This window comes from Pristiophorus japonicus, chromosome 12 (assembly GCF_044704955.1).
Source record: "Pristiophorus japonicus isolate sPriJap1 chromosome 12, sPriJap1.hap1, whole genome shotgun sequence".
In the NCBI taxonomy this organism is placed as follows: Eukaryota; Metazoa; Chordata; class Chondrichthyes; family Pristiophoridae; genus Pristiophorus; species Pristiophorus japonicus.
In genome coordinates, this window is record NC_091988.1 from 78,975,636 (window position 1) to 79,119,814 (window position 144,179).

Below are 144,179 nucleotides of genomic sequence, written 5' to 3' on the forward strand. Positions count from 1 at the left end.
GGAGGCTGATGGTAGTGGGGCTGCGCAATGAGGCAACATCCTCAAGGCTTTGTCATGTGAAAATTCTGATGAATGATCAGGAAGGTGTATAATTGGAGTCTGGATGATGGAAGTTCCACTGTAGTAGTATCAATTAAAATAGAGGAAGACATGAACAGTTGAGAGAGTGGAGTTGGAGGCTAGAGGTGAAAGACATTCAAATATCAAACAACCTTTTTTCCTATTTCCACTCCAGGAGTGTGAGCAGTGCTAAGAGACACAGCTAACAAAAAAAGAGAGCAAATTTAAGTCTTGAACTTTTGGCCTATGGTTCCCAAAGCTCTCCATCTCTGAGGCTTTCCTTAGCTCATACCTGGGTCTGCTGTAGACTAATTGGTATGATTAGTCAACAACTCCATTATCGTTGTCATCATCATCATAGATGGTCCCTCGTATCAAGGATGACTTGCTTCCATGCCAAAAAGGAATGAGTTCACAGGTGTTTCAATGAAGGACCTGATATTCCAGGTCCCGAACTACATCCTGAAGGGTGGAAGATGCCTGTGCGTGGATTTTTTAAACGTGTGGTGGCCATTATACACCAGCCACCACACGGGCTTGACAGAGCTAGGTCTTGGTCCAGTGCAAGGATTAACCAAGAGGACTGGAGATCAGCTCTGCTGCACGGACCTAGGGTGTAGGCTTAGTGTAGGCTGTGTGGGCTGGCCCGTGCTGCCCCTGGGCCCTCGCCTCTTCTGGCCCCAAACTCACACCTCTCCTGGGCCCTGATCGTGTCGCTCCACGATCACTAGGCGCTCCTGCACCCCAACCTCGCCGCTTCTGCTGTACCTGCCCACGCTCCAATCACCAACCTGGACCTTGAAGTTCAATCCAGTCGCCCTCTTCACTGTCGTCGCCCTCCTGCACCAGCTCGCGTTGTACCTTACAGTGGTATGCCGCCATGCTGCTCCAGACCGACGTTCACCTTTTATGGCCCCGACCTGCTGCTGATGGTCGCATTATCGTTGTATCACGCAACTATCAGAATGGTAGAAGGCGAACTAGATCGACTTTGGTCTTTTTTCATCCAGCATTTCCCATGACAGATCTGCTCAGAGTTGTCCAGGGGAAAAGAAGGATTTCACTATAAGAAGAAACTGAGTGACTTGGAGGCAGCTTCAACAATTGAGGAGATGGGGGAGTTCCATTCGAGGCCAGAGGACATGGTGAGGTCAAAGATGTCAATAGATGAAGAATGAAGGGTATCAATGGTAGGAGTGGAAGCTGTTGGCTAGATTTGTGAGAAATATGAAGAAGCTGTGGGCCCAAAAATATGTGGGCGGGTGCAACTTAGCACAAGTGCTGAGATGCACCCCTCCGAGGCCCCCTGGCTTGACCCAGCTTCATGTACCGTGACTCCTGTTTAAAAACGTTTGTGGGTGGAAGGCAGATGAGGATACGATTGGAGTCGGGTATGATTCCTTCCACCTCCTCGAATAGCCTACATGCACCTATTTAAGCTTGCACAGGAAGAATGTCCATGTGGGCATGGTACGGTATAATGGGCAGTACCTGGGGAACTGTACCCCAGCATGAATCAGTGCCTCCAAAAGAGGAGAGAAGGAAAAGGACTTAAAGCTGGATGAATGTAACTCCCAGCAAAAGTGTTGGGTTTTGGAAGATGGTAGACTGATGGAGAGGTAACCACTGTTTTATTTATAAGGGAGCAGCGGCATCTCAGTGGACATTAGACCTGTGAGGAGCCCATTAACAATGACATTTTCACTGTCGCAAGTACATGCTTCAGTTTTTGCACCTTCAGTCCCAAGTACGGGTGGCTTTGAAAGCCCCCTTTTGGACGGTACTTGTTGGGTCTGATGAATACTAGTCTTGTAAAAAGTTCTGCAGAAGTACAGACGTCATGATTTCATTGTTTCCCAGTTAAAACTTGTCAAATTGTTTGGTGACTGTCCTGTTTTAGCAAAATATATGGCAACATTGATTTTATTTTTCCATTGCCACATGCACTGATTGGCTCCGTGACAGCTAGGGAACTGTAACTGTCATCGTTGGGAGGATGACTGTTGCATGTCTGGCATACAGATTAGCATTTTCCCAGCTGATATCCCAATGGTAGCGTGACAGCGTATGTCTGATGTCAAATTACTGTTGAGTGAACATAAACAAGAACGCATTCTTGCAATAGCTACTGTCGCTTCACAAAGAGGTGTTAGATAGCAATCAAGGATTGGAACTCTGGCTGCATTTTTCTCTGTCCCCTTGCATTGTCAAAGGACGCCAGTTGTGGAGCCCAGCTATTCTACCAACTCTGAGCTGCTAACACGGCACACACCAAAATCCAATCTGGAACCTTTATACCCAGCGTAGAAACAGGAATAGGTTATTCAGCCCTTCGATCCATTTGATTAAATCATGGCTGATCTATATCTTAACCATTTGCCCGCCTTGGTTCTATATCCCTTAATACCCTTGCCTAATAAATATCTACCACCGTCTTGAATTTTTTCAATTGATCTAGCCTCAGTATCTTTTTTCGGGGAGCGATTTTCAGATTTCTACTGGAAACTCGGCAGCCTCCTTAAAAGGTTTCAACGACCGACCTGCCCCCTGAGAGCGGATTGGTTGCCCGCCCCTTGTTCCGCCTCCGTTAAAACCAGAAGTGGGCGGGTTTAAGGCAGCTTTGGGATCCTGTTTCAGATTTTCAGGGGGAGAAATCCGGTGGTTTAGTGCCACCATTAGCTCGAGAGAGGTGCGCTAAGGGGCCGCTAAACACCAACCGCCCGATCGCCGCGCTATGACAGCCTGCCGCGAACTTCACTGGTGGTTTAGCAGAGCGCTGTCATTTAGCGCTGTGTGCTCTAGCGCCACCACTTGGTGATGTCAAGAGTGTGCAATGCCCGCTTTGCGACGGTGTTTCCGAAATTGGCTGCCTTCGCCCGCCGTAGCGCAGTGCTACTTCCGACAGGGGGAAGCAGACAGTGCACAGGGGAGCCTGGAGCGATATCCCAGGGAATAGAAACATAGAAACATAGAAAATAGGTGCAGGAGTAGGCCATTCGGCCCTTCTAGCCTGCACCGCCATTCAATGAGTTCATGGCTGAACATGCAACTTCAGTACCCCATTCCTCGCCATACCCCTTGATCCCCCTAGTAGTAACGACTTCATCTAATTCCTTTTGAATATATTTAGTGAATTGGTAGCTGTCAAAAGGTAGCTGTCAAGAGTCAAATCCCTTCCAATTTTTTGCAGGTTTCACATGGTCGACCTCACCTCCTCTTTAGGCGCTAGGATGTCGGTATCCTAGCGTCTCAAGTTGAGAAGTGCTCCTGCGCTACGGTCCTGCGATGGCCCTTATCACCGTAAGGAGAGTGTGCAATGCTTCCCTGAGCCCTCCACTCTACTCTTGGGGCGATACAACTGAATATCCCACTTTGAGGCGGTAGACATCACCCTGCGCTAAAGATAGTGCCCCAGTGGCATCACTGCCTCAAACCGGACAATACTGAATTTCTAGCCCTCAACATTTTAACCTCCCACCCGAAACAAATCCACCCATTTTTGGGGGGTTAAAATTGCCCCCAGTGGGTCCCAGCCCAACCCAACCCAGCACATTAATAAGGATGATTCTCCACCGAAAAGTTACAAACAGGGGCTGTTATAATTTAATTTCTTTTCAGAAATAAAGATTAAAAGGGGACATGAACGAGGTCTTTAAATGTACACAACATCAACAAGTTATTGCAGATGTAAACATTATTTTAATTAAATTGGATGAATGCATTTCAGATTGGGCAACACTAGTGCGGCCCCAGCTGGGGTATTGAGTCCAATTCTGGGCACCACACTTTAGAAAGGACTAACGTATTTACTGAGGCGTACGAAAGCATGGGCCTTTTGTTAAACATCTGTAAGACAAAGGTCCTCCACCAGCTGTCCTCGCCACACACACTCCCCTGCCCACCCCCCCCCCAGTCATCAAGATCCACGGCGCGGCCCTGGACAACGTGCACCATTTCCTGTACCTCGGGAGCCTCTATCAACAAAAGCAGACATTGATGACGAGATTCAACACCCCCTTCAGTGCACCAGCACAGCCTTCGGTTGCCTGAGGAAAAGAGTGTTTGAAGACCAGGCCCTCAAATCCACCATCAAGCTCATGGTCTACAGGGCTGTAGTAATACCCGCCCTCCTGTATAGCTCAGAGACATGGACCATGTACAGTAGACACCTCAAGTCGCTGGAGAAATACCACCGAGAGCTAATTAACAACAGTGCTTGACATTGCTTCCAGAATAAACATATTATTTTCAGGTTGGCAGGCTGTAACTAGTGGGGGGACTGCAAGGATCAGTGCTTGTAGTATATTTGGATGTCCAAAAGGCATTCAATAGGGTGTGACATAAAATGTTGCTACGCAAGGTAAGGGCACATGGAGTTGGGGGGTAATATATTAGCATGGGTAGAGGATTGGTTAACGAACAGAAAACAGAGTAGAAATGTACGTGTCATCTTTGGGATGGCAGGGTGCCAGAAGGATCAGTGCTGGGGCCTCAGCTATTTACATTCTATATTAATGACTTAGATGAAGGGACCAAGTGTAATGTATCCAAGTTTGCTGACGATACAAAACTAAGTGGGAAAGTAAGCTGTGAGGAGGACACAAAGAGACTGCAAAGGGATATAGACAGGTTTAGAGAGTGGGCAATAAGAGGCAGATGGAGTATAATATTGGGAAATGTGAGATCATTTAATTTGGTAGGAAGAATAGAAAAACAGACTATTTTTCTAAATGGTGAGAAACTATTAAATATTGATGTTCAGAGAGAATTAGGTGTCCTCGTACACGAAACAAAGATTTAGCATGCAGATACAGCAAGCAATTAGGAAGGCAAATGACATGTTGGCCTTTATTGCAAAGGGGTTGGAATACAAGAGTAAAGAAGTCTTGTTACAATTGTAGATGGCTTTGGTGAGACCACACCTGAAGTACTGTGCAGTTATGGTCTCCATATCTGAGGAAGGATATACTTGCCTTAGAGGCGGTGCAACAAAGATTCACTAAATTGATTTCTGGGATGAAAGGGTTGTCCCATGAGCAGAGATTGAGTAGATTGGGCCTATACTCTGGAGTTTAAAGGAATGAGAGGTATTCTCATTGAAACATACAGGGGCTGAAATTGCCCCTTCCCACGGATCGGTGTGGACTGGCCGCCATTTGTTATTTTGCCCTCCTTTAGTTTTGGAGCAGTGTAGGGGACCGCTCCACCCATTTTCCCACCATGACCCCTTACCGACCAGCGGTGACCCCATTTCTGAAATTGCCCTATGGGAAATTGCCCCGTGCGGAATTGCTCCCCGGGAGCAGCACCGCCGGTCGGTGCCACTGACAGCTTATTCAGTTGGTACCCTTTTCCTGGTTAGGCGGCGGGGCCACCCTTAAAGGGGAGGTGGCACTGCCGGCGACTCCATTTTATTTTTTATTGTCGGCTGACTGCCGCTGGCCTGGCTGAAACCCTCCCTGGTGGCCCAGTGTTTGCCACTAAAATGGCTGCAAAGTTAGCAGCAACCCTCTCTTTTAACTGAAGGGGAGGGATGTTGTGACGCGCCAGCGCGATGACATCATCAGCTCAGCGCTGATGACTTGGAGCGTCGGCCACTCCGACCTGCCCCCACTTCCACCCCGCTCGTGCCGGGTTCTCCGACCCGACCGCCCTTCCGCCCCTCTCCCCACACCAACACCGCTAACCGGAAACATAAGCTAAAGAGCTGAAAATCACTGGAATGTCCGCCCCACGCATTGGAGCGGACGGGGTTCATAAAAAACGGTAGGTGCTTCACATTTCGGGCAGAGGGCAATTTCAGCCCCATAAGCTTTTGCGAGGGATTGTCAGGGTAAATGCTGAGAGGTTGTTTCGCCTGGCTGCAAAGTCTAGAACTAGGGGGAACAGTCTCAGGATAAGAGGTTGGACATTTAAGACTGAGACGAGGAAGATAGTGAATCATTGGAATTTTCTACTCCTAATGACTGTGGATGCTGAATCGTTGAACGTATTCAAGGCTGAGATAGATAGATTTTTGGTCTCTCGGGGAATCAAGGGATATTGAGTTCAGGAAAGTGGAGTTGAGGTCGAAGATCAGCTATGATGTTATTGAATAGCGAGATTAGGCCTATTCCTGTTTCTATGTTCTTAAAATAGGGGGTCAACAGGTGGTGTGGGAAGGGAGTTCACGATAGAGTCATTAGACATGGACTCTGGATGGAGTGGCCTTGATGGGCTCAATGACCTTTACCAGCTCTGTATTTTCTTACAATCCTTGGTGCATTTACTACTGAGACATTCTGGGAACCTCAGGAAATTTATCAAATTGATGAGAGTGGGAAATTGTAAATTGTATATCATCTATCGGAAGAAATGAGCCATGTCGACTTGTAGAATTCCAACAACAGCAGCAGCAGCAACAACAACATCATAACCACATTGACTGGATTGAATTGTTTTCGAGAACCCAACAACAACAACTTGTATTTATAAAGCACCTTTAATGTAGTGAAACGCCCCAAGGCATTTCACAGGAGTATTATGAGATTAAAACATTTGCCACCGAGCTGCATAAGGAGAAATTAGCGCTGGTGACCAAAAGCTTAGTCAAAGAGGAAGGTTTTAAGGAGCGTCTTAAAGGAGGAAAGAGAGGTAGGGAGGTGGACAGGTTTGGGTGAACGGGACTAGGTGTGAGCTAGGACACGGGCAGCCGAGTTTTGGAGCACCTCTAGTTTACGTAGGGTAGAATTTGGGGATGGGGGGGCAGCCAGCTGTGCATTGGAATAGTCAAGTCTGGAGGTAACAAAGGCATGGATGAATGCTACAGCAGATGAGCTGAGGCAAGGGCGGAGGCTGGCGATGATACGGAAATAGGCAGTTTTAGTTATGCCGCGGATATGTGGTTGGAAGCTCATTTCAGTGTCAAATATGGCACCAAAGTTGCGAACAGTCTGGTTCAGCCTCAGACAGAAGTTGGGGAGAGGGATGGAATCAGTGGCTAGGGAACGGAGTTTGTGGCGGGGATCCAATATTCATTGAAGAAAATTTCTGCTCATCCAGAACTGGATGCCGGACATGCAGTCTGACAATTTAGAGACCGAGGAGAGTTCGAGAGAAGTGGGAGTGAGGTGGAGCTGGGTGTCATCAGCGTACATGTTGAAACTGACAGTGTTTTTGGATGTGATACAAGGGCTGGCCACCTTGAGATAAAGGGCAATTGATCACACCAAATCATTGTTAAAATGAGAATAATTTCCCCTTCCATCCCCCAAATCTTTCTCCACTGCTCCTAAAGGCGTTACTTTTTAAAAATGCATTCATTCCTTCATTCACGGGATGTGGGTGTTGATGGCAGGGTCAGCATTTATTGCCCATCCCGAATTGCCCTTGAGAAGGTGGTGGTGAGCTGCCTTCTTGAACCGCTGCAGTCCGTGTGGTGAAGGTGCTCCCACAGTGCTGTTAGGGAGGGAGTTCCAGGATTTTGACCCAGTGATGATGAAGGAATAGCAATGTTCAAAAAAGGGTCTAAGGATAAACGCAGCAACTACAGGCAAGTCGGTTTAACCTCGGTAGTGGGGAAGCTTTTAGAAACAATAATCAGCGACAAAATTAACAATCCCTTGGACAAGTCCAGATTAATTAAGGAAAGCCAGCACAGATTTGTTAAAGGTAAGTCATGTTTAACTAACTTGATAAGAGTTTTTTGATGAGGTAACAGAGGGTAATGAGGTTGATGTGGTGTACATGGACTTCCAAAAGGCATTTGATAAAGTGGCACATAATGGGCCCAAGTTTCCACAGGATAAAAAACGGGCGCCCCTCCAAGCTGGGCGCCCGTTTTTCACGCCTAAAACGGCGCCAGAAAAAAAATGTGCTATTCTCGAGCGCTTTGCAGCTCCTTGTCTGTTTGGCGCGGCGCCCAGGGGGGCGGAGCCTACACTTGTGCCGATTTTGTAAGTGGGAGGGGGCGGGTACTATTTAAATTAGTTTTATTCCTGCCGGCAACGCTGCGCGTGCGCGTTGGAGCGTTCGCGCATGCTCAGTGTGAAAAAAACATTGGCACTCGGCCATTTTTGTAGTTCTTTGTAGCTGTTTAATTTTTGAACATTTTTTAATAAAAGCACATTGCCATCAGCACATTAGCACTGAGGCTACCCTTCTCACTGTCTCCTTCCCCTCCCCACCCTCCACGGCAACAAACGGCGGTTTCCTTCCCCTCCCTCCCCTCCCTCCCCTCCGCGGCAACAAATGGCTGTCTCCTTCCCCTCCTTCCCCTCCCTCCCCTCCGCGGCAACAAATGGCTGTCTCCTTCCCCTCCCTCCCCTCCACAGCAACAAACAGCGGTTTCCTTCCCCTCCCTCCCCTCCGCGGCGGCAACAAACCGCTGTCTCCTTCCCCTCCCTCCCCTCCGCGGCAACAAACGGCTGTCTCCTTCCCCTCCCTCCCCTCCGCGGCGGCAACAAACCGCAGTCTCCTTCCCCTCCCTCCCCTCCACGGCAACAAACCGCAGTCTCCTTCCCCTCCCTCCCCTCCGCGGCAACAAACCGCTGTCTCCTTCCCCACCCCTGCGGGAACGAACGATGGCTGAAGCACTTTCACACAGGTAGGAAGATGGTTTATTTAATCTTTTCTTTGCTTATAAATGTTTATTCAGGTTGGATTTATTTGTATAATATTTGTAGAAGTATAAATAAGGATTGATTGTAGAATTTAAAGACTTCCCTTCCCCCCCTCTCCCCCCACCTCGTTCTGGATGCCTAATTTGTAACCTGCACCTGATTTTTTTATGTGTAGAACAGGTTTTTTCAGTTCTACAAAAATCTTCACTTGCTCCATTCTACTTTAGTTTGGAGTACGTTTTCACTGTGGAAACTTTGAAATCAGGCGTCAGTGGCCGGACACGCCCCCTTTTGAAGAAAAAATTCTGTTCCAAAGTAGAACTGTTCTACCTGACTAGAACTGCAGAAAAAAAAATGTGGAGAATTGCGATTTCTAAGATAGTCCGTTCTCCACCAGTTGCTCCTAAAAATCAGGCACAAATCATGTGGAAACTTGGGCCCAATATCTTGCCAGCAAAGTTGAAGCACAGTGGCAGCATGGATACGAAATTAGCTAAGTGACAGGAAACAGAGGGGTTGAAATTATCCCATGCCCCGTTTGGGGGCGGTAACCTTCCAGGCCTGGTATTTTTACCACCCAGGCCGTAGTTCCGTCCTCGGCGTGCAATTGGGCTTTGCGTCCCTCATACGAAGTGGAACAATGTGGCTCGCCCAACGGAGCTGGTCGAGTGAGGCCAGTGCTTCGATGCTGGGGATGTTGGCCTGATCGAGCACTGTGTAGCACCGACCACACTCGACCAGCTCCGCTGGGCAGGTCACACTGTTCGCATGCCTGACACATGACTCCCAAAGCAAGCGCTCTACTCATAACTCCTCACAGCAAGCGAGTCCAAGGTGGGCAGAGGAAACATTTCAAGGAAATCCTCAAAGCCTCCTTGATAAAATGCAATATCCCCACCGACACCAGGGAGTCCCTGGCCAAACATCGCTCTAAGTGGAGGAAGAGCATCCGGGAGGGCGCTGAGCACCTCGAGTCCTGTCGCCGAGAGCATGCAGAAATCAAGCGCAGACAGCAGAAGGAGCGTGCAGAAAACCAGTCCCACCCACCCTTTCCTTTGACAACTGTCTGTCCCACCTGTGACAGAGACTGCAATTCCCATATTGAACTGTTCAGTCACCTAAGAACTCACTTTTAGAGTGGAAGCAAGTCTTCCTCGATTCCAAGGGACTGCCTATGATGATGATGATGAAGTGAAGCTCCCAGTGCTGAGTTCAGTGATACAACGCCGGCCCCTCTGCCCCCCCTCCCCCCCCCCGCTGCCCCCTTCAGTTACAGAAGAGGGCCGCTGTGTACGCGGCAGACCCTTTGCTTGTCGCCAGTGGGCCACCAGTACGCACTCGACCCAAAAGGGAGTCATCATCATATCATAGACAGTCCCTCGGGGTCGAGGATGACTTGCTTCCACACGAAAAATGAGCACTCAGGTGACTGATGAACTCATTTTAAATAGTGGAACATGCCTGTGTGTGAATTTTTTTAATGTGGGGTGGCCGTTGCACACCAGCCACCACACATGCTTGACAGAGTAAGGCCTTGGTCCAGTGGCGAGGGAATCCAAGACGACTGGAGACTAGGTTCCGCCACATGTGCCAATACAGACACACAAACTCAAACTTACTCCTACTGTCATCCTTCCTCTTTCCCACAAGACCTCTCTCTACGTGGAATTCATAGTCCGCAATGTGAGCCTCACGATCTCACAGCCTCGCTATTGGCCCATGCTACGCCTTCCCTCAGTCTTGTCCACGTTGCTCCACCTCTGGGCTCCGACTTCACCGCTCCTCTGTGCATTGTCCATCCTCTCCTCTCTGATCTCCGGCCTCGCCCACCCGACCTCCAGATCTCACCGATCCCTCCCTCCGCTCCTCGCCGGTACCTCCCTCCACGCCTCGTCGGTCCCTCCCACCGCTCCTCGTCGGTCCCTCCCTCCCTCCCTCCACTCCTCACCGGTACCTCCCTCCATGCCTCGTCGGTCCCCCCCACCGCTCCTCGTCGGTCCCTCCCTCCCTCCCTCCGCTCCTCACCGGTACCTCCCTCCATGCCTCGTCGGTCCCTCCCACCGCTCCTCGTCGGTCCCTCCCTCCCTCCCTCCGCTCCTCATCAGTCCCTCCCTCTGCTCCTCCATACTCCTTATCACGTGCAACAAGCTCTCGGGCACCCTTGCTATTGCTCCAACCACGTTGGAGTGCAAGGCCATCAGCCTTTGTTCGACTGCCTCCGCTACAAGGTCCTCATCTGAATCTTGTGGAGCAGAACTTGTGTGCGAATTTGCCCTCTGGGGAGCTGGCTCCCGAGCTTCCCTTTCCCCTGCTGCAGCCTGCTAGGCTCTGGTACAGCACCCAGTGCAGACCCCTCTACTAACTTAACCTATAAGGACCGCGTAGTGCCAGTATCTGCCACACTGCCTGATGGCGGCCCGGTCGAGTCGAGGGCCGCCATTGTTGGGCCAACCAAAGAGTCGGCCGACAAAATAAAATGGCAGCCTGGGGCGCACATGGTCCCCCTCGTTTAAGGGACGCCCCGGGTGGATGTCAGCGCCCCGTGAAGCTGGCGCTGACATCAGCCCATGCCAGCTTCGCGGCCCACGGAGCAATTTTCCTCGCGGGCCGCAAAGAGGTTGGTGCACATGGCAATTACGTCATCGCCTGTTGCACACTGGCCTGGGGCGCGGTGCTACCAGCAAATTGTCCCCAAAATCTCACGGCCAATTTTGCCCGAGGCGCGACCGCCACCCGCCCCCTGGGTGAAAAGGCCATTGTGCCATGTTAGCACCTACCGGAAGCATTAACGGGGCACAATAAAGGGTTAATTTAAGCCCCAGAGAGTAGTGCTGAATGGTTATTTTTCAGACTGGAGGAAGGTATACAGTCGTGTTCTCCAGGGGTCAGTACTAGGACTGTTAGGTATGTTGTGATATATTCACAGAACACAGCACACACAGCTCCTAACATGGCAGGCAGCTCTCTCGGAAGTCTCCGGAAATCTGTCTGGTTCTGTTTATTATTTACCCTGCACTTGCAGTACACAATACAGTGTGGAGCTACAAACATTACAAGCTTAGAAACATTACATATGTAATAACCTGATAGACTGAATACTGTAAACTAACACAGATACAAACCTGGCTCTGCTTTATTAGGGCTTAAAGTGATTACATTACATGATGGCTTGCTTTTTATACCTGGGCAGCACACACGTGCGTACAGCCCAATGACCTCCGACAGTGGCGCCCTGGTGGTTAGTAACCCCAAGCATACAAACGTGACAATATCCCCCTTTAAGATATTAATAACAGTCTTTTTATAAATTGAGACGGTCTGGGGCTTTCCATTCCCGAGTTGATCGTCTCAGTTCAACTCCAGCCTTGGGGCGAGCGTTCTGAGTCTGTTATGACTGGGGGCTGGGTAGCTGATCTGATGGGAGTGGCAATGGCCATGTAAGGGATTGAAAGTCCAGATTCATTGATGACAGCGGAGTCCTCTGATGACTGAGGGTAGGTTGATTTGGTCACTGATTGTGTCTTCCTCAGACTGTTCCGGTTCTTCCGTGTGCCGCAGCTTTATCTGATCAACATGTTTCCTGCATATTTACCCATTCTTGAGCTTGACGATAAACACTCTGTTACCCTCCTTGGCCATAACAGTACCGGCGATCCACTTAGGACCTTGACCATAATTTAGTACATTCACAGGATCGTTAACAGAAATGTCGCGTGATACAGCAGCGCGATCATGATACCACTGCTGACTTTGACGTCTGTATTCAACATGATCATTCAAGTCAGGGTGAACAAGAGAGAACCTGGTCTTGAGATCTCTCTTCATCAATAGTTCAGCAGGGGGGACCCCGGTAAGTGTATGGGGTCTTGTCCTGTAACTAAGTAATATGCATGACAAGCGAGTCTGCATTGAACCTTGAGTTACACGTTTCATACTCTACTTGATGGTTTGGACAGCACGCTATGCTTGACCATTAGATGCAGGTTTGAATGGTGCTGACCTCACATGTTTGATGCCATTGAGTTTCATGAACTCTTGAAACTCCAGATTAGTGAAGCAAGGTCCGTTGTCGCTTACAACAATGTCGGGTAGACCATGAGTGGCAAACATGACACGAATGCTCTCAATGGTAGCTGTAGATGTACTGGATGACATGATTATACACTCTATCCACTGGGAATATGCATCCACCACAACTAAAAACATCTTTCCCAGGAAGGGACCTGCAAAGTCGATGTGGATCCTGGACCATGGTTGTGATGGCCAGGACCACAGACTCAGCGACGATTCCGCTGGTGCTTTACTTAGCTGCATGCAAGTGTTGCACTAATGCACACATGATTCCAGATCAGAGTCAATTCCAGGCCACCATACATGAGACCTGGTAATGGCTTTCATCATGACAATACCAGGATGAGTGCTATGTAAATCATGTACAAATTTCTCTCTGCCTTTCTTAGGCATAACAACACGATTACCCCCACAGTATACAATCTAACTGAATGGATGGTTCGTCTTTACGACGGTTGTAAGGTTTGGTCTCATCACACATTTGCTTGGGTATGGCAGACCAATCACCACTAAGGACACAATGTTTCACAACCGATAATATTAGGTCCTGGCTGGTCCAGGTCTTTAATTGTTGAGCCATGACAGGGGTTCCTTCACTTTCAAAAGCATCCATAACTAACAGTAGATCTGCAGGTTGTGGCGTCTCCACCTCCGGTGTGGGCAATGGCAGACGGCTCAGTGCATCAGCACAATTCTCGGTGCCAGGTCTATGGCGAATGACATAATCATAGGCAGATAACGTCAGCTCCCACCTCTGGAGGCGGGACGATGCATTGGTATTTATACCTTTATTTTGCGAAAACAATGAAATGAGTGGCTTGTGATCTGTTTCCAGTTCAAATCAAAGACCGAACAGGTACTGATGCATCTTTTTAACCCCATACACACAGGCTAATGCTTCTTTTTCTATCATGCTGTAGGCTCTTTCCGCCTTTGACAAACTTTTAGAAGCATATGCAACAAGTTGTAGTTTACCCGACTCATTAGCTTGTTGGAGCACGCAATCAATTCCTTATGACAAAACATCACAGTTCAATACTAGACACTTACACAGATCATAATGTACCAGCAGTTTGTTAGAGCAAAGCAGATTAGTAGCTTTCTCAAAAGCTCTATCTTGAGACTCACCCCAAACCCAGTTGTCGCCTTTTCTTAGCAGCATGTGCAGTGGCTCTAATGAAGTGCTCAATCTAGGTAGGAAATTACCGAAGTAGTTGAGTAGACCAAGGAATGAATGCAACTCTGTCACATTCTGAGGCTTGGGTGCATTTTTGATGGCCTTGGCTTTCGAATCCGTCGGCCTGATGCTGTCAGCAGCAATTTTCCTCCCCAGGAATTCGACTTCCGGTGCCGTGAAGACGCACTTCAAACGTTTCAGTCTGAGTCCCTTTGTCCAGACGATGTAGAACCTCTTCCAGATTGTTCAGATGTTCAGCGGAGTCATGACCTGTGACCAGGATGTCATCTTGGAACACGATGGTTCTAGGGACGGACTTCAGTAGACTCTCCATGTTCCTCTGAAATATGGCTGCAATTTTACTTGGTGCCACACTTGATCAAAAGCTGCCTTGGTATCAAGGATAGTTGCATCTGGAATTAAGCTTTCTTATCCATGTTTGGACGAAGGCTGTAATGAGGTCTAGAGCCGAATGGTCCTGGCAGAACCCAAACTGCACATCAGTGAGCTGGTTATTGGTAAGTGCCGCTTGACAGAACTGTCGATAACCCCTTCTATCACTTTGCTGATTTGAGAGTAGGCTGATGGGGTGGTAATTGGCTGGATTGGAATTGTCCTGCTTTTTGTTGTTAGGACATATCTGCAATTTTCTACCTTATTGGGTAGATGCCACTGTTGTAGCTGTACAAGAATAGCTTGGCTAGAGGTATGTGTACTTCTGGCAGGCTCTTCACATTCCTCATTGAACCACAGTTAGTTGTCTGGCTTGATGGTAATAATTGAGTGAGGGATATGCTGGACTATGATGTTAGAGGTTAGATTATGGTGCAATACAACTCTACTGCTGCTGATGGCCCACAGCACCTCATGGATGCCTGGTTTTGAGCTGCTAGATCTGTTCTGATTCTATCCCTTTTAGCACAGTGGTAGTGCCACACAACACATTGGGAGGGTCCTCAGTGTGAAGATGAGACTTTGTCTCTACAGGACTATACGATGGTCACTCCTATCGATAGTGTCATGGGCAGATGCATCTCTGACAGGTAGATTGGTGAGGACAAGGTCAATTAGATTTTTCCCTCGTATTGGTTCTCGCCACCTGCCACAGGCCCAGTTTTGCAGTTATGTCATTGAGGAATTGGCCAGTTCGGTCAGTAGTGATGCTACTAAGCCACTCTTGTCGATTACATTGAAGTCCCCCATCCAGAGTACATTCTGTGGCCTTGCTACTCTCAGTGCTTCTTCCAAGTGGTGTTGAGTGTGGAGGAGTACTGATTCATCAGCTGAGGGAGGGCGGGAGGTGGTAATCAACAGGAGGATTTCTTGCTCATGTTTAACCTGATGCCATGGGGTCCAGAGTCAGTATTGAAGACTCTCAGGGCCACTCCCTCCTGACTGTATACCACTGTGCTACCATCTCGAGTGGGTCTGTCCTGATGGTGGGACAGGACATACCCAGGAATGGTGATCGAGGAGTCTAAGACATTGGCTGATAGATATGATTCTGTAAGTATGTATGTTGCTTGACTAGTCTGTGGGACTATGCTCTTTTTAAAAATTCATTCACTGGATATGGGCATTGCTGGTAAGGCTGTCATTTATTACCCATGCCTAGTTGCCTTCGAGAAGGCGGTGGTGAACCTTCTCGAACCGCTGCAGTTCCTGTGGTGAATGTACTCCCACAAAGCTGTTGGGTTGAGAGCAATGTTCCCTCTAAGCTGAGTGGCCATGCAATAATGGGCAAGGTCCCATGCAGGCCGCTCACCGGCTTTTCCATTGTAAGTGCCAACCAGGCGCAGAAATTTAAAGGGACTACGCAGTAAAAGAAACAGGTGCGCAGAACAAAGCGCAGCTTACAGGGAACATTGATTGGGAGTTCCAGCATTTTGACCCAGTGACTATGAAAGAACAGTGATACATGTCCAAGTCAAGATGGTGTGTGACTTGGAGGGGAACTTCGAGGTGATGGTGTTCCCATGCACCTGATGTCCTTGTCCTTCTAGGTGCTATAGATCACGAGTTTGGGCGTTGCTGCTGAAGAATCTTGTCGAGGTCACTGTATAGTGTGGTCAGGAACGCAAAACTTGGCTGGCTTTCCTTCCCTACCTCCAAAGCACTGCAGGAGGAAAGCTCTACCACTGCCACAGATCAGATCAAAAGTTGTCAAACCTTTTTCCTCTAAACTAATTTCAACCAGTTTATCTACTCCCATTGAGCGATAGACATCCAATCATCGCCTTTTATTGATGGCCATCAAAACAAGCAGTGGTGTATGACAACAATCGCAAGATTTGTCTCATCAAGACAAGAGTGCCATTTACCACTGACAATTTAATGATTTTTTTTTGTAAGTTTGCTACGGTTACTTAAGAGGAAACTGACATGATTGGATTGTCTTTTGCTTTGCCGCCTGCCTTTAGCAGATATTTTGTCAATTTCACAGCTCGTTGAAACTAATTAACAGCACGGTGCGGATGGAAAGAAATGAGTTTTTGTTTTTTTAATTGAAGATCTATCCATTTCTATTGTCAGTGGGTGAAAATAATATTCTAAAGTTGTCTGGGTAAGGAAATGGAAAACAAACGCTCTTTATAAAACAGGGCAGGAGGATACTGTCACAATTCAGGCTTTCTTCCAACACATCATTCATGCACACACCAACAAGGCAGTTTCCGCTGGCAGGCCTGCAGCTTGTTAACCGAAGCTTACAAAGCTCATGTGTGCAGTGAATGGGTTAGCAAGCATCAGAATTAACTAATACCCTTTTTATTGACTTATGCTGAGAGGTTGTTTCCCCTGGCTGCAGAGTTTAGAACTAGGGGGCTTAGTCTCAGGATAAGGAGTTGGCCATTTAAGACTGAGATGAGGAATTTCTTCACTCAGAGAGTTGTGAAACTTTGGAATTCTCCACCCCAAAAGGCTGTGGATGCTGAATCTTTGAGTATACTCAAGGATGAGATCATTAAATTTTTGGACTTTAGGGGATCAAGGGATTATGAAAATCGGGCGGGAAAGTGGAGTTGAGGTCGAAGATCTTCCCATGCTCTTGTTGAATGACAGAGCAACTTTGAGGGGTCGTACGGCCTACTCCTGCTTCTTATTCTTATGATCTTGTCTTATGTTCTTAACATTAAATATTTAGGACGCCCACTCTATACTATTCATTGTTTCAATAAGTATAGAAACGCCATTCTAGCAGACCATAAAGTGCAGACTAAATCTAAAAACAATTACAAGACACATTTATATTGAGGCAAGTTACATCAATGGATAATTTTCAATAATGCAGCTCCTTTCAGAATCATTTTTAAATTCTAAAGTCCTTTTAACTGAATCTCGGATGAATGAAATCTGGGTGTTAGTTCCGTGCTGTTCCACCTCACCAGTGATGTGGAAAAGTGTTTGGAACAAGTGAACTGAAAAATGTAGAGAGCGAGCAGCAAATATATCTCGCTCTCCAGGTAACATATCACTCTATAGATTAAAGGAGATGAAAACACAAATCCCTTCTCAACAGCAGGCGATTAATAATTATTTCTATCACCTGGGTGGAATGGAAGAGGAAAGTAGCACACGATCAAAGCCTATTGGACGTGACACCCTCTTTAATGACTGGCGACCTTTTCCCCTTCTCTCCTAAGGGCAGTGGCCTTTGCTGAGATACAGTTCCACCCACCAGTTGAGCATTCTTCATATTCTTAGACAATGTACATTAGGAACACAGAAACAGGAGTATGCCATCCTCCCCCTCAATCATGTTCTTTCATTCAATTGGATCATGGTTGATCTAGCTGAAGGCACGGCTGCCAATGGTGGAGCGAAGAAAATCAGGGATGGACAAGAGGCCAGAATTGGAGGAGAGCAGAGATCTCAGAGGCGCGTGAGCTGGAGAGGGTTACAGAGATGGGGCCATGGAGGGATTTCAAAACTAGGATGTGAATTTTAAAATCTAGGTATTGCCTGACTGGGATCCAATGTAGGTCAGTGAGCACAGGGATGTACAAAAGGGATTTGGTGCGAGTTAGGTACATGCAGCAGAATTTTGGATGAGCTAAAGTTTAGGGAGAGTGTAAGATGGGAGGCTGGCCAGGGGAGCACAGGAATAGTCAAATCTAGAGGTAGAAAAGTCATGGATGAGGGTTTCAGCAGGAGATGAGCACTATTTAGGAAGCAGGTAATTTTGGTGATGGAGAGTATATGGGGCACCAGGACAGAAGGTTGAGTAAGCACAATCAGGCCCAACTCTTCTAACACCATCCAACAGAGTTCAACCTCATTCCACCATCCCCAACCATGAGTAACATTAACTCTGGGAGGAGGCTAACAAAAGAAGGGAAAAAACTACCAATGTTAAGAAAGGCTCCCCTCCCTCCACCAACCCTCCATTCCCCCCCCGCCCGCCCGCCCCCCTCCCGCGCCCCCCCCCCAACTCAAGGCAATTATGTTAGCCTCAGGAAACCGTGGATATGATGCAGAACTAGCTTAACTAATCCAAACTGATGTATCACTATGTATTTCTCACCATTAGTATTGAAGAACAAGATTTGGGGGCAAAATTGCCTCATTTTATGGCCCCGTTAGCAACTCTGGGGGGGGTGGGCGCAAGACACGTCACGCAGGGGAGGGGGTCGCTACCGTCTTCCGGGAAATTGCTCGTGATTTTGCAGACACATTGCTATGGCATCATCTGTGAGTGATGACCCCTCAATGCCACACGCTGATCCCCTAATGCCCCAACCCTCTGCAGGGGAAATTGCCCCCCTGGCCGCGAGGCTGACACGAGCAAATGTCAACGCCAGCTTTACTCTTGGGGCACTCCTCAAAGGGGAGGGCGCCAGCGTCCCGAGCTGCCATCTTTTTTTGTCGGCCAACTCTTGGGTCGGCTCAACGATGGTGGCCCTAGCGTGGTCCAGGCCGCCATAGTGCAGGCCGGTACTCTGTCTTGGATGCCGGGCTGCAGGTCCAGTCGCATGCTGCCCTGGTAGCCCAGTGGAGGCCATCAGAGGCCTTTAAGAGTGCACAGCGGCCCTCCCCTTTCAGCACAGGGACGGGGCATTGAAGCGGGTTAGCTGCCCATTAGCGCCTCGGTGACCACCCCCAAAGCAAGTGGAGTGTATGAGATTGCGCTCCGTTTCCTTTCCATTCTGTGGCGGGGACGGGACTTCTGTGCCAGGTGCTAAAAGTCCTGTCCTCAGAAGGTTACCGCCCCCAATCGAGGTGCAGGGCAATTTCACACCAGTTTTGAACTAGTTAAAGAGGGATAGTACACCCCTGCTCACACCAGAGTGCATAACTCCATCTACAGGATAATCCCCATTATTCTGATTTGTTCTCAGGATATGTTAAGGTCACATTTATTGCCCTGAGAAGGTAATGATCGGCTGCTGCCTTGAATGTAATCATTGTTTTTTTTTATCAATAGTGGCTTCCTTAACCACTTAGAATTATAGAACATTGCAGCACAGAAACCGATTCTTTGGATCATTAAGTCTGTATTGGTGTTTTTCTCCAATCGTGTCTCTCCCGCTTCCTCACTCCTCATCCCCTTTAAGTATTCTTCCTTTTCAAACAACTATCTAATGTATCTTTGACGTTTTTTGCTGTTGAATATTGGGCATTTGGGTGATATCAAGTGGTAACATTAGACATTCTCCATTCAAGAAAGACTGACTTGCATTTCTATAGCGCCTTTCACAATCTCAGGACGTCCCATAGCACCTCACAACCAATGAAGTACTTTTTTTGAAGTGTAGTCACTGTTGTAATGTAGGAAACACAGTAGCCAATTGTGCACAGCAAGCTCCCACAAACAGCCATGTGATAACGACCAGATTAATCTGTTTTTGTTTTGCTGATTGAGAGATAAATATTGGCCAGGACATCGGGGATAACTACCCTGCTCTTCTTCGAAATAGTGCCATGGGATCTTTTACATCCAGCTGAGAGCATATGGGGCCTCGGTTAAAAGTCTCATCCGAAAGACAGCACTTCGACAGTGCAGCACTCCCTCAGTACTGCAGTAGAGTATCAGACTAGGTTTTTGTGCTCAAGTCTTTGGAGTGAGACTTGAACTGTAAGCGGTTTTTGATACGTCCTTACTACACAGTATAAATGCACACGAGGCCCATGCTTGAGAGAAGGTCAGTCTGTGACCTGTCCTTTATTCCTTAGCACTCAAGTGATGAAGGTGGATGGAGCTTCCCCTTTTATACCTGAAGGTCCAGGTTAGGAGTGTCTCCCACCTAGTGGTCAGTGTTCTCACGGTGTACAACTTAGGTCAGTTTACACATGGGTTACAATGCTGGTTGAATACATGACATCACCTCCCCCCCTAAAGTCTTATTGGGATCACAGGTTGAGTCTCTCTGGTGGTTTATGCTCCCTTGTAGAGCGCCTGAGTTGGGGCTCCGGTTGTTGGGTGCTGGCCTGAGTGTCTGCTGTTTGCAATGCCTCAGGCCTGTCCGGACTGCCCACAGTGACTGGGCTCTCCTCCCTTTGGTTCCGGTGTTCGGTCACCTGTGGTGGAGTGAACTCAATATCGTGTTCTTCCTCTGCTTCTTCTATGGGGTTGCTGAACCTCCTTTTTGTTTGATCCACATGTTTGCGGCAGATTTGTCCATTGGTAAGTTTAACTACCAGAATCCTATTTCCCTCTTTGGCAACCACAGTGCCTGCAAGACATTTGGGCCCTGCAGCGTAGTTGAGGACAAAAACAGGATCATTTACATCAATACATCGCGCCCTCGCATTCCTGTCATGGTAGTGATATTGTGACTGGCGCCTGCTCTCGACAATTTCTTTCATGGTGGGGTGTATAAGGGATAATCGGGTTTTGAGCGTCCTTTTCATTAGTAGCTCTGTGGGTGGAACCCCTGTGAGCGAGTGTGGTCGGGATCTATAGGCCAACAGGAGGCGTGATAAGCGGGTTTGTAGGGAACCCCCTTGGAATCTGAGCATCCCCTGTTTGATTATCTGCACTGCTCGTTCTGCCTGGCCGTTTGAGGCCGGCTTGAACGGTGCCGTTCTAACATGGTTAATTCCATTGCCTGCCATGAAGTCCTGGAATTCAGTGCTTGTGAAGCACGGGCCATTGTCACTGACCAAGATGTCCGGTAGACCGTGGGCGGCGAACATTGCCTGTAGACTTTCTACCGTGGCAGAGGATGTGTTTGAATTTAAAATGTCACACTCGATCCATTTGGAGTAGGCGTCTACTACAACCAAAAACATTTTCCCCATGAAAGGACCTGCGTAGTCTACATGGATGCGTGACCAAGGCTTGGCGGGCCATGGCCAGGGGCTAAGGGGGGCTTCCCTGGGCGCATGGCCCAGCTAGGCACACATGTTGCACCTGCGAACACAAAGTTCCAGATCTGCGTCTATCCCTGGCCAGCAAACGTGTGACTTGGCAATTGCCTTCATTGTGACAATGCCCGGGTGCCCATTGTGGAGTTCTCTCTGCCCATCTGGGGCATGACTACGCGATTTCCCCACAGTAGGCAATCGGCCTGAATCGAGAGTTCATCCTTGCGCCTGTGAAATGGTTTAAATTTCTCAGGGCATGCCCTGTACGTGGCTGCCCAGTCCCCATTCAGGACACATTTCTTGACTAGAGACAATAGCGGGTCTCTATTTGTCCAGACTTTAATCTGACGGGCTGTCACGGGTGAGCCTTTGCTTCCGAAAGCTACAATAGCCATGACCATCTCAGCACCATGCTCGGTTGACCCCTCAGTGGTGGCTAGTGGGAGCCTGCTGAGTGCATCGGCGCAGTTTTCGGTGCCTGGTCTGTGCCGAATTGTGTAGTCATAGGCAGCTAATGTGAGTGCCCACCTCTATATGCGGGCCGATGCGTTTGCATTTATGGACTTGTTGTCCGCCAAAAGGGACGTTAGGGGTTTGTGATCTGTCTCCAACTCAAATTTCCTGCCAAACAGGTACTGGTGCATTTTCTTTACCGCATATACACATGTGAGCGCCTCCTTTTCTACCATCCCGTAGCCCCTTTCTGCCTGGGACAGACGCCTGGAGGCATAAGCTACCGGCTGTAACTGACTCTTGGCATTGACATGCTGCAACACACACCCGACACCATAGGACGACACATCACATGTTAACACAAGTTTCTTACATGGGTCATATAGCGTTAACAGATTGTTGGAACATAACAAATTGCGTGCTCTATTAAAAGCCCTTTCCTGGCTGTACCCCCAGACTCATTCGCGACCTTTGCGTAGGAGCATGAGTAGCGGCTCTAGCAGCGTGCTCAATTTGGGAAGAAAGTTACCAAAATAGTTCAGGAGCCCCAGGAACGAACGCAGCTCCGTTGCGTTACGGGGTCTGGGTGCTCTCTGGATCGCTTCCGTCTTGGATGCAGTAGGGCTGATCCCGTCTGCTGCTACCCTCATCCCCAGGAATTCTACCTCTGGAGCTAGGAAGACGCACTTCGCCTTTTTCAGTCGCAGACCTACCCGGTCCAGTCTGCGTAGCACCTCCTCCAGGTTGTGGAGGTGTTCTTCAGTATTGTAACCCGTAATGAGGATGTCGTCCTGAAAAACCACCGTCCCTGGAATCGACTTGAGGAGGCTTTCCATATTTCGTTAGAAGATCGCGGCGGCCGAGCGAATCCCGAACGGACATCTGTTGTACTCAAACAACCCCTTGTGTGTCGTGATGGTGGTCAGCTTCTTCGACTCACTCGCCAACTCCTGGGTTATGTAAGCTGAGGTCAGGTCCAATTTTGAAAAAGGTTTGCCACCGGATAGCGTCGCAAAGAGGCCCTCCGCTGGTCTTGGAGTGACACCCGATTGATGGTGGCCTTGTAATCGCCACATATCCTGACCGACCCATCCGCCTTGGGCACTGGCACAATCGGGCTCGCCCAGTCACTGAATTCGACTGGCGAGATGATGCCTTCCCTCAACAGGCGGTCCAATTCGCCTTCTATCTTTTCCCGCATCACGTACGGCACCGCTCTGGCATTGTGGTGTACTGGTCTGGCGTCCGGGTTTATGTGAATCACTACCTTGGCCCCCATGAAAGTGCCAATGCCTGGTTGAAATAATGAGTCAAATTTGTCCGGGACCTGTGAGCATGATACTCGCTCCACAGAGGAAATTGCATTGACATCGCCCCATTTCCAGTTCATGACAGCAAGCCAACTCCTCCCCAGTAGTGCGGGACCGTTCCCTGGGACAATCCAGAGTGGCAACCTGTTCTCCGAATCTTTGTGGGTCACGACTACTGTGGCGCTGCCTAGCACCGGAATGCTTTGTGTAAGTCCGTAGTTGTGCGTCAATTGCCGATAATTTTGGCCTCATGGCCTTGGATGCCCACAACTTTTCGAACTGTTTGATACCCATCAGGGACTGGCTGGCCCCCGTGTCTAGCTCCATTGATCCTGGCCATTGAGGAGCACTTTCATCATTATCGATGGCGTCCTGGTGTATGAACTGTATACATGCTCCACATGAACTCGCTGAACTTCAGCTTCCAACGATTTCCCCAGTGTCCATTTCTGCAATTTCTGCAGTTATTTTGCTCATCTCTGCAAACTCCGGCTGAATGTATGCCTCCACGCCTCCAGCATGAGTTGCGGTTTGAAACAAAAGGTCCCTTGCCAGTCGATCATCCCTGACTGCCCCTGTTATTGTCCTTGAGTGCACCATTAACAGGTGTTGATGGCCCCATTACTGGCCGCATTGTCCCTTGCAATGGCGTGAATCGCTGTTCAGCTTGCCATTGTCTCTGTCGAACTCCCCCTCTGGGTTCGACTACATGTTGGGGCATGCCTGACTGCCCTTGTTTGCCTGGAGAACTGTGTGCTGCTTTAACAATGTTGAATCTCTGTCCCAACCATTCCTTAACACAGTACCTCTCGTCTGTTTTGCTAGTGGCCATGCTCGGGTGGTTTAAATCCCAGTTTCTTGTCGCCATTGATACGTCCTTACTACACAGTATAAATGCACACGAGGCCCATGCTTGAGAGAAGGTCAGTCTGTGACCTGTCCTTTATTCCTTAGTACTCAAGTGATGAAGGTGGGTGGAGCTTCCCCTTTTATACCTGAAGGTCCAGGTTAGGAGTGTCTCCTACCTAGTGGTCAGTGTTCTCACGGTGTACAACTTAGGTCAGTTTATACATGGGTTACAATGCTGGTTGAATACATGACAGTTTTGGTCCTAGCCCAATTGCTAGACAGATGTTTCGAATCGCCCCCGCCTTACGAAAATTCAATACCCGGGGATTATTATTCAGAGTGTAAATGAAATAAGTCACGGACAGGAATGCTTCGGTGAAAAATCGGACTTATATTTATTTAGTCTAACATACACTGGCTAAAATATGCACTACTAAATGAAATCACTGTCTCTGTGGAAATCAGATCCAGGTTACAAACAACATGCATACAGTACAAAACTGAGGACTGGCAACATTCCCTTGTTGCTATGGTGGATTCTACCAATAAATTACGCAGTCGCAGCCCCTTCGCCTGGCTAAACCAAACAAAGCTTTCTCCTCAGAATAGCCCCAAAAAGCTTCACTTCTGAGAAAACCCTGAGCCCTTACATCTCACCCAGCTCGCCTGGGATATCTGGTTACCGGCTTGGGACACTTGCGACCATGCTCACCACCACACACAGTCGGTCTCAATCGCTCAGCTCAGCTGTGGGAAGTCACTGCCTGGAGGCCGTACCCTGTAATTCACTCTTGTGCCACTTGAACCTCAGCCTTGGGTTTGAAACAAAAACTGCTGTCGCACACCTGACACCACGTGTCCTGGCTGTACTGGTAGCGGAGCGCACTTGTGGTGACACAGTATGTCCCACTCCCCACGTATGCTACTTGTGGAGGTCCATGATCTGTGCCATCACTTCCATGGTACAATTGATAGGTTCCGCGCCTGCAGAGGCAAACCCACATTCTGATTGAGCAAAAGCATTCAAGTGCTGGAGACACAGTATTATGTGTGCACCCTGGCTCTGGCATCCAGAGAGGTCAGTGCCTGTCATAGCACGCTCCCACTTTATGACATATGGCGGGATCGCTTTAAAACGAGCACGCTCTCCTCCACGAATGACCCCAATATTCTCAACCTTGTATACTGGTGCTGGCCGGGATGACCCGCCTATTACCGGCACCCTCACTACAATTCCCATCACTGTATGGTTGGACCGCCCGCAATCTACAGAGACAGGGTAGGCTTCAGAGGCTAAACGAAGCTGGCACGGGCTCAGCGAATTGCTATACGGGTGCAGCGTGGCGAGATGCTTGTTGCTTAACCATGAAGGGTCGCAACCTTGCCTCGGGTCCTCCAGGTTACTGCGGCCCTCGCCCAGCAACCATGCTCCATACAATACACACACCTCATTGCGTGCAGCCTGCTCCGCGGCGTTCCTGTCCTCCCGTGTCAAATCATTAACAGTTTTAGTGTGCCTCTCCAACTCCGCAATGACCTCCTTTAAATGAACGGTCATTGCCTGGTCTTCATGAAGCTCTGAACCCACCACTGTATTCTCTTCCCCTAGAATCTTACACAGTTGGCTTTTTAACACAGTGATCTGCATCTGGATTTGTACATCATCCATACTGTTAACAATATCCGTTCCTATACATCATTCCTGGTCCCTCTTCTCTGCCTCCCAGACCCCACACTGTTCCCAACATTCAGAGCATAAAGCTGTTCTTTATTTACATTTGCATAGTCCAGTTCATTAAATTCCTGAAACATCACTTTTAACAGAACTTCATAAAGCTTCTCCGACTTCTTCAGGCACCACACAGGCAGATGGACTTCAGTCAGGTTCAGGATCACGGATGCCACGGAGTGGTGCACGTTCTGAAACAAAAATTTGTCAGTAGGGATTAACAACAACCCATTCCCTGGACCCCTGGTGGTGGTGGGACACCTATCTACCGTCATCTGTACCGTCGGTGCTCTGGGTGGGGGCTTCCTGGTGTATGAGATGAGCTCTGTGGCATTGATGGTGTTCGTGGGATTTGGGATCGCACAGGAGTCCACACTCTGATCCCAACCCCGGCGTCCTGCCATCGCCTGCTAAATGCAATCGACACATCCGTTGGGCAGATCTTTTCCGACCCCCACATACACACGCAAATCCCTTCCCACCAGTTATCCCAACACACATTTACTCCTCCCTGAGAACCCGTGTCGTTACTTAGTCTTTCCCATTCAGCTGTCCTGTCCCCTGTGTCCGCGCTCAGTTTCCTGAGCCATCACCACTTTCCCAGTGGAATGTGTCCCCTACAGCTAAGGCACACCCGTTTACCCTCCGCTACCCTAACCCAGGAGGTGGTAACCCCTATTCTCGGGCATGGGATGGACGTTTCACCATAGGTGAACTTGTCATGGCTGGAATACTGAGTGGAATTCGACCCCAGCCATCCCGGCCATCTTCCCTCATGGAGATCGATGCTCGCCCCATCCTTCGAGCCACCTCCGGTGGTCACGGTCGATCTGTCTCCGCCAGTGCAGCCGAAGGCAACCAATTTCTCGGTGTCGCCCCTGCGACTCGTGCTGGCTTCAATCATGACGATCAGGATTACTATGGCTGACTTCATCCTGTTCTTAGGCGTTCCCTGAAAAACACACAGAATGCAACGTTGTCCATGGGGTGATGCCTCACCTTTCCAGACACAGCTACACACGATTACCTTTGGTAACCAGAATATATGTAAATCACCAACTATACAGACAAGCTAAGGCAACAGATAGGAGAGAAAGAAGTTATGTACAGCGGCACCCGTCTCCAGGTGGCCACACTAGGTTTCCTCGACCCTGGGCCACTTACGACTCCAGTTTCCTTCGTTCACAAGTGTGTAAGGAGGCGTCCACGGCGCCTTTGGCCATGGGATCCTAGCACTCCTTCTCACTTCTGCCCCCACAGGCAGAATGGCTAGTCCCTCTGTGGGCTCCTCACAGTCCCAGATTATGGGCTGGAGACCCACACCTGGAGCGCAGCTCACCACTCCCTGCTGTTTCCTCCTCTTATCAGCTCTTTCCCCAGGGTTGAAAAGCTTGCACTGATTGATATGGAACCACTTAGTGCGTGGGGCATTTTGACCGCATATACCATCGGACTTGCCCTATTCATGATACTGTTTGGTCCCATGTATAACGGCTCAAAAGTCCTTACCCTGGCAAAGTTTCTGACCATTACTTGATCTCCGACCTTCCACTCGTGGTGCTTCTGAGGCTCAAGCAATAAACGATTTCTCCGATGTTGCTTCCCCATGTTACTGGTAGCCTGCCAATGGACCTGTTTAAGATGCTCAAATAGATTTTTAACAAACTTTTCCCGGTTCACCTCCCTCAACTGACCTTCCATGTGAACCGGTGCCAGTACATGGCTGGGCATTCTCATGACGAGCTCATGTGGGGAATACCCTGTGCTTTAGATGGGCTGGCTCGGACCACCATCAGAACTAACGGCAAGACCTCCACCCATTTTCTAGGCGAGTCTCCTGTCTCCTTCTGTAATCTTTCCTTGATGGTCCTATTCATCCTGTCCTCAATCCCCGACGACTGCAGGTTGTGGGCGACGTGCCATTTACCCTCTACACCTTGCATCTTCAGAGTCGCCTGCATGACTGCCCCTGTGAAGTGACTCCCCTGATCGGACTCCACATACTGTGGTAGCCCCCACCTAGAGAATACTTCTCTCACTAGAATCTTTGCCATCCCCAAAGCTGTGGCTGTTCGGCATGGGAAGGCTTCTACCCATTTAGAGAACACATGTACCAGGACCAGGCAGTACTTGTAATCCCCCTGCACGGTGGGCAGCGGTCCGATATTATCGACCTATATGGACTGCCATGGTCCCTCCACTCTCCTAGTGTGTCCCATGGATACCTTCCTTTTCTGGTTGTTTGCAGCACACACCAAGCAATCTGCGCAGAAGTCGCTGATGTCCTCCCTCAGTTGCGGCCACCACCCTACCTGTACTACCCTGCTCCTGGACCCTCGTAGGCCAACTGAAGGAATTCTCTCCGGTGCTGCTGTGGAACTACCCACTGTTCCCCTCTGAAAACCATCCTTTCCTTTACTGTACTACCTGCCACTCCGTATAGACCCTCTACCTTATCTCCCTTAGCCAGCGTCTGCAGAACAGTCTTTAGGACGGGATCCTGTGCCTGGATCATCTTTAGGTCTGGGGCCAATGCTACCCCTGCACTCCCTTGTGTCCCACCTCTGTCTCTGGTCGCTGCGACCGGACTTGACCCATATGGATCCCAAAACGTGCCCGTTCGAGCACCTTCTTTGGCCAGTACGTCGGCCTGCTGATTGTCTTCCGCACGGGGTTCTGTCTTAGAATGGGCCTTGACTTTGTGGATATAGAAATCCCCCTGGGTTCCTATCGATGTTATGATCTGTCGCAACAATGGCTTGGTTGCTAGGGGTTTATCATCTGCAGATGTGAACCTGCGACGAGACCAAATGGCTAAATATTCTGTACACGAATTGCAAGTGAACACGCTGTCCGAGCAAATCATGTAGGGTGTAGGGAACTCTTCGGGGTGGGTAACCACATACACCACCATCGATAGTTCAGCGTGCTGGGCGCTCGTGGTGCTCGGGAGTTTAATGGCCTTGGCAATGCCTGCCCTTTGGGTCAAAAATCCCACATCCAATGAGTCGCTCCCCTGCCACCACTGTACTGGACCTGTCTATATAGATCTCACGGCCCATGGGAAGAATTCCAGCCCAAAACCCTATGTCTACATCCCATACTCCTTCAACAGAACATGTGTGAGCCACCCCTGGGTAGATCAAATTTGCAGCAAGCTTGGACTCACAGAGGCCTTTTGTTAGGTATGGAAGAACGCCACAAGATTGAGTACTGTGAGCTAAAACTGATGTGACCTTAGTCTCTTTAATACAACTCCAGAGTGCCGAAGCAGCATGGCAGACAACCTTTTATACTCCCTTGCACGAGGTGTGCAGGTGATCCTTGGGCCTCCAACATTTGCGCCCTCTGATGGCAAGTCTTACACGGTTACAATGTTTACATACATAACATCACTTTCCCCCAAAGACTTTGATACAAATTATTTACAAGTTGAGACAGTCCGGAGCCCTACGCTCCCTGGTTGATCGTCTAAGTTCAAACTCTGGCATGGGTGAGTTGGTCGGACCATTGCTGCACTGCGGCGCGGCTGGTTTGACAGGACTGTTGGGAATGGTGGGTTCATCCTCTTGATTGACAGCGAGGTCGATTGCTAGTTGGGTGTGTGTTGGTGGATCGATGATGGTGATGTCCACTTCAGGTTGATCCTGTTTGTCGGTGAACCGCAGTTTGGTCTGATCCAAATGCTTTCTGCACGTTTGTCCAATCAATAGTTTGACTATAAACACTCGATTCCCCTCCTTGGCCAAGACAGTGCCAGCAACACATTTAGGACCATGACCGTAATTCAGGACAAACACAGGATCGTTAACATCAATGTCACGCGATACAGCCGCGCGATCGTGGTACATGTTTTGCCGGTGACGCCGGGTTTCCACATGATCATTTAGATCCTGGTGGACTAGGGAGAGCCTGGTTTTGAGTGCTCTCTTCATTAACAATTCTACAGGGGGAACCCCAGTAAGCAAGTGGGATTGCGTCCGGTCGCTGAGCAGAACCCGAGATAAGCGGGTCTGCAAGGAGCCTTCCGTCATGCGTTTCAAGCTCTGCTTGATAGTTTGGACTGCCCGTTCCACTTGACCATTGGATGCGGGCTTAAACGGGGCAGACCTGACATGCGGGTCATAAACTCATTGAATTCCGAGCTGGTGAAACACGGTCCAGTGTCACTGACAAGGACGTCGGGCAAGCCATGGGTGGCAAACATAGCCCGGAAGCTTTCAATGGTGGCAGTGGATGTGTTGGATGACATGATTATGCATTCAATCCATTTAGAGTAAGCGTCCACTACTACTAAAAACATCTTTCTGAGAAAGGGGTCAGCAAAATCTATGTGGATCCTGGACCACAGTTTGAAGGGCCATGACCACAGACTCAGTGGAGCCTCCTTTGGTGCATTGCTCAGTTGTGAGCATGTGTTGCACTGGTGTACGCATGACTCTAAGTCCGAGTCAATGCTGGGCCACCAAACATGCGACCTGGCTGTAGCCTTCATTATGACTATGCCTGGGTGGATACCGTGTAAGTCACGTATGAACGTTTCCGTGCCTTTTTTTGGCAAAACTTGGCGATTACGCCATAAGAGACAATCCGACTGGATGAACATTTCAGCTTTGCGTCGGTGAAATGGCTTAATTTCATCTTACATCTCCCCGGAAACGGCCGACTAGTTCTGTAGAGTTGCAAAATTCGTGGGAAACCGCGCCCCCCCCCCCCCAATGTTTGGACTCATTGGAAAGGAAAGTCAATTTGGAACTATCAGCCAGAAAGTTTGGGATCTTAAAATGCATATGGAGTTTTAATTGAATTTTGGATTTTACAAGGCATATTGAATCCGTGTGAAAAGGGCTGAAAACTAAAGGATAACTATCCTCCAAAGAAAGCAGTTTTGGATATTGAAGCTGTCTGGGGTATATATTTGCAGGAAGTGTGTCCACCTCAAGCTCCTGACAGTCCGTGTTGTGGAGTTGGAGCTGAGGGTGGATTCACTCTGGAGCATCCACGATGCTGAGAATGACGTGAGTATCACGTGTAGCGAGTTGGTCGTACCGCAGGGAAAGGGTCCACAGCCAGATAGGGAATGGAAGACCAACAGGAAGAGCAGTGCAAGGAAGGTAGTGCAGGAGTCCCCTGTGGTCATCCCCCTGCAAAACAGATACACTGCTTTGGGTACTGTTGAGGGGGATGACTCATCAGGGGAGGGCAGCAGCAGCCAAGTTCATGGCACCATGGCTGGCTCTGCTGCACAGGAGGGCAGGAAAAAGAGTGGGAGAGCAATAGTGATTGGGGATTCAATGGTGAGGGGAATAGATAGGTGTTTCTGTGGCACAACCGAGACTCCAGGATGGTATGGTGCCTCCCTGGTGCAAGGGTCAAGGATGTCTCGGAGCGGGTGCAGGACATTCTAAAAAGGGAGGGAGAACAGCCAGTTGTCGTGGTGCACATTGGTACCAACGACATAGGTAAAAAAAGGGATGAGGTCCTACGAAACGAATTTAAGGAGCTAGGAGCTAAATTAAAAAGTAGGACCTCAAAAGTAGTAATCTCGGGATTGCTACCAGTGCTACGTGATAGTCAGAGTAGGAATCGCAGGATAGCGCAGATGAATACGTGGCTTGAGCAGTGGTGCAACAGGGAGGGATTCAAATTCCTGGGGCATTGGAACCGGTTCTGGGGGAGGTGGGACCAGTACAAACCAGACGGTCTGCACCTGGGCAGGACCGGAACCAATGTCCTAGGGGGAGTGTTTGCTAGTGCTGTTGGGGAGGATTTAAACTGATATGGCAGGGGGATGGGAACCAATGCAGGGAGACAGAGGGAAACAAAAAGGAGGCAAAAGCAAAAGACAGAAAGGAGATGAGGAAAAGTGGAGGGCAGAGAAACCCAAGGCAAAGAACAAAAAGGGCCACTGTACAGCAAAATTCTAAAAGGACAAAGGGTGTTAAAAGAACAAGCCTGAAGGCTTTGTGTCTTAATGCAAGGAGTATCCACAATAAAGTGGATGAATTAACTGTGCAAATAGATGTTAACAAATATGATGTGATTGGGATTACGGAGATGTGGCTCCAGGATGATCAGGGCTGGGAACTCAACATCCAGGGGTATTCAACATTCAGGAAAGATAGAATAAAAGGAAAAGGAGGTGGGGTAGCATTGCTGGTTAAGGAGCAAATTAAGGCAATAGTTCGGAAGGACATTAGCTTGGATGATGTGGAAGCTATATGGGTAGAGCTGCAGAATACCAAAGGGCAAAAAACATTAGTGGGAGTTGTGTACAGTAGTAGTGATGTTGGGGAGGGCATCAAACATGAAATTAGGGGTGCGTGCAATAAAGGTGCAGCAGTTATAATGGGTGACTTTAATATGCACATCGATTGGGTTAACCAAACTGGAAGCAATACGGTAGAGGAGGATTTCCTGGAGTGCATAAGGGATGGTTTTTTAGACCAATATGTCGAGGAATCAACTAGGGGGGAGGCCATCTTAGACTGGGTGTTGTGTAATGAGAGAGGATTAATTAGCAATCTCGTTGTGCGAGGCCCCTTGGGAAAGAGTGACCATAATATGGTGGAATTCTGCATTAGGATGGAGAATGAAACAGTTAATTCAGAGACCATGGTCCAGAACTTAAAGAAGGGTAACTTTGAAGGTATGAGGCGTGAATTGGCTAGGATAGATTGGCGAATGATACTGAAGGGGTTGACTGTGGATGGGCAATGGCAGACATTTAGAGACCGCATGGATGAACTACAACAATTGTACATTCCTGTCTGTCGTAAAAATAAAAAAGGGAAGGTGGCTCAACCGTGGCTATCAAGGGAAATCAAGGATAGCATTAAAGACAAGGAAATGGCATACAAATTGGCCAGAAATAGCAGCGAACCCGGGGACTGGGAGAAATTTAGAACTCAGCAGAGGAGGACAAAGGGTTTGATTAGGGCAGGGAAAATGGAGTACGAGAAGAAGCTTGCAGGGAACATTAAGACTGATTGCAAAAGTTTCTATAGATATGTAAAGAGAAAAAGGTTAGTAAAGACAAACATAGGTCCCCTGCAGTCAGAATCAGGGGAAGTCATAACGGGAAACAAAGAAATGGCGGACCAATTGAACAAGTACTTTGGTTCGGTATTCACTGAGGAGGACACAAACAACCTTCCGGATATAAAAGGGGTCGGAGGGTCTAGTAAGGAGGAGGAACTGAGGGAAATCCTTATTAGTCGGGAAATTGTGTTGGGAAAATTGATGGGATTGAAGACCGATAAATCCCCAGGGCCTGATGGACTGCATCCCAGAGTACTTAAGGAGGTGGCCTTGGAAATAGTGGATGCATTGACAGTCATTTTCCAACATTCCATAGACTCTGGATCAGTTCCTATGGAGTGGAGGGTAGCCAATGTAACCCCACTTTTTAAAAAAGGAGGGAGAGAGAAAACAGGGAATTACAGACCGGTCAGCCTGACATCGGTAGTGGGTAAAATGATGGAATCAATTATTAAGGATATCATAGCAGTGCATTTGGAAAGAGGTAATATGATATGTCCAAGTCAGCATGGATTTGTGAAAGGGAAATCATGCTTGACAAATCTTCTGGAATTTTTTGAGGATGTTTCCAGTAGAATGGACAAGGGAGAACCAGTTGATGTGGTATATTTGGACTTTCAGAAGGCTTTCGACAAGGTCCCACACAAGAGATTAATGTGCAAAGTTAAAGCACATGGGATTGGGGGTAGTGTACTGACATGGATTGAGAACTGGTTGTCAGACAGGAAGCAAAGAGTAGGAGTAAATGGGGACTTTTCAGAATGGCAGGCAGTGACTAGTGGGGTACCGCAAGGTTCTGTGCTGGGGCCCCAGCTGTTTACACTGTACATTAATGATTTAGACGAGGGGATTAAATGTAGTATCTCCAAATTTGCGGATGACACTAAGTTGGGTGGCAGTGTGAGCTGCAAGGAGGATTCTATGAGGCTGAAGAGCGACTTGGATAGGTTAGGTGAGTGGGCAAATGCATGGCAGATGAAGTATAATGTGGATAAATGTGAGGTTATCCACTTTGGTGGTAAAAACAGAGAGACAGACTATTATCTGAATGGTGACAGATTAGGAAAAGGGGAGGTGCAAAGAGACCTGGGTGTCATGGTACATCAGTCATTGAAGGTTGGCATGCAGGTACAGCAGGCGGTTAAGAAAGCAAATGGCATGTTGGCCTTCATAGCGAGGGGATTTGAGTACAAGGGCAGGGAGATGTTGCTACAATTGTACAATTGAGGCCACACCTGGAGTATTGTGTACAGTTTTGGTCTCCTAACCTGAGGAAGGACATTCTTGCTATTGAGGGAGTGCAGCGAAGGTTCACCAGACTGATTCCCGGGATGGCGGGACTGACCTATCAAGAAAGACTGGATCAACTGGGCTTGTATTCACTGGAGTTCAGAAGAATGAGAGGGGACCTCATAGAAACGTTTAAAATTCTGACGGGGTTAGACAGGTTAGATGCAGGAAGAATGTTCCCAATGTTGGGGAAGTCCAGAACCAGGGGACACAGTCTAAGGATAAGGGGGAAGCCATTTAGGACCGAGATGAGGAGGAATTTCTTCACCCAGAGAGTGGTGAACCTGTGGAATTCTCTACCACAGAAAGTTGTTGAGGCCAATTCACTAAATATATTCAAAAAGGAGTTAGATGAAGTCCTTACTACTAGGGGAATCAAGGGGTATGGTGAGAAAGCAGGAATGGGGTACTGAAGTTGCATGTTCAGCCATGAACTCATTGAATGGCGGTGCAGGCTAGAAGGGCCGAATGGCCTACTCCTGCACCTATTTTCTATGTTTCTATGTTTCTATGAAGCTAAAACAAATTGTCTGGGGAATTGTGTAAACTCAAAAACCCTTCTCCCCGGGAGACATTAACAGAGCAACAATCAACCCAGAGGTAGCCAGACATCGCTCTGAGCAGGAAACCCATCCACCGCATACATAATGTTAATGGCCCTTCCAGCCCGCATGGAAAACCCAGGCCTAGGCAGACATCGCAAATGCCAAAACTAATTTTTCCCAATCAAGAAACAAATTCGACAGATCGACACATCCGAGACAGGTTACCATTAATGAGCCCGCCAAAATATGACAAAGAATTATCAAGCCCGCCAAAATTAAGACAAAGAATCGGGGCTGATTTGGCGCACAGATTAGAACGGCTCCCAAAGTATAACTGGGGCCCTGGTTTTAACGAGGGAGGAGAGGGGAAGAAGGGCAAAAGGAGACCACTGCAGCAGTTTTAATGAGCCTTCCAGACAGCTTGCTACACAGCCTTCTATGCAGCTCTTCTGAGCATCAACATCTTCAGCCTCGACAACACTCCTGGGCTACACTGCTCTGCTACCGAAGAAGAAGGAAGAACATTAGCAAGGCAGAGAACCAGTAATTTTGGATATCGGCATCGCGGCACCAACTTACCACAGTCAACGTGGTAACATCGAAACCACCGCGATCGATAAACTCCAAGAACAAAACTCCTCAAGAAGAAACCGAAGATTCAAAAGTTTCCACTCTACAATCTGTTCCTAGCTACCAACAGGTGAGACATTACCTAAAAGTACTTTAAAACCTACTGCTGACGAAAGAATTGGGTACTCACCCCATATGTCCAATATGCGCCCTACCGCATCAGCAGACACCACCCAACTAAAGACTACGCAGCAAAAAGTCTTCTACAACGTTCGGGGTATGGCAAGCAGAACCTACAGAGTCCAGCAAACCCTGAAATGCGAACCACCACCAACTGACAATAAGAGGACTGGTGAGCATGATCGCTGTTTGCCCTGGAGTTTCAACCTAGTTAGAGTTAGGCATTGGGAGGTGGGAGATGTATTATTTTCTGTAACCCCTTTTAAACATGTGATGAAGTGTTCTTTATTCTACTGATTGCAAGTTCTGACATTGTACTTTCTTGTCCTTAATAAAATCGAAGTTCTTTGCACCAAAACCAGTTGTTTCTTGCACTTTGTCACATCCCCAAATAAATCCAAAGTCTAGAACCCAGGGAGTGGGAGCGATTTGAACCGCTCAGAAGGTCAGAGGTGAACCTGACCCCCGAGACCACCCCCTACAGCTCCCATTGATGACGCAACTTTTTACAAGTGATTGCACAGGTTCTTGGCTGGTCCAGGTCCTGATCTGGTGAGCAGTGACGAGTGAGCCCTCGCTCTCAAAAGCATCCATGATCAGAATCAAGTCTGCGGGCTGCGCCATTTCCACCCCAGTAGTGGGCAATGGTAGTCAACTGAGGGCATCAGCACAATTCTCTGTGCCTGAGCTGTGGTGGATAACACAGTCATAGGTGGACAATGTTAGTGCCCATCTTTGGATGCGGGACAAAGCATTGGTGTTGATACCTTTGTTTTCTGAAAACAGCGAAATGAACGGTTTGTGGTCAGTTTCAAGCTCAAACCAAAGTCCAAATAGGTATTGGTGTATTTTCTTAACCCCATATACACATGCTAATGCCTCTTTCTCGACCATACTGTAAACCTCTTCTCGACCTCGTTCAGACTTAGACAGACTTCTTGACGCGTATGCAACCGATTGAAGTTTGCCCGATACATTGGTTTGCTGTAACACACAGCCGACCCCGTACGAAGATGCATCACAAGCTAGCACTAATCGTTTACACGGTCCTCATACAGTACAAGTAACTTCTTAGAACAAAGTAGGTTTCTGACCTTCTCAAAGGCTGTCTCTTGAGATTTACCCCAAACCCTTTCGTCACCCTTACGTAGCAACATGTGCAACGGTTCCAGCAAAGTGCTTAACCCAGGTAGAATGTTACCAAAATAGTTGAGGAGTCCCAGGAACGAATGCAGCTCCATCACATTCTGTGGTCTGGGTGCATTCTTGATGGCCTCTGTCTTTGAGTCCGTGGGTCTGATGCTGTCTGCCGCAACCTTTCTCCCCAAAAATTTAACCTCTGGCACCAGGCAAACACACTTAGAGCATTTCAGCCTGAGTCCCACTCTGTCTAGTCGACTTAGAACCTCTTCCAGGTTGTGCAGGTGTTCGGTGGTGTCACGACCGGTGATCAGGATGTCGTCTTGAAACACAATGGTGCGCAGAACCGATTTCAGCAGACTCTCCATGTTCCTCTAGAAGATGGCAGCAGCTGAGCGAATCCCATAAGGGCACCTGTAGTATATAAACAGTCCTTTTTGTGTGGATGCACGTCAATATTTTCAAAGATTCAGCCAGCTCCTGTGTCATGTAGGCGAAGGTTAGGTCCAATTTGGTGAATGACTTCCCCTCTGCTAACGTTGCGAACAGGTCATCCACCTTGGGTAGTGGGTACTGATCCTATACCTCTGTTGATCGTTACCTTGTAGTCTCCGCAGATTCTGACCATGCCTTCGCTTTTTAACACCGGAACAATCGGACTGGCCCTTCTGTTGAAGTCTGTATAGTTCGAGCTGACTTTCTCCCTCATCATATATGGAACCATTCGAGCCTTGTGATAAATGGGCCTTACATCGGAGACTAGATGGATCTGCACCTTAGCATCTGTGAAGTTGCTGATGCCTGGTTCAAACAGAAACTTGTTCAGCACTTGGGTGCACGAGGCATCATCCATTGAAGATAATGCTTTGATGCCGTCCCAGTTCTATCAAATCTTTCCCAGCCAGCTTCTGCTGAATAGCATTGGGCCATCGCCTGGTACAATCCACAGTGATAAATCATGCACAATTCCATCGTACCATACCTTAACTGCCGCACTGCCAATGACTGGTATGAGCTCTTTGCGCAGCTTTGTCTGAATCTGAGTTTGGGCCTTTATGCCTTATTGCTCCACAGTTTCTCAAAAGCCTTCTGGCTCATAATTAACGGACTCGCTCCCGTGTCCAACTCCATTGATAGCGGAATACCGTTCAATTTGACTTTCAGCATAATAGGAGGGCTCTTGGTGGTGAAGGTGTGTACCCCATACACTTCTTTCTCGGGTTGAGTTGCCTCTCTTGTTTGTTCTGCATGATCCGTGCCGGATCGATCATCCTCTGCCGACTCTGCCACGTGGTGAGTCACAGCATTCTTGCACATTTGCTGGAGGTGCCCCATTGTTTCGCAGCCTTTGTACACGTTGTGCATGAATCGACATTGATGGGCTTGATGATTACCCCCGCAGCGTCAACATGGTGCTAATGGATTTGCATTCATGCCTGATGGCGGACTCTGAGTCTTGCAGCTGCAGGCGTGTAGACCTTGCCATACGCAGTTCTGCCTGCTAGCGACATTATTTTATGCACAGCACTTGCCGGTGAGCTTCGATGCTGGGAAGATATCTATCTGGTATTATCGCTCGTGGATATGAATGCCTGGCTATCATGATGGCCTTGCTCAGGTCTAGGGATTCGGCGGACAGCAGCTTGTGAAGACTGACCTTGTGGCCGATGCCAAGCACAAAAAAGTCCCACAGCATTTTCCCCCAAAATCCAGCAAATTCGCAAGTTCCCACAAGGCGTCTCAGGTCGGCGACATAACTCGCCACGTCCTGGTCCTCGAAGCGGTGGTACGTGTAGAAGCGATACCTGGCCATTAAGATGCTCTACTTCGGCTTGAGGTGTTCCCGAACCAGCATACACAGCTCTGTATATGTCTTCTCCGCTGGTTTCTCCAGTGCTAGCGGATTTTTGATGAGGCCGTATATTGTGGACCCACACATGGTGAGGAGAATCGCCCTGCGCTTAATTGCTTTATCGTCCCCATCCAGCTCGTTGGCCATGAAGTACCGGTTGAGACGCTTAACGAAAGCTTCCCAATCATCACCCTCTACAAATCTCTCTTAAATACCAACGGCAGCCATGGCTGTGTGAAAGTTCGTAATCTGTTACTCATCGCCAATTGTTAGGAATGGAAGAACTCCACAAGACTGAGTACTGTGAGCTAAAACTGATGTGACCTTAGTCTCTTTAATACAACTCCAGAGTGCCTAAGCAGCAGACAACCTTTTATACTCCCTTGCACGAGGTGTGCAGGTGACCCTTGGGCCTCCAACAGTTGCGCCCTCTGGTGGCAAGTCTTACATAGTTACAATGTTTACATACATAACACCTTTCACACTCAAATTCATCTGAAAGAACAATAAAGTCCAGTGAGCAATGCGTGCACTGCTCACCATGCCATCCTTTATCCTCCCATCCAGAAGCATCAGAATGGGCGTATGATAGGTTAAAAGAGTTATCGGGGATGTCCCCGTGAAGATGTGTGATCTCTTCACGGCCCAATGTGTGGCGAGCAGGTGCCTCTCACAATTGGAGTACCACCTCTCTACATCTGTGAGGATTCTTGATGAGTATACCACAGGCCTCGGCTTGCCATGCCGCTCCTGGAGCAGCACAGTGCTCAAGTTGTCCCCTGTGGCAGCTACCTCCAAAAGAACTCCTCTCCCCCATCAATCGTTCCTAAAGCGGGTGCGGTCTGCAGATCTCTCTTCAGATGACTAAAAGCTACCATGCAGTCCTCATCCCATTCCTAGCCCACTCCCGTATGGAGGAGCCGGAGTAGAGGGGCTGCCGTAGTGGCATAGTCCTCTATGAAATCCCCGCAGTATCCTGTGAGTCCCAGGAAGGATCTTACCCCCGTTATCGTGGTCGGGGCAGGTAGCTCCTATACCGCCTTCCTCCTGGCCCTCTCCCCAGCACGCACGGTCAGCCCGAGGAATTTTACTTCCTGCTGGCCAATCTGTGCTTTCCTGGGATTAACTTTGAACCCAGCTTGCTTTAACAGACTCAGCAGCTCAGCCAGCAGTGGGCCAGGCTCCTCCCGCCCTCATCGGAGAACAAAAGCAGGTCGTCCACGTACTGCACAAGCTGCTGCGGTCTGCTGAACCTTTTTAAACAGTTGGCCATACATTGGTGGAAAATAGAAGGACTATTATGAAACCCTTGGGGAAGGAAGGTCCATGTGTACTGAAAGTGAATGCGAACTTATACTGGTCCTCCCTTTTGAGAGGGATAGACCAGAATACGTTCGAAATGTCCAGCACCGTGAATGTTTTCGCAGATGCTGGGATACTCCCGATCAGGTCGGCAACCTCAAGGGTACAGGTTGGGATGTTCTTGTTAAGAACCCGATAGTCCACAATGGCTCTCCACGAATTGTCCGGTTTCCTAACTGGCCAAATTGGAGAGCTCACATGGGTCGCTATGGGTCTCAACACACTCTGCTCAACCAGTGATACTAATGCCGTCTCTAAATCCGCCTCTGCCTCTCTGGGGAAGTTGTACTGTTTCTGGGGTCGGGCCATGGGGGTCTCCTTTTACTCTGACCTCCATCCCTGCTACCCTCCCGCAGTCGTGCTTGTGTGTAGCGAATGCCGTGAAGTTGGCTCGCACACCCGCTCTGTACTCCGCCGGGGTAGAAGTGACCAAAAGTTCGAGGTCATAACTATCCTTGGGCTTCATCGCACACACTGTTCCCTTGCCTTGCTTCCCTGGTATAACTACCACCTCCTCCTTTCCCGTGCATACTGCCCCCCCAAAGACAATTATTCCGGAAATCCACTAATAACTTGTGGGCCAGAATGAAGTCTGCCCCCAATGCCTATTCCCTCCCGCTCCCACCGCATCAGGACACATTTCCACTCCGTATGGAGTGCACACAGATCGATGGCTAGCAGGATGGAGAAAGACCCCGTTCGTTCGTTCCCAGTGAACCCTACTAAGTTATATGGGACCCCGTTCGATAGATGTGATGTGGTCGGGTTATCCGCATAGACAATAGTGCTTGAAGCTCCAGTGTCCAGCAGATATGTCCTTTGCACCTTCTCCACCCCTTTCTTCACGCACGGTCATTTCCAAGCATCACAACTCAGTGGGCACAGATAAACGGGCTGAGAAGCCCCTAGTCATGGGTCGGGATTATACAGGGCAGATGGCAGTCCTCTGCCTGCTGCCACGTCCACCCTACCCTGCCCTGCCGGAAAGACTGCGCGGAGAGCAGCCACTAATACCGCAAATGGATCAGTGCTGCTTCCTGCCTCAGCTACGGTTTTCTCAGCTGCGGCTTTCTGCACTGGCGCTGGAGGATCCCCTTTCCCGCTCCCTTTGTCAGGGACTGGGCAGTCTCTCCTCCAGTGCCCTTTACTCCCGCACCCATAACAACCCTGCTTCTTCTCTGAGCTAACACCTTCCTGAGGCCACTCGTTTCTAACGTTGCCTCCACTAGGCTTTAACTCGTGCACTCTGCCCTTTGGTTTGTCATCCTCGCCCCTACTATTCTTAAAAGAGATAGTTAACTGCCAGATTACACACTCTTCTGTGGTCTGGGGATCCCTGGAATCAAGCTATCCCTCTGCTTTGGCTTTGAGCCTGGGCAGGCTGTTTGCCACCAGGGTCCTCAGCCAATGAGCCCAAGGCTCCCCCTGTAGCTGCGTCCGGTCAGGCACCCCCGCACAGGCACTCCGGTAGATGGGCCACAGCCTGTCCGCGAAAGCCTGCGGTGCCTCCCCAGCTAACTGCAGTGTCCTTTCCACTTGGGAGAAGGGACTTCCATCATTGAGGCCCATAGCCTCCAGGATGTCATCCTTTATCCCCTCTAATGTACCCTGCCCCCTCTTGCTACCCGCTGAGAGCGACTGGTACAACCTACTATCCAGGGAAAATAAAAGTAATTTGGCTGCCTCAGCTTCGTTACAATTATTGATCCTTCCCCCACCTGCTCTACATCCGTAAAATGGTCAGATGGGTCCCCTTTGCTGGTCAGTTTGGTCAGGTTAGAGACCATTGCCTGCAGCTGGGCGGTCGTATACGGGACCACAAAGTCACTCTGCAGTGGTCCTTGCTCTTGACTGCCTACGGGCACACCGTATTTTCACTGCCGGACAGGGCACATGGGTCCTGGTCCTGGTACTTCGGGTGGTGGTCCAGCCTCACAGTCCTCCTTATCTACCCAGACCATTCCCGGAACTACCAAGTAGACCATCCCTTTGGCCTTAGATAGAGCATCGGTCAAATTCCGGATCTGCTCCTGACAAGGACCATCATTACTCGTATCAAACCCTGCAGTGTTGGCGACTCTGTATGCCACCTTAATATCCTTCAGCTGCTCTTCCAGCACCTTTCCCTCCCGTGACAAGCGAGCGTTCTCCTCCCTAACCATCCTCTCATTCCCCTTTGCCTCAGTTCCCTGGTATTACAGGAACTCTTTATGGTTACAGAAGGTTTTCTCCTGGCTTATTCTTCCCAGCTTCTCATCCCTTAGCTCCGTGCATAACCTGCGCCCTACTACATCCCTTGTGTCTGACTGTGCCTCGGACTCCCTGAGCTCTGCCTCTAACTTACCAACCTGCTCATTTAGCAGTTGGACTTGTCTTTGTAGACAGACGAGCCATATCGCCTTTTCAGTGCTGCGCCTATGCTCCTTGCCCTCCGTCCATTCTGCCGCTGCGTCCAATGGACGCTCAGCACGCAACAAGCCTAGCACCCACTTCTTAGTGATGTTAGCCTTCTTAAATACATATGAAGAAATCCCTTCCTCCATTTTGGATCTTTCGCCAGAAGCGCTGTCCATGACTGATTTACACTCCTTAAACCCAGGTCCTGCCGCGGTCGCCAAGAGATGTAAGCGGTTTTGATCCTAGCACAATTGCTAGACGGACGGTTCGAATCGCTCCCTTATGAAAATTCTATACCCACGGATTATTATTGAGTGTAAATGGAATAAGTCACAGACAGGAATGTTTCGGTGAAAAATTGTACTTATATTTATTTAATCGAATGTACATTGGCTAAAACATGCACAACTAAACGAAATCACTGTCTCTGTGGAGAATAAGATCCAGGTTACAAACAACATACATACAGTACACAACTGAGGACGTGTAACATGCAATAATTCCCTTGTTTCTATGGTGGATTCTAACTCCACCCCGACCAATGAATTACCCAGTCGCATAAGCCCCTTCACTTGGCTAAACCAAACGAGTCTTGCTCCGCAGAATAGCCCTGAAAATCTTCACTTCTGAGAAAACCCTGAGCCCTTACATCTCACCCAGCTCGCCTGGGATACCTGGTGACCGGCTTGGGACACTCGTGACCATGCTCACCACCACACACAGTTGGTCTCGATCGCTCAGCTCAGTTATGGGAAGTCACTGCCTGGAGGCAGTACCCTGTGAAGGGTATGTGGTTCTCTGTCTCAGCGGCTTCTTCTGCGGGACTGCGGCTTCCTCCTCTGGTAGTACTTCTTGTTACGTCGAGAGCCAGAGGGAGAAGGGGGTTAGCCAAATGATGGAAAAGAGTCTATCTTGATAGGAGTCTTGCTACCCCTATCTTTTCCACCAATCTTTAAAACCCTTTTGTTTCTAAGCACTCCGGTGCTTAGTCAGTGATGTGCCATCAGACCCATGTGTATTGGACTAATGGCCCTGAGTCTGGGACATATCTCGGTGTTTGTGTTGGGGGAAAAAAAACTGTCTCCTCTTTGGCTGGCCAGGCTAGTGGGTTCATTGTTCTGCTTCTCTTCTGAGATGGAGATGAGAAGTGCTTTTGCATATGGCCCCCTTCCTTTAGCTAGGACTGGCGGGCGAACCCGTACATTCTGGATGACTGACAATTCTTTTGACACAGCCAACTGCCATGTGGTCTCTCTGCACAGGGTGATCCCATCACAGGGAAAAATACCTCAGAAAAATCTCCTAAAGTCCACGAAATATTCTCGACTGAGTCTATTCTTTAAACAGAGACTTAAACAGAACACACAACCCTTTGACGCAGGCGAGAGTGCTACTAATTGATGACCGAGGATTAGATCCGGAGGATTTCCATTATCTCGAGGCAACGTTCCAATTAGGATGTAAAACCAGCACTCACGCCATCTGTGGAAATCAACTAGGCAGCATTGAATGGTGCCAGTCTGGGGATGGATAAATATTCTGGGTTTCATTTGATTGTTTTTGAGGATCAGGGAGATGTTTTTTTGCAGCACATACACTCTCAAGATTAAATGAATGAGCTGCACCTATTGTATATGGCATGTGGGTTTGATGAGCCAAACAGCCATTTTCTCATTACCTGTTTTTTTCAATAATGTGATAAGTGTATCCAGATGGATTGCTGAGCACGATGCAAAACTATCGAGGTCAGGAATGGGATGATGTAGATGTCTGTCAATACCCCGTTGGCGGCTTCCAAGTCACAGATACCACCGACCACCCAGGTTGAGTGGAAGATCTGTAGATGCCAAAACACCATACCATACCAATGCTCTGCCTGTCATAGACATTGATATGCTCTCAATGGTTGAATAGTCAAGAGAAGCAGTCGGGTTTGTTGTCTGTGCAACGTATATATCAGCAAAGTTTAAGCAAATCATTGTATAATTTTGAAGGTAATTCAGCCCTGGTTGTCCATTAACTTCAAAATAATGAAAACTGGGCCTGTCTATTCTCTTCCTACTCCTCTACATCCTCATCGACCCCGCCTCCTCCCATGAAACTGTTGACTTTCACTGGAGAAACATAGAAATTTACAGCGCAGAAGGAGGCCATTTCGGCCCATCGTGTCCGTGCCGACCGACAAAGAGCCACACGGCCCTCGGTCAGCAGCCCTGAAGGTTACCTATACTCCTATGAACAATGAACAATGGTGGACAGATAAAGAGCATCCGGCCTGTTGTGTTTGCAATAATTCAATAGACTGAATACTGTAAACTCTGAACAGGTACAAACCTGGCTCTACTTTACTAGGGCCCAAAAATGATTACATTACAAGATGGCTGGCCTTTTATACCTGGGCCGCACACATGTGCGCACAGCCCAATGGCCTCCGACAGTGACGCCACCTGGTGGCTAGTAAACCCAAGCATACATACATGACAATATCCCCCTTTAAGATATTAGTAACGGTCTTTTTACAAATTGAGACGGTCCGGGTTTTCCGTTCTCGAGTTGAATGTCTCAGTTCAACTCCAGCCTTGGGCGAGCGTTCTGAGTCTGTTATGACTGGAGGTTGGGTAGCTGATCTGATGGGAGTGGCAATCACCATGTCAGGGATTGAAAGTCCAGATTCATTAATGACAATGGAGTCCTCTGATGACTGAGGGTAGGTTGGTTGGTCACTGATTGTGTCTTCCTCAGACTGTTCCGGTTCATCCGTGTGCCGCAGCTTTATCTGATCAACATGTTTCCTGCATGTCTGCCTATTCTTGAGCTTGACGATAAACTCTCTGTTACCCTCCTTGGCCGTAATAGTACCAGTGATCCATTTGGGACCTTGACCATAATTCAGTACATACACAGGATCATTGATAGAAATGTCGTGTGATACAGCAGCGCGATCATGATACCCTTTCTCACTTTGACATCTGTATTCAACACGATTATTCAAATCAGGGTGGACAAGAGAGAGCCTGGTCTTGAGACCTCTCTTCATCAATAGTTCAGCAGGGGAGACTCCGGTAAGCCTATGGGGTCTTGTCCTGTAACTAAGCAATATGCATGACAAGCGAGTTTCAGTAAACCTTGAGTTACATGTTTCATACTCTGCTTGATGGTTTGGACCGCACGCTCTGCTTGTCCATTGGATGCAGGTTTGAATGGTGCTGACCTTACGTTTGATACCATTGAGTTTCATGAACTCTTGAAACTCCATACTGGTGAAGCAAGATCCGTTGTCACTTACAATGACGTCAGGCAGACCATGCGTAGTAAACATGACACGAAGGCTCTCAATGGTAGCTGTGGATGTGCTGGATGACATTATTGTACATGCTATCCACTTGGAATAAGCATCCACCACAACTAAGAACATCTTTCCCAGGAAGGGACCTGCAAAGTCAATGTGGATCCTGGACCATTGTTTAGATGGCCATGACCACAGACTCAGCAGCGATTCCGCTGGTGCTTTATTAAGTTGCATGCAAGTGTTGCATTGATGCACACATATTCCAGATCAGAGTCAATTCCAGGCCACTATACATGAAATCTGGCAATGGCTTTCATCTTATCAATACCGGGATGCGTGCTATGTAGATCATGTACAAATTTCTCTCTGCCTTTCTTGGGCATAACAGCGTGATTACCCCACAGTCTCCTCACACATTTGCTTGGGTATGGCAGACCAATCACCACTAAGGATACAACTTTTCACAACTGATCCAGGTCTTAACTTGTTGGGCCATGACAGGGGTACCTTCACTTTCAAAAGCATCCATGACTAACAGTAGGTCTGCCAGTTGTGGCGTTTCCACTTCCGGTGTGGGCAACGGCAGACGGCTCAATGCACCGGCACAATTCTCAGTGCCAGGTCTATGGCGAATGACATAATAATAGGCAGATAATGTCAGCGCCCACCTCTGGAAGCGGGATGATGCATTTGTATTGATACCTTTGTTCTCCAAAAACAATTAAATGAGAGCTTGTGATATGTTTCCAGTTTAAACCGAAGACCAAACAGGTACTGATGCATCTTTTTAACCCCATACACACAGGCTAGTGCTTCTTTCTCTACCATGCAGTAGGCTCTTTCCGCCTTTGACAAACTTTTGAAGCATATGCAACAGGTTGTAATTTGCCCGGCTCATTAGCTTGTTGGAGCACGCAACCAACTCCATATGACAAAACATCACAGGCCAATACTAGACGCTTACATGGATCATAATGTACCAGCAGCTTGTTAGAGCAAAGCAGATTAGTAGCTTTCTCAAAAGCTCTATCTTGAGACACACCCCACACCCAGTTGTCGTCTTTTCTTAGCAGCATGTGCAATGGCTCTAATAAGGTGCTCAATCTCTGTAAGAAATTACCAAAGTAGTTGAGTAGACCAAGGAATGAATGCAACTCTGTCACATTCTGATGATTGGGTGCATTTTTGATGGCCTTGGTTTTCGAGTCCGTAGGCCTGATACCGTCAGCAACAATTTTCCTCCCCAGGAATTCGACTTCTGGTGCCATGAAGATGCACTTCGAGTCTGAGTCCCACTTTGTCCAGACGATGTAGAAAATTTTCCAGGTTATTCAGATGTTTGGCGGAGTCACGACCTGTGACCAGGATGTCATCTTGGAACACGACGGTTCTGGGGACGGACTTCAGTAGACTCTCCATGTTCCTCTGAAATATGGCTGCAGCCGAGCGAATTCCAAAAAGACACCTGTTGTGGTTAAAAAGTCCTTTGAGTGTTGATGCATGTAAGTTTCTTTGACGTCTCGACCAGCTCCTGTGTCACATAGGCCGATGTCAGATCCAGTTTGTGAACGACTTCCCTCGGCTAGTGTTGCAAACAGGTCATCAGCCTTCATAAAAGGCCTTCGGTGATCGGTATTGATCCTGTTTCGAAACTCGGTTGATCGGAACCTTGTAGTCTCCACAAATCCTGACAGTGCCATCAGTTTTCAACACGGGAACAATGGGGCTGGCCCATTCGTTAAATTCGACCGGTGATATGATCCCTTCACGCTAGAGTCTGTTCAGTTCGATTTCGAACTTCTCCCTCATCATGTACGGAACTGCCCGAGTTTTATGATGGACGTGTCTTGCATCCGGGTCCACGTGGATCTGCACCTTGGCTCCCATGAAATTGCCTGGTTCAAACAGTGAGGGGAACTTGCTCAGCACTTGAACACATGAGTATCCTCCTCCAGTGACAGTGCTTTGATCTTGTTCCAGTTCCATTTGAATTTTTTCTAACAAGTTCCTGCTGAACAGCATTGGACCATTGCCTGGAATAATCCATAACAGTAAATTGTGAAGTGCACCATCATACGACACCTTGATTACTGCACTGCCAATCACCGTTATGAGTTCTTTAGTGTACTTACGCAACTTGGCATTGACTGGACTCAGCTTAGGCCTCACAGCCTTAGTATCCCACAGCCTGTCAAATGTCCTCTGACTCATTATTGATTGACTCACACCTGTGTCCAATTGCATCGATACTGGCACACCATTAAGTTTTACATTAATCATTATCGGTTGGCTCTTTGTTAGGAATGAATACAGTCCATACACTTCCTCCTCTGGTATCTTGGATTGCATAACCAGATCCGTGCTAGACTGGTCATCATCCTCCACATGGTGTGTCGCAGCACGTTTGCTTAGTTGCGGACACATGCGCTGGAGATGCCCCACTCTCGAACAGCCTTTACAAATATACTGTTTAAACCAACTCTGATGATGCCGATGATTTCCCCCACAACGCCAACGCGGCGATATTAGATTCATTCCCGTTGGCGGACTTTGAGCAGCCACAGGTTTTGCATATGCAGTTGGGTAGGCCCTGCCATATGCAGCTCTGCCAAACGATGATACTATCTTGTTTACAGTACTTGCTGAGTTCCGATTTTTTAATGATATCTGCTTTGAGCTTTTATCCGTCGTCATGCATGTTTGGGCAATCATGATGGCCTTGCTCAAATCCAGCGTCTCCGCCGCCAGTAGCTAACGGAGGATCACCTCGTGGTTGATGCCGATTACAAAGAAGTCCCGCAGCATGTCTGCCAACGCAGTTTTGAACTTACACGGTCCAGCTAGACGTCTTAGGTTGGCAACGAATTCCGATACATCCTGGCCCTCAGAACGAATGTGCGTATAGAATCGATATATTGAGATGATGATGCCTTCATCTGGTTTGAGATGGTCACATACCAGAGCACACGATGTTTCATAGTCCTTGTCCGTTGGACTTAAGGGCGAGAGGAGATTCTGTTTGAGTCCATAGATTTTTGGACTGCAAACCGTGAGGAGGACCGCCCAGCGCCGAACAGCGTCTGCCTCTTCCTCCATTTTGTTGGCCACGAAGTACTGGTTCAAGCCGGCTACAAAGTCTGCCCACTCTTTTCCCTCCACGAATCGCTCCAGAATTCCAATTGTGCTCATTTTTGCAAGCAAATGTTCTTGTTACCTCGTCGCCAAATGTTGTGTATGCAATAACTCAATAGACTGAGTACTGTAAACTCCGAACAGGTACAAACCTGGCTCTACTTTATTAGGGCCCAAAAGTGATTACAAGATGGCTGGCCTTTTATACCTGGGCCGCACACACGTGCGCACAGCCCAATGACCTCCGACAGTGGCGCCACCTGGTGGCTAGTAAACCCAAGCATACATACATGACATGGCCCAACCAGTGCACCAAAAGAAACTGCGATATCCCATGCCTTGCAACATTTTACACTCCACCCCATCCAGAGCCATACGAGGCAAAAAAAGATAAAAACCCAGGCAATTGGGAAAAAAAACCTGGGAAAATTCCTCTCCGACCCATCCAGGTGATCGAAACTAATCCAGGAGATCACTCTGGCCATATTCGATTCCATGAATTACTTACCATCGTGTCTGCTCCAGCCAACAAGAGGTTATCCAGTCTAATCCCACTTACCAGCTCTAGGTCCGTAACCCTGCAGGTTACAGCACTTCAAGTGCACAACCAAGCACTTGTTAAATGTGGTGAGAGTTTCTGCCTCGACCACCCTTCCAGGCAGAGAGTTCCAGACCCCCACAACCCGCTGCGTGAAGAAGCTTCCCCTCAAATCCCCCCTAAACCTTCCACCAACCATCTTAAACCTATGTCCCTCATAATTGCCCTCTCCACCAAAGGAAATAGGCCCTTACTATCCACTATATCCAGACCCCTCAAAATTTTATACACCTCAATGAGGTCTTCTCTCAGCCTCCTCTGTTCCAAGGAGAACAAACCCAGCCTATCCAATCTGTCCTCATAGCTAAGATTCTCCATTCCAGGAAGCATTCTCATAAATCTCCTCTGCACTCTCTCCAGTGCAATCACGTCCTTCCTATAATACGGCAACTAGAACTGCACGCAGTATTCCAGCTGCGGCCTTACCAGTGTATTATACAATTTAAGCATAACCTCCCTGTTCTTGTATTCTATGCCTCGGCCAATAAAAGCAAGCATTCCGTAGGCCTTCTTAAGCACCTTCTCCACCTGGCCTGCTACTTTCATGGATCTGTGAACAAGCACTCCAAGGTCCCTTTGTTCATTTACATTTCTAAGTGGCCTACCACTGTATACAGCCCTCCCCAAGTGCATTACCACACACTTCTCCGAATTAAATTCCATTTGCCACTGTTCTGCCCACCTGACCAGTCGATTGATAGCCTCCTGCAGCCCATGGGCCTGAAATTGGTGAAGGCCAAGGCCCACCCAAATGACCGCCGATGGCTGCTGAGGCTGCGGTACTTTGCCAGGAAGCTTCCTCTAAAAGAGATGGCAATACCGCCCGGCCGCCAAATAATGGCTTACGCCGTCAATCTGGGCGGCAGCGGGCGGGAGCTCTCAATCTCGGCGGCAACGATTACCGCCCAAGTGCCGCCGAGGATGGAGTCAGGGAGGGTGGAAGACATGAAAATGAAAATCATCATCATCAAAAAAACACTGCAAGACCTTTAGGGGAGCCCATACAGGTAAGACACTGTAAAAAAAAATAATTAAAAGTTCACTAACCTTCTTTTGCAAGTCTTCGTACTTACCGTCAGGGTTAGACCTGCCTCCACGCAGTCCTTCCCCCTGCTGCCGCCAACTCTCGCCGGCACCAAACTGGCAGCTCGGCGGGCAGGAGGACACTTGCACTACTCAGCCGCCAATGGGCGGATCCAGGCGATACTCCCCTCTCGCCGGCTGCAGCCTGAGTGGACACTGGCACAGAGGCAAGACCAGCAGCAAAATTCGGCGGCAGTGGGCGGTAAGGCAACTCAATTTCGAGGACTATGACTTTCCTCTTCAGTATTAACCACACAGCCAATTTTAGTGTCATCTGCAAATTTCTTAATCATACTCCCTATATTCAAATCTAGATCATTGATGTATACCACAAAAAGCAAGGGACCCAGTACTGAGCCCTGCAGAACCCCACTGGAAACATCCTTCCTGTCAGAAAAACATCCATCAACCATTACCCTTGCTTTTTACCCCAAGCCAATTTTGGATCCAACTTGCCACTTTGCTCTGGATCCCATGGGCTTTTACCTTCGTGACCAGTCTGCCAAGTGGGACCTTATCAAAAGCTTTGCTAAAGTCCATATACACTACATCATATGCTCTATCCCCATTGACCCTGCTGGTTACCTCCTTGAAAAATTAAATCAGGTTAGTCAAACAAGATCTTTCCTTAACAAATCCATGCTGACTGTTCCTGATTAATCCTTGCCTTTCTAAATGTAGATTTATCCTGTCCTTCAGGATGTTTCCAATAATTTTCCCACCAGTGAAGTTAGGCTGACAGGCCTATAATTACTCGGCCTATCCCTTTCTCCCTTCTTAAACATTAGCAGTCCTCCAGCACCATGCTTGAATCCAAACAGGACTGGAAAATGATGGTCAAAGCCTCTGCTACTTCGCTCAACAGCCTGGATGCATTTCATCTGGGCCTGGGGACTTATCCACTTTCAAAGCTGCCAAACCCCCAATACCTCCTCTCTCACTATGTCTATTTCATCCAGAATTTCAAACTCCTCCTTGATAGCAGAATCTGCATTGCCCCTTTCCTTTGTGAAAACAGACACAAAGTATTCATTAAGAAGCATATCCACATCTTCTGCCTCCACACACAGATTTCCCTCATGGTCTCTAATAGGCCCTACCCTTTCTTTAGTTATCCTCTTACTCTTTATATATATTTACAGAACATCTTTGGTTTTTCCTTGATTTTACTTACCAATAATTTTTCATGCTCTCTCTTAGCATTCCTAATATCTTTTTTAATTTCACCTCTGAACTTCCTATATTCTTCCAGAGATTCTACAGTATTTAGCCGTCGGTATATGACATAAGCTTCCCTTTTTTTCTTTATTCTCCCCTGTAAGTCCCTAGACATCCAGGGGGCTCTAGAATTGTTATTCCCACCTTTTTTCTTTAAGGGTACATGTTCGGCCTGAGCTTTCCGGATCTCCTCCTTGAATGCCTCCCACTGTTCCGATACTGATTTACCTTCAAGTAGCTGTTTCCAGTCCACTGTGGCCAAATCACTTCTCAGCTTAGCAAAGTTAGCTTTTCCCCAATTTGGGACTTTTATTTCTGGTCTATCCTTGTCCTTGAATCTGACTGAATTATGGTCACTGGCACCCAAGTGATCTCCCACTGATACCCCTGCCACCTGCCTAGCTTCGTTCCCCAAAATTAAATCCAGAACTGCCCCCTTCTGTGTTGGGCTTGTTACATACTGACTAAAAAAGGTCTCTTGAATGGATATTAGGAATTCTGCACCCTCTATATCCTTCACACTATATTTGTCCCAACCAGTACTAGGATAGTTGAAATCATCTACTATTACTGCCTTATGGTTTTTGGGCTTCACAGAAATTTACCTACATATTTGCTCTTCTATCTTCCTCCCACTGTTTGGGAGTCTATAATACACGCCCAGCAGTGTAATCACCCCTTTTCTTTTTTTCAGTTTGACCCATATGGCCGCATTTGATGATTCCTCTAACACATCATCCCTCCCCACAGCTGTAATAGTTTCTTTAATCAATACCACAACCTCCCCTCCCTTGCTTTTACCCCCTCTCTGTCCTGTCTAAAAATCCTGCAATCAGGAATAGTGATCTGCCAAACCTGCCCCTCTTTCAGCCATGTCTCTGTAATGTCATACTCCCAAGTGTCTACCTGTGCTCTCAGTTCATCTGCTTTATTCGCTATACTCCTTGCACTGAAGTATATACCATTCAGCACAGGAAGACTTCCTTGCTTACTGTAGTGTATGGAGAAAGAGTCAGACTGAACACTGTCAGCTCAAAGTAATGTGTGACCTTAGTCTTTTATTGCAGGTCTCCAGAGCGCCTCTCCAACCTGTGAAGTGCTCTTAAATACCTGTGCTCCCAAGGGATTATAAGATCCCTTGGGACTCCGGGGAATGAGCCCTCTGGTGGCTGTACAGAGTATATACAAGTCCAGATACATAACAACATTCCCCCCTAAAGTCAATATTGTAACTATTTACAATGTGAGTCGATCGGGGGCCCTTCTTGCCCTGGTTGATCGTCTCGGTGTGAAAGCTGGTGTTGTTGAGTCATTTGTTGGGCCCTCGCTGGGCTGCTGTGCAGCTGGCCTTGCTGGGCTGCCTGGTGTGTTGGGCCCTGCAGGGCTGCTGTGGATGATGGGTTCTGCTTCGTGGTCAACCGTGGTGTCGGTTGCCACTGGTGTGTGTGTTGGGTGATGACAAAAGTTAGGGTCCAAGGTGGGTTGCTCAGGGTAGTCCGTGAATCTGAGTTTGATTTGGTCCAAGTGTTTCCGGTGAATGAGTCCATTTGAAAGTTTACCCGAAACACCCTGCTCCCCTCTTTGGCCACGACAGTGCCGGGAAGCCACTTGGGACCTTGCCCATAATTTACTACAAATACAGGATCATTGACTTCAATCTCGCGTGACACATTTGTGCTATCATGGTATGCACTTTGTTGAAGCTGCCTGCTCTCTATCTGTTCATGTAGATCAGGGTGAACTAAGGAGAGCCTTGTCTTAAGTGCTCTTTTCATGAGCAGTTCAGCAGGTGGCATCCCAGTGAGTGAGTGTGGTCTCGTGCTAAGCAGGACTCGGGATAGGCGAGTCTGCAGTGAGCCTTCAGTTCCCGTCTTCAAGCCTTGTTTGATGGTTTGCACTGTTCTCTCTGCCTGACCATTGGTCGCTGGTTTAAACGGAGCAGATGTAACATGTTTGATCCCGTTAAGGGTCATAAATTCTTTGAACTCAGCACTGGTAAAACATGGCCCATTGTCGCTCACCAGGACATCGGGTAAGCCGTGAGTGGCTTTCAGTGGTGGCAGCGGACGTGCTAGCTGACATTATCTCACGTTCAATCCACTTGGAGTACGCGTCTACAACCACAAGGAACATTTTACCCAAGAACGGGCCTGCATAGTCGACATGTACCCTAGACCACGGTTTGGAGGGCCAGGACCACAAACTTAGCGGCGCCTCCCTGGGTACATTGCTTAACTGTGAACGCAGGACTCTAAGTCCGCGTCGATGCCGAGCCACCACACATGGGATCTGACTATCGCTTTCATCATTACGATGCCTGGGTGGGTACTGTGGAGGTCATTGATGAAGGTGTCTCTGCCCTTCTTGGGGACCACTACTCGATTGCCCCACAGAAGGCAGTCTGCCTGTATAGACATTTCATCTTTGCGCCGCTGGAACGGCTTTACTCTTCCTGCATTTCCACTGGGACACTGGACCAGCTCCTGTGAAGCACACAGCTTTTGGCTAGAGATACTAAAGGGTCCTGGCTTGACCTGCCGGGCAGTGACAGGTGATTTTTCACTCTCAAATGCTTCCATAACCATGGCTAGATCTGTGGGCTGCGCCATTTCCACCCCCGTGGTGGGCAATGGCAGCCTACTGAGAGCATCGCCGCAGTTTTATGTGCCTGGCCTGTGGTGGATGGCGTAGTTGTATGTGGACAACGTGAGCGGCAATCTCTGGATGCGGGCCAATGTGTTGGTATTTATCCCTTTGCTCTCGGAAAACAAGGATATAAGTGGCTTATGGTCAGTTTCCAATTCAAATTTTAGCCCAAACAGGTATTAATGCATTTTCTTTACCCCATAGACACACGCTAACTGTCATGTATTCAACCATCATTGTAACCCATGTATAAACTGACCTCAGTTATACACTGTGAGAACAATGACCACTAGGTGGTGAACTTGTGGGAGACACTCCTAACCTGGACTTTCAGGTATAAAAGGGGAAACTCCACCACCTTCATCACTTGAGTGCTAGCAAATAAAGGTTACTGATCATAGAGCGACCTTCTCTCAAGCATGGGCTACATGTGCATTTATACTGTATAGTAAGGACATATTACTAATGCTTTTTTTTCAATCATGCTGTAGGCTCTCTCGGCCTTGGACAGAGTCCCGGATGCATAAGCAACCGGTTGCAGTTTCACAAAATCATTGGCTTGTTGCAATACACACCCGATGCCATATGACGACGCATCACATGCTAGTACAAAACGTTTATATGATCATACAACACAAGCAATTTGTTTGAGCATAACAATTTTTTTGCTGTTACAAAGGCATTTTCTTGGCTTTTGCCCCAAACCCATTCGCCCCCTTCTCGTAGTAAGATATGTAGTGATTCGAGCAGGGTGCTGAGACCCGGTAAGAAGCTACCAAAGTAGTTCAGGAGTCCCAGGAACGACTGCAGCTCCGTCATGTTCTGTGGCCTTGGTGCGTTCTCGATTGCCTCCGACTTCGCGTTGGTGGGCCTGAAGCCGTCTGCCGCAATCCTCCTTCCCAAGAACTCCACTTCAGGTGCTGCCAGGAAAACACACTTCGGGCGTTTTAACCTGAGCCTCATGCAGTTGAGCTGACTAAGAACCTCCTCCAGGTTCTTCAGATGCTCGACTGTGTTCTGACCTGTGAGCAAGATGTCGTCCTGGAAGACCATGGTGTGTGAGACCGACTTCAGTAAACTTTCCATGTTTCTCTGGAATATCGCCGCCGCTGATCGGATTCCAAACTGGCATCTGTTATAAACAAGAAGGCCTTTGTGCATGTTGATGCAGGTGAAGGACTTCGATTATTCCTCCAGTTCCTGCGTCATGTAGGCTGAGGTCAGATCCAACTTCATGAATGTCTTTCCTCCCGCCTGCATTGCAAAGAGGTCGTCGGCTTCTGGAAGTGGGTATTGGTCCTGCAGGGAGAAACGATTGATAGTTACTTTGTAATCGCCGTCTCCCTTGAGGACTGGGACAATACGATTGGCCCACTCGCTGAACTCGATCGGTGAAATTATGCCCTCTCTTTGTAGTCGGTCATGTTGATTTTTACCCTTTCTCTCATCATGAACGGTACTGCTCTCACCTTGTGATGGATTAGTCACGCCCCTGAAATTAGGTGGATCTGCACTTTTGCTTCTTGGAATGTTCCGATGCCTGTTTCGAACAGTGAAGGAAATTTGCTTAAGTGTCGTCAGTGGGCGATAGCGCTCGGATGTCATCCCAGTTCCAGCGTATCTTTCCCAGCCAGCTCCAGAGTAGTGAGTCATCTGACATAGATACAGTTTAAAAAGAGGCAGCTTGTGCAGAGCACGGAGTGCAGCAGCAAAGAGTGGCATTCGTGAGTTTGGTAAGTGGGTGAGTTTTAAGGGTCATTCTCTTTAAACCATTTGGAGGCTGGAGTAAATTGTTAGTGGCAATTGCCAGTAGCTTCTAAGTAAGTAGCAGTTTAATTTAAAGGGGAAAAGTTAAATAGTTGGGAATCTTTCAGGTTTAGGCAGAGAAAAACAAGGTAACTCTCCAGTAGGAGGCAATTAGCAGCTAGTTAAAACCAGTTCTGTAAACAACTGACCAGTAGTGTGAAGTCATCTGACCTAGATACAGTTTAAAAAGAGGCAGCTCGTGCAGAGCACGGAGTGCAGCAGCAAAGAGTGGCATTCGTGAGTTTGGTAAGTGGGTGAGTTTGGGCAAGTGGGGGTGGCAGGTACTGTTTTGTCTTGTTTTTCCGACCAGTGCTAACACTAGAGCAGCTGATAAGGAGTGCAAGAATAGGAGACAGAGGCACAGAGACCAGCCCAACCAGCTGCAGACAAAGATAGAGGGGTGCAAAATCAAGAGGTGATGTCACAGCCAAGCTAGTAAGTGGTTGGCTGTTCGACTGCTAAGTATAACTCTCATTTAGACTGACTTTTAGATTGGTTTAATTGGCAGCGAACTACTAAGTAGCTGTTTGGTGTTTAAGTACATTTTAGTAAGTAAATTAATTTAAGAGTTAAGTCATGGCAAGAGAGCTTGGACCCATGCCATGCTCCTCCTGTGCTATGTGGGAAGTCAGGAACACATCCAGTGCAGCTCCTGACAGACCGCATGGCGGCACTGGAGCTGAGGATGGACTCACTCTGGAGCATGCACGATGCTGAGAATGTTGTGGACAGCACATTTAGTGAGTTGGTCACACCGCAGGTAAGGGTTCGGACAGATAGTGAATGGGTGACCAAGAGACAAGGCAAGAACAGGAAGGTAGTGCAGGAGTCCCCTGCGGTCATCTCCCTCCAAAACAGATATACCGTTTTGGATACTGTTGGGGGAGATGACTTACCAGGGGAAGGCACCAGCAGCCAGGTTCATGGCACCATGGGTGGCTCTGCTGCACAGAAGGGCGGGAAAAAGAGTGGGAGAGTTATAGTGATAGGGGACTCTATTGTAAGGGGAATAGATAGGAGTTTCTACAGCCGCAACCGAGACTCCAGGATGATATGTTGCCTCCCTGGTGCAAGGGTCAAGGATGTCTCAGAGCGGCTGCAGAGCATTCTGGAGAGGGAGGGTGAACAGCCAGTTGTCGTGATACATGTAGGTACCAATGATATAGGTAAGAAGCGGGGAGAGGTCCTACAAGCTGAATTTAGGGAGCTAGGAGTTAAACTAAAAAGTAGGACCTCAAAGGTAGTAATCTCTGGATTGCTACCAGTGCCACGTGCTCATCAGAGTAGGGGGAGCAGGATAGTTAGAATAAATATGTGGCTTGAGCAGTGGTGCAAGAGGGAGGATTCAAATTCCTGGGACATTGGAACCAGTTCTGGGGGAAGTGGGACCTGTACAAAAGGGATGGTCTGCACTTGGGCAGGACTGGAACTGATGTCCTAGGGGTAACATTTGCGAATGCAGTTCAGGAGTGTTTAAACTAATATGGCAGGGGGATGGGAACCTATGCAGCGAGACAGGGCGAAGTAATATGGAGTCAGAAACAGATGGTAGAAAGGTAACAAGCAATAGTGGAAGGCCGAGTAAACAAAGGCAAGAAACAAAAAGGGCCACACTACATCATAATTCTAAAAGGACAAAGGGTGTTAACAAATCAAGCCTGAAGGCTTTGTGTCTTAATGCAAGGAGTATCCGTAATAAGGTGGATGAATTAACTGTGCAAATAGATGTTAACAGAAATGATGTGATTGGGATTACAGAGACGAGGCTCCAGGATGATCAGGGCTGGGAACTCAACATCCAAGGGTATTCAACATTCAGGAAGGATAGAATAAAAGGAAAAGGAGGTGGGGTAGCATTGCTGGTTAAAGAGGAGATTAATGCAATAGTTAGGAAGGACATTAGCTTGGATGATGTGGAATCTATATGGGTAGAGCTGCAGAACGCCAAAGGGCAAAAAAGGTGAGTGGAAGTTATGTACAGATCTCCAAACAGTAGTAGTGATGTTGGGGAGGGCATCAAACAGGAAATTAGGGGTGCATGCAATAAAGGTGCAGCAGTTATCATGGGTGAGTTTAATATGCATATAGATTGTGCTAACCAGACTGGAAACAATACAGTGGAGGAGGATTTCCTGGAGTGCATAAGGGATGGTTTTCTAGACCAATATGTCGAGGAACCAACTAGGGGGGACGCCATCTTAGACTGGGTGTTGTGTAATGAGAGAGGATTAATTAGCAATCTCGTTGTGCGAGGCCCCTTGGGGAAGAGTGACCACAATATGGTGGAATTCTACATTAGGATGGAGAATGAAACAGTTAATTCAGAGACTATGGTCCAGAACTTAAAGAAGGGTAACTTTGAAGATATGAGGCGTGAATTGGCTAGGGTAGATTGGCGAATGATACTTAAGGGGTTGACAGTGGATGGGCAATGGCAGACATTTAGAGACCGCATGGATGAAGTACAACAATTGTCTGGCGTAAAAATAAAAAAGGGAAGGTGGTTCAACCGTGGCTATCAAGGGAAATCAGGGATAGTATTAAAGCCAAGGAAGTGGCATACAAATTGGCCAGAAATAGCAACGAACCCAGGGACTGGGAGAAATTTAGTATTCAGCAGAGGAGGACAAAGGGTTTGATTAGGGCATGGAAAATAGAGTACGAGAGGAAGCTTGCACGGAACATTAAAATGGACTGCAAAAGCTTCTATAGATATGTAAAGAGAAAAAGGTTGGTAAAGACAAACGTAGGTCCCCTGCAGTCAGAATCAGGGGAAGTCATAAAAGGGAACAAAGAAATGGCAGACCAATTGAACAAGTACTTTGGTTCGGTCTTCACTAAGGAGGACACAAACAACCTTCCGGATATAAAAGGGGTCAGAGGATCTAGTAAGAAGGAGGAACTGAGGGAAATCCTTATTAGTCGGGAAATTGTGTTGGGGAAATTGATGGGATTGAAGGCCAATAAATCCCCAGGGCCTGATGGTCTGCATCTCAGAGTACTTAAGGAGGTGACCTTGGAAATAGCGGATGCATTGACAGTAATTTTCCAACCTTCCATAGACTCTGGATCGGTTCCTATGGAGTGGAAGGTAGCCAATGTAACCCCACTTTTTAAAAAAGGAGGGAGAGAGAAACCAGGGAATTATAGACCGGTCAGCCTGACATCGGTAGTGGGTAAAATGATGGAATCAATTATTACGGATGTCATAGCAGCGCATTTGGAAAGAGGTGACATGATAGGTCCAAGTCAGCATGGATTTGTGAAAGGGAAATCATGCTTGACAAATCTTCTGGAATTTTTTGAGGATGTTTCCAGTCGAGTGGACAAGGGAGAACCAGTTGATGTGGTGTATTTGCACTTTCAGAAGGCTTTCGACAAGGTCCCACACAAGAGATTAATGTGCAAAGTTAAAGCACATGGGATTGGGGGTAGTGTGCTGACGTGGATTGAGAACTGGTTGACAGACAGGAAGCAAAGAGTAGGAGTAAATGGGTACTTTTCAGAATGGTAGGCAGTGACTAATGGGGTACCGCAAGGTTCTGTGCTGGGGCCCCAACTGTTTACATTGTCCATTAATGATTTAGATAATGTAGTATCTCCAAATTTGTGGATGACACTAAGTTGGGTGGCAGTGTGAGCTGCGAGGAGGATGCTATGAGGCTGCAGAGTGACTTGGATGGGTTAGGTGAGTGGGCAAATGCATGGCAGATGAAGTATAATGTGGGTAAATGTGAGGTTATCCACTTTAGTGGTAAAAACAGAGAGTCAGACTATTATCTGAATGGTGACAGATTAGGTAACGGGGAGGTGCAACGAGACCTGGATGTCATGGTACATCAGTCATTGAAGGTTGACATGCAGGTGCAGCAGGCGGTTAAGAAAGAAAATGGCATGTTGGCCTTCATAGTCAGGGGATTTGAGTACAGGGACAGGGAGGTGTTACTACAATTGTACAGGGCCTTGGTGAGGCCACACCTGGAGTATTGTGTACAGTTTTGGTCTGCTAACATGAGGAAGGACATTCTTGCTATTGAGGGAGTGCAGCGAAGGTTCATCAGACTGATTCCCGGGATGGCAGGACTGACATGTCAAGAAAGACTGGATCAACTGGGCTTGTATTCACTGGAATTCAGAAGAATGAGAGGGGGTCTCATAGAAACGTTTAAAATTCTGACGGGTTTAGACAGGTTAGATGCAGGAAGAATGTTCCCAATCTTGGGGAAGTCCAGAACCAGGGGTCACAGTCTAAGGATAAGGGGTAAGCCATTTAGGACCGAGATGAGGAGAAACTTCTTCACCCAGAGAGTGGTGAACCTGTGGAATTCTCTACCACAGAAAGTTGTTGAGGCCAATTCACTAAATATATTCAAAAAGGAGTTAGATGTAGTCCTTACTACTAGGGGGATCAAGGGGTATGGCAAGAAAGCAGGAATGGGGTACTGAAGTTGCATATTCAGCCATGAACTCATTGAATGGCGGTGCAGGCTCGAAGGGCCGAATGGCCTACTCCTGCACCTATTTTCTATGTTTCTATGTTTCTATGCTCCACCATAGGAGACCTTTACGGTAGCACTGCCGATTACAGGAATCCGTTCTTTCGTGTAAGTTCTTAGTTTCATACGAATTGGAGTTAAGATTGGCCTTGATGCCTTGTTGCACCACAACCTTTCGAAAGTCTGTTTTCCCGGGCTCGCGCCCGTGTCCTGCTCCATTGACACCGGGAGTCCATTTAGTTCAACCTTCAGCATTATTGGGGGACAATTCGTGGTGAATGTGTGCACCCCATGTACCTCTGCCTCCTCTATCAGACGTTCTGTTTTGTCGTGATCCTCCGTGGATCTGTCCTCCTCTGCAGCTTAGTGGTTTGCAGGTTTAGCAGGCCTAGCAGCTCGCCTGCACACACGTTGGAGGTGTCCAATTGTTCCACAGCCCTTGCAAATGTATCCTTTGAATTGGCATGAATGGAAATGATGATCACCCCCGCAGCCCCAACAAGGTATTACTGGCCTTGCATTCATCACCCTTGATGGTGGACTCTGAGACATCTGCGGACGTGTAGCTGCAGGTATGTGTAACCTGCCCTGTACATTACAATTCAAAAACAACATCACTTTGTTCACAGTACTTGCACTTGTATGCTGAGAGATTTGTTTCATATTGTCACTGGTGGCAATGAACGACTGGGCTATCGCTATGGCCTTACTCAAGGTTGGGGTCTCTACAGTCAAAAGTTTGAGCATGGTTTCGTGGCCAATGCCAAGTATGAAAAAGTCTCTGAGCATGTGCTTCAAATGTCCTTCAGATTCGCAGTGTCCTGCAAGGCGTCTTAGCTCGGCGACATAACTCGCCACTTCCTGGCCTTCAGACCTTTTGTGGGTGTAGAACCGGTACCTCACCATCAGAACGCTTTCCTTCGGGTTCAAATGCTCTCGGACCAGTGTGCACAAAGCGTCGTATGATTCTGGAGTGAGCAGATTCTTTATGAGGCCATATGTTGGTGGCCCACAGACGGTGAGGAGGATCGCTCTACATTTGGCAGCGCTCTCTTCCCCATCTAGCTCGTTGGCCATGAAGTATTGGTCGAGTCGCTCCACAAAAGTTTCCTAATCATCTCCCTCCGAGTATTTCTCCAGGATGCCCACTGTTCTCTGCATCTTTGGGTTCGCTATCTGTATCTCGTCACCAGTTGTGTATGGAGAAAGAGTCAGACTGAACACTGTGAGCTCAAAGTAATGTGTGACCTTAGTCTTTTATTGCAGGTCTCTAGAGTGCCTCTCCAACCTGTGAAGCACTTTTAAATACCTGTGCTCCCAAGGGATTATGAGATTCCTTGGGACTCCGGGGAATGAGCCCTCTGGTGGCTGTACAGAGTATAAACAAGTCCAGATACACAACAATTACTACTTACTAAACCTTATTTCCTCTGTGTTACAAATTCACTTTCTACATTCTTGCTTTACAATTTCAGCTTTACTTCCTTCCCTATTGAATTTGTTTTCAGGTTCCCATCCCCAACCAAGCTAGTTTAGACTCTCCCCAACAGCACTAGCAAAACTACACACGAGGATATTGGCCCCGGTGCTGTTAAGGTGTAACATGTCTGGATTGTGCAGGTCCCATCTCCCCCAGAAGCAGTCCCAATGCCTCAGGAATTTAAAGCCTTCCCTCCTACTCCAACTCTCCAGCCACGCGTTCATCCTCTCTATCCTTCTATTCTTGTACTCATTAGCACGTGGCACCGGTAGTAACCTGGAGATTACGACCTTTGAAGTCCAACCCTTTAATTTTTCTCCTGGCTCCCTAAATTCTACCTGCAGGACCTCATCCCTCTTTCTACCTATGTCATTGGTCCTGATATGGACCACGATCTCTAGCTGTTCACCATCCCCCCCCCAGAATGTCCTGCATCCGTTCTGTGACATCCTTCACCCTGGCACCAGGGAGGCACCATACCATCCTGGAGTCATGTCTATGGCTGCAGAAACGCCTGTCTATTCCCCTAACTATTGAATCCCCTACCATTATAGCTCTTTTGGCAGGGGGTGGGGGGACTCCTGCACTACCTGCCCAGCATTCTTCCTCCGTCTGGTGGTCCCCCTTTGCCCCTCTGCCCCTCTGCCTGCATGGTTTTAAGTTGCGGGGTGACCACCTCCTGAAACATGCTATCCACGTAGCTCTCAGCCTCACGGATGACGCGGAATGACTCCAGCCGCTGCTCAAGCTCCGAAATGTGGAGCTCGAGTAGTTGAAGCTGGAGACATCTCTTGCACACATGGTTGTTTAGGCTGCGCGAAGCATCCAGGACTTCCCACAGGACATGCACTCCACAGGATTGAGCTGCCTTGCCATCCTTCTAATTAAACTCATCTGATTATAAAAGAGAAAGAGAGATACTTACCAATCAAACAGCCAATCACTTTCCTGCCCGGATAAGGGCTGTGAGCGGGTAGAGGTCAGAAACGCAGTTTGGAGCCGATTCCAAAATCAGCGGGGCGCAGGGAAGAAATGCAGTCGGCAGCGGGAAGCCCAGCAGTCAGCAAGGAGTGGGAGGCCAGAGGTCGGCGAGGAGCGGCAGGTCCAGCGGTCAGTGAGGAGTGGGAGGTCCTGTGGTCAGCGAGGAGTGGGAGGTCCTGTGGTCAGCGAGGAGTGGGAGGTCTGGTGGTCAGCGAGGAGTGGGAGGTCCGGTGGTCAGCGAGGAGCGGGAGGTCCGGTGGTCAGCGAGGAGTGGGAGGTCCGGTGGTCAGCGAGGAGCGGGAGGTCCAGCGATCAGCGAGGAGTGGGAGGTCCAGTGGTCAGCGAGGAGCGGGAGGTCCGGTGGTCAGCGAGGCGTGGGAGGTCCGGTGGTCAGCGAGGAGTGGGAGGTCCGGTGGTCAGCGAGGAGCGGGAGGTCCGGTGGTCAGCGAAAAGCGAGAGGTCCGGCGGCCGCCGAGGAGCGGGAGGTCCAGCAGTCAGCGAGGAGCGGGAGGTCCGGTGGTCAGCAAGGAGCGGGAGGTCCGGTGGTCAGCGAGGAGCGGGAGGTCCGGTGGTCAGCGAGGAGCGGGAGGTCCAGTGGTCAGTGAGGAGCGGGAGGTCCGGTGGCCAGCGAGGAGTGGGAGGTCCAGCGGTCAGCAAGGAGTGGGAGGCCAGAGGTCTGCTAGGAGTGGGAGGTCCAGCGGTCAGTGAGGAGTGGGAGGCCAGAGGTCGGCGAGGAGCGGGAGGTCCGGCGATCAGCGAGGAGTGGAAGGTCCAGTGGTCAGCGAGGAGTGGGAGGTCTGGTGGTCAGCGAGGAGTGGGAGGTCCGGTGGTCAGCGAGGAGCGGGAGGTCCGGTGGTCAGTGAGGAGTGGGAGGTCCGGTGGTCAGCGAGGCGTGGGAGGTCCGGTGGTCAGCGAGGCATGGGAGGTCCGGTGGTCAGCGAGGAGTGGGAGGTCCGGTGGTCAACGAGGAGCGGGAGGTCCGGTGGTCAGCAAAAAGCGAGAGGTCCGGCGGCCGCCGAGGAGCGGGAGGTCCAGCAGTCAGCGAGGAGCGGGAGGTCCGGTGGTCAGCAAGGAGCGGGAGGTCCGGTGGTCAGCGAGGAGTGGGAGGTCCGGTGGTCAGCGAGGAGCGGGAGGTCCGGTGGTCAGCGAGGAGTGGGAGGTCCGGTGGTCAGCGAGGAGCGGGAGGTCCGGTGGTCAGCGAGGAGTGGGAGGTCCGGTGGTCAGCGAGGAGCGGGAGGTCCGGCGGCCGCCGAGGAGCGGGAGGTCCAGTGGTCAGCGAGGAGCGGGAGGTCCGGTGGTCAGCGAGGAGCGGAAGGTCCGGTGGTCAGCGAGGAGCGAGAGGTCCGGTGGTCAGCGAGGAGCGGGAGGTCCGGTGGTCAGCGAGGAGCGAGAGGTCCGGTGGTCAGCGAGGAGCAGGAGGTCCAGCAGTCAGCGAGGAGCGGGAGGTCCGGTGGTCAGCGAGGAGTGGGAGGTCCAGCAGTCAGCGAGGAGCGGGAGGTCCAGCAGTCAGCGAGGAGCGGGAGGTCTGGTGGTCAGCGAGGAGTGGGAGGTCCGGTGGTCAGCGAGGAGCGGGAGGTCCGGAGGTCAGCGAGGAGCGGAGTTCTGGTGGTCAGCGAGGAGTGGGAGGTCCGGAGGTCGGCGAGGAGTGGGAGGTCCAGCAGTCAGCGAGGAGTGGAAGATCCGGTGGTCAGTGAGGAGCGGGAGGTCCAGTGATCAGCGAGGAGCGGGAGGTCCGGCGATCAGCGAGGAGCGGGAGGTCCAGTGGTCAGCGAGGAGCGGAAGGTCCGGTGGTCAGCGAGGAGTGAGAGGTCCGGCAGTCAGCGAGGAGCGGGAGGTCCGGTGGTCAGCCAGGAGTGGGAGGTCCGGTGGTCAGCGAGGAGCGGGAGGTCCGGCGGCCGCGGAGGAGCGGGAGGTCCAGTGGTCAGCGAGGAGCGGGAGGTCCGGTGGTCAGCGAGGAGCGGGAGGTCCAGTGGTCAGCGAGGAGCAGGAGGTCCGGTGGTCAGCGAGGAGTGGGAGGTCCGGTGGTCAGCGAGGAGCGGGAGGTCCGGTGGTCAGCGAGGAGTGGGAGGTCCGGTGGTCAGCGAGGAGCGGGAGGTCCGGCGGCCGCCGAGGAGCGGGAGGTCCAGTGGTCAGCGAGGAGCGGGAGGTCCGGTGGTCAGCGAGGAGCGGAAGGTCCGGTGGTCAGCGAGGAGCGAGAGGTCCGGTGGTCAGCGAGGAGCGGGAGGTCCGGTGGTCAGCGAGGAGCGAGAGGTCCGGTGGTCAGTGAGGAGCAGGAGGTCCAGCAGTCAGCGAGGAGTGGGAGGTCCAGCAGTCAGCGAGGAGCGGGAGGTCCGGTGGTCAGCGAGGAGTGGGAGGTCCAGCAGTCAGCGAGGAGCGGGAGGTCCAGCAGTCAGCGAGGAGCGGGAGGTCTGGTGGTCAGCGAGGAGTGGGAGGTCCGGTGGTCAGCGAGGAGCGGGAGGTCCGGAGGTCAGCGAGGAGCGGAGTTCTGGTGGTCAGCGAGGAGTGGGAGGTCCGGAGGTCGGCGAGGAGTGGGAGGTCCAGCAGTCAGTGAGGAGTGGAAGATCCGGCGGTCAGTGAGGAGCGGGAGGTCCAGTGATCAGCGAGGAGCGGGAGGTCCGGCGATCAGCGAGGAGCGGGAGGTCCAGTGGTCAGCGAGGAGCGGAAGGTCCGGTGGTCAGCGAGGAGTGAGAGGTCCGGCGGTCAGCGAGGAGCGGGAGGTCCGGTGGTCAGCGAGGAGCGAGAGGTCTGGTGGTCAGCGAGGAGCTGGAGGTCCAGTGGTCAGCGAGGAGCGAGCGGTCCGGTGGTCAGCGAGGAGTGGGAGGTCCGGTGGTCAGCGAGGAGCGGGAGGTCCAGTGGTCAGCGAGGAGCAGGAGGTCCGGTGGTCAGCGAGGAGTGGGAGGTCCGGTGGTCAGCGAGGAGCGGGAGGTCCGGTGGTCAGCGAGGAGTGGGAGGTCCGGTGGTCAGCGAGGAGCGGGAGGTCCGGCGGCCGCCGAGGAGCAGGAGGTCCAGTGGTCAGCGAGGAGTGGAAGATCCGGTGGTCAGTGAGGAGCGGGAGGTCCAGTGATCAGCGAGGAGCGGGAGCTCCGGCGATCAGCGAGGAGCGGGAGGTCCAGTAGTCAGCGAGGAGCGGAAGGTCCGGTGGTCAGCGAGGAGTGGGAGGTCCGGCGGTCAGCGAGGAGCGGGAGGTCCGGTGGTCAGCGAGGAGTGGGAGGTCCGGTGGTCAGCGAGGAGCGGGAGGTCCGGCGGCCGCCGAGGAGCGGGAGGTCCAGTGGTCAGCGAGGAGCGGGAGGTCCGGTGGTCAGCGAGGAGCGGGAGGTCCAGTGGTCAGCGAGGAGCGGGAGGTCCGGTGGTCAGCGAGGAGTGGGAGGTCCGGTGGTCAGCGAGGAGCGAGAGGTCCGGTGGTCAGCGAGGAGCGGGAGGTCCGGTGGTCAGCGAGGAGCGAGAGGTCCGGTGGTCAGCGAGGAGCGGGAGGTCCGGTGGTCAGCGAGGAGCGGGAGGTCCGGTGGTCAGCGAGGAGTGGGAGGTCCGGTGGTCAGCGAGGAGCGGGAGGTCCGGCGGCCGCCGAGGAGCGGGAGGTCCGGCGATCAGCGAGGAGTGGAAGGTCCAGTGGTCAGCGAGGAGTGGGAGGTCTGGTGGTCAGCGAGGAGTGGGAGGTCCGGTGGTCAGCGAGGAGCGGGAGGTCCGGTGGTCAGTGAGGAGTGGGAGGTCCGGTGGTCAGCGAGGAGCGGGAGGTCCAGCGATCAGCGAGGAGTGGGAGGTCCAGTGGTCAGCGAGGAGTGGGAGGTCTGGTGGTCAGCGAGGCGTGGGAGGTCCGGTGGTCAGCGAGGCATGGGAGGTCCGGTGGTCAGCGAGGAGTGGGAGGTCCGGTGGTCAGCGAGGAGCGGGAGGTCCGGTGGTCAGCAAAAAGCGAGAGGTCCGGCGGCCGCCGAGGAGCGGGAGGTCCAGCAGTCAGCGAGGAGCGGGAGGTCCGGTGGTCAGCAAGGAGCGGGAGGTCCGGTGGTCAGCGAGGAGTGGGAGGTCCGGTGGTCAGCGAGGAGCGGGAGGTCCGGTGGTCAGCGAGGAGTGGGAGGTCCGGTGGTCAGCGAGGAGCGGGAGGTCCGGTGGTCAGCGAGGAGAGGGAGGTCCGGTGGTCAGCGAGGAGCGGGAGGTCCGGCGGCCGCCGAGGAGCGGGAGGTCCAGTGGTCAGCGAGGAGCGGGAGGTCCGGTGGTCAGCGAGGAGCGGAAGGTCCGGTGGTCAGCGAGGAGCGAGAGGTCCGGTGGTCAGCGAGGAGCGGGAGGTCCGGTGGTCAGCGAGGAGCGAGAGGTCCGGTGGTCAGCGAGGAGCAGGAGGTCCAGCAGTCAGCGAGGAGTGGGAGGTCCAGCAGTCAGCGAGGAGCGGGAGGTCCGGTGGTCAGCGAGGAGTGGGAGGTCCAGCAGTCAGCGAGGAGCGGGAGGTCCAGCAGTCAGCGAGGAGCAGGAGGTCTGGTGGTCAGCGAGGAGTGGGAGGTCCGGTGGTCAGCGAGGAGCGGGAGGTCCGGAGGTCAGCGAGGAGCGGAGTTCTGGTGGTCAGCGAGGAGTGGGAGGTCCGGAGGTCGGCGAGGAGTGGGAGGTCCAGCAGTCAGCGAGGAGTGGAAGATCCGGTGGTCAGTGAGGAGCGGGAGGTCCAGTGATCAGCGAGGAGCGGGAGGTCCGGCGATCAGCGAGGAGCGGGAGGTCCAGTGGTCAGCGAGGAGCGGAAGGTCCGGTGGTCAGCGAGGAGTGAGAGGTCCGGCAGTCAGCGAGGAGCGGGAGGTCCGGTGGTCAGCGAGGAGTGGGAGGTCCGGTGGTCAGCGAGGAGCGGGAGGTCCGGCGGCCGCCGAGGAGCGGGAGGTCCAGTGGTCAGCGAGGAGCGGGAGGTCCGGTGGTCAGCGAGGAGCGGGAGGTCCAGTGGTCAGCGAGGAGCAGGAGGTCCGGTGGTCAGCGAGGAGTGGGAGGTCCGGTGGTCAGCGAGGAGCGGGAGGTCCGGTGGTCAGCGAGGAGTGGGAGGTCCGGTGGTCAGCGAGGAGCGGGAGGTCCGGCGGCCGCCGAGGAGCGGGAGGTCCAGTGGTCAGCGAGGAGCGGGAGGTCCGGTGGTCAGCGAGGAGCGGAAGGTCCGGTGGTCAGCGAGGAGCGAGAGGTCCGGTGGTCAGCGAGGAGCGGGAGGTCCGGTGGTCAGCGAGGAGCGAGAGGTCCGGTGGTCAGTGAGGAGCAGGAGGTCCAGCAGTCAGCGAGGAGTGGGAGGTCCAGCAGTCAGCGAGGAGCGGGAGGTCCGGTGGTCAGCGAGGAGTGGGAGGTCCAGCAGTCAGCGAGGAGCGGGAGGTCCAGCAGTCAGCGAGGAGCGGGAGGTCTGGTGGTCAGCGAGGAGTGGGAGGTCCGGTGGTCAGCGAGGAGCGGGAGGTCCGGAGGTCAGCGAGGAGCGGAGTTCTGGTGGTCAGCGAGGAGTGGGAGGTCCGGAGGTCGGCGAGGAGTGGGAGGTCCAGCAGTCAGTGAGGAGTGGAAGATCCGGCGGTCAGTGAGGAGCGGGAGGTCCAGTGATCAGCGAGGAGCGGGAGGTCCGGCGATCAGCGAGGAGCGGGAGGTCCAGTGGTCAGCGAGGAGCGGAAGGTCCGGTGGTCAGCGAGGAGTGAGAGGTCCGGCGGTCAGCGAGGAGCGGGAGGTCCGGTGGTCAGCGAGGAGCGAGAGGTCTGGTGGTCAGCGAGGAGCGGGAGGTCCAGTGGTCAGCGAGGAGCGAGCGGTCCGGTGGTCAGCGAGGAGTGGGAGGTCCGGTGGTCAGCGAGGAGCGGGAGGTCCAGTGGTCAGCGAGGAGCAGGAGGTCCGGTGGTCAGCGAGGAGTGGGAGGTCCGGTGGTCAGCGAGGAGCGGGAGGTCCGGTGGTCAGCGAGGAGTAGGAGGTCCGGTGGTCAGCGAGGAGCGGGAGGTCCGGCGGCCGCCGAGGAGCGGGAGGTCCAGTGGTCAGCGAGGAGTGGAAGATCAGGTGGTCAGTGAGGAGCGGGAGGTCCAGTGATCAGCGAGGAGCGGGAGGTCCGGCGATCAGCGAGGAGCGGGAGGTCCAGTGGTCAGCGAGGAGCGGAAGGTCCGGTGGTCAGCGAGGAGTGGGAGGTCCGGCGGTCAGCGAGGAGCGGGAGGTCCGGTGGTCAGCGAGGAGTGGGAGGTCCGGTGGTCAGCGAGGAGCGGGAGGTCCGGCGGCCGCCGAGGAGCGGGAGGTCCAGTGGTCAGCGAGGAGCGGGAGGTCCGGTGGTCAGCGAGGAGCGGGAGGTCCGGTGGTCAGCGAGGAGCGGGAGGTCCGGTGGTCAGCGAGGAGCGGGAGGTCCGGTGGTCAGCGAGGAGCGAGAGGTCCGGTGGTCAGCGAGGAGCGGGAGGTCCGGTGGTCAGCGAGGAGCGAGAGGTCCGGTGGTCAGCGAGGAGCAGGAGGTCCAGCAGTCAGCGAGGAGTGGGAGATCCAGCAGTCAGCGAGGAGCGGGAGGTTCGGTGGTCAGCGAGGAGTGGGAGGTCCAGCAGTCAGCGAGGAGCGGGAGGTCCAGCAGTCAGCGAGGAGCGGGAGGTCTGGTGGTCAGCGAGGAGTGGGAGGTCCGGTGGTCAGCGAGGAGCGGGAGGTCCGGAGGTCAGCGAGGAGCGGGAGGTCCAGTGGTCAGCGAGGAGCGGAAGGTCCGGTGGTCAGCGAGGAGTGAGAGGTCCGGCAGTCAGCGAGGAACGGGAGGTCCGGTGGTCAGCGAGGAGTGGGAGGTCCGGAGGTCGGCGAGGAGTGGGAGGTCCAGCAGTCAGCGAGGAGTGGAAGATCCGGTGGTCAGTGAGGAGCGGGAGGTCCAGTGATCAGCGAGGAGCGGGAGGTCCGGCGATCAGCGAGGAGCGGGAGGTCCAGTGGTCAGCGAGGAGCGGAAGGTCCGGTGGTCAGCGAGGAGTGAGAGGTCCGGCAGTCAGCGAGGAACGGGAGGTCCGGTGGTCAGCGAGGAGTGGGAGGTCCGGTGGTCAGCGAGGAGCGGGAGGTCCGGCGGCCGCCGAGGAGCGGGAGGTCCAGTGGTCAGCGAGGAGCGGGAGGTCCGGTGGTCAGCGAGGAGCGGGAGGTCCAGTGGTCAGCAAGGAGCAGGAGGTCCGGTGGTCAGCGAGGAGTGGGAGGTCCGGTGGTCAGCGAGGAGCGGGAGGTCCGGTGGTCAGCGAGGAGTGGGAGGTCCGGTGGTCAGCGAGGAGCGGGAGGTCCGGAGGCCGCCGAGGAGCGGGAGCTCCAGTGGTCAGCGAGGAGCGGGAGGTCCGGTGGTCAGCGAGGAGCGGAAGGTCCGGTGGTCAGCGAGGAGCGAGAGGTCCGGTGGTCAGCGAGGAGCGGGAGGTCCGGTGGTCAGCGAGGAGCGAGAGGTCCGGTGGTCAGTGAGGAGCAGGAGGTCCAGCAGTCAGCGAGGAGTGGGAGGTCCAGCAGTCAGCGAGGAGCGGGAGGTCCGGTGGTCAGCGAGGAGTGGGAGGTCCAGCAGTCAGCGAGGAGCGGGAGGTCCAGCAGTCAGCGAGGAGCGGGAGGTCTGGTGGTCAGCGAGGAGTGGGAGGTCCGGTGGTCAGCGAGGAGCGGGAGGTCCGGAGGTCAGCGAGGAGCGGAGTTCTGGTGGTCAGCGAGGAGTGGGAGGTCCGGAGGTCGGCGAGGAGTGGGAGGTCCAGCAGTCAGTGAGGAGTGGAAGATCCGGTGGTCAGTGAGGAGCGGGAGGTCCAGTGATCAGCGAGGAGCGGGAGGTCCGGCGATCAGCGAGGAGCGGGAGGTCCAGTGGTCAGCGAGGAGCGGAAGGTCCGGTGGTCAGCGAGGAGTGAGAGGTCCGGCGGTCAGCGAGGAGCGGGAGGTCCGGTGGTCAGCGAGGAGCGAGAGGTCTGGTGGTCAGCGAGGAGCGGGAGGTCCAGTGGTCAGCGAGGAGCGAGCGGTCCGGTGGTCAGCGAGGAGTGGGAGGTCCGGTGGTCAGCGAGGAATGGGAGGTCCGGCAATCAGCGAGGAGCGGGAGGTCCAGCAGTCAGCGAGGAGCGGGAGGTCCAGCAGTCAGAGTCAGCGAGGAGCGGGAGGTCCAGCAGTCAGCGAGGAGCGGGATGTCCGGCGGTCAGCGAAGAGCGGGAGGTCTGGTGGTCAGCGAGGAGCGGGAGGTCCGGTGGTCAGCGAGGAGTGGGAGGTCCAGCGGTCAGCGAGGAGCGGGAGGTCTGGCGGTCAGCGAGGAGCGGGAGGTCCGGCGGTCAGCGAGGAGCGGGAGGTCCGGCGGTCAGCGAGGAGCGGGAGGTCCGGTGGTCAGCGAGGAGCGGGTGGTCCAGCGGTCAGCGAGGAGCGGGAGGTCCGGCGATCAGCGAGGAGCGGGAGATCCGGCGGTCAGCGAGGAGCGGGAGGTCCGGCAATCAGCGAGGAGCGGGAGGTCCGGCGGTCAGCGAGGAGCGGGAGGTCCGGCGATCAGCGAGGAGCGGGAGGTCCGGCGGTCAGCGAGGAGCGGGAGGTCCGGCGGTCAGCGAGGAGCGGGAGGTCCAGCAGTCAGCGATGAGTGGGAGGTCCGGCAGTCAGCGAGGAGCGGGAGGTCCGGCGATCAGCGAGGAGCGGGAGGTCCGGCGATCAGCGAGGAGCGGGAGGTCCGGCAGTCAGCGAGGAGCGGGAGGTCCAGCAGTCAGCGAGGAGCGGGAGGTCCGGTGGTCAGCGAGGAGCGGGAGGTCAGGAGGTTGGTGAGGAGCGGGAGGTCCGGTGGTCAGCGAGGAGCGGGAGGTCCGGTGGTCAGTGAGGAGTGGGAGGTCCGGTGGTCAGCGAGGAGCGGGAGGTCCAGCGATCAGCGAGGAGTGGGAGGTCCAGTGGTCAGCGAGGAGTGGGAGGTCTGGTGGTCAGCGAGGCGTGGGAGGTCCGGTGGTCAGCGAGGCATGGGAGGTCCGGTGGTCAGCGAGGAGTGGGAGGTCCGGTGGTCAGCGAGGAGCGGGAGGTCCGGTGGTCAGCAAAAAGCGAGAGGTCCGGCGGCCGCCGAGGAGCGGGAGGTCCAGCAGTCAGCGAGGAGCGGGAGGTCCGGTGGTCAGCAAGGAGCGGGAGGTCCGGCGGCCGCCGAGGAGCGGGAGGTCCAGTGGTCAGCGAGGAGCGGGAGGTCCGGTGGTCAGCGAGGAGCGGAAGGTCCGGTGGTCAGCGAGGAGCGGGAGGTCCGGTGGTCAGCGAGGAGCAGGAGTTCCAGCAGTCAGCGAGGAGTGGGAGGTCCAGCAGTCAGCGAGGAGCGGGAGGTCCGGTGGTCAGCGAGGAGTGGGAGGTCCAGCAGTCAGCGAGGAGCGGGAGGTCCAGCAGTCAGCGAGGAGCGGGAGGTCTGGTGGTCAGCGAGGAGTGGGAGGTCCGGTGGTCAGCGAGGAGCGGGAGGTCCGGAGGTCAGCGAGGAGCGGAGTTCTGGTGGTCAGCGAGGAGTGGAAGGTCCGGAGGTCGGCGAGGAGTGGGAGGTCCAGCAGTCAGCGAGGAGTGGAAGATCCGGTGGTCAGTGAGGAGCGGGAGGTCCACTGATCAGCGAGGAGCGGGAGGTCCGGCGATCAGCGAGGAGCGGGAGGTCCAGTGGTCAGCGAGGAGCGGAAGGTCCGGTGGTCAGCGAGGAGCGGGAGGTCCAGTGGTCAGCGAGGAGCGGGAGGTCCGGTGGTCAGCGAGGAGTGGGAGGTCCGGTGGTCAGCGAGGAGCGGGAGGTCCGGCGGCCGCGGAGGAGCGGGAGGTCCAGTGGTCAGCGAGGAGCGGGAAGTCCGGTGGTCAGCGAGGAGCGGGAGGTCCAGTGGTCAGCGAGGAGCGGGAGGTCCGGTGGTCAGCGAGGAGTGGGAGGTCCGGTGGTCAGCGAGGAGCGAGAGGTCCGGTGGTCAGCGAGGAGCGGGAAGTCCGGTGGTCAGCGAGGAGCGAGAGGTCCGGTGGTCAGCGAGGAGCAGGAGGTCCAGCAGTCAGCGAGGAGTGGGAGGTCCAGCAGTCAGCGAGGAGCGGGAGGTCCGGTGGTCAGCGAGGAGTGGGAGGTCCAGCAGTCAGCGAGGAGCGGGAGGTCCAGCAGTCAGCGAGGAGCGGGAGGTCTGGTGGTCAGCGAGGAGTGGGAGGTCCGGTGGTCAGCGAGGAGCGGGAGGTCCGGAGGTCAGCGAGGAGCGGAGTTCTGGTGGTCAGCGAGGAGTGGGAGGTCCGGAGGTCGGCGAGGAGTGGGAGGTCCAGCAGTCAGCGAGGAGTGGAAGATCCGGTGGTCAGTGAGGAGCGGGAGGTCCAGTGATCAGCGAGGAGCGGTAGGTCCGGCGATCAGCGAGGAGCGGGAGGTCCAGTGGTCAGCGAGGAGTGAGAGGTCCGGCGGTCAGCGAGGAGCGGGAGGTCCGGTGGTCAGCGAGGAGTGGGAGGTCCGGTGGTCAGCGAGGAGCGGGAGGTCCGGCGGCCGCCGAGGAGCGGGAGGTCCAGTGGTCAGCGAGGAGCGGGAGGTCCGGTGGTCAGCGAGGAGCGGGAGGTCCGGTGGTCAGCGAGGAGCGGGAGGTCCGGTGGTCAGCGATGAGTGGGAGGTCCGGTGGTCAGCGAGGAGCGGGAGGTCCGGTGGTCAGCGAGGAGTGGGAGGTCCGGTGGTCAGCGAGGAGCGGGAAGTCCGGCGGCCGCCGAGGAGCTGGAGGTCCAGTGGTCAGCGAGGAGCGGGAGGTCCGGTGGTCAGCGAGGAGCGGAAGGTCCGGTGGTCAGCGAGGAGCGAGAGGTCCGGTGGTCAGCGAGGAGCGGGAGGTCCGGTGGTCAGCGAGGAGCAGGAGGTCCAGCAGTCAGCGAGGAGTGGGAGGTCCAGCAGTCAGCGAGGAGCGGGAGGTCCGGTGGTCAGCGAGGAGTGGGAGGTCCAGCAGTCAGCGAGGAGCGGGAGGTCCAGCAGTCAGCGAGGAGCGGGAGGTCTGGTGGTCAGCGAGGAGTGGGAGGTCCGGTGGTCAGCGAGGAGCGGCAGGTCCGGAGGTCAGCGAGGAGCGGAGTTCTGGTGGTCAGCGAGGAGTGGGAGGTCCGGAGGTCGGCGAGGAGTGGGAGGTCCAGCAGTCAGTGAGGAGTGGAAGATCCGGTGGTCAGTGAGGAGCGGGAGGTCCAGTGATCAGCGAGGAGCGGGAGGTCCGGCGATCAGCGAGGAGCGGGAGGTCCAGTGGTCAGCGAGGAGCGGAAGGTCCGGTGGTCAGCGAGAAGTGAGAGGTCCGGCGGTCAGCGAGGAGCGGGAGGTCCGGTGGTCAGCGAGGAGCGAGAGGTCTGGTGGTCAGCGAGGAGCGGGAGGTCCAGTGGTCAGCGAGGAGTGGGAGGTCCGGAGGTCAGCGAGGAATGGGAGGTCCGGCGATCAGCGAGGAGCGGGAGGTCCAGCAGTCAGCGAGGAGCGGGAGGTCCAGCAGTCAGAGTCAGCGAGGAGCGGGAGGTCCAGCAGTCAGCGAGGAGCGGGAGGTCCGGCGGTCAGCGAAGAGCGGGAGGTCCGGTGGTCAGCGAGGAGCGGGAGGTCCGGTGGTCAGCGAGGAGTGGGAGGTCCAGCAGTCAGCGAGGAGCGGGAGGTCCGGCGGTCAGCGAGGAGCGGGAGGTCTGGTGGTCAGCGAGGAGCGGGAGGTCCGGCGGTCAGCGAGGAGCGGGAGGTCCGGTGGTCAGCGAGGAGCGGGAGGTCCGGTGGTCAGCGAGGAGTGGGAGGTCCAGCGGTCAGCGAGGAGCGGGAGGTCCGGCGCTCAGTGAGGAGCGGGAGGTCCGGCGGTCAGCGAGGAGCGGGAGGTCCGGCGATCAGCGAGGAGCGGGAGGTCCGGCGGTCAGCGAGGAGCGGGAGGTCCGGCGGTCAGCGAGGAGCGGGAGGTCCAGCAGTCAGCGATGAGTGGGAGGTCCAGCAGTCAGCGAGGAGCGGGAGGTCCGGCGATCAGCGAGGAGCGGGAGGTCCGGCGATCAGCGAGGAGCGGGAGGTCCGGCAGTCAGCGAGGAGCGGGAGGTCCGGCGGTCAGCGAGGAGCGGGAGGTCCAGCAGTCAGCGATGAGTGGGAGGTCCGGTGGTCAGCGAGGAGCGGGAGGTCCGGTGGTCAGCGAGGAGCGGGAGGTCCAGCAGTCAGCGAGGAGCGGGAGGTCCGGTGGTCAGCGAGGAGCGGGAGGTCAGGAGGTTGGTGAGGAGCGGGAGGTCCGGCGATCAGCGAGGAGCGGGAGGTCCGGTGGTAAGCAAGGAGTGGGAGGTCCGGTGGTCAGCGAGGAGCGGGAGGTCCGGTGGTCAGCGAGGAGCGGGAGGTCCGGCGATCGGCGAGGAGCGGGAGGTCCGGTGGTCAGCGAGGAGCGGGAGGTCCGGTGGTCAGCGAGGAGCGGGAGGTCCGGCGATCGGCGAAGAGCGGGAGGTCCGGCGGTCAGCGAGGAGTGGGAGGTCCGGTGGTCAGTGAGGAGCGGGAGGTCCGGCGATCGGCGAGGAGCGGGAGGTCCGGTGGTCAGCGAGGAGCGGGAGGTCCGGCGATCGGCGAGGAGCGGGAGGTCCGGTGGTCAGTGAGGAGTGGGAGGTCCGGTGGTCAGCGAGGAGTGGGAGGTCCGGTGGTCAACGAGGAGCGGGAGGTCAGGAGGTCGGGGAGGAGCGGGAGGCGCAGAGGCCGGTGAGGAGTGGTCCAAAATTTGCCAGGAGCCTTTTGCTACCTTGCTTAAGTGGCATGGGTCCTAGATAACAAGTGTTGACAGACTATTCAACCATTGAGAGCATCACAATTGTGCCATCACCTGATTTCCACATATGTGTACTTTCCGGGGGTCCCATGGAGTCAATGGAGCAGGAACCGTGACTATTTTTAAATATTGTTTTCTTCCCTCCCCTTCCCTAACCGAGTGGCAGGGGCCATTGTGACACCAGTGCTGCCCCAAGCTAAGATCAGCTCACCAAGACCAACCTTGCGATCTGTATAGAGGTAAAATACTGTAGATGCTTGAAGTCTGAAATATAAACAGAAAATGTCAAAAATACTAAGCATCTGTGGAGAGAGAAACAGAGTTAACATTTCAGGTCGATGACCTTTTGTCAGATCTGGAGAAAGTTAGAGATTTACTGAGACGTGGCTGCAGAAAAATCAGGACTGGGAATTGAACATTGCAGGGTATAACATATTTAGAAAAGATAGAGAGGGAAAAAGGGGAGGTGGAGTAGCTGTACTTATTAGGGATAACACAACAGCAGCAGAAATAAGTGATGCAACTATCAGCAAGACACAAATAGAATCCATGTAGATAGAGATAAAAGATAACAAAGGATCAATCACACTAATAGGGGCAGTCTACAGACCAGAGGTGGAGGAAGAAACATGCAAACAAATTCGGCAAATTAGTAAAAACCATAGAATAATAATCATGGGGGATTTCAGCTACCCCAATATTAATTGGCCAGAAGAGGTAGGTAAAGAGGATAAGGGATGGGATTTCCAAGAATGTGTACAGGATTCCTTTCCAACCTGGTATGTAAGAAGCTCAACAAGGGAGGATTTGCTATTTGATCTAGTAATGGGGAATGAACCAGAACAGATAAAAGAAGTAAAAGTAGGGGAACATCTTGGCAATCGTGACCAGAATATAATACGCTTAAAGATAATAATTGAGAAGGACATAAGTATGACGAAGACCAGGGTAAAAGATTGGAGAAAAGCTGACTTTGAGGGGCAGAGAATAGAACTTCAGTAAATAAAATGGACAACAATATTGGCATACAATGATGTAGAATAGCAGTGGCAAAATATTTAAAACAGTATTCAACAGAGTCCAGGAAAAATATATTCTGCTAAACAATAAGAACAAGCGAAACACTATGAGACACCATAGAAAGAAGAAAGACTTGCATTTATATAGCGCCTTTCATGATCACCGGATGTCTCAAAGCGCTTTATAATCAATGAAGTACTTTTTGAAGTGAAGTCACTGTTGTAATGTGGGAAATGGATGAATAAAGACATAACAGAAAAATTGATGGTAAGGAAAGAGGCATACACTAAGTACAAGGACAGCAGGGGAAAGCATGACAAGATTCTGAAGGGGCTTGCAGAGAGGATGCTTTCAGTTTTGGGCATAATTTCAGAATAAAGGGTCGCCCGTTTAAAACGGAAATTTGGAGGAATTTCTTCTCTCAGAGGGTCGTGAATCTTTGGAATTCTCTTCCCCAGAGAGCCTTGGAGTCTGGGTCATTCAATATACTTAAAGCGGAGATAGACAGATTTTTGAATGATAAGCGTGTCAAGGGTTATTGGGAGTGGGCAGGGAAGTGGAGTTGAGGCCAAGATCAGATCAGCCATGATATTATTGAATGGCGGAGCAGGCTCGAGGAGTCTACTCCTGCTCCTATTTTTATCTGTTTGTAACATTGTTGTGAAGCACCTTGGGACATTTTACTACGTTAAAGGCGCTATATAAATAAAAGTTATTATTATTTCTTATGTAGAATATGAAGAGATTAGGAGTCAAAAAAACAATTAGAAAGGCAAAATAAAACTCTGGAATCAAATTATCAAGGAACATAAAACAACAAAGTTAAATATTTTAAAGGCACATAAATAAATAAAGGAAAGTCAGGATATGAATAGGGCCACTAAGGGATGGACAGGATAATATCACAGGCAGTGATAACAAAAAATATTAAATAATTACTTTTCTTCAGTATTTACCAGGGAGACAGAACAGGTGGACTTGACATTGGATGATGAGATTAGGAATGAGATAACTGCATTTAAAATAAAAAGAGATATATTAAATAAACTAATCAAACTCAAAAAGGATAAAACAGTTAGGGCTAGATTTAACACTTTTTGCAGATTGCCCAAAAATGGGCGTAATTTCCAGCATGGGCGGTAAGAATGGGTTTTCAGATCGCCGGCTTCTCGCCCATTTTCAAAGCCCCTAGTCTCTATTTTAAAAATTGGGCATTACCGCAAGTGATCTGAAATGGGCGTTAGCGTTAAATCTCTCTGACCATCTGCTGTAAAGTGCCGCCGTCCTTAGCAACGGCATGGCAACGCTCGATTCCCGCGATTCAGGAGTTCAACGGTCATCATTACATGCGCATAAGAGACAGAGAGAGAGGGAGCTGAGAGGGAGTGAAGGTGTGTGTGGGTGTGGTGTGGCTGCTTTGGGAGGAAGGAGAGAGCTTTATAGCAAATTGTGCCAAAAAACTTAGCAGTTGCCAGCCAGATATTTTCCCGAATTTGATGCCTATAATGGAAGGAATGGAGGAGGCGACACAGCACGCTGTGGAGACTGACACTGGCGAGAGCAGTGAGCTGGGAGAGGAGGGCGCAAAAGAGCGAAGAGGTTCTCGGATGAGGCTAATGCTGGAGGTCGCGTCATGCTGGAGTGATTTGACACAGGGAGGGCACGGGAAGCCTACCTCAAAGGCCTACCAGAGGATATGGACCGAGATAGCAGAGGTGGTCTAGTCGGCGACCAACGAGCTGCTTGAGAGCAACCAATGTCGCAAGCAATGGAACGATCTTGTCAGATCCACAAAAGTATTGCATTTATTTACATGTACTTATGTATTTATATAATTTGATTTGTAAGAGTCATGAGTGACTACCATCAGATCTGAGGTCTTTCACTTTTACCGGGAATGTTGTAGTCAAAGCTTGTGGTCACGGTGCACGTCTTTAGGTAAAGAATGATAATTATCATAACCGACAGATGTAATCATGATTATTATGTGTTGTATCAGTCTCAGTGACAGTAACTTGCAATAATTTCACGCAATTATCTCATACCATGTCATCCTGTTACCTTTTACAGAAGAAGCTATCGACGAATAGGTCAGAGCAGAGACGAACGGGTGGGGGGGTCACCAGTCACCAGTGACCTCACTGACATTGAGGAGCGGGTGCTCACACTAATGGGGAGAAAGCCCCCGGACGGCCACACAGGCAGCTGAAGACCCTGAAGGGATGCCATGTGAGTAAAGTATACACCATTGCGTGATATAAAGTCAATAGATGCCGCATCCATTCATATCCGAACAATAATAAATGATAGATGATTTCTAAAAGGGTGCTATAAATAATGTTGGCCTCATGAGAATCATTGCAATGCAGAATGTGTTGATGGTCATGAAATGTGATGTCTATGATGATATTGATAGTGGTAGTGCTTTTGTTGTGCATATGCTGTGTGTAGCTCTGGACTCACCTTGTGACTCTAGCACCCCCTTCTCCTCTAATAACCTCTGTTATGTCGATGTGCTAATGAATGACTCCACAAGGCAATGTGTTGTACTCAAACTGTAGTGACCTTGGTCCTTTATTCCAAACTCCAGAGTGCTGTGCAAGCATGCTGTGCAGCCTTTTATACAGGGCCCTGCCACCAGGGCAGGAAACCCCCAGTCTCCACCAGTTGCACTCTCTAGTAGTGCCACCATGTATGAACCTTATTGATGGTACATCAGGTAAACAAGTCTCCATCTTATACACTCTCACAGTGACTACACATAGAGTACATTCATAGTCAGCATATACAACATTACTCTCCCCCAAGTCCTTTGTGCCAATTACCTTTGCACTATGTGCACTGGCTTGGTTTCCCCCAGACTTAAGTGCCAATAGCCCTTGTACCTTGGCTGTGCGTTGGCTTGGCCCGCTCCCTGTTAATCCCCAAGGCCTTTTGCCACAACGTTGGGTAGTGGTTATCAGATTGGATGGTTCGGTAATGCGGTGGAGGTTCCAGTGGGTTCTGGGTGTGATCCATGTGTGTGTCCATGGTTATATGCATCCATTCCACCCCACCCCACAGCGAGATCATGCAGCTGGCCCGTTACATTAACATACAAGATCAGACAAGTACAAAGAAAGGAAGAAAAAAACTTTTTTTTTCAGTTTGTATCGTGGCACCTAGGTTCAGTGACTTACATTCGTTATGTTTTACAGTCGTGAGCCAGGATTGGGTAGATTGCATTCATGGTTTAGCCATGGTCAGTACTGAGGTAGCAGTACAGGTATGCGAGGACGCTCGTTCCACAGCAACCGGATGGGGTCCTAGTCGTCTGATGGCGGCACTGCGCCCCATGCTAGCGGGGTGGGCTTGGTTCGCTCACCTAGCCAGGACAGGGCCTTTGCCGTTGCCTAGTGGTGAGCAGAGCCACAGATGTGTGTGACCTCCCTGTCCTCCTTTGGGGGCTGCAGAACCTTCTGCTTGCTCTCTAACAGTGCTGGGAACCTGGCTATTCCAGGTCCAGTTTGGGGAACTCGTTGGTTCTGACCTTTCGCTCCCGGACATGCCCGAGGTAGTGACTGGGTCTGGGGGCTGCACCGTCTCCACCCGGGTGGTGGGCAACAGCCGCCGACTGCGCGTTTTGGTCCGTGGCGAATAGTGCCATCGGGTGCCTGCAGCGTGGGATAGACCTGGGGCAGGGTATCAGGCTCCGCGCCTTTACCCTCCCAAATTCGCTCGCTTGCTGCTCTAGGGGACACTGTATTCCTGAAATCTCACAACAACATCTATTTCTTTGCATTAGGACTGGTACCGACATCTCGCAACAACATTTTGTTCACAATCTTAATCGGTTTGTTACATTGATTGCCATGCATACAATGTCTCTTTCAGTTCAGTTGGTTGCAGGTCTCCTTTAAGAGAACCCTGCTGGCTTTACCCCAATCAGATCCTTTGTTGGACCCCACGTGTTGGTCCCTCAGCGTTGCACCTCGTGATGTTGCCGCGGCCATCTTTCTTTTCAGCCATCATCATCATCATCATCATAGGCAGTCCCTCGGAATCGAGGAGGACTTGCTTCCACTCCCGAAGTGAGTTCTTTGATGGTTAAACAGTCCGATATGAGAGCCACAGATTCTGTTACAGGTGGGACAGACATTCGTCGAGGGAAGGGGTCGGTGGGGCTGGCTTGCCGCGCGCTCCTTCCGCTGCCTGCGCTTGGCCTCTTCATGCTCTTTGCGTTGAGACTCGAAGAGCTCAATGCCCTCCCGGGTGGACTGCGGTCAGGGTCTCCCAGGTATCAGTGGTGATGTCGCACTTTACCAGCGAGGCTTTGAGGGTGTCCTTATAATGTTTCCGCTGTCCTCCTTTGGCTTGTTTACCATGAAGGAGCTCCGCATAAAGCATTTGCTTAGGGAGTCTCATATCTGGCATTCGTACTATGTGACCTGCTTCAATGCGGGGGATATTAGCCTGGTCGAGGACACTGATGCTGGTGCACCTGTCCTCCCAGGGGATTTGCAGGATCTTGCGGAGACATCATTAGTGATATATCTCTAGCGACTTGAAGTGCCTTCTATGCATCTTCCATGCCTCAGATCCATACAGGAGGACGGGTATTACAACAGCCATGTAGACCATGAGTTTGGTGGTAGCTTTGACGGCCGAAGGCTGCGCTGGTGCACTGGAGGCGATGCTGAATCTCCGCATCAATGTCTGCCTTTGTTGATAAGAGGCTCCTGAGATATGGGAAATGGTCCACGTTGTCCAGGGCCGCGCTGTGAATCTTGATGATTGGAGGGCAGTGCTGTGTGGTGGTGACAGGCTGGTGGAGGACCTTTGTCTTACGGATGTTAAGCGTATTTGGAAAGAGGTGACATGATGGGTCCAAGTCAGCATGGATTTGTGAAAGGGAAATCATGCTTGACAAATCTTCTGGAATTTTTTGAGGATGTTTCCAATCGAGTGGACAAGGGAGAACCAGTTGATGTGGTGTATTTGCACTTTCAGAAGGCTTTCGACAAGAGATTAATGTGCAAAGTTAAAGCACATGGGATTGGGGGTAGTGTGCTGATGTGGATTGAGAACTGGTTGGCAGACAGGAAGCAAAGAGTAGGAGTAAATGGGTACGTTTCAGAATGGCAGGCAATGACTAGTGGGGTACCGCAAGGTTCTGTGCTGGGGCCCCAGCTGTTTACATTGTACATTAATGATTTAGACAAGGGGATTAAATGTAGTATCTCCAAATTTGCAGATGACACTAAGTTGGGTGGCAGTGTGAGCTGTGTGGAGGATGCTATGAGGCTGCAGAGTAACTTGGATAGGTTAGGTGAGTGGGCAAATGCATGGCAGATGAAATATAATGTGGATAAATGTGATAAATGTGAGGTTATCCACTTTGTTGGTAAAAACAGAGAGACAGACTATTATCTGAAAGGTGAAAGATTAGGAAAAGGGGAGGTGCAACGAGACCTGGGTGTCATGGTACATCAGTCATTGAAGGTTGGCATGCAGGTACAGCAGGCGGTTAAGAAAGCAAATGGCATGTTGGCCTTCATAGCTGTGTTGTGTCTGTTAATAAGCCCACACAACAAGCTAACCTGCTCACACACACTGCAAGGGCTGGAATCCCTTCTGTAATCTCAGCTATGAATGAAATTCAAAAGTAGCTATTCCCATTGACCAGGCTTCACTGTTTCATAGCAACCATGTTAGACGGTGTAGCTCCTGGGAACAGTGGGCCACATTTCCCACAAATCAGCAGAGAAATCTTTTAAAACAAAATTTCTGGGATATGGACGTCACTGGCACGGGAGGCATTTATTGCACATTCCTAGTTGCCCTGAGAAGATGAATAAAACCAAAGTTCTTTGCATCAAACCAGTGTCCTTTGCACTTTTGTCATACCCCCCAAATAAATCCAGAGTACAGAACCCAAGGGAATGGGAGCGATTCGAACCGCTCAAGTTGGTCAGAAGGGAACCTGACCCCTCATAGAAACCACACCACACACCCCCCTTGCAAAAGATCATGTCTGTTGTACCCTGTAGGGGACAAAATCCACATTGTGATTCCGGAAGGAGCTCCTCGGCCACAGGGAGAAGACGATTGAGGAGAACTCGAGCGACAATTTTCCCAGTGGCTGAAAGCAGGGAGATTCCCCTGTAGTTGCCGCAGTCGGACTTGTCCCCCTTTTTAAAAATGGTCACAATCACTGCATCTCTCAGATTTCCTGGCATGCTCTCTTCCCTCCAGATGATAGAGATGAGGTATTGTATCTGCGCCAACAGCACCTCTCCACCTCAGCAGGGATTCCATCCACACCCATAGCCTTGTTATTCTTCAGCTGTTTTATGGCTTTGCTACCTCGTGCAACGTTGGAGTTTCACTGAGTTGATGGCGGGTCGCATGCTGCGGGATGGAATCGAGAGCCAAAGGCAAAATCTCGATTGAGGAGATCTTCAAAATGCTCCTTCCATTGGGCCCTGACAGCCTCGGTGTCCTTGATGAATGTTTCCCTGTTCTTGGCCAGGAGTGGGGTGGGGCCTTGGGAGTTTGGACCGTAGGTGGCCTTGACTGCAGCGAAGAATCCTCGCATATCGTGGCTGTCAACCAGTTGTTGTATCTCCTGTGCTTTCTCCATCCACCACCTGTTCTTGAGGTCCCGAGTTTTTTGTTGGACCTGAGTCTTGAGCCATCTGTAATGTTGTTTTGCAGCTCCCAAGTTGGGTTGTTGATTGAGGCTCAGAAATGCTTTGCACTTGCGATCTATTAGTTCTTCGATTTCCTGATCATTTTCATCAAACCAGTCCTGATGTTTTCTGGTTGAGTAACCAAGTGTCTCTTCACAGGCACTGGTTATAGAGGCCTGGAGGGCAGACCAAGCGCTGTGGGCATTCAGCATCTCAGGATCATCAAGGCACGCCAGATTGGCTGTGAGGCACTGGCTGTATAGGGCTCTCTTAGCTGGGTCTCTAAGTGCCCCGGTATTAACGTTTTTGCGGAACTGCTTCCGCCGTCCCCTCTGTTTTGGGGCAATGTTAATGTTGATGATGGATCGGATTAGACGGTGGTCCGTCCAGCAGTCGTCAGCTCCTGTCATAGCGTGGGTGATGCGCACATCCTTGCGATCCCTAGCTCGGACGATGACATAGTCAAGCAGGTGCCAATGTTTGGAGTGAGGGTGTTGCCACGATGCCTTGTATTTGTTCCTCTGGTGGAACAGGGTGTTGGTGATGAGGAGTTCATGTTCTAGACATTTTGTCAGGACTAGGGTACCGCTGGATTTGGCTTTCCCTACCCCCTCTCTGCCAATCATGCCTCCCCAGAGGGCTGTGTCTTTGCCAACCCTGGCATTAAAATTACTCAGGAGGATCAATTTGTCATCCACGGGGACATGGGACAAGGATGTCTTGAGGTTGGAATAAAATCCCTCTTTAGCCTCATCCGTTGCATCGAGTGTAGTGGTACGCACTGATGACTGTGGCACATTGGCTCCGAGATAGGGTGATACGGAGAGTCATGAGGCAGTCGTTAACCCCACAGGGGGAGTCTTTGAGGCGGTCGACCAGCTCATTCTTGACGGCAAAGCCGACTCCATGAAGGCGGCATTCTGCCTCTGGTTTCCCTTTCCCAGAAGAAGGTATAACCGCCACCATGTTCCTTCAACTGGCCTTCCCCTGCCCGCTGGGTCTCGCTTAGGGCGGCGATGTCAATGTCAAAACGTCTGAGTTCCAGGGCAACTATAGCGGTGCGACATTCCGGCCTTTTGCTGTTGGGATTGTCCATGAGGGTCCTGACGTTCCAAGTCCCGAACTTCATACTGACGAAGTGGAAGATGCCTGTGCGTGAGTTCTTTTAACGTGGGGTGGCCGCTGCACACCGGCAACCACACGGGCTTAGCTGAACAAGGTCTTGGTCCAATGGTAAGGAGGTCCAAGACAACGGAGACCAGGCACAGCTCTATAAGCCTAATTGCCTACGGCGAAGTGTTGTCCGCAAGCTCAGCGCCATTGATGGTAGATGGTCCAAGGCTAGGTTGGAGGGCAGGCATTAGGAAGGTGACTTCCAAAGTTATTTTAAAAGTTAAACGTTGATAAAGATTCCCAATTTATTTCAAGAGTTTCTGAAGGTTGTTTAAAAGTTTTTTAAAGTTTCTAAGAGTTGTTAAAAGTCTAAAATGTAAATCAATAATAGATTATAAAAGTTTCCTCAATTTAAAAAGTTTCTCAAAGTTGTTAAAACTCAAAGATGTAGATTAATAATAGATATTTAAAAGTATTTTGATTGAGTCTAAAATGTAAGTTTTAAAAGTTCTCTCAAATTGTTTAATAAGTTTAAAAGTTGGTTAAAAGTTTAATAATTAATTAAAAGTTGGTTGGGGGTATAAGACGACGCAACGCCTTGGTCCCTTCAGCTGGTTCAGCGCCGGTCTCGGGGTCCCTTCAGCGGATTGAGCGCTGGCCTCATAGTCCCTTCAGCCGATTCCACGTCCTCGGGTCTCTTTGGCAGGTCGTTCCGGAGTCCCTTCGGCCAGTTAAACATCCCCCGAATCCGATGCAAAGTCCTTCTGGCCCGGGCTGGTGCAGAGTCCTTTCGGCCAGGGACAGAAGCGGCCGGTACGGGGTCCCTTCGGCCAGGGACAGAAGCTGCTGAGTGTACTCCCACGGTGCAGAAGGGCTCCGGCAGCGTCCAGACCACTCCCCGTCGGCTATACAGCTCACACGGATGGCATAGTTGTATGCGGACAACATGAGCGCCCATCTTTTCAGCCACGCTGCTCCGCGCTGCAGCAGGAACTCCATCTTGCCTCAGTCCTCGAGGTTGACTGCCTTGATCTTTTTCTCCCGCGATTCTGCCACAAACGCTGGAAGAGTACCTGTGATTTCGATCTTCCTCCCCAGGAATCCTGCCACTGGAGCAGGAAAGGTATATTTAGGTCGTTCCACATAGTCATGATGGACGGTCTGTGCCTCAGGTGTTGCGCTGGTCTCTCCTTTGGCGCCTGGCCCAAGCGAAGGTGAGATTTTGCTTTGCCTTTGAGCATGGTGGACATCAATTGCTGGCGTGAAGAGGTCTTCCCACTTCTACTGGATCTTCCCCATTCACCTTCTTCTGAGTAGCGTTAGGCCATCACCTGCTACAATCCACAGAGGTAACTTGTGCACCATGCCATTATGGATTACACTTACATCTGCACTACCAAGGACTGGGATCGGCTCCTTGGTGTAGGTGCGTAACTTTTCCTGTACTGGAACCAGCTCGGGTCGTTTTTCGTTCCACAGCCTCTCGAAGGCATCCTGGCTCATCACTGACTGGCTCGCTCCCGTGTCCACTTCCATGAAGACTGGAACGCCGTTTATCTTGACTTCCATCTTCACTGGTAGACAACCGGTGGTGCAGGTATACACTCCATACACTTCTTCTTGGGGCTGAGCTGCCTCTCTGGCCAAATCATCATACTCCCCGCTGGATCCAAAGTCATCTAACGACTCCTCTGCTAGACGGTAAGTCATATTTCTTTTACACGTGTGCTATATGGGCCTAATTGCCTATGGCGAGGTGTTGGCCGCAGGCTCGGTGCTGGCTAGCACCCTTGGTGGTAGGTGGTCCAAGGCTTGGTTGGGGGCATTCATTGTGGGGACCAACGATACACTCGGGTTCAGAATGGGGGGGCAGGGGGGTTCATAGCCATTGTACTCACCACGTGCTGGAGGAGGAGAGGAGACCAGGCCATCAGTGGGGAAGCAGAGGTCCAGATGGGGGGGAGGAGGTGGAGGCCCGATAGCCAGGTCCAGCTTCCCAGTTGCCGCAGGAGGTCCAGCCAGGAGGTCCAGGTCGCGTTGAGTCATCCAGCCGCTGCAGGAGGTCCAGCCGGGATGCCCAGGTCGCGTTGAGTTGCCGCAGGAGGACCAGCCGGGAGGTCCAGGTCGCGTTGAGTTGCCGCAGGAGGACCAGCTGGGAGGTCCAGGTCGTGTTGAGTTGCCGCAGGAGGACCAGCCGGGAGACGCCGATGTGCAGTGTGGCGGAAGGCCTGAGGCAGGCACGAACTTTTGGGGTTTGCGGGGTTGGGGTTAGGGTGGGTATTTAAGTCTTTAAGCCCCCCTATTGGGTCTATTAGGGCTAGGGCTGGGGCTTGGGGAGGTTTAGACAGTGGGAGTGGGGATTGGGGTGGGGAGGGGGGAGGTTGAGGGCCGAGGAGCTGTTTAGCAGGGGGGGAGCTCCCTAGGGAGCTGCTACCCCGAAGGCGATGTACAGATCCCTTCGTGGATGGAGAAAGCACAGGAGATACAGCAGCTGGCCGACAACCATGATGTGTGAGGATTCTTCACTGCAGTCAAGGCCACATACGGACCAAACTCCCAAGGCCCCACCCCACTCCTAGCCAAGAACGGGGAAAAGCTCATCAAGGACACCGAGGCAGTCAGGGCCCGCTTCGAAGATCTCCTCAATCGAGACTCTGCCTTTGACTCGAGTGTTCTCGACTCCATTCCGCAGCATGCTACCCACCACCACCTCAGTGAGACCCCAACACTGCACGAGGTTGAAAAGTCCATAAGACAGCTAAAAAGCAACAAGGCTATGGGAGCGGATGGGATCCCTGCTGAGGCACTGAAGTATGGCGGAGAGGCACTACTGGCGGGAATACATGATCTAATCTCTCTCATCTGGAGAGAGGAGAGCATGCCGGGAGATCTTAGAGATGCAGTGATCGTGACCATCTTTAACAAGGGGACAAGTTTGACTGCGGCAACTACAGAGGAATCTCCCTGCTATCAACCACTGGGAAAGTCATCGCTAGAGTCCTCCTCAATCGTCTTCTCCCCGTGGCCGAGGAGCTCCTCTCGGAGTCGCTGTGCGGATTTCGTCCTCTCTGGGGCACAACGGACTTGATTTTTTCAGCGGGACAGCTGTAGGAAAAATGCAGGGAGCAGCGCCAGCCCTTATACATGGCCTTCTTCGACCTTACAAAGGCCTTTGACACTGTCAACCGCGAGGGTCTATGGAGCGTCCTCCTCCGTTTCGGATGCCCCCAAAAGTACGTCACCATCCCCCGTCTGCTCCACGACGACATGCAGGCTGATCCTTACCAATGGATCCATCACAGACCCAATCCACGTCCGGACTGGGGTCAAACAGGGCTGCGTCATCGCCCCAACCCTCTTCTCAATCTTCCTCACAGCCAAGCTCCACCTCACAGTTGATAAGCTCCCAGCTGGAATGGAACTAAACTACAGAACCAGTGGGAAGCTGTTCAACCTTCACCGTCTCCAGGCCAGGTCCAAGAGCACTCCAACCTCTGTCGTCAAGTTACAGTATGCGGGTGATGCCTGTGTCTGTGCACATACAAAGGCTGAACTCCAGGGCATCGTCGACGTATTTACCAAGGCATATGAAAGCATGGGCCTTACGCTAAACATTAGTAAAACAAAGATCCTCCACCAGCCTGTCCTCGCCGCACAGCACTGCCTCGCAGACATCAAGATCCACGACATGGCCCTGGACAACGTGGACTACTTCCCCTATCTCGGGAGCCTCCTATCAACAAGAGCAGGCATTGACGACGAGATCCAACACCGCCTCCAGTGTGCCAGTGCAGCCTTTCGACCTCCTGAGGAAAAGAGTGTTTGAAGACCAGTCCCTCAAAACTGTCACCAAGCTCATGGTCTACAGAGCCGTAGTAATACCCACCCTCCTGTATGGCTCAGTGACGTGGACCATGTACAGTAGACACCTCAAGTCGCTGGAGAAATACCACCAGCGATGTCTCCGCAAGATCCTGCAAATCCCCTGGGAGGACAGCCGCACAAACGTTAGCGTCCTCGCCCAGGCCAACATCCCCAGCATTGAAGCACTGACCATACTTGATCAGCTCCACTGGGCAGGCCACGTAGTTCGCATGCCAGACACAAGACTCCCAAAGCAAGCGCTCTACTCGGAACTCGTCCACGGCAAACGAGCCAAAGGCGGGCAGAGGAAACATTACAAGGACACCCTCAAAGCCTCCCTGATAAAGTGCGACATCCCTACTGACACCTGGGAGTCCCTGGCCAAAGACCGCCCTAAGTGGAGGAAGTGCATTCGGCAGGGCGCTGAGCTCCTTGAGTATCGTCTCCGAGAGCATGCAAAGGTCAAGCGCAGGCAGCGGAAGGAGCGTGCGGCAAACCAGGTTCCCTGCCCACCCTTTCCCTCAACGACTATCTGTCCCACCTGTGACAGAGACTGTGGTTCTCATATTGGACTGTACAGCCACCTAAGAACTCATGCTAAGAGTGGAAGCAAGTCTTCCTTGATTCCAAGGGACAGCTTATGATGATGACACATGCGCTGGAGGTGGCTCTTCATGTTAGAGGTTTTTCATACGTTCTCCGCAAACCGACACTGGTGAGCCCTATGGTTTCCTCCGCAACGCCAGCATGGTGCTACTCGATTAGCATCCCTCGGCGGACTCTGAGTTCTGGAACCCTGAGGTCTATGCTCTCTGCCCTGGGCAGAGCCACGTTCTACAGTCTTGCCTGTGAAAGGCATCATTCTGTGTACAGTACTTGCCGGGTTTGAGTCCACAGGCTGAATGATTTGCTTGGTGCTGCAGGTCGAGGTCATGAACGCCTGATTGATGCTGATGGCTTTCTGCAGGTTGACTGTGTTGTTGGCAGATAATAGCTTGTGAAGGAGGCCCTCGTGGCCAATTCCCATAACGAAGATGTCTCGCAATGCTTCGTTGAGGTGTGTGCCAAAATCACACGGTGCCGCAAGTCTCCTGAGGTCGGCAGCATATTTTGCAATCTCCTGTCCCTTAGGTCTGCGGTGAGTGTAGAATCTGTGCCTGACCATGAGGATGCTCTCCTTTGGTTAAAGTTGGTCGCGAATTAGTTCAGTCAGTTCATCGTATGTCTTATACTTGGCCTTCGTGGGTGCCAGCCAGTCCCTGACGAGGCAATAGACCCCGGGCCCACAACTGGTCAGCAGTATAGCCTTGCGCTTCTCTGTCAATGTGCCCATCTCCCCTGCCAGGTCGTTTGCCACAAAATATTGCTCGAGCCTCTCCGTGAAAGCATTCCAATCAGCACCCTCTGCAAAGTCTTTTACTGTGCCAAAGGTAGCCATGATCGCTTGAAAGTCCTTATTCTCATCGCCAGTTGTTATGTCTGTGATGTACTTATGAATGACTCCACAAGGCAATATGTTGTACTCAAACTGTAGTGACCTTGGTCCTTTATTCCAAACTCCAGAGTGTTGTGCAAGCATGGTGTGCAGCCTTTTATACTGGGCCCTATCACCAAGGCAGGAAACCTCCGGTCTCCACCAGTTGCACCCTCTAGTGGTGCCAGCATGTATGTACACGGTGTGAACCTTATTGATGGTACATCAGGTAAACAACTTTCCATCTTATACAATCTCACAGTGACTACACATAGAGTACATCAGCAGATACAACAAGCTCATTTGTGTTTTGCAGCTCTGCCAGCAGCGCATCCCAAGGCCTGATGGTCTTCCCCAGGGCCTGATGGTCTGCATCCCAGAGTACTTAAGAAGTTGGCCTTGGAAATAGCGGATGCATTGACAGTCATTTTCCAACATTCCATAGACTCTGGATCAGCTCCTATGGAGTGGAGGGTAGCCAATGTAACCCCACTTTTTAAAAAAGGTGGGAGAGAGAAAACAGGGAATTATAGACCAGTCAACCTGACATCGGTAGTGGGTAAAATGATAGAATCAATTATTAAGGATGTCATAGCAGCGCATTTGGAAAGAGGTAACATGATTGGTCCAAGTCAGCATGGATTTGTGAAAAGGAAATCATGCTTGACAAATCTTCTGGAATTTTTTGAGGATGTTACCAGTAGAATGGACAAGGGAGAACCAGTTGATGTGGTGTATTTGGACTTTCAGAAGGCTTACGACAAGGTCCCACACAAGAGATTAATGTGCAAAGTTAAAGCACATGGGATTGGGGGTAGTATGCTGACGTAGATTGAGAACTGGTTGGCAGACAGGAAACAAAGAGTAGGAGTAAATGGGTACTTTGCAGAATGGCAGGCAGTGACTAGTGGGGTACCGCAAGGTTCTGTGCTGGGGCTCTTGCTATTTACATTGTACATTAATGATTTAGATGAGGGGATTAAATGTAGTATCTCCAAATTTGCGGATGACACTAAGTTGGGTGGCAGTGTGAGCTGCGAGGAGGATGCTATGAGGCTGCAGAGTGACTTGGATAGGTTAGGTGAGTGGGCAAATGCAAGGCAGATGAAGTATAATGTGGTGGTAATAACAGAGAGACAGACTATTATCTGAATGGTGACAGATTAGGAAAAGGGGAGGTGCAACAAGACCTGGGTGTCATGGTACATCAGTCATTGAAGGTTGGCATGTAGGTACAGCAGGCGGTTAAGAAAGCAAATGGCATGTTGGCCTTCATAGCGAGGGAATTTGAGTACAGGGGCAGGAAGGTGTTGCTACAGTTGTACAGGGCCTTAGTGAGTCCATACCTGGAGTATTGTGTACAGTTTTGGTCTCCTAACGTGAGGGAGGACATTCTTGCTATTGAGGGAGTGCAGCGAAGGTTCACCAGAATGATTCCCGGGATGGCAGGACTGACATATCAAGAAAGACTGGATCGAATGGGCTTGTATTCACTAGAGTTCAGAAGAATGAGAGGGGATCTCATAGAAACGTTTAAAATTCTGACGGGTTAGATGCAGGAAGAATGTTCCCAATGTTGGGGAAGTCCAGAACCAGGGGTCACGGTCTAAGGATAAGAAGTAAGCTATTTAGGACCGAGATGAGGAGAAACCTCTTCACCCAGAGAGTGGTGAACCTGTGGAATTCTCTACCACAGAAAGTAGTTGAGGCCAATTCACTAAATATATTCAAAAAGGAGTTAGATGTAGTCCTTACTACTAGGGGGATCAAGGGGTATGGCGAGAAAGCAGGAATGGGATACTGAAGTTGCATGTTCAGCCATGAACTCATTGAATGGCGGTGCAGGCTCGAAGGGCCTGGCCTACTCCTGCACCTATTTTCTATGTTTCTATGTTTTAAGACCACAGAGGCCAGAAGGTGGGGGCGCGGGGCCAGACTCGCCGGACAATCCTACATCTGGTGCTGAGGAGGTCCTATTCTCACCCGTCAATCAGCTGGGTCTGTTCTCCACGGTTGAGAGTTCCGACTTTGAGGAATCTGCGTCGCCAGGCTCCAGAAGGCATTCCACCCCAAGGCCATCTATGCTCCTCCGGTCATTCCCACCTTGGGAGGTACCAGGCCCAAGCACCTCGCCATAGGGCACCCCAATTGTCCCCAGGACAGGCCAACCCTGCAGAGGTTTCATAGATGCGGCAGGTCCATGAGCACCAGATGGGAGCAGAGAGATGGTGTAGTTGTCTTGGAGGACTGTAGGCATAGGTGACCAGATCCTACATACATTGGGTGGCATATCCCGACAGCTGGCCAGCAGATGGCAGAGGCCCTGGAGGCGATAGCCAGGAACAGTCGTGGCACAGGCCTCCAGTGGTCCCGGAGCGCGGTACTCCACCCCAGGTTCCGTACCCCCATTGCCAGTGACGCATGGGAGGCAGGAGCAAGATCCTGCTTCTGGATCTGAGAATGTTCCAACCTCGGTACCCCCCGCTCCCATATCCATGCAACCATCGACTCTCCATCGGCACTGCCTGAGGAGCTCCTCGGCCAAGCGGTGTGGAGCGAGGAGGGGATGGGGTAGAGGTGGGGAGAAGAAGGGGAGGGGTGAAGGAAAGTGAGATGCATGTCCGCAGGTGATGGCTTTGTTATATCTGCATCTCGGTGTATCAATTTGTTGTAATGTATGGGGGGAGGGGGCCGCCCTGTTGGTTTGCATTTGTGTTCTGCGTTGCTGGAGATGTTGACCATTTGATTGATGTCAATGTTCGAAAAAGTGGGGTGGGGGTGGGGTGTTTTTGCCTGTGATACTTATGATTTCAGACCAATGGTCGTATTAAATGTTTTTTATTCAACATAACCTTGTTGCGCATTGTCTCAGATAGCTGGACCGTTGCACACTGGTGATTCCTTAACATGAAAGGGTATAATTACACTTAACGAATCAACTTAAACTTTAACTAGCATCAAGGTGATGCCCACCATTGATGTCTGAGCTGCACACAAAGCGGTGTGTCAGCTTTGGCAATAACAGCAACGTTCTTTCAGGTGCAAATCGCTCATTTATGAGCTGCTGACGTAAGAGTCTTGCAGCTATGTAGCCACCACGGACCCTTTCCCGCCGTCTGGAGGGGGCATGGGCATCATTGCATAGCCAGCCTGATTGTCTGGCCTGAGGTCAGTGTCCAGCCCCTCGTCCTCCTCTCCTTCTCTCTCCTGAGGTGGACCATCAATCCCTTCTGGCAATTCTTGTCCGCTCCTGATAACCAGGTTGTGCAGCATGGAGCACATGACCACGAATTGAGCTACCTGATCAGGGTTGTATTGTAGTTCCCCTCCTGAGTGCTCCAGGCATCTAAAGTGCTGCTTAAGCGCACTAATTGTTTTCTGGACCACATTGCGTGTGGCTCTATGGCTCTCGTTGTATTGCTTCTCAGCCTCGGTGTGGGTGCCACACTGGGCGGGGGGTGGGGGGTCATCAGCCAGATGGCTAGGCCATATTGTTTGTCACCAAGCATCCAGCATTGACCTTGTGGCTGACTGGTAAATATGTCAGAGACAGCGCTCTCATGCAGGATGTGAGCCTCATCGAAGCTGCCTGGATATTTGGCATTCACTGCCATAATGTGGTTGACAACTAGTTGGACCTTCAGGGAGTGAAATCCTTTTCTGTTGCGAAAAACCTCTGGGTCCTGAGAAGGTGCCCATATGGCGATGTGTGTATACTGTATTGCTCCCTGAACCTTGAGGAACTTATCAATGCGATAGAATGCTCCAGCCCTGTCAGTCTGAGCCTCCATGGTCATAGGAAAGCTGATAAGGTCCATCCTATGCGCGTACAGGGCCTCCGTGATCTGTCTAATGCAGCAGTGTGTGGCACGCTGAGACAGAGGGGAAATGTCAACCGCGGAGGCTTGAAAGGAACCGGACACATAGAATGACAGTGCCGCGGTGACTTTGACCTCGACGGACAGTGATGTCCTGAAGGTGCTGGCAGGCTGCAGATCTGCCCTGATGAGCTGGCATATTTCACTGATAACCACTTTGTGGAAGCGCAGTCTCCGAAGGCAGGTGTTCTCGGATAAGTTGAGGTAAGACCGCTTCTCCCAGTAAGTGCGCGGTGTGTATGGTCTGGACACCCTCCTCAGTCTGGCACGTCTTAGATTGGGCACATAATGCTGTGCATTAGACGTTGTGCCATTTGCACTCTGCAGCATCTGCGCTGTAATCGATGCAGACTGAGAAATGGCTGGCCCCATTCCAATAAAGTATAATGCCGATTGTTCACAAGCAATACATTTCCACACTAAAAGACACTAAAGTAAAACTCAAACACAGTATGAAAAGATGTCTGTTCAGATGGTCACATCACCTGAGAAGAACTCCAGAGTCAATCAAAACACCCCTGAAGTTGAAGCAGCCTTACAAAATGGTGACCACACCGCTGTGATTAGTTCAGAACAGTTCAACTTTTTCAGTGCGGTGTTTTCGACGAGCGATATTGTGGGAGAGATGTGTGCGAGGTGCTGAAAGTGACGCTGGGCGATATACTGGGTGCTAGTTTCGGCAAATGTGGTTGTTACGACAAAAAAAAATGGGCGGTCGGTATTATTGAATCTCGGTGTTAATTACATACCGAAAATAACACTGAGCGTGTTCTGATGATTCCATCCAAAAAAACGTGGGCGGGCGGTATTATTTTTCCCCGGCATTACGTACATGGTGAAAGTAACGCTCGCCGATAAGTGTCCGAAAAATGGGCATCAGTTTCCATTTTGTGGCTAAATGGGCGATATCTGGGCATTACACCTCATTTCAGTATTAAAATGGATATTAAGTGGGCGTTATGCATGCAAAAATAATGGAAAATCTAGCCCCTGGTCTGGACAGATTACATCCGCGCATTTTAAAAGAATCTAGCGAAAAGATAGCAGAGGCATTATTACACATATTTAACAATATGTTAGAACAAAGTGCAGTGCCAGAGGACTGGGGGATAGCTAACTTAATACCTATATTTAAGAAGGGAGATAGAACATGGCGAGGAAACTATAGACCAGTCAGCTTAACATCAATGATAGAAAAATAATGGAAAATGGAACATCTAGCAACCAAAAATATAATAATGAATAGTCAGCATGGATTTTAAAAGGGAAAGTCTTGCCTGAACAACCTCTTAAATTTTTGAAGCGTTAACAGAGAGAGTAGACAAGGGTAATGCAGTAGATGTAATTTATCTAGTTTTCAAAGGGCCTTCGATAAGGTACCACACAATAGACTAATGAATAAGGTCAGAAAATGAGGAGTCAGGGGACAAGTAGCAGAATGGATAACTAGCTGGCTTCAAGACAGAAAGCAGAGAGTGGGGGTAAAGGGTAGTTATTCAGCGTGGTAGAAGGTGGGTATGGTGTTCCACAAGGCTCAGTGCTGGGACCACTGTTGTTCACACTTTATATTAACAATTTAGACTTTGGAAGCAAAAACACAATTTCTAAATTTGCGGATGACACCAAATTGGGGGGGATACATAATACTAAAGAGGACTGCAACAAATCACAAGAAGGCATTAATAAACTTGCAGAATGGGCATATAATTGCTCATTTAAATCCAACACAGATAAATCTGAAATATTGCATTTGGTGAGAAAAACAGCAATGTCACATATTACTTGCAAAATATGAATCTAAATGGGGCAGAAGAGCAAAGGGATCTCAGAGTGCAAATGCACAAATCATTAAAAGTCGCAACACAAGTTAACAAGGCCAAAGCAAACCAAGCACTAATTTATTTCTAGAGGGATAGAATTGAAAAGTAGTGAAGTTATTCTAAACTTGTATCGAATCTTGCTTAGACCACACTTGGAGTACTGCATACAATTCTGGTTACTTATATTATAAAAAGGATATAAAGGCACTGAAAAGAGTGCAAAAAAGATTTGCAAGGATGATACATAGAAACATAGAAAATAGGTGCAGGAGTAGGCCATTCGGCCCTTCGAGCCTGCACCGCCATTCAATAAGATCATGGCTGATCATTCCCTCAGTACCCCTTTCCTGCTTTCTCTCCATACCCCTTGATCCCTTTAGCCGTAAGGGTCATATCTAACTCCCTCTTGAATTTATCCAATTAACTAGCATCAACAACTCTCTGCGGCAGGGAATTCCGGATACTAGAAATGCGAGGATATACGTCAGGAAAGGATGAACAGGGTGCGTCTCTTTTCTCTTAAAAAGAGAAGCCTGAGTAGTGAGCTAATGGAGGTCTTTAAAATTACGAAAGGTTTTGATAGAATAGATACAGAGAGAATGTTTCCACTTGTGGGAAAGAACAAAACTAGAGGCCATCAACATAAGATAGTCACCAAGAAATCAAATAGGCAATTCAGAAGGAACTTCTTTACCCAGAGCATGGTGAAAATGTTGTTACCTCAGGGAGTGGTTTAAGCGAATATTATAGATGCATTTAAGGGGAAGCTGGAAAAGCATATGAAAGAGAAGGGAATAGAGGGTTATGCTGATGGAGTTAAATGAGGAAAGATAGGAAGAGGCTTGAGTGGAGCATAAATGTCAGCACGAACTGGTTGGACCGAATGGCCTGTTTCTGTGCTGTATATCCTCTGTAATCCTATGTAAGATTTCAAGCGAGTACAGGGGCTGGGAAAGGAAAGAACAAAAAAGGGACAGTCTGTGATAGGGATGGAAGGCAGGAATGATGAAATGATAAAAAGGATGGATGATGGTGCAAACCAAAAGGAGGTGGTAATGGGACAAGTAAAGAAACAAAAGATGGGTCTCATCATCATCATAGGCAGTCCCGCAAAATCGAGGAAGACTTGCTTCCACTCCAAAAGTGAGTTCTTAGGTGACTGAAGAGTACAATACAGGAATTACAGTCTCTGTCACAGGTGGGACAGACAGTTGTTGAAGGAAAGGGTGGATGGGGAGTCTGGTTTGCTGCACACTCCTTCTGCTGCCTGCGCTTGTTTTCTGCATGCTCTCGGCGACGAGACTCGAAGCGCTCAGCGCCCTCCCGGGTGCTCTTCCTCCATTTAGTGCAGTCTTTGGCCCACGGTCGATGGGGATGTTGCATTTTATCAAGGAGGCTTTGTGGGTGTCCTTAAAACGTTTTCTCTGCCCACCTGTGGCTCGCTTGCCGTGTAGGAGTTCTGAGTAGAGCACTTGCTTTGGGAGTCATGTGTCAGCCATGCGAACAATGTGGCCCACCCAATGGAGCAGGTCGAGTGTGGTCAGTCCTTCGATGCTGGGGATGTTGGCCTGATCAAGGACGCTAACGTTGGTGCGTCTATCCTCTCAGGGAATTTGCAGGATCTTGCGGAGCCATCATTGGTGGTATTTCTCCAGCGATTTGAGGTGTCTACTGTATATGGTCCACGTCTCTGAGCCATACAGGAGGGCGGGTATCACTACAGCCCTGTAGACCATAAGCTTGGTGCCAGATTTGAGGGCCTGATCTCCGAATACTCTCTTCCTCAGGCGGCCGAAGGCTGCACTGGTGCACTGGAGGCTGTGTTGAACTTCGTCGATGTCTGTCCTTGCTGATAATAGGCTCCCAAGGTATGGAAAGTGCTCCACGTTGTCTAGGGATCTTGATGATGGGGGGGGGGGCGGGGGCGGCAGTGCTGTGTGGCGGGGTCAGGTTGGTGGAGGACCTTTGTCTATCGGATGTTTACTGTAAGGCCCATGCTTTTGTACGCCTCGGTGAAGATGTTGACGATGACTTGGAGTTCAGCCTCTGAATGAGCACAGATGCAAGCATCGTCCGTGTACTGCAGCTCAACGATGGTGTTGGATCTGGCCTGGACACGACGAACGTTGGACAGGTTCCCACTGGTTCCATAGTTTAGTTCCACTCCAGCGGGGAGCTTGTTGAGTGTGAGGTGGAGCATTGCAGCAAGAAAGATTGAGAAGAGGATTGGCGCGATGACGCAGCCGGCTTGACCCCAGTCCGGACGTGGATTGGGTCTGTGGTGGATCTGTTGGTCAGGATCACGGCCTACATGTCGTCGTGGAGCAGGCGGAGGATGACGACAAACTTTTGGGGGGCAGCCGAAATGGAGGAGGATGCTCCATAGTCCCTCGCGGTTTACAGCGCCAAAGGCCTTTGTACAAGGGTTAGTGCTGTTCCCTGCATTTCTCTTGCAGTTGTCGCGCCGTAAAGATCATGTCCGTTGTACGCCATAGTGGACGGAATCCGCACTGTGACTCCGGGAGGAGCCCCTCAGCCACAGGGTGAAGACGGTTGAGGATTCTAGTGATGACCTTCCCAGTGGCTGATAACAGGGAGATTCCTCTGTAGTAGCCACAGTCAGACTTGTCCCCTTTTTTAAAGATGGTCACGATTACTGCGTCTCTGAGATCTCCCAGCATGCTTTCCTCCTTCCAGATGAGAGAGATGAGGTCATGCATTCATGCCAATAGTGCCTCTCCATCATACTTTAGTGCCTCAGCAGGGATTCCATCCGCTCCCGATGCCTTGTTCTTGAGCTGATGGATGGCCTTTTCTACCTCGTGCAGGGCTGAGGTTTTGCTGAGATGGTGGCGGGTAGCATGCTGCGGGATGGAGTCAAGAACACTCGAGTCAAAGGCAGAGTCTCAGTTAAGGAGATCTTTGAAGTGCTCCTTCCAGCAGGTCCTGACTGCCTCGGTGTCCTTGATGAGTGTTTCCCCGTTCTGGGCCAGCAGTGGGGTGAGGCCTTGGGTGCTTGGGTCGTAGGTGGACTTGACTGCGGTGAAGAATCCTCGCACGTCATGGCTGTCGGCCAGCTGCTGAACCTCCTTTGCTTTCTCCACCCACCATCTATTCTTTAGACAATGAGTTTTTTGTTGGACCTCGGCCTTAAGCTGTCTGCAAAGCTGCTTTGCTGCTCCCGAGTTGGGTCGTTGCTTTAGGTTCAGAAATGCCCTGTGCTTGCGCTTTTATTAGCTCTTGGATCTTCTGATCATTCTCATCAAACCAGTCCTGTGTTTCCTGGTGGAGTGACCGAGCGTCTCTTCGCAGGCACTGGTTATGGAGGAAGAGCATCCGAGAGGGCGCTGAGCGCTTCGAATCTCGTCGCCGAGAGCATGCAGAAAACAAGCGCAGGCAGCAGAAGGAGTGTGCAGCAAACCAGACTCCCCATCCCCATTCCTTCAACAAGCGCTATGGCCATTCTGCATCTCGGGGTCATCAAGGGTCATCAGGTGAGCAGTGAGGCACTGGCTGTATAGGGCTTTCTTAGCTGGGTCCTTGAGTGACCCGGCATGAATTTTTCTGCGGCAATGCTTCTGCTGCCGTCGCCGCTTTGGGGCTATATTGATGTTGATGACGGAACGGATTAGGAGGTGGTCCGTCCAGCAGTCGTCAGCTCCTGTCATGGCGCGGGTGATATGCACATCCTTGCAATCCCTGGCTCGAACGATGACGTAGTCGAGCAGGTACCAGTGTTTGGAGCGAGGGTGTTGCCACGATGCCTTGTACTTGTCCCTCTGGCGGAACAAGGTGTTAGTGATGACAAAAGATGGGTCTAGAAGAGGTGTAAATGGCAACAGCAGAATTATTACCAGCATCTGCTTTCCAAAAAACTAGGAGCAGTGGTTATGATCTGAAATTGTTGAACTCGATGTTGAATCCGGAAGGTTGTAAAGTGACTAATCGAAAGATGAGGTGCTGTTCCTCGAGCTTCTGTTGAGCTCCTTTAGAACAGTGTAAAATCATAAAAATAAGAGTTGCATTTATATAGTGCCTTTCACAACCTCAGGACATTCCAAAGTCCTTTGCAGCCAATGAAGTACTTTTTGAAGTGTAGTAACTGCTGTAATGTGGGAAACGCAGCATCCAATATGCACACAGCAAGCTCCCACAAACAGCAATGTGATAATGACCAGATAATCTATTTTTAGTGATTTTGTTTGAAGTATAAGTATTAGCCAGGGCACCAGGGAGAACTCCCATGCTCTTCTTCAAAATAGTGTCATGGGATCTTTTACATCCACCTGAGAGGGCAGATAGGGCCTCAGTTTATCGTCTCATCTGAAAGATGGCACCTCCAACAGTGCAGCACTCCCTCAGAACTGCACTGGAATGTTAGCCCCATAGATTTTGTGCTCAAGTCTCTGGAGTGAGACTTGAACCCACAACCTTGTGATCAAAAGGCGAGAGTGCTCCACTGAGCCACTGACTAGCACGGTAGGAGGCTGAGCTGGAGAATTAAAATGGCAAATGATCGGAAGCTCGGGGTCACACTTGCAGATTGAAGGGAGGTGTTCCACAAAGCGATCACCCAATCTGCATCCCAGATGTAGAGGGGAAAATCACTGTTCCACCTGGGAGTAGTGTTCAGGGATGCTGGACGGCGGGGAGACAGTGAAGGGGCGGTATGCTACACTCAGCGCAGCCTTTGCTCATAAAGCCTTCGGGGAGAGGGAGTAGCTGCAAAATGTGGTACCTTTTTCTAACAGATTCTGCAAAATTCAGAGTATATTGCTGGTTTTAAGCATCATAATTTCTAGGGGGTGGGAGACTAGTTATGCACTTATTTATTATTAAGCTTGCAATGTTTCATTGGAGTTAGTCCTGTTCCTAAGCTAGATAAATGTCTCCTGCAAGTATTTTATAAACTTTGTGTTGTAAAAATCGCTGCGATAAAACAAACTTTGGATAAGTGACAATTTTTTTCCCCTGGGTGATTTGATGGTGCGGATGAAAGATTTCCCTTCCAGCTTTATTAGAAAGAAGAAAAAGATTTGCATTTTTATGGCGCCTTCTGCAACCACTGGATGTCCCAAAGTGCTTTGCAGCCGATGAAGTTCTTGTTTGAAGTGTACTCACTGTCGTAATGTAGGAAACGCGGCAGCTAATTTGCGCACAGCGAGCTCTCGCAAACAGCAATGCTTTAACGACCAGATAATCTGTTTTTGTTATGTTGATTGAGGGATAAATATTGTCCAGGACACTGGGGAGAATTCCCCTGCTCTTCTTCAAAATAATGCCATGGGATCTTTTACATCCACCTTAGAAGGCATACGGGGCCTTGATTTAACGCCGCATCAAAAAGACTGCCCTTCAGACAGTGCAGCACTCCCTCAGCACTACATTGGAGGGTCAGCCCCATAGATTTTGTGCTCAAGTCTCTGGAGTGAAACTTGAACCCACAACCTTCTGACACTGGTGACAGTGCTGCCCACTGAGTCACTACTGACAGTGTAAGACTCCCTGTTGGGATAATAGATTGCACGGTAGGCGATAGTCCATTGATCAATGTAAAGGCAGTGGGGGTGAGGAAATGAGCAGATAAACACAGGATGGGCAGGCAGAACCTGGCTCCTTCCCATCATCATCTTCTTCCGTATGGTAGTAGCAAATCAAATGTCAATATTTAAGTTGGATATCCAGGCCAAACCTTCCAGTGTAACAGTGTGGGTATTGTTATGTCTGTAATGCACTTATGAATGACTCCACGAGGCAATGTGTTGTACTCAAACTATAGTGACCTTGGTCCTTTATTCATAACTTCAGAGTGAGGCACAAGCCTTTTATACTGGGCTCTGAACACCTATGCAGGTGACCCTCAGGTCTCCCACCGCAGCGCCCTCTGGTGGACAGCCTCTGCCACAGGGGCAGGAAACCCCGGTCTCCACCAGTTGCACCCTCTAGTGGCAGCAGCATAGTATATACACAGTGTAAACCTTATTGATAGTACATCAGGTAACAAGTCTCCGTCTTATGCAACTATACAGTGACTACACAGAGAGTATATCTATAGTCTGCATATATAACAGATATCTTACATAAGAACATAAGAAATAGGGGCAGGAGTTGGCCATACGGCCCCTTGAGCCTGCTCCGCCATTCAATAAGATCATGACTGATCTGATCATGGACTCAGCTCCACTTCCCTGCCCGCTCCCCATACAGCCTGATCCGGTCACTACTTGACCTGCATACAAAAGAAAAGAATTACATTTATATAGCGCCTTGCACGATAATTGGACGTCCCAAAGTGCTTTACGACCAAAAAATACTTTTTGGAGTGTAGTCACTGTTGTAATGTAGGAAACACAGCAGCCAATTTACACACAGCAAGCTCCCACAAACAGCAATGTGATAATGACCAGATAATCAGTTATAGTGATGTTGATTGAGGGATAAATATTGGCCAGGCCACTGGGTATAACTCCTCTGCTCTTCTTTGAAATAGTGTCATGGGATCTTTTATGTCCACTGGAAAGAGGAGACGGGACGGGATCCTTTGGGCCTAGAATGGTAGCGGGTCGGTGCGAGGTCCTTTTGGCACGGGATGGCAGCGGGCCGGCCTGCACCTATCCCGGGCCGAAATGACCCACCTCCCCACCTACCTGCCCTGACTTCGGCTCCGTTGAACAATGGCGTCTTCTCTCCGCCGATTTTCTCTTCTATGTGCCGATTTCCTTAAGTGTAGGGAAGGTTTTTCACAATCGTGCAGTGCGCCATTTTAGAAAAAAATCGTACTTGGCCAAACTCGCTTAAATGGCCAGAAGTGGCACACATGGCAGGTTCCGCCCCCAGTGACGTAAAAACATCGCGAACGAAAAAAATCAGACGTACCTACTTTAGAACGGCGCAGAAACTTTGCACAAACTTGCAGATTATTGTCTGCTCCAAAAAAAAGCTGCACACGCCAAAAGAACAGCACAGAATGGTGGCCACAATTGAGCCGTTTGTTTTGTTTCCTTTCCCAAGCACACTCAGGCCAACTGTTGTAAGAACATTCAGCCCCTCAAGCATGTTTTGCCATTCAATTTGATCATGTCTCATTTTCACATCAAGTCCATTGATCCTCCTTTTTTCCATAATCCCTTGAACCTCAAATAAATCTATTGATCTCAGTCTTGGAGGCTTCAATTGTCCCAGCAAACTATTGGAAAATTGCAAATGTAACGCCCCTATTTAAAAAAGGAGGCAGACAAAAAGGAGGAAACTATAGACCAGTTAGCCTAGCATCTGTAGTTGGGATAATGTTGGAGTCCATTATTAAAGAAGCAGTAGCAGGACATTTGGAAAAACATAATTCAGTCAGGCAGAGTCAGCATGGATTTGTGAAGGGGAAGTCATGTTTGACAAATTTGCTTGAATTCTTTGAGGATGTAATGAACAGGGTGGAAAAAGGGATGGACTTCCAGAAGACATTTGACAAGGTGCCACATAAAAGATAACTGCGCAAGATAAAAGTTCACGGTGTTGGGGATATTATATTAGCATGGATAGAGGAAAGACTAACTAACAGAAAACAGAGAGTCGGGATAAATGGTTCATTCTCGGGTTGGCAATCAGTAACTAGTGGGGTGCCGCAGGGATCAGTGCTGGGACCCCAACTATTTACAATCTATATTAACGACTTGGAAGAAGGGACTGAGTGTAACATAGCCAAGTTTGCTGACAATACAAAGATGGGAGGAAAAGCAAAGTGTGAGGAGGACACAAAAAACCTGCAAAAGGACATAGACAGGCTAAGTGAGTGGGCAAAAATTTGGCAGATGGAGTATAATATTGGAAAGTGTGAGGTTAGGCACTTTGGCAGAAAAAAATCAAAAGAGCAAGTTATTATTTAAATGGAGAAAGATTGCAAAGTGCTGCAGTACAGCAGGACCTGGGGGTACTTGTGCATGAAACACAAAAGGATAGTATGCAGGTACAGCAAGTGATCAGGAAGGCCAATGGAATCTTGGGCCTTTATTGCAAAGGGGATGGAGTATAAAAGCAGGGAAGTCTTGCTACAGCTATATAAGGTAATGGTGAGGCCACACCTGGAATACTGCGTACAGATTTGGTTTCCATATTTAAGAAAGGATATACTTGCTGTGGAGGCAGTTCAGAGAAGGTTCACTCGGTTGATTCTGGAGATGAGGGGGTTGACTTATGAGGAAAGGTTGAGTAGGTTGGGCTTCTACTCATTGGAATTCAGAAGAATGAGAGGTGATCTTATCGAAACGTATAAGATTATGAGGGGGCTTGACAAGATGGATGCAGAGAGGATGTTTCCACTGATAGGGGAGACTAGAACTAGGGGGGCATAATCTGAGAATAAGGGGCCGCCCATTTAAAACAGAGATGAGGAGAAATTTATTCTCAGATGGTTGTAAATCTGTGGAATTCGCTGCCTCAGAGAGCTGTGGAAGCTGGGACATTGAATAAATTTAAGACAGAGATAAACAGTTTCTTAACCGATAAGGGAATGAGGGGTTATGGGAAACTGGTGGGGAAGTGGAGCTGAGTCCATGATCGGATCAGCCTGGTCTGATGTGTCTGGGTTTGGTCTCTCAATGTAACTGGTGCCTGGATTTGGTCTCTCAATGCAAGTGGCCCCTGGATTTGGGATCACTCCCCCGATCCCCAAACCGTGAAGCGCTCTGACCTGTTGCTGAAGCTCCATCTTTCCCGGTGTGCTGCGGCGTTTTGCGAACGCGGCTGTCGAGCTCCCACCGCGCCGCTCCAGACCCCGCCCCTTTACACTGCCGCCGATCCTCCAATCACAGCTCGACTTCTTTCCCGCGCTCTCGAGCCACTCCAATCACCGCTCGGCTTTCTTCCCGCTCTCTCTGTCTCTGACCACTCGCGCTTTCACCGTTGGCCTTTGAGTGCTCGACACCTCCCCCCGACCCCGCCCCACAGACTACACGTGCTCGTCGATCCTCCAATCAGCGCCTATCGCTTTGTTGTCTCGCTAGCCGCTCGCGCTTTTCCCCGTTGGGGTTGGAGCGCTCGACTCCTCTCCCGGCACGTGATCGCTGCTCCTCCAATCAGTGCCTCGCGTCGTTCCGACTCAGCTTGCGTCCGCTGTGAGGTGCGGCCAGTCTGTGCTCGTCTGCTCTGCGGTAAACTTAAATATATCCGATAACAAAAGGTGGTGCAGTGAAAGGAAAAGCAGAGCGAGCCCGGCAGAGAGACGTCACGCATCTTTTTATTTTAAAAAGGAGAAAAACAGGACGGCTGAATGGGCTGAGAAAAAAGATCTAACTTCCCTTGAGACCAAATCCAAGGACCATTTGCTGTGAGAGATCAAATCCAGGGACCATTTCCTCTGAGAGAACTAATACAAGGGACCACTTAAAACAAGAGAGCAAATCAAATGACCACTTGCACTGAGAGACCAAATCCAGGGACCACTTACACTCCGACGATGAAGTGGGAATCCGGGTGCCTCAGTGTAGGGAATGGTCATGGTGGTGAAACCAGCTCCAGTAAAGGCGTGCAATGGCACGTTGGAATCGGATGGTGAAAGCCCTTTGCAGGCAGCCCGATGACCGAATGAAACCAGCGCAACACCTGGATCTGCCTGATCTTGTGCTGAAGTCCCTGATGTATTTTTCTGTGAGGAATGTTAAGGTGTGAAAGAAGGGAGGAATTCGGGTTCTGGGCAGAAGACATATGCTTGAATGAATAATTCATGATCCTGTATTGTGACTCGTTCGAATGAGATAAAATGATGAATTAAAAGGAAGTGTCTGGTGATAACGGCATTGTCAATATAGGTGTAACGTCAGGAATCCGGAACCCTGAAAACCGGATATTTTGCGCATAGCTGATGGCGTCCTCCGGAATTATTGTCCAAAAATCGGATATTTTTGAGGCAAAACCCAGAATCCTCGATTGAATTGGTGCCGGATTTTGGGTTTTGTCGGATTTCGGATCTCACCACTTAAAACCCGGCATGGATTCGGTCGAGGATTCTGGATTTCAGACTGGATTTTCTTGTTTGAAATTGGGAAAACACCAAAAACTGGAATGGACTCCATCCGGAGGATTCCTGATTTCGGAAGTTGTACCTGTAATGTGGCTGAAATTGCGGTCGGAGGCTTCCCATGGCAATTGCCTCCAACCTGAAACATTTCTACGAAATTAACTGACCCGAAGGAGCCTGCGATTCCGTTGGGGAGGTCGTCTCTTCCCGCTCTGCGAAATGTGCTCCCATCCTCGAGGTTCCCACACAGAAGGTCCAGTTACGTGTGACTGCCTAGCCAATCAGGTACTGTATTCCACAGCTTTCCCATGAAAGCAAAGAGAACTCTGTATCTATGGGTTCTCATTGCTATTAATGGGAAAAAACACACTAATAAACAACAGACCTCTAATATTTAAAATTAATTGAAATTAAAGTTAAGAAATGCCTTAGGAAAAAAAATATTTTTCCAATTTTTTTTAATGTTTTGTAATTCAGGCTAAAAATAAACTTACCTTAGTGGGCGGAGTTGTTAACAATAAAATGTGTTTATTTAATTTAATTTTATTGTTTTGTGTATATTTTTAAACATTTACGCCTGTAAAAGTAGGCTATGCACCTGCTTTTTTAGGCGCAAGAATTTTGAGGACATTTGCTGGGCATGATATGCGTAAATACCAATATCTTGCCCAAGCAAATATCCTCGCTCCTGAGATGCGGATTATCAAAGCCACTTTTCAGCACATGTGCATTGTGCGCTGGAAACCGGCTTTTCCGATGTCTTCCCGGGTCCGTAGAAACTTCGTATGGACCCGGGGAGACCGGGATTTCCAGGCCAATGTTTTCTAACCCTAGTCCTAAACACTAATCAAGGATCAGTGTTGGGACCATTGCATTTTACTATTTTTATTAATGATCTGGATTATGGGGTTGGGGCACAATTTGCAAATTTTTAGATGATACCAAGATCTGTGCGCGTGTTCGAACTGTAGAAGATGCTCGTCTGCTTCAGACAGATCTTAATTGTTGTGTATCTGTAAAGCATGCACTGCCATGTTCTGCCACCAGGGAGCTCATCCCCTGAAGTCCCAAGGGATCCCAGCCTCCCTTGGGAGCACTGTATATAAGCCGGTCCCAAAGGCCCGTTCCTCACTCTGCAGTGTCTTATTAAACACTGAGGTCACTGTTACTTTAACCTCCCTGTGTGCAGCCTCATCTGTGTTAGGAACACAATAACTGGCGACGAGAATACGAATCCAACGCAAAGATGCAGCAAACTGTGGGCATCCTGGAGAAGTTCTCGGAGGGTGAGGACTGGGAAGCCGATGTCGAACGGCTAGACCAGTACTTTGTAGCCAACGAGCTGGATGGAGAAGGAAGCGCTGCAAAAAGGAAAGCGGTCCTCCTCACGGTCTGCGGGGCACCGACCTACAGCCTCATGAAGAATCTTCTGACTCCGGTGAAACCCACAGATAAGTCATATGAGGAGCTGTGTACACCGGTTCGGGAGCATCTTAACCCGAGGGAGAGCGTGCTGATGGCGAGGTATCGGTTCTACCCGTGCCAGCAATCTGAAAGTCAGGAAGTGGCGAGCTACGTCACCGAGCTAAGGCGACTTGCAGGACAATGTGAGTTTGATGGCTACCTGGAGCAAATGCTCAGAGACTTTTTTTGTACTGGGCATTGGCCACGAGGCCATCCTACGAAAACTTTTGACTGTAGAGACACTGACCCTCAGTAAGGCCATTGCGATAGCACAGGCATTTATGTCCACCAGTGATAACACCAAACAAATCTCTCAGCACACAAGTACTAGTAATGTTCATAAATTAACTGGAACTGTGTTTGCGAGCAGAAATGTACAGGGCAGAACCCACGACTCTGCAACTGCCAGCTGGTCTCAGTTGACCCAGATGACTCAGAGGCCCCAACAAAGGATGAATGCAAGGCAATTCACACCTTGTTGGTGTTGTGGAGGCTTCCATTCAGCCTATTCATGCCACTTCAAAGGGTATGTTTGCAAGAGCTGTGGAACAATGGGGCACCTCCAACGAGCTTGCAAACGAACTGCAAGCTCTGCAAAACCTGCTAACCACCACGTGGCAGAGGAAGATCGGTCCATGGTGGATCAAAGCAATTTCGAGCCTCAGAGAGAGGAGGCAGATGCTGAAGTACACGGGGTGCACACATTTTCGACGAAATGTCCACCTATAATGCTAAACGTAAAATTGAATGGCTTACCCATAGCCATGGAACTGGACACTGGCGCTAGCCAATCTATCATGAGTAAAAAGATATTTGAGAGACTGTGGAGCAACAAGGCACTCAGACCAGCCCTGAGCCCCATCCACACGAAACTGAGAATGTACACCAAAGAGCTTATCACTGTCCTGGGCAGCGCCATGGTCAAGGTCACCTGCGAGGGCACAGTCCACTCTGGATTGTCCCAGGCGATGGCCCCACACTACTTGGAAGGAGCTGGTTAGGCAAAATCCGCTGGAACTGGGATAACATCCGAGCGCTATCACATGTCAATGAGGCCTCATGTACCCAGGTTCTTAACAAATTTCCTTCCCTTTTTGAGCCAGGCATTGGAAACTTTTCCGGAGCGAAGGTGCAGATCCACTTGGTCCCAGAGGCACAACCCATTCACCACAAGGCGCGAGCGGTACCTCACATGATGAGGGAGAGAGTGGAAATCGAGCTGGACAGGCGAGGGCATCATCTCGCCAGTGGAATTCAGCGAGTGGGCCAGCCCGATTGTTCCAGTACTTAAAAGTGATGGCATGGTCAGGATTTGCGGCGATTATAAAGTAACTATTAATCGTTTCTCGCTACAGGACCAATACTCGCTACCTAAGGCAGACGACCTATTTGCGACGTTGGCAGGAGGCAAGACGTTCACCAAGCTTGACCTGACTTTGGCCTACATCACGCAGGAGCTGGAGGTGTCTTCAAAAGACCTCACCTGCATCAACACGCACAAGGGACTGTTCATCTACAACAGATGCCCGTTTGGAATTCAGTCGGCTGCAGCGATCTTCCAGAGAAACATGGAGAGCCTACTCAAGTCGGTACCACACACGGTGGTCTTTCAGGACAACATATTGGTCACGGGTCGGGACACCGCCGAGCACCTACAAAACCTGGAGGAGGTCCTCCAGCAACTGAATCGCGTAGGGCTGCGGCTGAAGAGGTCGAAATGCGTCTTCATGGCAACAGAAGTGGAGTTTTGGGGAGAAAGATCGCGGCGGACGGCATTCGGCCCTCAAGGCAGAGGCTATCAGGAACACGCCTAGGCCATAGAACGTCACGGAGCTGCGGTCATTCCTGGGACTCCTCAACTATTTTCGTAACTTCCTACCGGGGTTAAGCACCCTTTTAGAGCCCCTACATGTGTTATTGCGTAAAGGTAAGAACTGGGTATGGGGAAAAAAATAAGTATTTGCTTTTGAGAAAGCCAGAAACATTTTATGCTCCAATAAGCTGCTTGTATTGTATAACACATGTAAAAGACTTGTGCTAGCATGTGACGCATCGTCGTACGGAGTCTGGTGTGTATTGCAACAAGCTAACGTTGCGGAGAAGTTGCAACCTGTCGCCTATGCTTCCAGGAGCTTGTCGAAGGCCGAGAAGGCCTACAGCATGATTGAGAAAGAGGCATTAGCGTGTGTGTTTGGGGTAAAGAAAATGCATCAGTAGCTGTTTGGCCTCAAATCTGAGCTGGAAACCGATCACAAGCCCCTCACATCCCTGTTCGCTGAAAACAAGGGGATAAATACTAATGCCTCAGCATACAAAGGTGTGCACTCGCGCTATCAGCGTATAACTATACCATCCGCCACAGGCCTGGCACCGAGAATTGTGCGGATGCTCTCAACCGGTTACCATTGCCCACCACGGGGGTGGAAATGGCGCAGCCTGCAAACTTGTTGATGATGGCTGTCATTTATTCAACCAGCAATGTAACCTATGTATAATCTGACCCAAGTTGTACACTGTGAGAACAATGACCACTAGGTGGTGAACCTGTGGGAGACACTCCTAACCTGGACCTTCAGATATAAAAGGGGTAGCTCCACCCACTTCCTGCACTTGAGTGCTAAGGAATAAAGGACAGGTCACAGACTGACCTTCTCTCAAGCATGGGCCTCGTGTGCATTTATACTGTATAGTAAGGACGTATCAATGGCGATGAGGATGGGATTCGAGCATGGCCACTAGCAGAACAGACGAGAGGTACTGTGTTAAGGAATGGTTGGGACAGAGATTCAACATTGTTAAAGCAGCAAACAGTTTTCCAGGCGGACAAGGGCAATCGGGCTTGCCCCAACATGTAGTCGAACCCAGAGGGGGAGTTCGACAGAGACAATGGCAAGCTGAGCGGCGATTCACGCCATTGCAAGGGACAATGCGGCAAGTAATGGGGCCATCAACACCTGTTAATGGCGCACTCAAGGACAATAACAGGGGCAGTCAGGGTCGATCGACTGGCAAGGGACCTTTTGTTTCCAATAGCAGCTCATGTTGGAGGCGTGGAGGCACACACTCAGCCGGCGTTTGCAGAGATGAGCAAAATACCTGCAGAAATTGCAGAACTGAACGCTGGGGCAAATCGCTGGAAGCTGAAGTTCAGCGAGTTCATGTGGAGCACATATACAGTTCATACACCAGGACGCCATCGATAATGATGAAAGTGCTCCTCAATGGCCAGGATCAATGGAGCTAGACACGGGGGCCAGCCAGTCCCTGATGGGTATCAAACAGTTTGAAAAGTTGTGGGAGTCCAAGGCCAGGAGGCCAAAATTATCGCCGATTGACGCACAGCTACGGACATACACAAAGGAGATCATTTCGGTGCTAGACAGCGCCACGGTAGTCGTGACCCGCAAAGATTCGGAGAACAGTTTGCCACTCTGGGTTGTCCCGGGGGACGGTCCCGCACTACTGGGGAAGAGTTGGCTTGCTGTCATGAACTGGAAATGGGGTGATGTCAATGCAATTTCCTCTGTGGAGCGAGTATCATGCTCACAGATCCTGGACAAATTTGACTCATTATTTCAACCCGGCATTGGCACTTTCATGGGGGCCAAGGTAGTGATTCACATAAACCCGGACGCCAGGCCAGTACACCACAAGGCCAGAGCAGTGCCGTATGTGATGCGGGAAAAGATAGAAGGCGAATTGGGCCGCCTGCTGAGGGAAGGTATCATCTCGCCAGTCAAATTCAGTGACTGGGCGAGCCCGATTGTGCCGGTGCTCAAGGTGGATGAGTCGGTCAGGATATGTGGTGATTACAAGGCCACCATCAATCGGGTGTCACTCCAAGACCAGTACCCGCTACCGAGAGCGGAGGATCTCTTTGCGACGCTATCCGGTGACAACCCTTTTTTCAAAATTGGACCTGACCTCAGCTTACATGACCCAGGAGCTGGCGAGTGAGTCGAAGAAGCTGACCACTATCACGACAAACAAGGGGTTGTTTGAGTACAACAGATGTCCTTTCGGGATTCGCTCGGCCACCGCGATCTTCCAACGAAATATGGAAAGCCTCCTCAAGTCAATTCCAGGGATGGTGGTTTTTCAGGACGACGTCCTCATGACGCGACAATGAAGAACACCTCCACAACCTGGAGGAGGTGCTACGCAGACTGGACCGGGTAGGGCTGCGACTGAAAAAGGCAAAGTGCGTCTTCCTAGCTCCAGAGGTAGAATTCCTGGGGATGAGGGTAGCAGCAGACGGGATCAGCCCTCCTGCGTGCAAGACGGAAGCGATCCAGAGAGCACCCAGAACCCTGTAACACGACGGAGCTGCGTTCGTTCCTGGGGCTCCTGAACTATTTTGGTAGCTTTCTTCCCCAATTGAGCACGCTGCTAGAGCTGCTACACGTGCTCCTATGCAAAGGTCGCGAATGGGTCTGGGGGGACAGCCAGGAAAGGGCTTTTAATAGAGCACGCAATTTGTTATGTTCCAACAATCTGTTAATGCTATATGACCCATGTAAGAAACATTGTGTTAACGTGCGATGCGCCGACCTATGGTGTCGGGTGTGTGTTGCAGCATGTGAATGCCAAGGGTCAGTTACAGCCGGTAGTTTATGCCTCCAGAAGTCTGTCCCAGGCAGAAAGGGGCTACGGGATGGTAGAAAAGGAGGCGCTAGCATGTGTATATGCGGTAAAGAAAATGCACCAGTACCTGTTTGGCAGGAACTTTGAGCTGGAGACAGATCACAAACCCCTAACGTCCCTTTTGGCCGACAACAAGGCCATAAATGCAAACGCATCGGCCCGCATACAGAGGTGGGCACTCACGTTAGCCGCCTATGACTACACAATTCGGCACAGACCAGGCACCGAAAACTGCGCCGATGCACTCAGCAGGCTCCCATGAGCCACCACTGAGGGGGCTATCGAGCATGCTGCTGAGATGGTCATGGCTGTTGAAGCTTTCGGAAGCGAAGGCTCACCCGTGACAGCCCGTCAGATTAAAGTCTGGACAAATAGAGACCCGCTATTGTCTCTAGTCAAGAAATGTGTCCTGAATGGGGACTGGGCAGCCAAGTACAGGGCATGCCCTGAGGAATTTAAACAATTTCACAGGCGCAGGGATGAACTCTCAATTTAGGCCGATTGCCTACTGTGGGGAAACCGCGTAGTCATGGCCCAGATGGGCAGAGAGGTGTTAATCAGAGAACTCCACAATGAGCACCCGGGCATTGTCATAATGAAGGCAATTGCCAGGTCACAAGTTTGGTGGCCAGGGATAGACGCAGATCTGGAACTTTGTGTTCGCAGGTGCAACACGTGTGCCCAGCTGGGCAATGCGCCCAGGGAAGCCCCCCTTAGACACTGGCCATGGTCCGCCAAGCCATGGTCACGCATCCATATGGACTACGCAGGTCCTTTCATGGGAAAAATGTTTTTGGTCATAGTAGACGCCTACTCCAAATGGATCAAGTGTGACATTCTCAATTCAAGCACATCCTCTGCCACGGTAGAAAGTCTACGGGAAATGTTCGCCGCCCATGGTCGACCGGACGTCTTGGTCAGCGACAATGGCCCATGCTTTACAAGCATTGAATTCCAGGACTTCATGGCAGGAAATGGTATCAACCATGTCAGAACGGCACCGTTCAAGCCGGCCTCAAATGGCCAGGCAGAAGGAGCAGTGCAGATAATCAAACAGGGGATGCTCAGAATCCAAGGAGGTTCCCTACAAAGCCGCTTATCACGCTTCCTGTTGGCCTACAGATCCCGACCACACTCGCTCACAGGGGTTCTACCTGCAGAGCTGCTAATGAAAAGGACGCTCAACACCTGGTTATCCCTTACACACCCCACCATGAAAGAAATTGTGGCGCCAGTCAGAATATGACTACCATGACAGGAATGCGAGGGCGCGATGTATTGATGCAAATGATCCTATTTTTGTCCTCAACTAAACTGCAGGGCCCAAGTCGCTCGCAGGCACTGTGATTGCCGAAGAGGGAAATAGGATTCTGGTAGTTAAACTTACCAATGGACAAATCTGCTGCAAACATGTGGATCAAACAAAAACGAGGTTCAGCAACCCCATAGAAGAAGCAGAGGAAGAACACGATATAGAGTTCAGTCCTCCACAGGTGACCGAACACAGGGACCAAAGGGAGGAGAGCCCTGTCACTGTGGGCAGTCCGGATAGGCCTGAGGCACCACAAACAGCAGATGCTCAGGCCAGCGTACAACAACCGGAGCCCCAACTCAGGCACTCTACAAGAGAGCGTAAACCAACAGAGAGGGCAGGGGGATGGGAACCAATGCAGGGAGACAAAGGGAAACAAAAAGGAGGCAAAAGCAAAAGACAGAAAGGAGATGAGGAAAAGTGGAGGGCAGAGAAACCCAAGGCAAAGAACAAAAAGGGCCACTGTACAGCAAAATTCTAAAAGGACAAAGGGTGTTAAAAAAACAAGCCTGAAGGCTTTGTGTCTTAATGCAAGGAGTATCCGCAATAAGGTGGATGAATTAACTGTGCAAATAGATGTTAACAAATATGATGTGATTGGGATTACGGAGACGTGGCTCCAGGATGATCACGGCTGGGAACTCAACATCCAGAGGTATTCAACATTCAGGAAAGATAGAATAAAAGGAAAAGGAGGTGGGGTAGCATTGCTGGTTAAAGAGGAAATTAAGGCAATAGTTTGGAAGGACATTAGCTTGGATGATGTGAAATCTATATGGATAGAGCTGCAGAACACCAAAGGGCAAAAAACGTTAGTGGGAGTTGTGTACAGACCTCCAAACAGTAGTAGTGATGTTGGGGAGGGCATCAAACATGAAATTAGGGGTGCGTGCAATAAAGGTGCAGCAGTTATAATGGGTGACTTTAATATGCACATAGATTGGGCTAACCAAACTGGAAGCAATACAGTGGAGGAGGATTTCCTGGAGTGCATAAGGGATGGTTTTTTAGACATAGAAAATAGGTGCAGGAGTAGGCCATTCGGCCCTTCTAGCCTGCACCGCCATTCAATGAGTTCATGGCTGAACATGCAACTTCAGTACCCCATTCCTGCTTTCTCGCCATACCCCTTGATCCCCCGAGTAGTAAGGACTTCATCTAACTCCCTTTTGAATATATTTAGTGAATTGGTCTCAACAACTTTCTGTGGTAGAGAATTCCACAGGTTCACCACTCTCTGGGTGAAGAAGTTCCTCCTCATCTCGCTCCTAAATGGCTTACCCCTTATCCTTAGACTGTGTCCCCTGGTTCTGGACTTCCCCAACATTGGGAACATTCTTCCTACATCTAACCTGTCTAACCCTGTCAGAATTTTAAAAGTTTCTATGAGGTCCCCTCTCATTCTTCTGAACTCCAGTGAATATAAGCCCAGTTGATCCAGTCTTTCTTGATAGGTCAGTCCCGCCACCCTGGGAATCAGTCTGGTGAACCTTCGCTGCACTCCCTCAATAGCAAGAATGTCCTTCCTCAGGTTAGGAGACCAAAACTGTACACAATACTCCAGGTGTGGCCTCACCAAGGCCCAGTACAACTGTAGCAACACCTCCCTGCCCCTGTACTCAAATCCCCTCGCTATGAAGGCCAACATGCCATTTGCTTTCTTAACCGCCTGCTGTACCTGCATGCCAACCTTCAATGACTGATGTACCATGACACCCAGGTCTCTTTGCACCTCCCCTTTTCCTAATCTGTCACCATTCAGATAATAGTCTGTCTCTCTGTTTTTACCACCAAAGTGGATAACCTCACATTTATCCACATTATACTTCATCTGCCATGCATTTGCCCACTCACCTAACCTATCCAAGTCACTCTGCAGCCTCATAGCATCCTCCTCGCAGCTCACACTGCCACCCAACTTAGTGTCATCCGCAAATTTAATCTACATTTAATCCCCTCGTCTAAAATATTAATGTACAGTATGTCGACCAATATGTCGAGGAACCAACTAGGGGGGAGGCCATCTTAGACTGGGTGTTGTGTAATGAGAGAGGATTAATTGGCAATCTCGTTGTGCGAGGCCCCGTGGGAAGAGTGACCATAATATGGTGGAATTCTGCATTAGGATGGAGAATGAAACAGCTAATTCAGAGACCATGGTCCAGAACTTAAAGAAGGGTGACTTTGAAGGTATGAGGCGTGAATTGGCTAGGATAGATTGGCGAATGATACTGAAGGGGTTGACTGTGGATGGGCAATGGCAGACATTTAGAGACCGCATGGATGAACTACAACAATTGTACATTCCTGTCTGGCGTAAAAATAAAAAAGGTAAGGTGGCTCAACCGTGGCTATCAAGGGAAATCAGTGATAGTATTAAAGCCAAGGAAGTGGCATACAAATTGGCCAGAAATAGCAGCGAACCCGGGGACTGGGAACAATTTAGAACTCAGCATAGGAGGACAAAGGGTTTGATTAGGGCAGGGAAAATGGAGTATGAGAAGAAGCTTGCAGGGAACATTAAGACGGATTGCAAAAATTTCTATAGATATGTAAAGAGAAAAAGGTTAGTAAAGACAAACGTAGGTCCCCTGCAGTCAGAATCAGGGGAAGTCATAACGGGGAACAAAGAAATGGCGGACCAATTGAACACGTACTTTGGTTCGGTATTCACTAAGGAGGACACAAACAACCTTCCGGATATAAAAGGGGTCGGAGGGTCTAGTAAGGAGGAGGAACTGAGGGAAATCATTATTAGTCGGGAAATTGTGTTGGGGAAATTGATGGGATTGAAGGCCGATAAATCCCCAGGGCCTGATGGACTGCATCCCAGAGTATTAAGGAAGTGGCCTTGGAAATAGTGGATGCATTGAAGTCATTTTCCAACATTCCATTGACTCTGGATCAGTTCCTATGGAGTGGAGGGTAGCCAATGTAACCCCACTTTTTAAAAAAGGAGGGAGAGAGATAACAGGGAATTATAGACCGGTCAGTCTGACATCGGTAGTGGGTAAAATGATGGAATCAATTATTAAGGATGTCATAGCAGTGCATTTGGAAAGAGGTGATATGATAGGTCCAAGTCAGCATGGATTTGTGAAAGGGAAATCATGCTTGACAAATCTTCTGGAATTTTTTGAGGATGTTTCCAGTAGAGTGGACAAGGGAGAACCAGTTGATGCAGTATATTTGGACTTTCAGAAGGCTTTCGACAAGGTCCCACATAAGAGAGTAATGTGCAAAGTTAAAGCACATGGGATTGGGGGTAGTGTGCTGACATGGATTGAGAACTGGTTGTCAGACAGGAAGCAAAGAGTAGGAGTAAATGGGGACTTTTCAGAATAGCAGGCAGTGACTAGTGGGGTACCGCAAGGTTCTGTGCTGGGGCCCCAGCTGTTTACACTGTACATTAATGATTTAGATGAGGGGATTAAATGTAGTATCTCCAAATTTGCGGATGACACTAAGTTGGGTGGCAGTGTGAGCTGCGAGGAGGATGCTATGAGGCTGCAGAGCGACTTGGATAGGTTAGGTGAGTGGGCAAATGCATGGCAGATGAAGTATAATGTGGATAAATGTGAGGTTATCCACTTTGGTGGTAAAAACAGAGAGACAGACTATTAACATAGAAACATAGAAAATAGGTGCAGGAGTAGGCCATTCGGACTATTTTCTGAATGGTGACAGATTAGGAAAAGGGGTGGTGCAAAGAGACCTGGGTGTCATGGTACATCAGTCATTGAAGGTTGGCATGCAGGTACAGCAGGCGGTTAAGAAAGCAAATGGCATGTTGGCCTTCATAGCGAGGGGATTTGAGTACAGGGGCAGAGAGGTGTTGCTACAGTTGTACAGGGCCTTGGTGAGGCCACACCTGGAGTATTGTGTACAGTTTTGGTCTCCTAACTTGAGGAAGGACATTCTTGCTATTGAGGGAGTGCAGCGAAGATTCACCAGACTGATTCCCGGGATGGTGAGACTGACCTATCAAGAAAGACTGGATCAACTGGGCTTGTATTCACTGGAGTTCAGAAGAATGAGAGGGGACCTCATAGAAACGTTTAAAATTCTGACAGGTTTAGACAGGTTAGATGCAGGAAGAATGTTCCCAATGTTGGGGAAGTCCAGAACCAGGGGTCACAGTCTAAGGATAAGAGGTAAGCCATTTAGGAGCGAGATGAGGAGAAACTTCTTCACCCAGAGAGTGGTGAACCTGTGGAATTCTCGACCACAGAAAGTAGTTGAGGCCAATTCACTAAATATATTCAAAAGGGAGTTAGATGAAGTCCTTACTACTCGGGGGATCAAGGGGTATGGTGAGAAAGCAGGAAGGGGGTACTGAAGTTGAATGTTCAGCCATGAACTCATTGAATGGTGGTGCAGGCTAGAAGGGCCGAATGGCCTACTTCTGCACCTATTTTCAATGTTTCTACGAGATGAGGAGGAATTTCTTCACCCAGAGAGTGGTGAACCTGTGGAATTCTCTACCACAGAAAGTTGTTGAGGCGAATTCACTAAATATATTCAAAAAGGAGTTCGATGAAGTCCTTACTACTAGGGGGATCAAGGGGTATGGTGAGAAAGCAGGAATGGGGTACTGAAGTTGAATGTTCAGCCATGAACTCATTGAATGGCGGTGCAGGCTAGAAGGGCCGAATGGCCTACTTCTGCACCTATTTTCTATGTTTCTATGTTTCTAACCGGTGATTCCAATAAGACTTTGGAGGGGGAGGTGATGTCATGTATTCAACCAGCAATGTAACTCATGTATAACTTGACCCAAATTGTACACTGTGAGAACAATGACCACTAGGTGGTGAACTTGTGGGAGACCTGGACCTTCAGATATAAAAGGGGAAGCTCCACCCACTTCCTGCACTTGAGTGCCAAGGAATAAAGGACAGGTCACAGACTGACCTTCTCTCAAGCATGGGCCTTGTGTGCATTTATACTGTACAGTAAGGACGTATCAGTGGCACAGCCCGCAGACTTGTTGATGGTCATGTAAGTGTTTGAAAATGATAAATCATCTGTCACGGCCCGCCAGATTAGGACTTGGACCAGCCAAGATCCTCTACTGTCCCTAGTAAAAAAACTGTGTACTGCATGGGAGCTGGGCCAGCATCCCCGTTGAAATGCAAGAGCTAATCAAGCCGTTCCAGCGGCGAAAGGACGAGCTGTTCATTCAGGCAGACTGCCTGTTGTGGGGTAACCGCGTAGTGCTACCCAAAAAGGGCAGCGCGACGTTCATCTCGGATCTCCACAGCACACACCCGGGTATAGTAATGATGAAAGCGATAGCCAGATCCCACGTGTGGTGGCCCGGTATCGACTCTGACTTAGAGTCCTGTGTACGGCAATGCAGCGTGTGTGCTCAGTTGAGGAACGTGCCCAGAGAGGCACCACTAAGTTTGTGGTCCTGGTCCTCCAAACCATGGTCGAGGATCCATGTCGACTATGAGGGCCCGTTTCTCGGTAAAATGTTCTTGGTGGTGGTGGATGCTTTTTCAACATGGATTGAATGTGAAATAATGTCAGGAAGCACCGCCACTGCCACCATTGAAAGCCTGAGAGACATGTTTGCCACCCACGGCCTGCCTGACCACTGGTCAGTGACAACGGGCCATGTTTCACCAGTGCCGAATTTAAAGAATTCATGACCCACAATGGGATCAAACATGTCACCTCGGCCCCGTTTAAACCAGTGCCCAATGGGCAGGCAGAGCGGGCAGTACAAACCATCAAACAGAGCCTTAAACGAGTCATAGGACGCTCACTCCAAACCCGCCTGTCCCGAGTACTACTCAGCTACCGCACGAGATCCCACTCGCTCACAGGGATGCCCCTGGCTGAGCAACTCATGAAAAGGACACTTAAAACCAGACTCTCGTTGGTTCACCCCAACCTGCATGATCAGGTAGAGAATAGGCGGCAGCAACAAAATGTAAACAATGGTCGCGCCACTGTGTCACGGGAAATTGATCTGAATGACTCTGTTTATGTGCTAAACTATGGACATGGTCCCAAGTGGATTGCGGGCATGGTGATAGCTAAAGAAGGGAATAGGGCGTTTGTTGTCAAACTCGACAATGGACAAATTGGCAGAAAGCACCTGGACCAAACGAGGCTGCGGTTCACAGACTGCCCTGAACAACCCACAGCAGACACCACCTTTTTCGAGCCCACAACATACACCCAAAGGATCAACGACACCAAGCCGGACCAGGAAATCAAACCCATCACGCCCAACAGCCCAGCAAGGCCAGGCTCACCTAACAGCTCTGCAGGGCCAACAACACGCCAGCCCAGCGAGGGCACAGCCAACACACCAGAACAGATATTTGTACCGAGGCGGTCCACCAGGGAAAGAAAGGCTTCCGACCGCCTCACCTTGTAAATAGTTTTCACTTTGACTTTGCGGGGGGGAGGAGTGATGTTGTGTATCTGTAAAGCATGCACTCCCATGTTCTGCTGCCAGGGAGCTCATCCCCTGAAGTCCCAAGGGATCCTAGCATCCCTTGGGAGCACGGTATATAAGCCGGCCCCTAAGGGCTGTTCCTCACTCCGGAGTGTCTTATTAAAGACTGAGGTCACTGTTACTTTAAGCTCCCTGTGCGCAGCCTCATCTGTGTTAGGAACACAATATTAATGTGTTGGGAGATCGGGCTCAAAACTGGAAAATGATGTATAACGTAGATAAGTACAGTGTTATCTATGTGGGCAGAGCAAATGCTCAACATTCATACACCCTCCAGGGAAAGGCATTAAAGATGGTGAAGATAGAAAGAGATTTGGGCATTCTAGTACAATGCCGTGGAGCGATAGCTGGAGCAAATCGGGTGTTGGGGTGTATCCATAGGATAATTGAGTTTAAGACAAGGTGTACTGTTTTGTCCTTGTACAAGACCTCAGTCAGACCGCACTTGGAATACTGTGCGCAGTTTTGGTCTCCTCACATGGTGGGTGATATTGAGGCTCTGGAAAGGGTGCAGAATGGGACCACGAGACTAATTCCAAGTCTAAAGCATCTTCATTTTCAAGATAGTCTAAAAGAGTTGGGACTCCATACCTTTGAGCAGAGGAGACTTAGGAGGGATATGATTGAGGTTTATAAGATAATGAAGGGAATGGACAGTGTTCCAGCTGAAGGTTTATTTCAACTAAATAGGTTAGGCAGGACCAGCAGCACAAATTTAAGTTGTATAGGGCTAAGATCTAGGTTAGAAGTCAGAAAGTGTTTTTTTCCAAGAGAATAGTCGACCTCTGGAACAAGCTGCTGTTTCATGTGGTGTATGCAGCCTCGCTGAATTCCTTCAAGTGAAAGCTGGATTTCGTTTTGGCTGCGATGGAGATCACCTCTTACAGAAGGTAGGTACTGCAGGGAATTTAATGGCCAGAGTGATCTCCTGGACTAGATTTGATCATCTAGATGGGTCGGAGAGGAATTTCCCAGATTTCTTTCCGCAGGTGGGGTGGAGTGTATATGTTGTGATTGTGTGGGACAGGCTCGATGGACCAGATGGTCGTTGCCTGTCCATCATTGTTCGTAACCCTAAATTGCGGGATGCAGAACAATGTTGTGGTGTCAATAGTCATTGCAATGTCTTCACTGGGGCAGTTTGGCCACATCGTTTATAGTCACTCTGAGCCGGGGGAAAGAGGAAATATTATCCGTAGAAATCGTGAAAACAGTAAAAGTTACAGGGGTGGAAATTTGGTCTTGTGCCTCCCCTCTTTGTGCCCCGCCAGGGCGGCAATGGCGGCGGAAAGCACTTGCGCCTGGGCTGCCAGGACATTTGGTGCCGGTATTGATGGGAGAAGGTGGGGCCGTGGAGCAGTACACCGGCTCGATATTTGGTTGCCGCCCGACGCGTAGCGCCCTCTGGTGGGAACGCCTGTGAAAGCGGGTGGTCCGAGCTGTAGCGGCAGCAGTGAGGTACCTAATGCCGACCTCAGGTAAGTATGATTGTTATTTTTAATTTTTCTTTCGCAATTTATGTTGTTGGGGCATGAGCTATGTATTGGGAATATTTTTGGTGTGTTCTTTTCAGGTTTTTGTCTCCCCCCCCAGGCCTCTGTTATGGCGCTCCAAGGCCGGATCTTTAGCTCAGGGTTTTCCCTTGTTCAGCCGGCCTAGCGACCTAAAAGAGGCGTGCAACATTTCCCTTCGAGCCCCGCTCCAAACTCCGGGCTCAGCTGATGAATTTTGTGGCGGCAGACGCAAACCATTTGCCGCTGCAAAATTCACCACTCCGCCCGGGACACCGCCCCAACTGAGGCGCAACCGAATTTCCACCCCACAGAGTAAAGCAGCAGGTTGCCATGGGAAAGAAGGGCTCCTTTTCCCGTCTGCTTGCAGTTTTCCTCCTCACTGTGGAAGACCCAGAGATAATGCTGTGTGCAGCAGATAATGTTGTGTACTTGTGGTTTATAGCTACTAATAACTAAGGCAACTAGTTGTGGTTTTATGAGATACAGGAAGTCAAAAAATACGAATACATTCCTGACCAGAATGGTCGGTGGCTCAGTCTCGGGCCCATTTTGACTTTGTGCCTTTCTTGTGTTCAACACATATTCCAGGACCATAACGAAAGAAAGCTTTACAATTATGAAAGATGGGATGGGGTAGATAGAAACAGGTTGTTTGTAGTGGTTGTGGGTGCACGATGAGGAGCCGTAGAAGATTAAAAGTAAACGATTTAGAACAGTGATTAAAAGCAACTTCTTTAGATTTGTGAGGACTGTGGAATTCACTTCCCGGGTTAATGGTTGGGGTACAAAGTTCTGTAGTGACAAGTGGTCCTCATGTTTTTATCCAAGACAGCCAAGTCATTTGCATCAGATGTTGATGCAGTAATTCAACCCAAGGTGGCAGGTATCTGAATAACAGTAGAAGTAAATAAAATCTAAACACAAGTTTGTCTACTATTTCTATTTTAATAACTTTTGCAGAATGTGGCCACACCAAGTGCCAGGATATTGGATCAGGCCCACCATAGAAAATTAGTCTGACTCCCCTGTAGTAGAGGAATGTGGTTTATGGCTCCATTTGTGTAGAGCTGTATGTGAAGAAATCTACCGCTTCATTGTCCTATCTAATTAATGGTTGTATAAGAAAATCTGTTTATTTTTACTAATTCAACCAGGCACATATGCCCCATGTGTGCTGTCTATTTTGTATTTACAACTTCTGCTGGTTGATTTCGTTTCTGGCAAAGCCTCTTTCGGGCGGGGAGAGGAGACATTGTTGAAATTCAGTGAGGCACTGCCCATGATTTCCCAATGAGAGGACGAGAGCTACCCTCCCAACAGTTAATACTTCTTCAACAGCACCTCTCAAACCCACGCCCTCTACTACCTAGAAGGATAAGGGCAGGCAATGCATGAGAACACCATCACCTCCAAGTTCCCTTCTTAAGTCATACACCATCCTGACTTGGAAATATACCGCCATTCCTTCATTGTCGCTAGGTCAAAATCCTGGAACTCAATCCCACATGGACTGCAGCGGTTCAAGGCGGTGGCTCATCACCATCTTCTCAAGGGCAATTAGGAATGGGCAATAAATGCTGGCCTTGCCAGCGATGCTCACATCCGGGAACGAATAAAAAAAATACCAAATTCTACTATTAAACCCACTAGTACCTTCCAATGCATGTATTCTGGGTCAGTGGTCCATGCAAACTCCAGCCGGGAAATTACATTAAATTCAGATTATGCCTGCCCCTAACTGAATACAGTCACAACAGGGGTTACATATGAATGGGACTCTAATGCTGTAACCTTGAAAATAAGCCTTTCAGCAACAAAATAAAACTATATCATAGTTGGTTCTGAACCTGCTTTGCAGATGCTGATACAAACACCTGCACTCAAACATCTCCAAGCTTTTCAATTTCAGCAAATGCCTTTAAAATGCACGTTGGTAATTGTGGCTGCTGTTTAGCGCATCACAAGATCCCACAAACAGCTATGAAATGACTGACTAAGTAGTCTGCTTTTTGGTGATGGTGGGTTGAGGAAAGAATGTTGGCCAGGATACCAGGACAACTTTCTACTCTTTGAGTAAAAGAAAGTAAGGACTTACATTTATTTAGCACCTTTCATGCCTTTAGGACGTCGCAAAGCACTTTACAGCCAATGAAGTACTTTTTGAAGTAGTCACTGTTGCAATGTAAGAAACGCGTCAGCCAGTTTGCACACAGCAAGGTCCCACAAACAGCAATGTGATAAAATGACAAGATAATATGTTTTAGTGATGTTGGTTGAGGGATACATATTGGGCAGGACACCGGGGAGAACTCCCCTGCTCTTCTGCGAAATATTGCCGCGGGACCTTTTGCGTCCACCTGAGAGGCCAGACAGTGCTTCGGTTTAACGGATCATCTGAAAGATGGCACCTCTTAACAGTGCAGCACTCTCTGCACCGAGAGTGTCAGACGAGATTTTGTGTCAACAATGCTGCCGTGCAGAATTTTGACTGTCCAGTGGATGTGCCCGTCCTAGTCCACATACTAAAATCACGGATATTTTCATATTGCTGGTGGCCAACTACATCATTTAGTGACAATGGAGCAACCACCACAGGTGGGTGGAGGGAAGAAGTTGGCTGTCTCACCCAACTGCATATTAAATGGGCCCACATTGCTGTCCCAAGATGAATGGAAATATTTGAAATAATGCCACTTCACTTGAGGCTGTTATCCAAAAGCAATCGATTGCTCAGTGAGATTCTCCCTCAGCAATACTGGTTGACAAAGATACATTTAGGTCTCTTACACCCAGCATTACAAGGAGAAATGGTAGGTTATCCGCGATGACTTAATTTACTCATTTGCACGCTTCACAGTATGCCTGCCATTTGTGGACAAGCAAATTAAATATTTGCCCCCACTTCCGCTGGAATTTCCGATAGGAGTGAAAAGGGCATGGACTTGGCTCATTCCTTTTGAGTGGACATCAAATAAGAACCAGGAACGAGTGCCATTGAAGTTGAATAACCTGCTACGATTACTGTCTAGGCTCACACATTTAAGAATGGAATTTGGGCCTAATGTCTGAGGCTTACAGCACTTTGTGTACCTAAACCTGATCAGGAATCGATGCCCTTAGAAGAGATGAGGAAAAACTTGAGGATTTAAAAAAAAATGAGCAGGTGGATTTTACTGTTGTCTTTCTCTACAAATGACAGCCTTTCAAAATATAAATTTGGTGGTCTCTAATCTGTATTTCTTGATCTACCTTGTATTGCCTGGACCTCAAAACCCTGAAATATCTTCTCTTCTTCCTCAACAGTGGCTCAGTGGGTAGTACTCTTGCCTCTGAGTCAGAAGGTTGTGGGATCAAGTCCTACTCCAGCAACTTGAGCAAACAAATCTAGACTGACATCCGGTGCAGTGCTGAGGGATTGCTGCACTGTCAGAGGTGCCGTCTTTATGATGAGACATTAAACTGAGGACCATCTGCTCTCTCAGGTGGATGTAAAAGATCCCCTGGCATTTTTTCGAAGAAGAACAGGGGAGTTCTCCCCTGTGTCCTGGGCCAATATTTATTCCTCAATTAACATCATTAAAAACAGAGGGAGAAATTGGGTAGCAGACCGTTTGGGGTGATAACTTTTGTGGTAGTGCAAAAGTATTGCTGGGCGCTACACGAGGAACTCTGACACAAACTTTCGGTTTAGCGTCTAAAAGGAAGTGGAGCACTAAATTATGCGCTACCACTTCCCTTAGAGCGTTAAAGCCGGCAAGAGGGGCGGTAGCAGACCAGCGCTGCACAATGGCGAGGGATTCCAAATTTTTTTTTATTAACGCAACCATCATCACCTTTAAATACCGCTCCCCAAGTGGCCGGCCTCCCTAGCAACACCTCCTGCAGCTGTCAGTGTTGTCACCCGGCGATGCTGAAGTTCGGGTCCGGGGTGCTACCAGGGCGATGAGCAGCATGATGATGTCACAATCTCCGGGCACAGGAGATCGTGGTGCGAGAGGTTACTGCTGCCGCAAAGCTCGACATGAATTTCGCGGGTGTCGGTACTCTCGCTGCGCCCAATCGCAAAGCCGGTAGCAACCTGTTATCGCCATCCCCCCTGCCCCCCGAGGCGTTAACGGGAGCTACAAAGGAGGCGACTTTCTAGCCCAGATTATCTGGTCATTATTACATTCCTGTTTGTGGGAGTTTGCTGTATGAAAATTAGCTGTTGCATTTCGTACATTACAATTTTTTTATGAGTTGCCTCAATCGATAGCCTAGTGGGCATGGACCCAAAACACAACACTGCCCCTAATTTAGCACTAATTGTCAATCTCGCTTAGACATGCCATTAAGTTGGGTGTCCAATGTAGGGAACAGGAAAATGTGATACTGGTGCAATAGGAAACACTCTTATAGTTAATGTTGAGGCACATTGCGGTTCGGGTCTTGCATAAAATAAGTTGGGCAGTCTCGGACCAGTTCCCGCTGCACATGAGCTTACGATTCAAAACCATTACTCAGTCAGCACTCTCCCTAAAAGAGGTCACAGGACTGGCAGGGGACATGGAAAAAGCTTGCACTGTTCTTATTCCAAGGTTGATGTTACGACAGGAGCGGCCCATAAAAGGGCACGACCATCGGGGAGCAGCCAGCGGGAGTTCGAGGAGTTTCCCATAAAAGGGAGCGACCATTGGGGAGCGGCCACAGGAGCAGCCAGCGGGAGTTCAAAGAGCTAGCTGGTGCAGGGGCAGAAGGTAAACAAAGAAGTAAAAATAAATTGAAGTGTGACGTCAGAGCCAAGCGGGTAAGTGATTGGTTGGTGGATTGGTGAATATTTGATCTTTTTCTTCTGTTCTTATCAGTAGGAAACCTTTGGCATTGTTGTCAAATTAAGTTAATCTAAGGGTTAAGTCATGGCAGGAGAGCCCAGACCCATGTCATGCTCCTCCTATGCTATGTGGGAAGTCAGGGACGCTACCAGTGTCCCTGACTACTATGTGTGCAGGAAGTGAGTCCAGCTGCAGCTCCTGACAGACCACATTGCAACACTGGAGTTGCGCATGGACTCACTCTGGAGCATCCGCGATGCTGAGGATGTCGTGAATAGCATGTTTAGTAAGTTGGTCACACCACAGGTAAAGGTTACTCAAGCAGATAGGGAATGGGTGACCATCAGGCAGAGCAGTGGAAGGAAGGTAGTGCAGGGGTCCCCTGCGGTCATCTCCCTCCAAAACAGATACACCGTTTTGGGTACTGTTGGGGGAGATGACTCATCAGGGGAAGGCAGCAGCAGCCAAGTTCATGGCACCATGGTTGGCTCTGCTGCACAGGAGGGCAGGAAAAAGAGTGGGGAGCTATAGTGATAGGGGATTCTATTATAAGGGGAACAGATAGGCATTTCTACGGCCACAAACGAGACTCCAGGATGGTATGTTGCCTCCCTGGTGCAAGGGTCAAGGATGTCTCAGAGCGGCTGCAGCTCATTCTGGAGGGGGAGGGGGAACAGCCAGCTGTCATGGTGCATATAAATATCAACGATATAGGTAAAAAATGGGAATTTAGGGAGCTAGGAGTTAAATTAAAAAGTAGGACCTCAAAGGTTGTAATCTCAGGATTGCTACCAGTGCCACATGCTAGACAAAGTAGGAATTGCAGGATAGTTCAGATGAATACATGACTTGAGGAATGGTGCAAGGAGGAAGGATTCAAATTCCTGTGACATTGGAACCGGTTCTGGGGAGGTGGGACCAGTACAAACCGGACGGTCTGCACCTGGGCAAGACCGGAACCTATGTCTTGGCAGAATGTTGGCTCATGCTGTTGGGGAGGGGTTAAACTAATATGGCAGGGGGATGGGAACCTATGCAGGGAGGCAGAGGAAAGTAAAAAGGGGGCAGAAGCAAAAGGTAGGAAGGAGAAAAGCAAGAGTGGAGGACAGAGAAATCAAGGGAAAAAATCAACAAGGGCCACACTACAACATAATTCTAAAAGGACAAAGTGTGTTAAAAAAACAAGCCTGCAAAAGCTTCTATAGATATGTGAAGAGAAAAGGATTAGTGAAGACTAATGTAGGTCCCTTGCAGTCAGAATCAGGTGAATTCATAATGGGGAACAATGAAATGGCAGACCAATTAAACAAATACTTTGGTTCTGTCTTCACTCAGGAAGACACGAATAACCTCCCGAAAATACTAGGGGACGAGGGTCTAGTGGGAAGGAGGAACTAAGGGAAATCCTTATTAGTCAGGAAATGATGTTAGGGAAACTGATGGGACTGAAGGCCGATAAATCCCAGGGCCTGATAGTCTGCATCCCAGGGTATTTAAGGAAGTGGCCATAGAAATAGTAGATGCATTGGTGATCATTTTCCAAAATTCCATGGATTCTGGATCAGTACCTATGGATTGGTGGGTAGCTAACGTAACTCCACTTTTTAAAAAAGGAGGGAGAGAGAAAACAGGGAATTATAGATAGGTTAGCCTGACATCGGTGGTGGGGAAAATGCTGGAATCAATTATTAAAGATGTAATAGCAACGCATTTGGAAAGCAGTGACAGGATCAGTCTAAGTCAGCATGGATTTATGAAAGGGAAATCATGCTTGACAAATCTTCTTGAGTTTTTTGAGAATGTAACTAGTAGAGTGGACAAGGGAGAACCAGTGGATGTGGTGTATTTGAACTTTCAAAAGGCTTTTGACAAGGTCCCACACAAGAGATTAGTGTACAACGTTATTGGGGTTAATGTATTGACGTGGATAGAGAACTTGTTGGCAGACAGGAAGCAAAAAGTGGGAATAAACGGGTAGTTTTTAGAATGGCAGGCAGTGACTAGTGGGGTGCCGCAAGGTTCAGTGCTGGGACCCCAGCTATTTACAATATACATTAATGATTTAGACGAAGAAATTGAATGTATTATCTCCAAGTTTGCAGATGACACGAAGCTGGGTGACAGTGTGAGCTGTGAGGGGGATGCTAAGAGGTTGCAGGGTGACTTGGGCAGGTTAGGTGAATGGGCAAATGCATGGCAGATGCAGTATAATGTGGATAAATGTGAGGTTTTCAACTTTGGTGGCAAAAACAGGAAAGCAGATTATTATCTGAATGGTGACAGATTAGTAAAAGGGGAGGTGCAACGAGACCTGGATGCCATGGTACATCATTCACTGAAGGTAGGCATGCAGGTACAGCAGGCAATAAAGAAAGCAAATGGCATGCTGGCCTTCATAGCGAGAGGATATGAGTATAGGAGCAGGGAGGTCTTATTGCAGTTGTACAGACCCTTGGTGAGTATTGCGTGCAGTTTTGGTCTCCTAATCTGAGGAAGGACGTGCTTGCTATTGAGGGAGTGCAGCAAAGGTTCACCAGACTAATTCCCGGAATGGCAGGACTGACATATGAAGAAAGATTGGATCGGCTAGGCTTATACTCACTGGACTTTAGAAGAATGAGAGGGGATCTCATAGAAACATATACAATTCTGACGGGACTGGACAGGTTAGATACAGGAAGAATGTTCCTGATGTTGGGGAAGTCCAGAACCAGGGGTCACAGTCTAAGGATAAGGGGTAAACCATATAGGACGAAGATGAGGAGAAACCTTTTCACCCAGAGAGTGGTGAACCTGTGGAATTCTTTACCACAGAAAATTGTTGAGTCCAGTTCGTTGGGTATATTCAAGAGGGAGTTAGATGTGGCCCTTACAGCTAAGGGGATCAGGGGGTATGGAGAGAAGGCGGGAGTGGGGTACTGAAGTTGCATGATCAGCCATGATCATATTGAATGGCGGTGCAGGCTCAAAGGGACGAATGGCCTGCTCCTGCACTTACTTTCTATGTTTCTATGTTTCTATGACAGAGTAGAAGGAACCTTGGCCTGGAATGTTTGGTCAGTGGCGATGTGAAGGCTGGCCCGATGTCCGCTTCGCACAAGGATCTTGCGATTCCTGTGTCAAGAACTTTGGCTTTTCTGAAATGAAATTCAAATCAAAGAAGTATAGTGGGGATTCCCTTGTGTGAGTTGCTGTGACATCGACAAGCTGTCTAAGCAGCCAATCAAAAGGCAGAATTCTCACACACAGCGAACAAGAAAGTGAATAGGCTCTTAAAATTTGAACATTTAAAAAATTTTAGAGAGCAAAACAAAGATTGGGGCTCTCACGCTGGGAAAAGGCAAACCTGAAATAAAGATGAATAAACTTCTTTCTTAAGTAAAATTTAAATGAAATGGACTAATTTCATACTGCACAAAACAAAAATTCATTTTTCAGGCCTTTAACATTTGTTTAGCAGTCATAATTGCGGGCCCTTGTGTTTAACTATGCTTTGTCCACGAGTCCTTGATGCTGACACTGGATGATGTCGTAAATAAAAAGTCTTTCCTTACTGTGCACTGAGATCCCTCCCTCAAGTACGAAGTTCGCCAAGATAAAATCCCCTAACCCTGCACTTGACAGCATGGTGCAAACATTATTGAAGTTGATCATTCCACGACCTGCGAGTGAGAAAGATGCATTGCTCTTTTAACTGCGCTGCGTAGCAAAGCCACTTTAAGCCATAGCCTTTTGTTCTTTCTCCCTTCTGTGCTTCTAATAGAAAGAGAACAAAACCAATGACAGTCAGACATAGCTGAAATTACATTGATTAAAGACTCTGAGAGGCTGCTGCCATGCCATTGCTACAGAATAACACTGTTGTGATTTGAAAGAGGACATAATAAAGGATTTCCTCTATGCATCTAAACTACATTTACTAGAGTAATTAATAACTGGCTTTGTGTTGTAAGGGGAAATAATGAATACATGGAGCATCAGCTGCAAATTTAGTCTAATCCCAATTCAGGTAATTTAAATCATTACAATTCTATATGAAATTATAATTTTGGCCTTTTTCTCTCTCTTATGGGGTAGTGTTTGTTATAAATCTAGTTATTCTCTCTTTCTGTAGGGACTGAACCTTGCTGTGTTGCTGAGGTACAGTTCCGTAGGTGCCAGCTGATCCCGTTCTCCCATCCCATATGTCGCACAAGTGGTCAGTCTTGTAATTTCATGTGTGTAATGTATTTGCTTTATGGGTTCTTTGCTTACAAATTCATAGCAACACATTGCTATTAAGAACTAGTTGGTTTATGAGCAATGGTTTAACAATCACACTACACATTACCAGTTCATCTACCAGATGCACAATCACCTGCCTCATCGTGGATCCCCTGAACTCAACTGGCTGGGGTTTTATTGAGTCTTGTGAACATCACATGACTGGCTAAGCCGTTCCCAACTCAACAGCTCTACAACCCTTTTTGGTTGTAAACAAATTAAACAATTAAATCAAGTGCCCCCTCATTAAAGGGGGGATACCACAAAAAACTTTTCAAGTCCCCTTTTTTTTATTTTTGGGGGGGAGGGGGGGTTTAGGGCACTAAAAACACAATTATACAAGTGCCCCCTGGCTAAAAGGGGGAGGCACTAAAACCCGGCACAGTAAACAAATTAAACTTTAAAACATATAAAATCAAATCAAAATTTGGTTGCCGTGGGGTGATGATGCATTCCAAACACTCCGGTGCCCACCTCTCGCGGAAGGCCGCGAGCATACCGGTGGACACCGCGTGCTCCATCTCCAGGGACACCAACAGCTCAACAACTCTTTTGGTTGGAAAACAAAATTAAACAGTTAAATCAAGTGCCCCTTGATCTGGGGGATACTCCAAACACTTATCAAGGCCCTTTTTTTGTTTTTTTTGGGGGGGGGTTGTGTTTTTTGTGGTTTTTTGGGGGGGGGGCACTAAAAGCATAAATTTTTGCAAGTGCCCCCTATAAAAGGGGAGGGGGACACTAAAACCCAGCAATTAAAACAAATTAAACTTTAAAACATATAAAAGCAAATCAAAATTTGGTTGCCGGGCGTGATGATGCACTCCAATCCCTCCGGTGCCCACCTCTCGCGTAAGGCCGCGAGCGTACCGGTGGACACCGCGTGCTCCATCTCCAACAGCTCTACAACCCTTTTGGGTGGAACAAAATAAACATTAGATCAAGTGCCCCCCGATCTGGGGGACACTCCAGATACTTTTAACTGCCCTCTTTTTTTATATTTTTTGGATTTTTTTGTGTTTTTTAAAAAAAAATTTGGGGGGGCATTAAAATTATATATTTTACAAGTGCCCCCTATAAAAGGGGAGGGGGACACTAGAAACCCGGCAACTAAAACAAATTAAACTTTAAAACATGTAAAATCAAATTAAAATTCGGTTGCCGGGGGTGATAATGCACTCCAGTCCCTCCGGCGTCCACCTCTCTCGGAAGGCCGCGAGCGTACCGGTGGACACCGCGTGCTCCATCTCCAGGGATACCAACAGCTCTACAACTCTTTTTGCAACCAACAGCTCTACAAACCTGTGAGCATACTCACAGGTGCATACATTACAATATGCTAGCCCAGGAGTTGTGTGTTTGTGGGCTGATCAGACTTGGTGGGTATCAAAATGGAGTCTGATCCTGTCGTTGCTTGACCTGCATACAACAAAGAAAGATTTGCATTTATATAGCGCTTTGCACGATCACTGGACGTCCCAAAGTGCTTTACAACCAACAAAATACTTTTTGAAGTGTAGTCACTATTGTAATGTAGGAAACGCGGAAGCCAATTTGCACCCAGTCGGCTCCCACAAACAGCAATGTGATAATGACCAGATAATCTGTTATAGTGATGTTGATTGAGCGATAAATATTGCCCAGGCCACTGGGTATAATTCCCCTGCTCTTCTTCAAAATAGTGTCATGGGATTTTTTACGTTCACTGGAAAGAGCGGACGGGGCCTCGGTTTAACAGCTTATCTGAAAGGCGGCACCTCCGACAGTGCAGGACTACCTCAGTGCTGCATTGGAGTGTCAGCCTAGATTTTTGTGCTCAAGTCTTTGGAGTGGAACTCAAACGCACAGCCTTCTGACCCAGAAAGTGCTTCCAGCTGAGCCATTGCTGACATGAAAACATTTTTAGTAAGTCACTGGTAGCCATTATCCTGACTTTATTTTGTTTCCTTTCCCAAGCACACTCAGGCCAACTGTTGGCCTGTTTTGCCATTCAATTTGATCATGCCTGATTTTCACATCAAGTCCATTTATCCTCCTTTGTTCCATATCCCTTGATACCCTAATAAATCTATCAATCTCAGTCTTGGAGGCTTCAATTGTCCCAGCAAACTATAGCAAACAAAGTTCAACGTGGGCAAGTGTGAGGTCATCCACTTTGGACTGAAGAAAGATTAAATCGGCATATTTTCTAAATGGTGAGAAACTAGGGGTCGAAATTCAGTTGTTGACACCTGCTGATAACGCTGGTGTCAGGTGTTAACTGGGAGTTAGGCGGATGGGAGTGGCGCTGGGTGCTGTTCACGCCTGGCGTGAAATTCGGTGGGCATTTTTTAATGGCGTTAAAACTTAACATCCCGCCAGTTAACGCCATGGAAATCATGATGTCAGTACGTGTGCAACACCTCCTTGGCGCCTTTCTTGCCATATTCACTTCTGCCGCTTCACTTTACGGCTGGCGTCGATAATGCCTGAAAATGTTGGACTGCACAAGGCGGAGAAACTATTCCGGGATGTTATTTAAAGGGCATTGCAACCGGGGCTCAGGTCTCAGTCAGTGCTGCGTTTGATGCCCGCACAGAGAGTAGGGTGTTGGCGTCGTACTGCTGTTGACTCATCAGATTGGCTACTAGTAACTCGGATATGTTGAGTTCCATATCAGCAAAATTTGAAATTTCCACTTTGCTGTGAGCTCTGCCAAGTGATGTGGACAGTGATCACACATCACGTCTTGCGGCACCGACTTGAAAGGCGCCGGCTGCAGAGACAGCTTATAAGAACATAAGAAATAAGAGCAGGATTAGGCCATTTGCCCCATTGAGCCTGCTCCGCATTTCAATAAGATCATGGCTGATCTGATCATGGACTCAGTTCCACTTCCCTGCCTGCTGTCCATAACCCTTTACTCCCTTATCACTCAAAAATCTGTCTATCTCCGCCTTAAATATATATTCAATGACCCAGCCTCCACAGCTCTCTTGGGCAGAGAATTCCATAGATTTACAGCCCTCTGAGAGAAGAAATTCCTCCTCATCTCAGTTTTAAATGGGCCGCCCCTTATTCTGAGACTGTGGGCTAGATTTTGGGCATAATTTCCGGCTTGGGCGGCAAAAATGAGTTTTCAGATCACCGGCTTCTCACCCATTCTCAAAGCACCTAGTCTCCATTTTTGAAATTGGGCGTTACCGCGAGCGATATGAAATGGGCAGTAGCGTTAAATCTCGCTGACCTTCTGCCGTAAAGTGTCGCCATCCTTAGCAACGGCATGGCAACGCTCGATTCCCGCGATTCTGGAGGTCAAGGGTCATCATGACATGCACAGAAGAGGAGACAGAGAGAGAGGGAGCTGAGAGGGACTAAAGGTGTGTGTGGCTGTGGTGTGTGCTTGTTTGGCTGTTGTGGGAGGCACAAGGGAGATTCACCAGCAGCAAAAAGCCTAGTAAGCACCAAGAACATAGTTGGCACCGAATTTATGTCCAACAAATAATATATAACATGGAAGGGATGGAGAAGGCCCTGGAGCTGGTAGCCAAGAACACTAGTGGCAGAGGGCTCCCAGTGGTCCCGGAGCGCGGCACTGCACCCCAAGGTGCCGCACCCCGATTGCCAACCTCACATGAGAGCCGGCAGCAACATCTTGCTTCTGGCTCAGAGCACGTACCCACCTCGGGACCGTCCTCTCCCGTATCCGTCCATGCAGCGGTTCGGCCGTCATCCCCCCCCCCCCCCCCACCCCCGGCCCAATGAAGCATCGCCTGAGGAGCTCCTAGACCAGGCGGCTTGGAGTCAGGAGGGGAAGGTGTAGAGGTGGGGAGGAGAAGTGGGGGGAGGTGGGAAGGGTTGGTTTTTACAGAAATACTGATGATTTCAGATAACTGTTTGGTTTCAATGTTTTTTATTTAACAAAATCATGTTGCGCATTGGCTCAGATAGCTGCACCGTTACACGCTGGTGATTCCTTAACATCAATCAACTTAAACTTTAACTGTCACCAAGGTGATGCCCACCATTGAGGTATGACCTGCACACTCAATAGTGTTTCAGCCTTGTAAATAACACCAACGATCTTTCAGGCAAAGCGTTCATTGATGAACTCCTGACTTAAGGTTCTTGCAGCTATCATGCCACCATGGGCCCTTTCATGTGGTCTACAGGGGGCCGGGGGCATGGCTTCAGCTTCAACCTGATTGTCTGGGCCGATGTCAGCGTCCGCTTCCTTGTCCTCCTCTTCCTCTCTTTGGTGAGGTGAACTGGCAGACACATCAGGAAATTCTTGTCCCCTCCTGATAGCCAAGTTGTGCAGCATGGAGCACACAACCACGAATTCAGCTACCTGCTCAGGGTAGTGTTGGAGCTCGCCTCCTGAGTGGTCCAGGCATCTAAAGCGCTGCTGAAGAACTCCAATTGTTTTCTCCATGATATTGTGATATAGCTCTCATTGTATCGCAGCTCGGCTTCGATGTGGGTGTCACGCAAGTGGGGTCATCAGCCAGGTGGCGAGGCCATACCCTTTGTCACCAAGCATCCGGCATTGACCTTGTGGCTCATTGTTAAACAAGTCAGATACAGTGCTCTCACGCAGGATGTGAGCGTCATGGATGCTGCCCGGAAATTTAGCATTCACTGCCAGTATAATTTGCTAGTGGTCAACAACGAGTTGGACACTTGGGGAGTGGAATCCCTTGCAGTTCCTGAAAACCTCTGCACCCTGAAAAGATGCCTGCATCGTGAATTGCGTGCAGTCTATTGCTCCCTGCACCTTGGGGAATTTTGCAATTCTGGAGAATTCTCGAGCCCTCTCACTCTGTGCCTCCCTGGTCATAAGGAAGCTGATGTAGTCCCTCCTGCATGCGTACAGGGCTTCAGTGACCTGTCTAATGCAGCAATGTGTGGCATGCTGAGACAGTCCGCAAATGTCACCAGCTGTGACCTGAAAAGAAACCGATGCGTAGAACGACAGTGCCGCAGTGACTTTGACCTCGACGGACAGTACAGTACTGATGGTGCTGGTAGGCTGCAGATCTCTCTTTATGAGCTGGCATACCTCAGTGATAACCTCTTTGTGGAAGCGCAGTCTCCGAAGGCAGGTGGTGTCGGGCAAGTCGAGGTAAGACCGCATGTCCCTGTACTTGCGGGGGGGTGTAACGTCTGGTCCTCCTCATCAGTCTGGCATGTCTTACATTGGGCACATAATGCTGTGGAGCGTACCTTCTGCCATCTCGAGTCTGCAGCATGTAATTGGTCATCAAGGGAGGGTGAGAAAGGACAGGTCCCATTGCAATAGCTCTCTGTTTTCCACCGATTGGTCACAAACAATGAATGTCTAGACGAAGACACCTATTAAATTCCAATTGGTCACAGTATGGTCAAGATGTTTGTACAGATGTTCACAATAACTCCAAAGACCTCCAGAGTACATCCGAACTCCCCCGAAGTTGAAGCAGAGCCTTTTCAAGGATATGACATGTGATGTAGAACATGGCGTGCATAACGCTGTGATTAGTTCCGGTTAGTTCCACTTTTTCCGGGCGTTTTTTTGGGCGAGCGATATTGTGGGTGATATGTGTGCGAGGTAGTGAAAGTGACGCTGGGCGATCTCATGGCTGCTAGTTTCGGCAAATATGATCTTTATGACAAAAAAAGTGGGCAGGCAGTATTATTAAATCTCGGCGATAATTCCATGTGGAAAGTAACACTGGGCGATACTATGGGCGTTGATTTCGCCCATTCTGATGATTCTGCCCAAAAATAATGGGAGGGTGGTATTATTTTTTCCCAGTGTTATGCACATAGGAAAAGTATCGCTCGGCAATAAGTTTCCAAAAAATGCCCGTCAGTTTCCATTTTGTGGCATAATGGGTGATATCTGGGCGTTATACGTCAATTCAGCGGTAAATGGATGTTAAGTGGGCATTATGCATGCAAAAAAAGTAGAAAATCTAGCCCCATGTCCCCTAGTTTTAATTTTCTCTATGAGTGGAAATATCCTCTCTGCATCCACCTTGTCGTGCTCCCTCATTATCTTACATGTTTTGATAAGATTATCTCTCATTCTTCTGAACTCCAATGTGTATAGGCCCAACCTACTCAACCTGTCTTCATAAGCCAAACTCCTCATCTCCGGAATCAACCCAGTGAACCTTCTCTGAGCAGCATCCTTCCTTAAATACGGAGAACCAAACTGTAAGCAGTACTCTAGGTGTGGCCTTACCAATACCCTGTACAGTTGTAGCAGGACTTCTCTGCTTTTATACTCCACCCCCCTTGTAATAAAGGATAACATTCCATTTGCCTTCCTGATTACTTGCTGTACCTGTATACTAACTTTTTGTGTTACATGCACAAGGACCTTCAGGTCCCTCTGTTTTGCAAAATTTTGCAGTTTTTCTCCATTTAAATTGTAATTTGCTTTTCTATTTTTTCTGCCAAAGTGAATAACTTCACATTTTCCCACATTGTACTCCATCTGCCAGATTTTTGCCCACTCGCTTAGCCTGTCTATATCCCTTTGCAGATTTTTTGTATCCTCCTCACAATTTGCTTTCCCACCCATCTTTATATCATCAACAATCTTGATTACATTACACTGGGTCCCTTCATCTAAGTCATTAATATAGATTGTAAATAGTTGAGGGCCCAGCACCGATCCCTGCGACACCCCACTTGTCACTGTTTGCCAACCAGAAAATGACCCATTTATCCAGACTCTCTGTTTTCTGTTAGTTAGCCAATCCTCTATCCATGCTAATATATTATCCCCAACCCCGTGAACTTTTATCTTGTGCAGTATCCTTTTATGTGGCACCTTATCGAATGACTTCTGGAAATCCAAATACACCACATCCACTGGTTCCCGCTCATCCACACTGCTCATTACATCCTCAAAGAAATCCAAATTTGTCAAACATGATTTCCCTTTCATAAAACTGCTTGATTGAATCATGCTTTTCCTAATGTCTCGCTACTGCTTCCTTGATAATGGACTCCAGCATTTTCCCAACTACAGATGTTGGGCTAATTGGTCTATAGATTCCTGCTTTTTATTTGCCATCTTTTTTAAATAGGGGTGTTACATTTGCGGTTTTCCAATCCGCTGGGACCGCCCCAAAATCCAGGAAATGCATTCACTATCTCTGCAGCCACCTCTTTTAAGACCCTAGGATGTAAGCCCTCAGGTCCATGGGACTTGTCCGCCTTTAGTCCCAGTATTTTACCGAGTGCTACTTCATTAGTGATAGTGATTGTATTAAGTTCCTCCCTACCTATATAGCCCCTTGATTATCCACTATTAGGATGTTTTTAGTGTCTTCTACCGTGAAGACCAATACAATGTATTGGTTCAATGTCTCTGCCATTTCCCTGTTCTCCATTATTAATTACCCAGTCTCATCCTCTAGGGGACCAACATTTACTTTAGCCACTCTTTTCCTTTTTATGTACCTGTAGAAACTCTTACTATCTGTTTTTATATTTCGTGCTAGTTTACTTTCATAATCGACTTTCCTTCGCTTTATTATTTTTTTAGTCATTCTTTGCTGGCTTTTAAAAGTTTCCCAATCCTCTGGCCTCCCACTAGTCTTGGCCACATTCTATGCCCTTGTTTTCAATTTGATACCATCCCTTATTTCCTTAGTTAGTCACGGATGGTTATCCCTTCTCTTACAGCCTTTCCTTCTCATTGGGATATATTTTTGTTGAGAGTTATGAAATATCTCCTTAAATATCTGCCACTGCTCATCAACCGTCCCATACTTTAATCTATTTTCCCAGTCCACTTTAGTCAACTCTGCCCTCATACCTTTGTAGTCTCCTTTATTTAAGCTTTGGATACTGGTTAGAGATCCAACTTTCTCACCCTCCAACTGAATTTGAAATTCAACCATGTTATGGTCACTCATTCCTAGAGGATCCTTTACTACGAGATCATTTATTAATCCTGTCTCATTACACAGTACCAGATCTAAGATAGCCTGCTCCATGGTTGGTTCCATGAAGTACTGTTCAAGGAAACTATCCCGGTACACTCCATGAACTCTTCCTCCAGACTACCCTGACCAATTTGCTTTGTCCAATCAATATGAAGGTTAAAATCGCCCATGATTATTGCCGTTTACTACAAGCCTCCATTATTTCTTGATTTATACTCTGTCCAACAGTGTAACTATTGTTCGGGGTCCTATAGACTACTCCCACCAGTGACTTTTCCCCCTTATTATTCCTTACCTCCACCCAAACTGATTCAACATCTTGATCCTCTGAGCCAATATAATTTCTCACTAACGCACTAATCCCATCCTTTATTAACATTGCTACCCCACATCCTTTTCCTTTCTGTCTATACTTCCAAATTGTCAAATACCCAATGTGGATCCTCCCGAGGAGACACCCCAGATGGAGGGGCAGGAGGCCGTACACATGCTGTGGTTACCGTGCGCATTACTCTTATCTTGAGATGTTCGAGGAGCAGTATTGAAGAAGGCTGAGGTCCCGCAAGGGGGTGGTGACAGAACTTCTGCAGACAGAGGTGGCAGCTGACATCGGCACCAGGACCTCGCTGTCAGTGGCAATGAAAGTGACAGTGGCACTGAACCTCTATGCTGCCTGCTCCTTCCAGTCTCCTGTAGGCGATATCTCACAGTTTGCAGCACATTGCTGCATTTGCCAGGTGACCGACGCTCTCTATGGCAAACAAATGGATTACATCAACTTCAGCATGTCAAGGGAAGACCAGGATGAGCGCACCCGTGGCTTTCCAAGATAGCGGGCTTCCCCAGGGTTCGAGGAGTCATTGATTGTATGCATCTGGCATTCTGGCCCCCACCCCACAATGGAAAGATCTTTCGGAATCACAAGGGATTCCACTCCCTCAACGTCCAGCTGGTCTGCGATCACAGGCAGATGATCCTCGCTGTCAATGACCGATATCCTGGCAGCTTCCATGATGCCTTTCATCCTGCAAAAGGACATAGACAGGCTAAGTAAGTGGACAAAAATTTGGCAGATGGAGTATAATGTTGGAAAGTGTGAGGTCATGCACTGGCAGAAAAAAAATTAAAGAGCAAGTTATTATTTAAATGGAGAAAGATTGCAAAGTGCTGCAGTACAGCAGGACCTGGGGGTACTTGTGCATGAAACACAAAAACTTAGAATGCAGGTACAGCAACTGATCAGGAAGGCCAATGAAATCTTGGCCTTTATCGCAAAGGGGATGGAGTATAAAAGCAGGGAAGTCTTGCTACAGTTGTACAGGGTATTGGTGAGGCCACACCTGGAATACTGCGTGCAGTTTTGGTTTCCATATTTACGAAAGGATATACTTGCTTTGGCGGCAGTTCAGAGAAGGTTCACTAGATTGATTCCAGAGATGAGGAGGTTGATTTATGAGGAAAGGTTGAGTAGGTTGGGCCTCTACTCATTGGAATTTAGAATAATGAGAGGTGATCTTATCGAAATGTATAAGATTATGAGGGGGATTGACAAGGTGGATGCAGTGAGGATGTTTCCGCTGATAGGGGAGACTAGCATTAGAGGGCATAATCTTAGAATAAGGGGCCACCCATTTAAAACTGAGATGAGGAGAAATTTCTTCTCTCTGAGGGTTGTGGATCTGTGGAATTCGCTGCCTCAGAGAGCTGTGGAAGCTGGGACATTGAATAAATTTAAGTCAGAAATAGACAGTTTCTTGAACGATAAGGGAATAAGGGGTTATGGAGAGTGGGCAGGGAAGTGGACCTGAGTCCATGATCGGATCAGCCATGATCATAATAAATGGCGGAGCAGGCTCGAGGCCTTCTCCTGCTCCTATTTCTTATGTTCTTATGTTCTTATCCTGCGGGAGACCGCTGTGACACAACTCTTCAAGCCACTGCATGAAGGCTGTGGCTGGCTCCTGGGCGACAAAGGATATGGTGTAACCCCCTGGCTGATGACATCCCTCCGCAATCCCACCACCCCTGCTGAGCATCACTACAACATCAGCCATACCACAACCCAGGCCATTATCGAGCAAACTATCAGGGTTCTGAAGCAGCATTTCCGCTACCTTGACAACTCTGTAGGGGCATTCCAGTACTCACCTGATAGAGTCTCCATGATCACCGTTGTCTGCTGCATGCTGCACAACCTGGCCATTATGAGGGGTCAGCCATTACCACCAGGGATGGATGATCCAACTCAGGAGGAGGACGATGAGAGGAGGAAGACGAGGAGCCTCAGCCAAGGAGGAGGCAGCCTGACACTGCTGCGGCTGGAAGGGCTGCTCGTCAGAGACTCATCGCTCATCGATTACAATGAATGACTCTTGATATGCTGAATAGCCAGCCTACACATGTGGGCATCAACTCAACATATTGCTACACATCCTGCAGCTCTCCGTCTTTAATAATCAGTGCATCATCGTGTGAACAATCCAAACTTGGTTTATTGCAAACATAAATCATGTGTGCTGAAAACAAGCACAAGACGACAACTTCATCCCCAGCACATCAACATATCCCTTTGAATATTCTCATAGACATCCAAGTGCAACTATCAACATCAGTTCATTTGGTAACAAGGTAGCCATCTCTGGCGAGTGCCAAACAATTGTTGCATTGTTTTTCCAAGTGCAACAATTTACATGAGCCCACATTGCAACAACCTAGCCATCTCTGTTGACTGGTGCGTCATACAAGTGCAACTAGTTTTAAAAGCTCATATCTTCACAAGGTCAGCATATGTTGCCACCTTTCCACAGGTCTTTACTTTGTCTTAAAGAGGGTTTTACCACCCCTTCCTTTCTCCCCCCTCCCACGCCTACTGCTCCTCCTCAATGGGGTCTCAGGGCCAGCAGCAAGGCTGGTAGTCGGTTGCTGACTTGGAACCTCAGCTACACATGATGGCCGAGCAGGACGTCCTCGACCAGCTTGGGCCCTGGAAGACCCAGCTGCACTCAGCATGGGCGGACATATTCTGTTGTGGATGGGGTGCAGAGAGCAGTATGGCTGTGAAGGATGGAATGATGTCATCCTGAGAAACGACATCATGGTCCAATTGGCCCAACAGGCTGATACTCCCCCGGGGCAAAGCATCTGCAGAAATCTGGGTGATGTCAGATTCCTGCCCTGGTTTGGCAAGGTTCGGTCTCCGTTGAACTGATGGGGCCCCCAGTCCAGATGGCAGCGGCCAGTGCATCAGTTGAATCTATTTGCCTCTGCATCAAGAGTGTCTGCGACTGCAGTACAATAGCATTGGCCTGCTGCTCAATGGCCACTGCAACATCAGCCATAGCCCATGCCACCATGTCTGGGACCCCATGGTCACTGTTTGCATCCAGCATCCATTGGTATCTGCCAAGGATGGGCTCGGTGGGTTGCTGAGAGCCATGAGCAATAGTTTAAATGGACTCCTCCATCCTCACAGGTATTGCATCAAGACTCTGGGGCACCCTTGCTAGTGCACCCAGCAGATCGCTGTGCAACTGCAGGGATTGTCTTGCGACAACATCTAGGTCGGGCTCATCATTGTGTGCTGCTGAGCATCACTCAGGCATGCACTCACCCTCCAGGGAGCTGGCCCCCAGGCTTCCCCTCCCCTGTGGTGTTCCTGGAGGCCACTGGGTCCTGGACCATCACCCACCCCCACCTCCCCAACCACCCCTTCGGCAACAGCACTGCTGGCCCCACTCGCAGACTGCTCAGCCTCCTGCGTGAGGTCGAAGGAGGTGTCATCCTCCTGCTCCTCCTCATCCTCTTGGTAATCGCCACCATCTGCACCCGTGGAAGGTGGATCTGGCTGATCATCTGAAAGCACAAACACAGAAGAGTGGTTACCTGCAGGGGAGGGGGCCAGGAGTGGGAAAGGTACTTGTGAGTGCCAGTCTCATGGAAATAGCTACACATTGATGGTGTGAGGGCCATGTATCCTGCAGGTCGCTGCAGAGGAACTCAGCACACCGTCACTGTCCCGAGGGGGGATCGGCCGCACCCACCACCATCGCATCAACTTAGACACCCCTCAGGGCAGCTATCCGTTCATTCAATGGAGTGAACACTTGGAGGTCTGGCTCCCCTCCACCAGTCCACATTTGTTCCCGTCGATTGTGTGCGATCTTCAACTGTAACAATAAAGAGAAAGTCGGAGTTAGAAGCCTTCTATCCCAAGTGCCTTACATACCTTAGTACATTTTACTCTATGACAGTTTTGACAGTTCGCTGTAAGTACCATTCACTTGGTGAACTTGCTGTGGCAATGGTGGGATTAGGGTGTCAGGACCTAACAGTAATGGGGAGGCTGCCGTCTTCAAGACGCATATGAAGACTGAGGAGTCAGTAACATGAGGGGTGGATCTGCAGGACTGCGTAGCTAGGTTAACAGTGCATGCAGGCCCTTGCAGTGGGTGAGGCTGCAAAAAATGGGAACCTTGACTGTGACCTCACCCACTTAGAGCATGGATTACAAAACACTACATTGAGCAGAGAGTACACATTGAGGTCAGAGCAAAGCATGTTGATGTTTGAAATGAAAGATACTCACCCTCAATTACCGCATCAGGTCGTTCCACTTTTTTCGGCATTGCATAGCTGTACTTGGCACTGTGTCACTTGCAGACATTTGCTCTGCTATTTCCCTCCTTAGCCTTCGGTACGTTTGGGGTTGGGGTCTCTTCCCAAACTCTGTCCACAGCACCTGGCGACGTCGCTCCAGGACATCAAGGAATGCATCCAGTGCGGTGTCCGTGAACCGATGGGCACGCTGACGAGCTGCTGCTGCAAGGTCTATCATGCTCACCGTCTGAGTGAGTGCGTAGGAAGCGAATAAATCCACGAGGCGTTGAGGCGCCCAATCAACTCCTCAATTCAGTCCAGGTGGTGCCAATTTGTCTGTGGCACAGCTCCAAATGCTGCCTAACTCCCAGATGTTGAGCCCACGCTTAACGGCCCACTTAGCACAGCGTAGCGCCTCCAGGAAAGTGCTCAACGCCATGATTTTACACCGCTATAAATTCTTTAGGCATCAACACTGAATTTCCCATTTAGGGAGCGCGCCTGAAGCGAGGCGTTAAAGTTTTCTCTCATGCGGTGACACCGCCTCAAAAATTGCGGCACCGAATTTCGACCCCTAAGAACTTTAGAGGAGCAACGAGATTTTGGAGTGCAAGTATGTAAATCATTAAAAGCCAGTAGACAGGTATAAAAGGAATTAAAAAGGGTAATGATATGTCGGCCTTTAACTCAAGGGTGTATTGGAATTTAGGGCTCAATTTTCCCCGTCATTTGCACCATTTTTTGGCATATTTATTTTTTCAAAGTTTCTCCCTGCGATCTGCGCTGGCTTAACTGACTTAGTTACGAATTTTCTAGGCCAATTTTTTTTTAACGTCATAGCGGGCGTTCCCTCATGTCTGCGCCGGTTTTTTCAATTGTTCGCAGTTTTTTCTTAGGTCGGAGTATCTGGCCATTTCCGAAAAACCTTCTGGTGAGTTAAGAAAACCAGCGCACATTCACAAATCTGCGCTGAAAGACGCCATTGTTTTTAAATCGAAAATTTTGGAGGGTGTCAAGAACACTGTCAAAATCAATAATAAAGTTCAACTTTTCTTTACCTGTCAATGTAGAAGTGTAAATTTGTTGGATTTCAGAAGTTCTCTCACTTTTTTAACTCACTCACACGAGACCAGTGATCGTCTTGAAGCAGGGCTGGAGGGTCGTAGGTTTGGCCGGCAGAATCGGCCTCACACCCGGACACAGCGGCTCAGGGCTCAGCTACAAAACAAGCCGTGGGGTGGGGGGTGCGACAAGGAGAGAGAGTGAGGTGCTGATCGGAAGACTCGGAGCCCGGGGAGGGGGAGGGGAAGAGGGAGAAGTCACAAGACTCCAATTAAGGGGGGGAGTGGGGAGAGAGGAGAAGTCACAAGACTTTTAAATGTGGTCCATCCATACAGACCTAGAGAGATGCAACTGCAAACCTGTGCTGCCTGCTTTCCTGCCATTTTGAGCTTCTTTCAAAGGTTAAATTTAAGTATGGGGGCAATACTGAAAATGCCATACCTTGTGCGAGCCTTCTGCATCATGGTGCTATGTAGGAGACAATTGATTCGACTTCATCGCATCAGGAACATCAGAGCATGTAGAGTGCTGGGCAGGGGGCCTTACCCACCTCGGGTATATCGAGACAGGCATTCGTACCTCCACCTAAGTGATGCAGTCTGTCTCAGAAGGCTGCATTTCCGCAAAGAAGTTGTAAGTGAGATCTGTGAATTGGTCAAAGCAGGCCTGCAACCTAGAAGCATCAGGAGGACTGCTTTGTCAGTTGAAGTGAAGGATACAGCTGCACTTTCATTCTATGCCTCCGGATCATTTCAAGCTACAACTGGGGATGTGTGCGCCATCTCTCAACATGCAACATACGTCTCCATTCGCCAGGTCACGGCTGCACTATACTCATGTAGGAATGACTTCATAAAGTTCCCCATGACCACCCAAGCAATCTATGACAGGGCTGTGGGCTTCTCCAGGATTTCTGGCTTCCCCAAGGTACAGAGCTGCATTGATTGTACTCACATCGCCTTGCGAGCACCTTTAAAGGATTCCGAGATGTACAGGAACAGAAAAGACTTCCACTCTATTAATATGCAG